This window comes from Benincasa hispida, chromosome 8 (assembly GCF_027475165.1).
Source record: "Benincasa hispida cultivar pf3 chromosome 8, pf3_genome.v1.1, whole genome shotgun sequence".
Taxonomy (NCBI): Eukaryota; Viridiplantae; Streptophyta; class Magnoliopsida; order Cucurbitales; family Cucurbitaceae; genus Benincasa; species Benincasa hispida.
Window position 1 is genome coordinate 3,466,028 of NC_143485.1, and position 116,983 is coordinate 3,583,010.

Here is a 116,983-nt window from a genome sequence, read left to right on the forward strand (position 1 = left end):
AAATTATGTTAACTCATCAAAAAAATATGAGGAGACTTGTATTTATTTTAATGACTAAACTATAAATGTATTGAACAAGATAAAAGTAAACTAAAATGTCAACAACTAACACGTCAAAGTATTGAATGACCAAAATTTTGAACTAAAATAAACACTTTTTAAAAATTCAGGGACTAAAGTAAATATTTTTTACTTTTTAAAAATCTGAATATAGCATGAACTAAAATAAACACTTTTTAAAAATTCAGGGACTAAAGTAAATATTTTAAAAAATCTAGGAACCAAAATAAACAATATTTAAAGTTTAGGAACTAAAACAGACATTTTTAAAAGTTTATGGACCAAATTAGAATATTATTTAAAGTTCGGGGATCAAAATAAGATTTAAACCTATATTTTTTTAGGTATGTTTGGTGCTAAGTTTTTAAAAACTTGACCCTTTTAGTCCCGAGTTTTCATGTATGAGTTTAAAAGATTCATTTCTATTAGGGGTATTAAATAAAAACTCAATGACCCGAGAAACTCGATCAATTGGGTTGGGTTCAAATAAATAAAATTTTTATATATTGGGCTAATTCATGGGTTCACTTAAAATAACTTGAATCAACCCAAACTTTTTTTTTTTAATTTTAAAAATTATCTTTTTACATATAATACAATTATATACTTATATATATAGGAAATTATTTCAAATGACAAAACCGCTGAAAATATTAATAAAATATAGCAAAATTTGTAAATATTTTGATTCATTTTTCTATATTTGAAAACTACATTACACGTATTTTAATTTTATTTAATTTATTTATATTTTTCGATGGTTTTCTCCAACCACTCCGAAAAATAACTTTTTAACACTTAAGAAATAAAATTTTTCATAATATAAATTGAAATTGAGATGTTGATCTTAATTCGATATATAAAAATAATTAAATAATTTTTTACATATTAACATTTTCTTTATTTTTAGAACAAAAGTTAAAATAATTTACTTGATTAACCTGAATTAACACTAAAAAAAATCCACTTGGAGTGACGAACAAATTACATTGCTAAAAGTGAAAAAAGGTAGCTAAAATTATTAGCAATGGATAAAGGCGTGTAGTTTTAAATACCTAAATTTCACTAACGCTCATGCATTACTAAAAATGTACTTTCAGAGATGTACAAGATGTTACTATTAGGGGCGTTCATGGGTTGGGTTGAAAGATTTGTTAGACCCAACTCAATTGTTCGGGTTGTAAATTTTAACTCAAATAACCCTTATTAAAAAATGAAGTCAGCCCAACCCAACCATGAAATATTTGAGTTGGGTTGGTTCGGATTAATCGGGTCATTTATTTAAAAATTTGTTCTAAAAAGAATCAAGACGTAAATATGTAAAAATCTAATTTAATTATTTTTATATATTGAATTAAGATCAACGACTCAATTTCAATTTATATAGTGAAAATATTATTTCTAAAGTGAAAAAAAAAACCACTTTTAAAAGTTGTTGAAAAATAAATTATTCAAAGAATATTGGAATTAAATAAAACTAAAATCAATACATGTATAAATAACTGTGTTATAAGTAATAATAAAAATATATTTTAAACTTAATAATAAACTCGGGTTGGTTCGGATTGGTTTGGGTTATATTAGGTGAATCCATGAACCAACCCAACCCATAAAATTTTCATTTATTTAAACCCAACTCAACCAAAATGAATTGAAAATCCAACCCAAACCGTACAGTTGGGTTGGGTTGATTGGTTTTTTTAGGTCATCTGATTTTTTTAACACCCCTAGTTACTATTTGTTTTTTATGACTACATTGAAAGCTTGTCTCTAAAAGTATATTATTACCAACATGAAAGCTTGTTACTAAATATGAAATTTAGGTCATTGCAAGTATCTTTTGCAACATGGGTAATCGTTGGTAAAATGTATCGTGTCACTATAAATATCAATTTTTTTGGGGGGTCTTTTTTTTAAATAAATAATTTCCCATATAGGAGCCTTTTTAAATATAGAAAATGGGTCAAACTATTTTCGAGAATATAACAAAATTTATCCCACTTCAAAGTTCTCTCAAATTTCTCCCAGGCTCTTCAAAGCTCTCTCATATTTCTCTCAAACTCTTCAATTTTCTCCCAAACTCTCTCAATTTTTCATAAAATCTTTCACTCTCTCAACTTCTCATGAATTCTCTCGAACTTTCTCAAGATTCTCTAAAAATCTCTTAAAAACTCTCGTCCACATTTTCATTTTGAAGATCTCAACATTTTCACTTTAAAGCTACATGGTTTATTTTCATTTTTTTTTTCGGTTGTTGATCATGAACATGTGTTTATTTTTCTTTTCTTTTTCTTTTTTGGTTGTATTTATAGTTATTATGACAGTTTTAACCAGTCTTTTTAGATATTATATATAATACTAATATCATTGTTCGTCTTTTACTTTTTTTTAGATTTATAATTATTATGACAATCTTAACTAATCTTTTTAGATATTATATATAATAATACTAATATCATTTTTCATCTTTTACAACAACTATACCTCACTCTTCTTTTATTTCCTTTTCAGTTTATCATTGATAGAGACGGGTATAAGTCTATCATTGTCTATCAGTGATAAAAATTGATAGAAGTCTATCATTGATACTATCAGTAGTACATGTCTATCATCAATAGACGCTGATATATCAGTGTATATCAGTGATAGAAACTGATAGAAGTCTATCATTGTTAGAGGTTGATAGAAATCTATCAGTGTTTATCAATGATAGAAGTCTATCGTTGATACCATAGTGATAGAAACTAATACAAGTCTATCATAGATAGACGCTGATAGAAGTTTATTAGTGCATATCAATGTTTTTTTGCTATTTCTATAAATAGTTTGACATTTTTTTTATATGTGAAGATTTTTTTCTTTTTTTTAATTTATGATTTACAATTTATCAATATTCTGTAAAGCTTCGCTTAAATTTATTTATTTGTGAATTAAAAAAATAATGTCAAATTTAATATGTTACCCGTTATAAAATTTTGAATATAAGCACTTCAAACAATATCAACTCATCACATATTTATATATTTCAAGCATTTAAACAGAAGTAAATATACATTTTCATTCCATATTGTACCAACCTAAGTTATAGTTGTCAAATTACATCTACTCGATGAACAAAATTAGAAACAACGTTATCATATGTGTAATTTACATAACAAAAATTCCAACACATATTTCAAATTACATCAAGTTGTGTCAACCTAAGTCATAATTGTCAAATTACATCGAGTTCTTTGAAGCATAATTAATCATTTGAAATAAAAGGAGTATACCCATCCAAATTCAAATTACATAGTTGGATTGAGTTGGGTTCATTATTTAATAAAAGTTTTTGGGTTGAATAAACTTACCATCTTAATGATTGGGTTGCGCGTAAAAAATATTTCGACCCAACTCACGAACACCCATAATCCCTACCAGTTAACTTTTAAACGATAATAGAAAAAAAATGACTAAGCATTGTTAATTGCCTACATGGCTTGATGACTAAGATTTTCTTGATAAAAAATCAATAACAAACATTTAAATCTAACGATTTAGTCCTAATATTGTTGAATCCAACTTAATCCCTTTTTGTTCTCTAAGGAACCATTTGTTTCGATGGTTGAGACTAGATGGGAAGACATCTTGAGCCCAAACCTGGGCAAGGATGTAGGAAGTCTGGCTTCCTACACCCTTTTACCATGGGTTTAAATAGTAAACACAAACTAATCAAACCCCTCGATTATCTTTATTTATTTTTCTTTTTTTTTTTAATTTAATCTAGGAAGTTTGTCAGCCAATTTTCGGATACCACCTTCGGTGACTGCCATTGATCAACTCCAACCGCCGTCGGTCAACCTCTGACTGCCACTTTCAGCGACCCCACTGACGAATATTTTTTCTATGTCATTCCAAAGAGGTCCTTAGTATAATTTAAATAATAATTTTTAAAGTACAACTTTCTCTTTCTTCTAATTATTTTTTATTTTGGATTTTTTAAAATTATAATTATTATTAGATTATCTTTTTAATTTTCTATCTTCCCTTACTTGTTTAAAATTAATATCTCCTTCATATTAGGAGCTTTTCATTGATTTTTTATTTTTCATAGTTAAAAATGAATATACATCGCATATACCATGGTTTAGGTTTTGGCATATTTACAAATATATTAAAAAAATATAAATATACATCGAATATATTATTGGGTCATATTTTTGTGTAAAATAATTGTTCATTAGACTAAATTAGATATATTTATTAGCCCTAATTTAATTTAACATTTTCATTTTTTTTATTAGTTTAACTAACTTGAAGATTTAAAATCATTTTCTAAACTTAAATGATTAAAATGTTGAAAACAACTTAATGACCAAATAAAAACCAAAACTCAAACTTTATAATTTTTTTATTCCTCAAATGTAATTTAATAAAAAAAATTATAATTTTTCAATAATTGAGTCTAAGACTAAAACACATGTTTATTTCAAATTGAAGTTTTCAAGTTTATTCTTCTAAACTTTTTAATTTATTTTAAACTTAATTATATTAAAATAATTAAGAGGAAATTTGGACTAATCTAAAATCTAACTACGGATTAAATACAGAAAACATTTCACAAACTTAAGATTTATAAATCTGCACTTCGTTCTCCGTCTTTTTAAGCCTGCACTCCAAACATAGGTCCAAATACAGTTTTCTTAAACTCAGGACTACTCAGCCTAACTTCAGACTTAATATTCCCAGGCTTAACATTCCAAATATACGCATCAAACGCTCTTTAAGATTTTCCTGTTTTTTTTGGGATCGCAACAATTGGTCGGGTAGAATCGTAGCACTTGGTGGACTGCAATTTAAACATTTGTTTCTATTTTTGGGTCGGATTGGAGTATATAATTGCTTAGAAGTGGAAGATCGATGGTGAGAATCAAGTGAAAATATGTCCTCCTTCGACACCTGCCTATGGTTACTTACATGGGGTGGTCGAGTGAGGCTATTCATAAATATTTCCTCTTACACACGGCTAAGGTTACGTACGTGTGGCGGTATAAGTTTCAAGGACGTTGTGGTGCTCGAGGTTATCTTTCGATTTGACACCTACTTATGGTTACGACATCAACGATGTCAGAAAGATTGTAGGTCTCGAAGTTGTAGAACATCATATGAATTTATATGATCGGTTCAAAACTCGAGGTCGTAACTTTTTTCCTTTGGGATGTACGTTCGCGTATGTTTCCTCCAATACCCTATGTAATCCCAGTGGAAATGGAAAATGAGAGAGTTCGCAACATTTATCACGCTGTCATTCTTCCTTTGGCTGCTAGAGGTGAGTGTGTTTATCATTGTAATATTTCTTTGTATATTTTATGTGTATCATGAATGTTATAAACAGAAGCACTTGGCTTTCTTGTTACAACATCTAGTGGAGTGGCTTGTGCTTTTGTTGCAAGAAATCATGCTTTGGTCTACAGCTTTGAGGAAGATGAAGATGAAGCACCAAATGCCAAATGAAATTCATTTCATACTAACTCATTTTTTTCCTTTATTCCTTGTTTTTGCCTGCAAAATGTTTTGTTACTTGTCAGTAGTTAAGTCTATGTTCAACTTGATTATAGGCGAAGCTTCTATATTTATATATTTATGACTTATTCAACTTTTTCTTTTTCATCATAATAAAAATTTATTGACATTTAGATTTGCGAGTGGTTTAAAATTGTTGTAAAAGTACTCGAAACTAATTAAAGAAAAATAATGTTGATTTGTGTATCTAATTTTTATATCCTTGTATCAAATGAAACAAATTAAGTTACATTTATATTTTCAATAAGAATTTATACTTATTAATATAGAAGATTTGGAAAGGTTTTATGGAAAAGTTAAATTTGAATCAAACAAATATTGTCTAACACCATTATTACAAGATCTTGTGCCATTTAAATCCCATCAGAATTGCTCAAGGAGTGGAAACTAACATTGTAGCATTAAGTTGCTGATAAAATACAAAGGTTGTTACATTTAATGGTTACGAAGTGAAATTCGCAGCTTAGTAAGAAAACCAAATAGCCATTACTTATCCCCCAGTCACGTAAATGGGTCCCAAAAGGATGTTTTTGTTTGCCTATAAGAAGAGATGCGTTGTTTTTGTGAAAAGGGTTGGTGTGAGTTTGAGGAGAACATTTGAAGGAGAGAAATTTTGTTCTATCATGACTATGTTCGGTTAAGTTTTCACTACTACAAAAACATGTTTTCATGACTCTAAAAAAATGTCATTACCACTTTTTGTGACTCCTTTTTGTAGTCCTTGAATCGACCATCAAGAAAAATGTATAGATGACACGTTAAAAATGTGTTGTAATTTGTTGTCTTGTGACACTTCTTTTCGGTCAACAATAAACATTTATTGACAATTAATATCTATCATGGTATTGTTTTATACGACAAATTTACAATGTCAATAAATGTCTCAAAAGTTGACTTTTTCTGTCAATTAAACATGTACTTTGACATTGAAAATATATCACAAAAATACTAATGATGACACATTTATAGTTTCAATAATGTCATAATGGTGGCATTACGGGAACATCATTGAATTGTGTTAATTGACATTTATTTACAGTCATTGCAGTATGATTGATGACAATATGCTAATGTCATATAACTACATCTCACGACATTCATCAAATGTCAAAAACATAATTTTAATGATGGATACCTATTTGTTTCTTATTCATACTTATTATTACACCTATGCTTTCTTCAACTTTGACACCAAACATATACACAAACATAAATATAAACTTTCATATATAACAATAGAGTTTCTAACATTTATACAATGAAGCTATAGACAACGAAATTGGTAACCAAACTTTGGTTAAATTATTTACAAATTAAGTAATTACAAAAAATATTGGCATTACCAACAAAAGCAACATATATAAATAACTTGCTTGATGGGTTTCCTTGCTTGAATAGACTTGTGCAAAAACCTAAGTAAACAAAACATTCACTTTGAATGTAAACTCAATACATAAATGTCAACATTAATAACAATAACAAGCTTGCTCTTAATATTCACATTCTCTATATCATTTTATTGGCTATATTTACACTCAAAAACCTCACTTGCATTATACAACTAACCTTCAAATCAAACTTTATAAACAGAAACAATATATAGATTCACACCATGACCACATAGATATGCTCCAAATCAATCTTTATTAATGTAAATAACCTCTAGATTTAAATCACTCTTCAATACTATAAAGGTAACGAAATTTAACATTGCATCTTTTCATAAAAATTATATAAGAATAGTTTCTAATGACATACCTCTTATATACCAAAAAATACTCTTCCAATCTTCTTCCTTAAGCCTAGTTCTTCCAAAGAAAATTGTTCTCAAAATTTTCAAGAGCCATCTACAAAACATATAAGTACAAGAGAAGAAGAGTAAACATGCATCATAAAGTTTAATCACAAGATATGACATATCATAATCCCAACAATTAAGGCATAGGGAACAACTAAATTGACACTCCCATTTTACCTATCTGCTCACGAACATTTTGCAGAAGTGTAGAGCTTTCATGACAAAAGGTTTTTTTTTTTTTTTTTGTTACCCAACCATATACAATATCATGTTATCATTGTCAATCCTATCCAAAACGATAAATAAAAATGTTCATGTATAGTTATTGGTGGGAATCATATATGTTAAAAAACATGCGAATGATAAACATATTAATCATACAATAACTTATAAACAACACCTAATATGACCATAATTTGACTACTCACATAAGTCTACTATCATACTAACTTAATAAAATTTAAACCGATACAATAGTAAGAGGGTTACTAGTATGCCCACAAATCCAACTGAGGACTATATCATCCGATGTTATTCTGCAAACCCACAAAAAGTACTACGCAAAGTACATTCCAATCTAGATTGATCAACAAAACATCAGTTATTTATACACAAAATAATTTATTTTATGGTCATTATCCATAAAACTAACGGTAGCACAAATCCTATGCAAAGTATATGTGCGAGCCCACATACTCTGCCCACTCACTTCGCACCATGTCAATATCATCTTATGAGTAGGCAAGTGGTGCATCTTTCATCTATAAACGAAGGAAATCAATTGAACTTCAATAATTAAACCTTGGAACTAAATTTGTTTGATTTTGTATATGTACTATATCTAGAATTGATGCAGTCGTTCGCAATTGTTGGGTTGTATGTCCTAAAATTCGCAGTTTATAATGCTAAACATATTCTATTATCAGTAAAGATGTTATTGACTTTTTTTCAATAAAACTGTTGTTGAATATGTGAATTGCACTTGTAAAGACTAAATCCAATAAACTAAATATCCATGGCTATTATATGAATATATGAACTTTATGTGGAGACATAAGAGTGTATCAAGTTCAGTAAATAGCCAAAATGGTCTACAGTATACGAATAAGGCTGGTTACCTTATTCTAGTAACACTATCGGATGTGGTCCACTTTGTAGTTGTTACAATTTGTTGTAAAGTGCTACAAACAAAGTGATCCTGATTCGTTCATGTATTGTCATGAGGAGTAGGGTCGTTCTATGCAATGAGTTTACATAAGATCAAACCATGAAATAAGTCACTCTTACTTTATAATGTTATTTACTGTTTAAGACTGACTATTTCTATTCGATGACCTAAGGTAACTCGATCTTAATCCTGAGTAACTATAAACGCTTGCTTATTCGGATTTATCCTTTAATCTGCATAGGTGAGAGTGGTTCAACATCATCGCTCAATAAGCCTCCCATTTTAGGGGTAAGACCAGATCGCTCGGAACATAGTTATGCAAGACGAAATTCACTTATACCCATTTTAGGGTTAGCAGATAGGTTGTTTCCTTAAGTACTGACTCTTGTTCTTTAACAAAGGGGCTTGCCCTCTCGTGGCTGAGAGGAATTTGGTTTATTGGTAGGACCATATGAAGGATCTCAAATCGAGAGTTCTATGAGCAGGTTTAGTTCGCTCCGATTTCACAGTGACCGAAACATGAACGATATACATTCTATACTAACAATTATGCATATTAAACTCATCAACAGCATGCTCAGAATACGATAAAACATAGAGAAAGGGGTTCATACCAGAGGAAGACGATCTTCGTTTATGTGAACCCACAACAACGGAAAACTCCACCGATCCACCAGCACCCGACAAGTCTCTCGACTGTTACTGCACGATCCGAACGTACACGAACAAGGCTTCAGGGACAACACCACCACAAGGGAAACCCAGGTATCGTCGGCGTCAAAAATCCAAAGAGTGGGCTCTGGTGAGTTTGGTAGAGGACGGAGGAGAGGATTTCGTGTAGACGACAGACGCGCATAAGAAGAACTCTGCTATCATATAGCGGTGACGCTTATCGTATAGTAGAACTACACGATCGTTTAGGAAAAACTGGACGATCGTTTAGGAAAGTGGTATACGATCATTTAGGGAATGCGTGAACTAAACAATCGTTTAGACGAATGAGAATCTATCGTATAGCCTCTCAGCGATCGTTCTTTCACGGTTTCTTTTAGGGCGCGGGATATCGAATGCACGAATGAATTAAATCTCAAAATGAAAACCATTTTCATACTTCAACCCACCGGTTACCTTAACCTTCGTGGCTTCACGTTCCCACATTCAAACGTTTAATTGGTTAATTATTAAATAAATAATCAATTAATTTAATTAATAAATATAATCATATTATATTTATATCCTATAGTTTGATACCATATATCTACTATAGTATTTTCCTCTACTTGATATAAATCATATTTATATCTAATTTCCTCCAAAATAATGTATCTCATACATTTAGCCAATTATATCATATATAATTAACAAGTTCAATTATATCAATATAATTGAACTTCCTTTTGTCAATTTAAATATTTCAAATTAACCCAAACACTGGTTCTCAACATTATCCAAGCTACCCAGGTGACCTAATGAACCCGTGGCTCGAAGCTCCAACGGTACGTGAATGGCTGACTAAACTCTTTAGCCATGAGATTCACCATCTGTTAACTGTTAGTGATTCCACTAAAGACCAACAGTTGAACTCTTCTTACCACAGATATATTTTTGTGTCCATTGGATATAACCAATCATGAGTACGATGACCTTCACAGATGCTCATAAGTACAACTGAGCCAATTTACCGTTTTGCCCCTGTAGTTACATCTCACTCCTTAAGTACCACTGATTCCTCTAATGAACAATACAACATAGTCCAACTATGTGTGAACACCTCTCGGGCCAAGAGAAGGTGTGTGGCGCCACATCGTTCAAGCCCTGGAATCTGCCCTCAAGGGAGCCATCTATCTACTTACCCTGCCTCGGGGAAGGAGTGAATTCCATCTTGTGTAGTTGAGTTCCCAGTTCCCAAATCAGACGTATCCTCAAAATGGTAGGTTTGAATCGGCGACATGGCCACTCGCACCCATACAAATCAAAGAACCGCCCTCAATGGCAGGAGTTCCCAACTCACTCAGGATTGAGGTCATGTTACCTATGGTCATCCTAGTAAAGTGAAGTCTCTGTCATGAACGGTGTCATATAACGAGACATTAACACTTCATGGTCAGGTCTTATACAAACTCTTTGTATACACTAGAAGAAATTCGGGCTTTAATATCGGTTGGCAACCGACATTAAAGATAGTGTTATTAAAGGCCTTTATTGTCGGTTGCCTTTAATGTTAGTTTTAAACCGACATTAAAGGCTTTCAATAACACCAATATTGCAGCCTTCAATGTCGGTTCCAACCGACATTGAAAGTCTCAACATTGAAGGTCTTGCAACCGACATTAAAGGTCTTTAGTGATTAAAGGTCTTTAATGTTGGTTGCAACCGATATTAAAGTCAGTTTTTTTTAAAATTCTTAACCGACATTGAAGCCTGAATCTGCCCCTTTTTTTAAATTTCGTTGCTGAATCCATTTTTTTGGTCAAATAAGTTAAAACCGACATTATATGTCTCGTGTTGGGTCAGGAAATGTCCGTCATTGTTTTATATTAAAAAGTATAAAAAAATTGCAGGGCGAGCCCATCAATATTTGTCTTCCACCTATGAATTTATCCACCAAAATTTGCAAAACAATACCAGAACCAGACTTTCATAGAATACAGCTTACGCCAAAGCCATCATTTCTCTCATTCACAAATATCAATTAGTACTAATTCCATGAATAAACAAGAATCACAATACCAGAATCACAATACCATGAATACAGCTTCCAATAATAAACAGATCATGTCTTCCACCTATGAATTTATCCACAAACAAGAATCACAATACCAGAACAAGACTTTCATAGAATACTTACACCAAGCCATCATTTCTCTCATTCACAAATATCATATTAGTACTAATTCCATTCACAAAGATCATGGTTAGATAAATTTACATTCATTCTAAGCTAGCATTTACATTTTATTGAGACAAAAAACAAGAATTACATCCTTACACAAATCGCCCAACAAACAAGAATCACAATACCAGAACCATCTTTTTTTTTTTTTTTTTTAGCATGCTACGTTAAAAAACTTGTTGTTTCTTTACTTCGGAACATTCTTTCAAATCTTGGAATTGGGGAAAAATACCATATGACTTTTGTTGGGATATTCTTAGCCCTTTCGTTTAAATTTTTTTGAAGCTTCCATCTTGACGTACCACAAATGGGGCATACATTTGTATTAGAAAGTTATTTTCTAAACAAGCAACAATCATTTCTACATGTATGAATCTTCTCGTACTTCATTCCAAGAGTACCCAACATCTTTTTTGCTTCATAAGTAGAAGTTGGAATTTCATTAGGACTAGGTAATATGTCATGAATTAATTCCAAAAATTATCGCTCCATCCAAATTTAGCTTTTAAATTATATAACTTTACCAATGTAGATATTTTGGAAAAAGTTTTACAATTTGGGTACAATGGTTTCTTTGCATCATCTAATAATTCTTCAAAATTATCGGATTTTCCACTAAAATAGTTATAGTATGCAACCTCAAACATTCCAATTGTGTCATCAACATCAACCTCATCAACTTCGTCTCTTTCACTAGTAGACACATTTTCATTGTTTCTCTTAATCGGTAATGATTCACCATGAAAAATCCATGTCTGATAACTTTGATCTATACCATTAAAAAATAAGTGTTCTCTTATTTTGTTCACATCTAGAGTCTTTGCATTAACACACTTTAAACATGGACAACTCATGACATTCAACATATTTGAATGTTGTAGATCATTTTTAATAAACATCTCGACCCCTAAACCATACCCAGCTGACATTCTATTCATTTTCATCCATGACTTATCCATGATTGTAAAATATGCAACTTAATCTACAAAAAAAAAAAAAAAAAAAAAATAACAAGGAAAAATTTAAAAGCATAAAATTATGATTGTAAAATATGCAACATCAACAAATTTAGAACAACTAGACTTTTAAAATAAGCATCTTATAAATATTACCTTGTCTTTGTTATTAATGTTGTTATGAAGTCCTTTTTGTGTCGGGTGCACCTTCTCCACTTGTCAACCTTCTTAAAACACGTCCAATGCAATCTTCCTATCTTCCTTCCAAATCCCCAAGAATCAAAATTTAGCCTTACACTTTAAACTTGAACCTAACAAATGAAAAACTTCACTCAAAATCAAGTATTGAATCAAAGCAAATATCAATCCAAACAAATATCACAATAAATCGTGTCTTTAGATTTTGTATGAGTCAATATCAAGGAATAATAGCTCTTTTTTAGAGCTAACACATAATTAAGCTATAATCTCAAACCATTAAACTAGAATCTCGAAACTAACATACCTTAGCAAAGATTATAACATATGGTGGATAATTTACAAAAAGGAATATGCGACTGAGTTAGTAGTTACTCCATAGTTCTTGACCCAAAGTTAGTAGTTACAAAGGATCAAACTTCATTAATAATAGGAAAAATATTACATACTACATATCAAAACAATTACTCCATAGGAGCTCCATAGCCCTCTATTTTCTTATGTGTGCTACGGTGGGTCCTAAAGACCTAAATCATATCTCCTCAGCACATGGCCAGGTATCTCTGGATTTTCCGGTTACTCTGACCTTTTTCATCCCTGGTAATCTCCTACTCACTTAGGTGGCGCTAAACACATTCTCATAGCATAAGGGTAAAGTCACCATGAGTATAAGTTCTAGTGGTTCACCATGAGTATAAGATCTAGTAGTTTGAAAACAATCTTTCACAAACCAGCATAAACCATCACTTTTCATAAACCTTTATGAATAGCATTTCACATCGAACCATTCCATGAAAATCAAGCTAAAATAGGATTTTCAAAACATTTTCATCAATAAATCCAAGCTAAAACATATTTTTGATATAAATTTCCAACGAATCATAATATTAAAAGTACCATAAATGCCCATAAATCAGTGATAGGAAACTGTCATCAAAACTATGATTTAATTACTCTAAAAACAAGTCATGCTCATAAAATCAGGTAAAACTGCAAAGGTTTATTTTCAAGGAAAATAGTCACTCACAGTCAAGGGCGAGAATTGTTTAGGTTGTAAGCTTCCTCAATCTCCGTTTTTCCTGAAATTGTTCAACCAATAATATTAACACTATTTTTCTATTTCAAACGCCTTGTTTCAACCAACTTAACTTCTTCGCAACCCATACTAAGTCAAAAGAAACTACCTAAAATATCAAGATGGAAGTACATTTGGGAGTTCAAGCTAAAAGTGGGTTAATCAAGCTATAAACTAAAAGAAACAGCAACTATATAAAAAAACAGCAATAAATTTGACAACAGTACAGATTTTTGACAGTCACTTCATTGTCGAAGAATACAGCAAATTCAATGGCGAGCGACGACATAAAGGAGATCGACGGCGAGTGAAGGAGATCGACGACATGAACGATCGATGGAAGAAAGTTGATAATGATCGACGGACGGCGAGGGAAAGGTTTAGGGATTGGACGAGGTAAGGTTTAGTGCTGGCGTGACAAAGAAGGGTTTGGGCGTAAAGAAGAGAAGGAGCTCACGATTTAGGGATATATTATTTAATAAAATAAGAAAAAAAATTACACCTTTAATGTCGGTTTAAAGCCCATCTTCAATGTCGGTTTAAAATCGACATTAAAGATCTTTTTTTTTAAACCGACATTATACATCCGATTTCACTTTTTCCAACCGACATTAAAGCCCGAATTTCTTCTAGTGATAGGACGCCCCGGCTCGCATGTCCCCAACACGAATGATCAGGATCAGACCATCTGTGGCAAGTCACAACACTTGTGACTATTCCACAAAGCGGGTCACATCCGAAGCATTAGCAGGATAAGGTTTCCCTCCTATATCCATATACTACAGACCATTTTGGTTATTACTCAAGACATGATCCACTTGTATGTCATCACATACATGCTTGAGTCACATACAGATAACCAGAGATTTTATGTTTATTGGTTTGTGGTAAAGCAAATAAAACACGTAAATGAGCAAAACAACAAGATGTGAAGTAAATATCATATATTAACAATCACAGGTGTTCATATATACTGTTTACAAACTACAGGACACGAGACTTTAGGGCATCAACCCCAACACCATAAACAAATTGTTCATTAAAGAATCAGTGGAGACTTAAGAAGTAAGATGTATTGCATGGGTAAAATGGTAATTTTGACCTAGTTGTAAACGCAAACGACCTGTGAAGGATCGACTTACTGATTATGGTTAAATCAAGTGGACAGAAATATATCTACAGTGAGGAAAGTATAACTATTGAACTATAGTGGTATGTCTCGGTAGTTAACGAATATTGATTAATTCGATCTAAAGAGTTTAGCCAATTAATCTCAAATCATTGAAGCTCATGATCTATAGATCTATGTCCCTCTACTAGCTCGTAAAAAGAATACACCTTAGAATAACGTGTTGAGAGGATTTGAAATGTTCAAATTCAATTTAGGGTTTGGATTATTATATTCGATATAATCAAATGTTTAATTAACGAATTAAACGGAATTGGAGAGTTGGAAATGTATAAATTTGAATATCAAGTACATGAATAGTGATTCGTGTATGGATTAGGTGTTTTATTAATTTAATATTTGATATTAAATTATTTATTAACGTAATTATTTATTTATTTAATTTAATTTAAAATTAAGTATTTTAAATAAATTAGAAATTGAAAATTAAAATTCAGTTTTTTAAAGTTTTATTTTAATTTGGATTTTATGAAAATTGAAATTAATCTAAAAGGAAAAATTATTTTAAATTGAAAAGTGGAAAAATCCAACTATTCCAATTTTTCCTACACCTAGTCCACTCAATTGAGTGAAATCTCCATTATTCACTTATTTTGCATGTTAATGTTGAATAAATAGATATTTATTTGACTGAAAATGGATCATGCAATCAGAACTAAAAAGTGAAATTTTATGGTTTTCTCTCTTCACTCCAACTCCCAAATCATACCTCCTCTCTATTTTGAGTCCTACCACTCAATCTAAGACATGAGATTAGTAGAGAAAACTCTGTGGTGGTCTACTGCAGAAATTAAAGAAGAAACTCGTGGTGAATTCGGTCAATTTGGGAGAATCATCAAAAGTATTCACTTGAAACCCTAATATACTGAAAACCATGAACATGCATGCTATTTTACTAAAATTGATGTAATTAGAGTGCTTAGATCCTTAATTGCTTTCGTTTATTGCATGCTAACTTCATCACAACATCTTTTGTAAATGCTCGTAAGACATAAAAATCTTATCAATTTAGTCCAATATGAATATGACTATTAATAACAATATACATAATTTAGTTTTGGAGTAAAAACAACTTAGTTATCAATCTAAATAATTTTTATAAATTTTGTCTGTGATACTTTATCAATATATCCGTAAATATATCCATAAAATTAAAATCTCGATATCAATATCAACATCAATATTTTAATTCTTGGTAGATATATGTGTATATATTTCTATATTTCAAGTGTTTGTCGTGTTTTCATTCGGCTTGAAACATGAAATTATTACTTTTGTTTTTGTTTTTTTTTCTTTTGCTCATTTTGTCATCCCATCCTCACAACCCTTTCCTCATTATCTCAATCTCCATCGTTTTCTCCCTCTATATCCCATGCCTCACCTTTGTCTCCACCTGTTCATCGGATTTCCTAACCGATTTCACCTCGATTGCCTATTTTATATGAACCACTAGTCAGTTGGTTGCCATAGATATCCATTGCAACTCACATGATTTAATCCAAGGGGCTATCAAAATGCTTTTGCTACTCTTAATTTTTGTGGTAGATCACTATCTTAGGATTTATGGTATCCTTGGCTTAACTATTACTATGACTGTGTTATTTCTATGTTAAATGTAGTTTTTGGTGGCCCTTCTAATCCTGATAGGTTAGTACACTTGGAACCCTCCTCCACTACTTCCTCCCCCTCTTGGTACATTATTTTCTTATTATAAGAGTTTATCTCATTTTTTGTATATTATATATTTTTACCTACAAGGGTGAGAAGAACTAAAGCAAAAAATAATAATAATAATAATAAAATAAAATAAAATAAAAAATCATGAAGAGCCTTCTACATCAACTTTGGCTTAATTTTAGGAAGAAAATGTAAATATAGCTCGTGTTTATTTAATGAGAATTTTCTGATCGAGCTATATGTTCGCAACTTTTTCGGTGTCGTTTGATTCCCAAAAAAGACCATGAATCAAAAGAATATTTATAATACACCGAACTACTTTATAATTACAAAAATGTAGCAACAGTGGTAAGTACGGGGTCGAACCACAGAGAAGCCAAGAATTAAATCTCTCTTGAGCTAAGTTTGACTATGAAAGCAGTAAAATGAGGGTTTTGATTTTTGGACAATTTGAAAACATGCAGGAAACTAAAATGCAAAGGGTAAATGTAATTTAGAAATGGAGTCCATCTAATTTCTAAAGCAAGAGGGAGAATTCTATGCAATTTCTATCATGAAACTTGATAAATAAACAAACGTTCAATTCATGCGTGCACAACTACCAAATTGATATGATTTAACTAGTCTCTACAAAGGCCGGCAACTAACTAAAACAAAATCAATCAAGTGTCCTAATTATCAATTAAGATCGAAAAACCAATACCCTAAATGAACTATATGCTCTTAATTCTACTGGGTTCTCAGCGATCATATAGAATTAAAAATCATATGCATTAAGAATGAGGATTCAATCGTGTGATTAACTGACCGGATAGCCTTATTCAATTAACCAACATATTCTTTGAATCTAGATTAAACATGCATTACCAAGATTCAAGACCAGCCTATAAATCTAAGCATTCACATTTAATCTTTTGCCACTGGGGGGATTTCATGCATATATGAACACAAACAAACTGCACAGGCTCGAAATCAACTAACTAAGACATGCGATTACGATAGGTTCGTCACTCAAACACATGAATGCAAATCTAAATCATAGCAAGATTCAAAGAAAGCATGGAATTGAAGAACGTAAAATTCAGTCAAAGAAATCCCAAGAAATTACATTGAACCTCTTACTCAAAGAAATTAGATGGATTCACCTCTTAATTCATAAACAAATCGAGAAAATCATCCAATTCGTCAATTACAACCCAAAATGAAACATAAATCTAACCTATTGATACTGAAAATAAAAAGGAACAAAAAGAAAGCTAGACCTCTCATCGACCTCCATGATATTCAACATCCTCCCTTAACCTAAAAATCGAAGAGAGTATTTATAGAAATCATTGTAGCATTGCAACCCTATGAATGAGCGTTGCAATGTTGCCTTGTGTATGGGCTTGAAGAAACGCGCGTCGGGCGACTGGGTAGTGTACTCAAAGAATCCATAGTGTTGCAACACTGATGGTAGTGTTGCAATGCAGCCTTGCGAATGCAGCTATTACCGTTCAATGTTGCGCGAGCATTAGGCTTAGGCATATTCCTAGCGTTGCGATGCTCTAACAGAGGCATTTTGGTCATTTTCACTCCTTTGAAGTCCGGATACTCAAATCACCTCCAAATTGTTTCAAATTGACCTCTTTCTTCATCAAATGATCAGTTCTACCTCTTGGTTGCTTGGTACCTACAAAATAGGACATTTAACACATAAAATCTATTAACAAGCCCAAATTAAACTAGGAATAGTAGTTATTTTTTAGAGTTATCACTATATTAGTTAGTACTTAGTATATGTATTTTGAGGTTAGAAGGTTAAATATAGCCAGTGTCGGATCCAAACTTTATGCTAGAGGGCACAATTTCATATAAAATTAGAATTTTGGCGCATGTACTTCTATATTTGTGTCTATATATTGCTCATTAACTTTAAAAGGTGTATAATAGGTCCCTAAATTTTTTATTATATATTTGATAGATTCCATTGGTTTTATGTTAAAACTTAATTGTTACTGTTGATTGAGAAATTTTGGACCAATCACAAATTGCCACATCATCTACTAAATTAATGATGAAATTTCAAATAATCGAATTTTACATGTGTCCCAAATTGAAATTGAAGACATAAATTGGCGAATTCGGATGATATCAAATGTTTCTTTCATAATCGTTGGATTGAATAAAATTAATTTGGTCCAATTTGATATTATTATTTGTGCTAAAGTCCAATTGAGCAAAAAAATGCTTAATTTGACCCAAATATCAAATAAAGTTCAAATCCAATTAGTTGGGTCTAAGGGTCAGGTCCATGGACTAACCAAGCCCAAGCTCACGAAGCCCACCTAATAACTCTATAAATAGAGGAGTTCTCTTCATTAATAGGGTCAAAAGTTTTAGACTCCAGACAGCCTATCAATTAGAAGACTTCTGGACTTCTGAAGCTTATCATACTTGAAGACTTAAGTTCTTTGAAGATACAAACATTCTTTCAAGACTCCAACTTCAAGAACATCCATACGCTCCACTTCCATACATCAAGCGTAACATTCAATCGAGAGAGAATCAAAGGAGTAAGTATTAGAGATTAAACCACATCCACATAAAATCTACATCAACACAAGTTTAACTTCACAAAATACATTTATCTGAAAGCGTCGTGCGAACACTGATCCCCCAAGAAGATCATTAAGCCCGAAGGCCGATCATTTAAGAAGATCATTCATCAAACCAAAAGGTCGATCCTTCAAAAAGATCAACAAGCCCAAAGGCCGATCATCCAAAAAGATCATTAAGCCCAAAGGCTGATCATCTAAGAAGATCATCAAACCCAAAGGTCGATCATTCAAGAAGATTATATAATTTATTTTGAAAGCATCAAAGGATTATGCATTAGAGGTTTTACTCGCTATATCGAAATTAATACAAATACAAAAGTTCAAATCCACAAAATAAATTTCTCAAGAAATCTCATGTGAACAAACTGGCACATCCAATGAGACATCTCTACTTCTCATCTCTCTCTCAATATTCAAGCAAACTAATGACACCAAAGAAAGTTGTATCTAAAGCAAATGCTGCAAGCAACACCTACACAGGACTTGTCACCTGTAGTCGTTCAAAGGAGCTCATGTAGAAGCAAAAACAAGGTTCTATCATTGCAGAGAAAATTTGGGTACAACTGACAAAATCTTCTAAACGCGGGATCGTTAGAAGAGAAATTCTCTTATTTGACAATTTTGCCTCTACTTCTGACCAATCAAATGAAGAATCATACCTTGACGTAGTGTCTATCATGATGGCTAATGTAACGGCTGAGTTAGTCATGGCAGAGATGGAAATGAAGATAAATCTCTTAATGAAAGTCATTGAGGAGCAAGATCATGAAATCACTGCTTTAAGAGATCAAAAGAAGGCTCGAGAAATTGTTGAGTCGAGTCAAGCTCCAACTACAAAAGCTAATGACAAAGGAAAGATTGTCTTGTAGGAAAACCAGTCGCAACAATCTCCCTCTGTTGTCTCCCTGTCAGTTCAACAACTACAGAATATGATTACAAACTCAATATGGACTCAGTACGGAAGGTTGTCGCAATCTTCTTTTATGTACTTTAAGCCGTACACCAAGAGAATCAACAACTTGAGAATGATAGTTGAATATTAACCTCAAAAGTTCCAACATTTTTATGGAAAGGGCAATCTGAAACATATTGTTCACTTTATTGAAACCTACGAAAATGCAGGAACCAAAGAAGATCAGCTAGTCAAGCAGTTTGTCCGTACCTTAAAAGGAAATGCTTTCGATTGGTTTATTGATCTAGAGTCTGAAGAGATTGACAGTTAAGAACAGTTGGAAAGAGAGTTGCTCGACAGCTTTTATAGCACTAGACGTATCATCAGCACGATGGAACTAACAAACACCAAACAGTAGAAGGGAGCGATGGTCATCGATTACATCAACCGATGGAGAGCTCTGAGTCTGGATTGCAAAGATAGACTCACTGAATTATCTGCAGTGGAGAAGTGCACCTAGGGCATGCACTGAAAGCTTCTTTACATCATACAAGGAATAAAACTTCGTACACTTGAGGAGTTGGTGACACACGCTCATGACATGAAGCTGAGCATCGCCAACAAAGGAATTAAAGATTTCCTAGTTCTTGAAGGGAGAAAGTGATGGGATATACCAACATGCAATAGAAGCAAACAGAATCAATAAGCACTCTAATTACATTTAATTGAGTTCTAAAGCATGTTATTTCAGAAAATCAAAAGTGGGTTTCAAGATGAACATATCTTTTAATTAATTCTTCCAATTTCAAGCTGCTCTTCATCCCAATTTAGCTCCAAATCGACAGTGAACCACCAAGTTATCTTCTCTACTATTCTCAGTCTTGAATTTGAGTGGTGGAACTCAGATTTGAGTGAATTTATGAAGGTGTTTTGTGGGTTTAAAGGGAGAAGAAGAGAAAATTTGCATAAACTTGTTTCTAACCAAAAATCTCAGCCTTCTCTCTCCCTTCTTCAATTTTCAGAGAGTTTTAATCACTTGCAGCATGCAAGCATTTCAACTTTCCCAAGATCCCAACAACTCATTCAATCAATTAGTGGAATTGCGTGTTTTCACATGAAGAACACCTCATGCTTGGAGAAAATGTGGGGAAAACCCACTTTCTCCATTCTTCAAATTTTCCAATTTCCAATTTCAATTAATTCCAAATTAATAAAAACCTGATTTAATCAAATCATAATCTAATTTCTTAAATTGAATTAAAATTGGAATTAATTTGAATTTATAATTAATTAACATAATTAATTAATTAATTAATTAATTATCAAATATTAAATTAATCACACATCTAATTTTCAACATGAATCTTATTCATGTAATTAATATTTAAATATTATAAACTCTCCAATTTCGTTTAATTTCGATAAATTAAATGTTAATTATATTGAATATAATTATACAAACCTTAATTTGAATTTGAACTTATTCAAACTCAAACCCTAATTTTAGTCTGAACATATTCAAATTAAAATTCAATTTAAACAATTCAAATTGATATAATTTCGAATTCACTCAATTTAATAATTCAAGGTGTTCATGTTTTACAAGCTAGTAGAAGGGCCTTATGGACCTACAGATCATGAGCTCCAACGATTTAAGATTAATTGGTTAAAACTCTTTAGATCGAATTAATCAGTATTCGTTAACTATCAAGTCACATCACTATATCTCGATAGTTGCACTCTTCTCACTGTAGATATTTATGTCCACTTGATTTAATCATAATCAGTAAGTCGACCATTCACAGGTTGTTCGTAATAACGGTTGGGTCAAAATGTTGTTTTACCCCCGATATTACATTTTGTTCCTTAAGTTCTTATTGATTCTCTAATGAACAATTGGTTTATGATCCAATCACTAAACCAGATCTCTTTCGGGTCAAAGAGAGGGTGGGGCCCCTAGTTCAAGACTTCGATTCAGTACATAAGAGAGCAACCTTTCTCCTATCTCTAATTCGGGTAGGTGTGAATTCCGTCTTGCACTCTATGTCTCAAACTATCTACCTGGTCTTACCCCTGAAATGGGAGGCTTATTGAGCTGGCGCTGTTGAGTCGGCCCTCACCCATACAAATCTAAGGATAATCCCGAACATGAGTTCATAGTTAGCTCAGGATTAAGATTGAGCTACCTAGGTCATCTAAGCGAAATAGTTAGTCTTAAACGGTAAATAGCGTTATAAAGTAAGAGTGGCTTATTTCTTGGTCCAATCTTATGCAAACTCATTGCATAGAACGTCCCCACTCCTCATGACAATACATGAACGAATCAGGATCACTTCATTTATAGCACCTTTACAATAATTTGTAATCGCGAGTAGGCCACATTCGATAGTGTTACCAGAATACAGCACTCAACCTTATTCGTATACTATAGACCATCTTAACTATTTACTCGAACTTGATCCATCTTTATGTCTCTACATAAAGTTCAAGTATTCATGTAATAACCATGGATCTTAGTGGATTTAGACTATATGAATGCAATTTAAAGATTCAATAACAACTTTATTGAAGAAATGTTGAATAACATCTTTATTGATAATATAATGTGTTTAACTTTACAAACTGCGAGTTTTAAGACACACAACCCAACAGAAAGGATAAAAAATAAATCAAAGCACTAAAAAGATTGGGAATAGTGCCATAATAGAATATATGGTTGTCAATATGACCTTGCTAAATTTTTCCTCCAAATGAAGAGAAACAAGATTTAAAAGAAAGCATGATGGTTGACAATGTCATCCAACTCTTAAAGAAAGATAGGAGAAGATTTATCAATTCCCCAACTTTGATGTTGTAGACATGCTGGAATAACTACTAGAGAAAAAACTTATTCAATTACCAGAATGCGAACGACCAGAACAAGTAGTAAAAGTAGACGATCCCAACTACTACAAGTATCTCATGGTCATTAGCCACCCAATGGAAAAATGCTTCGTGCTAAATGAGCTAATTCTGAAGTTGGCTTGTGAAAAGAAGATTGGGCTGGATCTTGATTATATAGCTCAAACAGATCACACTGCAGTAGTGACGACTTCAAGTGTTCTAACACCGTCTACTTCTTATGATCAAAGAGAAAGCCTCATCCAATTTAGGACTTTTGAGCCTATAGTCGTTCGGTTCCAACAAGAGATTCTAAAAATATATTCCTAAAGCAAAGATGATCCTGTTGAAAATGATAATGAATGGTGGATCTTTGTGACTCGACGAAATAAATAAAAGTCAGGTTTTGCCCAAAAAAAGTTGCGCTTCCATCAAAATTACAGAAGAGAAGGCAAAACTCTAAAAAATAAAAAAGGACATGGAAGCCTAAACCTGGTAAAGAAGCAGATTAATACTTCCCTCAACTTTAATGCTCCGTGACTTTGGGAGAATTCTTCCCAAGAAACTTCCTTGATAATCATTAAGAGGAAGTATTAGGAGTTATTGCACATCATGTTGTCAGCATAGCGAAAGTCGACAACAATTATATAACAGTTGAAGAAGTTGATGATTCAAAAGAAATCGAACAAAGAGCTCCTATCTTCGACCGTATCAAGCCTTCAACTACTCAATCTTTAATCTTCCAAAGATTGAGTATGGTCATGATGGAAGAAAAAAGTTAATGTCCAACGTCTACTACCACTCGAACTTCAGCCTTCAAAAGGCTAAGTATCTCCACATCAAAGAAAGATCGTCCTTCAGCATCTACTTTTGATCGTCTTAAGATAATGAGCGATCTACATAAAGGAATGATGAAAATCTTGAAGGTAAAATAATTTCATGAAGAAATAAATGACGAGAAGATTAACAGTCGTGTCCCTTCATGCATGAAGAGGAAGTTGTTTGTTGATATAAATACATAAGGTTCTTTGAAGGTGAAGCCAAAACTCATCATACTGAAGAATCATATAAATGAAGAGAACGATCAACTTCATGATGAAATAAGAGCTTCTGAAGTTTAAATGTAAAAGCTCTTTATCGCAAGAGCCTAAACTGCATGTTGCTCCTGGTCTACATGAGCTTAATGAAGGAACTATTATACAAGAGTATCCATGAGCGAGTTCGGATCTTTCCTATTTCATTGTGACCGAATTACCACACACACATTCTAACAAACAGGTATGCATTTTAACACTAATTATAGGCATGCTTTGACAAATAAAATACAACAGATTGAGTAAAATGTACCAGTTGAAGGCTATCTTCACTCGAACTCAATCCAGCGGAAGCGATTCCTCTACACTCTTTATCGCCCAACAATCAGTCGCCTAACAGCACGATTGATCGTCTACACGAACGGCAGCACACAAACAAGTAGCAACTGTTGATGACACCACCACTTGAAGCCCTTGGTATTCTCAGAGTGAGAATCCAAAGTGTAGACTTTGATAGAATTAGTAGAGGGAGGACGAAAGGACGATCGTGTAGAACGACAAGCAAGTGGGAGATAGTATGACTATCGTATAGTCGGGTGCTTGTCGCTTAGAGAAAGGTACACGATTGCGTAGGTTTTACTAAGTGATCGTCTAGTAAATATTAAGCGATCGTTTAGGAAAGCTCACCGCACTAAGCGATCATTTAAGGAAGGTGAGCGATCGTTTAGAAAACCCGTGCGATCGTTTAGTGCGCGGATGTGCGATTGTTTAGGCGATGGACGCTATCGTATAGGCTCTCAACTAAGCGATCATGAAGTTTCCACACTGTGAGCGAAATTTTAAAACTTTTTTTCAAAAATAAAAACAATTTTCATTTTATTCTTCAGTTACAATAACCGAAATCAATCTTCCCACTTTTGCACGATTTAGGAGAAATTCCTGGCCAATTATCTCGTAACCGCCTATTTAAATAAATAATGAATATAATCATATTATATTCTTAACCTATAGTTTGATAACATATATCTACTATAGTAATTTCTCCTCTACTTGATATAAATCATATTTATATCTAATTTCCTCCAAAATAATGTATCTCATACATTTAGTCAATTATATCATATATAATCGAACTCCCTCTTGTCAATTTGAACATTTCAAACTGAACCAAAACTGATTCTCGACTTTATCCAAGCTACCAAGGGGACCTTATTGACCTGTGCCTCAAAGCTCCAACGGTACGTGAATAGCTGACTAAACTCTTTAGCCACGAGATCCATCATCCGTTAACTGGCAAACATTCCACCAAAGACCAATAGCTGAACTCTTCTTACCATAGATATATTTCAGTATCCATCGGATATAACCAATCATGAGTACGATGACCCTTCACAGATGCTCGTAAATACAGTTGGGCCAATTTACCAGTTTGCCCCTGTAGTTACATCTCACTCCTTAAGTACTACTGATTTCTCTAATGAACAATACAATATAGTCCAACTATGTGTAAACACCTCTCGGGCCAAGAGAAGGTGTGTGGTGCCACATCGTTCAAGCCCTGGAATCAGCCCTTAAGGTAGCTATCTATCTACTTGACCCTGCTTCAGGGAATGAGTGAATTCAATCTTGTGTAGCTGAGTTCCCAGCTCCCAAATTAGACGAATCCCCAAAGTGGTAAGTTTGAGTCGGCGACCTGACCACTCGTACCTATGCAAATCAAAGGACCGCCCTCAATGGCAGGAGTTCCCAACTCAATCAGGATTGAGGTCATGTTACCTATGGTCATCCTAGTGAAGTGAAGTCTCTATCATGAACGATGTTATATAATGAGATGTTAACACTTTGTGGTCAGGTCATATACAAACTCTTTGTATAGGATGCCCCCTCCCGTATGTCCCCTACACGAATGATCAGAATCAGACTATCTGTGACAAGTCACAACATTTATAACCATTCCAAAAAACGGGTTGCATCCATAGCGTTACCGGGATAAGGTTTCCTTCCTATATCCATATACTACAGACCATTTTGTTATCACTTAAGACATAATCCACATGTATGTCATCACATACATGCTTAAGTTACATACAGATAAACGGGGATTTTATGTTTATTGGTTTGTGGTAAAGTAAATAAAACAAACAACTGAGCAAAATCAAGAAGTGAAGTAAAATATCATATATTATACATCACAAGTGTTCGTACAAATTGTTTACAAACTACAGGAGACGAGACTTTAGGGCATCAACCCCAACAATTTCCCACTTATCCTAAAGCGAAATGGGGTGTACAAAAACTAGTACAAAACAATAAACTAGGGCATAAAAGCCCAATATAAGAAATCTCTCACTTGCCCTAGCCGCGAGCGATCCTGTAGACTCATGCTCTGAAGATGATCCTCAAACACTATAGTCACGAAAGCCTTCGTAAACAGGTCAACAATATTGTGCTCCAAAGTGATCTTCATGACGATCACGTCCCCTTGATGCACTATCTCGCGGATCAGATGATACTTCCTCTCTATGTGTTTGTCACACCTGTGACTCCTAGGCTCCTTGAAGTTCGCCACTGCCCCACTATTATCATAATAAAGGGTCATGGGCCTAGACATATCTGGAACAACTTCCAGTTCTGTCAAGAACTTCCTGAACCAGACGACCTCCTTAGCAGCTTCGCAAGCTGCTACGTACTCCGCCTCCATGGTGGAGTCGGTGATGCACCCCTGCTTAGTGCTTTGCCACACTACAGCTCCTCTGTTAAGAGTAAAGACTGACCTTGAAGTGGATTACGAGAGTCCCTATCAGTTTGAAAGTCAGAATCCGTGTATCCAGTAAGGATCAAATCCCTAGATCCATACACGAGCATGTAGTCGATCAAATCCCTAGATTCATACACGAGCATGTAGTCCCTCGTTCTCGAAAGATACTTAAGGATATTCTTAACTGCGGTCCAGTGACCCTGGCCTGGGTTAGACTGATACCTACTGATTATGCCCACAGCGTAGCAGATGTCTGGATAAGTATAAAGCATCGCGTACATCAAACTGCCAACAGCAGACGCATATGAGACACGTCTCATCTCCTCAACCTCTTAAGGCGTCATAGGACACATATCCTTAGACAAAGTGACTCCATACCTGAACGGCAGTGGACCCCTCTTGGAGTCCTACATCGAGTACTTGAGCAACATCTTGTCAATGTACAATGCCTGAGACAGTGTTAGGACTTTGTTCTTACGATCCCGAAAGATCTGTATACCCAGAACAAACTGAGCCTCTCCCAAATATTTCATTTGAAATTAGGTCGCTGGCCAGTTCTTAACTGCAGTTAGTAGACCTACATCATTCCCCATGAGTAGTATATCGTTTACATACAACACTAAGAAAACTACTGAAGTGTTGATGATCTTCTAGTAAATACAAGGATCATCAACGTTCCGGTCAAAGCCATACGACTTGATCGCAGTATCAAACCATATGTTCCAAGATCGAGACGCCTGTTTTAGCCCATAAATGGACCGATTCAGTTTGCAAACCTTTTGCTCTTGGACTTAGGATATGAATCCTTCGGGTTTCACCATGTAAATGAACTCTTCAAGATTGGCATTCAGAAAGGCCATCTTGACGTCCATTTGCCAGATCTCATAATTATAATAAGCTACAATGAATAGGAGGATGCGGATCGACTTTAGCATGGCTACAGGCGAGAAAGTCTCCTCATAGTTGACTCCCTCTACCTGGGTATAACCCTTTGCCATAAGTTGAGCCTTGAAGGTTTGCACCTTCCCATCAACACCCCATTTGTGCTTGGAGATCCATTTACAACCTATAGTTCTAACCCCATCAGGTTAATCTACAAGATCCCATACTGAGTTGAAGTACATCGACTCCATCTCGAGATCCATGACTTTGACCCGTTCATCCCGGTCGACATTGTCTATTGCCTTCTGATAAGACAACGGATCCTCAACGTCGCCATTTGCTACCATAACAAGGATTTTCGTGAAACCCAGATCGCGAACAGGCCGGTTCACAACCTTTCCACTGCGTCGAGGTTCCCTCAGCTCTTGAGGTGAAACCGGTCTACTAGATGAACTTCTATCAACAACTCTTGCTAATGAAGTAGGCTCTTCAACAACTCTTGTTGAAGTTTCAGTAGTTTCATTGGAAAGCAAATGCAACACGACTTTACTTCATGGACTGTGCTCCCTAATATGATCCTCCTTTAGGAAAGTAGCGTTCGTGGAAACAAACACCCTATTTTCCGATGGATCATAAAAATAACCCCCTCATGTACCTTTGGGGTAGCTTAAAAAGAGGCATAACCTCGACCGTGGTTCTAACTTCTTGGGATTTCCCTCAAGCACATGTGCAGGGCAACCCCAAATGCGAAATTGACGTAAACTAGCTTTACGCCTGTTCCACAACTCTAGAGGTGTTCTCGGAACACTCTTGGAGGGAACACAGTTGAGTATGTATGTCGCATTCTCCACTGTGAAACCCCAAACAAGTCCGGTAAGGAAGTGTAACTCATCATCAAACGAACCATGTCTAACAAGGTTCTATTTCTCCTTTCCGCTACACCATTGAAGATATTTATCCCTACTGGGGGTAATGCAACAAATTGAAGATGCATGTAGTATGTACAATGCTACACAGGTTGGATGTGTAAAATAGGGATCTTACTAGAAAATTCAATCGTCTTATCGCTCACTTAAATAAAGAAGTAGTGTTGGGTGTTGCTTACCTCAAGTTTGAAGCATCACTCATCTATAGTTTGACTCTTCATCTTCAGCTATAGATGTTCTTCAAGATCAAGTTTAGAAGTTTTATCGATGTTTATTTAAATTCAAGTTCGGTGGCTTTACTGATGCTTCTTCAAATTCAAGTTTGAAGGATTTGTCAATGCTTCATAAAATTTAAGCTTAGTGGCTTCATTGTTACTTATTCATCTTCAAGTTTAAGGCACCCTTTATCTTATACACTAGGGTTCGCTCATCTGAAGTGACATTTCATCTTCAAAGTTTGGTATGGCTCGCTTCATTTCAATTGCTCAAGATTGGAGGCTTTGATAATGAATCTTCAAAATCAAGTCTGAAAAATTCGTTGATGCTTCTTCAAATTCAAGTTCGAAGGATTTGTCAATGCTTCATCACATTTAAGGTCAAATGTTTCGTTGATGCTCCTCCATTTTCAAGTTCAGAAGCTTTGTCGATATCCCTCCATCTTCAAGTTCAGAGGTTTCGTCGATGTTCCTTCATATTCGAGTTTAGAGGCTTCGTCGATGCTCATACATCTTTATGTTCAGAGGTTTCGCCGATTCTCCTCCATCTTTAATTTCAAAGGCGTTGTCAATGCTCCTCCATCTTCAAGTTTAGAGGTTTCATTGATGCTTCTCCATCTTCAAGTTTAGAGGTTTTGTCGATGCTTCTCCATCTTCATGTTCAAATGTTTCGTCAATTCTTCTCCATCTTCAAGTTTAGAGGCTCCATCGATGCTCCTCTATTTTCAAGTTTAGAGGCTTTGTCGATGTTTCTCCATCTTCAACTTTATAGGCTTCATCGATGCTCTCCATTTTCAAGTTCAGAGGCTTCATCGATGCTCTTTCATCTTCAAGTTTGGAGGCTTCACCATTTCCTCTTTGAAGTCAACTTCGCTCCCTCTCTAAAATATTGGTGCAGCTTCGCTCCTTCTTTAAAATATTCGTGCAGCTTCGCTCCCTCTTTAAACCATTGGTGCAACTTCACTCCCTCTTTAAAATATTGGTGCAGCTTCCTTTCTTCTCCAAAATGTTGGTGCAGTTTTGCTCTATCCTCAAAATGTTGGTACAACTTTGCTTCCTCCCCGAAAAATGTTGGTGTGGCTCTGCCTTATATATGAGGTCACATCTGGTCTGCATTGCTTTTCTTCATTGGCGAGATCAAGTGTGTTCTTCTTGGCTTCGCCTCATCTGTGAGATCAAGTCTAGTTTTCCTGGTTCCACCTCAAATTCAAGTTCAAGTCTGGTTTACAAGGTTCTACCTTATCTTTGAGATAAAGTCCGGTGGCCTGTCTTAGCTCTAACTACATAGTTAAGTTCGCCCTACCTTGCTTAGCTACTTTTACACGATCAAGTCCAATCTACCAGTCTCGCACTCAGTCTGCCAACACTTGCCTTATATGCAAGATTAGGTTCAATTTGCTTTGCTTTATCACATTTGCAAGATCGAAGCCAACATGAACGTTGAAATCAAAATCGGTAGAGCACTGAGTTTGAAATCGATGGAACACTCAAGTCAAGGGCTCAAGCCAAATCTAGCGGAATCCTCAAGTCGTGCACTAATATCGAAGCAAATAGAACACAGAGACCAAAGCCGTTAGAGCACTGAGTTTAAAACTGACGGAATGTTTGAGACAAAGATTGAAGCCAAATCTGACAAAATCCTTAGGTCGCCACTAAGATCGAAGTCAATAGAATGTGGAGATTGTAATGATAAGAAAATGGAAATGTTATTTTGTGTTATCGCTTATGCACACTACTGCTAAGTTAATCTCTTTAACTACTCTAACGCATGGCTTTTAGATGAGAGGAATGATGTGCTAAATATGCGCTCAAGTACTTTGCGATAAAGAGAATTTTATGCGATACTACGTCTAAATATATGCGTTGTTAAGGATATGCTCGTAGTATGCGATGGAGTAATGCGTGTCACAAGTTTCCTTGCGCTGAAACCAAGTATAATTCCAACGCAAGTTTCTCAGAATAATCCGAGGTCGAACACGGGGATTGTTTTTGTTAATGGGTTACTTTTGTGATACATGCGACCGGTTTAACAATGAATAAAGAATTAGGTTTAAACAAGAATGTAAATTGCAGTGAAAGTAAAAATGCGTTAATAAAATAAAATTCTAAACTAATATGATACACGATACAAGATACATGATATATGATACTGAGGTCGAGAACTGACTATGAAGTTGTACAAAGAATCGATGTATACGATGGCAAGTCTTTATGGATGAAGCAAAAAGAGAAATAATAAATAGTAAAAACATTGCAAGTTTGTCAATTGTGTTAAAGATGCAACTAAGGTTCCGCTTTCCCTTGGCGTACACCTCTCGGTTATCGATCGTGTTCCTATATCTCTATGGTGAAACAGGGATGAACGTGATGAACGCAAAGTTATTTCCATCTCTAGAAATACTTCTTGCTTTAGTTAACGCATTCTTCCAACCTTCTCTCAATAGGCGGGATAACATCTTCACTTCTGCTCTCTCTCACAGGTGAAGATGCCGTCGAGCATGCTTTAGTTAAACTTAATTATTTCCTTAACAAAAATTACCTCACTCGCTTAATTCTTGCTAATTACCCAGGGAATTAGAAAAACATCATGGAGAAAATGGGTTATGGATGAACGGAAAAAGACATAGAGATGGCAATGGTAATTATCATAACATTTAATTCTAGAATTAAGCGTTCGATACATGAGGTGAATGAAAGATTAAGGAAGATGAATACAAATGATGAAATAGATATTAGAAACAAATACAGAAGGAGTGTCAACGTCTTGACACAGATCCTAAACGGAGGTTGTGCTTGTCGGCATGTGGAAGTAATGAAGAGGAAAGCTTCCCTTTCAGGCTTGCTTTCCTGGTAGAATTGACCTTCGCACATAGCTTCAACTACGGGAATTGGAAGGATTCGCTGCTCCGAGACTCACCTCTCGGCTTTGTCTCATGGTTCGCCCAGATCTACTTTGTAAGTCGCTTCAAACCAGTCTCTCTCTCAGAATCAGTATATGCACGTCTCTATGTATTCATGTATATTTTTCAGTGAATTTGCATAAGCTATTTATAGGTGAGGCTTGGCTCTTTGAATGTGTGGTCCCCACTGTATGGTTATGGTAGTTCCTGAAATGGCGGAGTGAAACTTCCTTCTGTTACACAATCAATCCGTCATAAATGCACAACTGAAAGCTGTACATTTGTCAGAAATGCACAACTGAAATCTTTACATCTTCGATCTATCGCCGTATGCGGTGATATTTTTTATTACCGCATGCGGTTGAAATTACGTTGATCGTTAGAGCTCTTGATCGATTATCACATGCACCGTCATTGCATTGATCATCTCTTCATTCTCGATTGATGGGCGCAATGCGATGTAGATGCGTTATTTATTTTGCTTTTGAGCCATGAATGCATGCGGTGACTGATTTCCTACAAAAAAAAACTGAAACATTATATTCTACCATCGCAATGGTGTTGTGGGTGTATTGACGACATTTTATAATTTTTGCATTTCTTAGTCAATTTCTACATTGTCGACGCAACTTTTCTTTCTTTTAGCCGCAATATCTAAATAAAACAGTATGTAATAACTTGTATTTCTACAAGTTATTAGAGAACGAAGTCGATAAAGCACTGAGTTTGAAACTGACAGAATACTCGAGTTAAAGAATGAAGCCAAAACCGACAGAATCCTTAGGTCGCGCACTAAGATCGAAGCTAATAGAATGCAGAGACCAAAGCCAGTAGAGCACCGAGTTTGAAACCAATAGAATGCTCGAGTCAAAGATTGAAGCCAAATCCAACGGAATCCTCAGGTCGCGCACTAAGATCGAAGCTAATAGAATGTGGAGATCAAAATCGGTAGAGCACTGAGTTTGAAACCGACGGAAAACTCGAGTCAATGACTGAAGCCAAAATCGACAAAATCCTTAGGTCGCACACTAAGATCAAAGAAAATAGAATGCGGAGATCAAAACTGGTAGAGCGCTGAGTTTGAAACTGATTAAATGCTCAAGTCAAAGACTGAAGCCAAGGACTTTGATAGGCAAAACAGCGTTTTGTTGGGGTTGATGCCCTAAAGTCTTGTGTTCTATAGTGGTCTGGTCGCCGATTCAATCCTACCATTTTGGGGATTCGTCTGATTTGGGAGCTGGGAACTCAGCTACACAAGATGAAATTCACTTCTTCCCCGAGGCAGGGGTAAGTAGATAGATGGCTCCCTTAAGGGCTGATTTCGGGGCTTGAACGATGTGGCGCCACACACCTTCTCTTGGCCCGAGAGGTGTTCACACATAGTTGGACTATGTTGTATTGTTCATTAGAGGAATCAGTGATACTTAAAGAGTGAGATATAACTATAGGGGTAAAACAGTAAATTGGCCCAACTGTACTTACGAGCATCTGTGAAGGGTCATCATACTCATGATTGGTTATATCCAATAGACACAAAAATATATCTGTGGTAAGAAGAGTTTAGCTGTTGGTCTTTAGTGGAATCACTGACAGTTAACGGATGGTGGATGTCGTGGCTAAAGAGTTTGGTCACCTATTCACATACCGTTGGAGCTTCGAGCCACAGGTCCATTAGGTCACCTGGATAGCTTGGATAAAGTCGAGAACCAGTGTTTGGGTTAATTTGAAATGTTTAAATTGACAAGAGGAAGTTCAATTATATATGATATAATTGGCTAAATGTATGAGATACATTAATTTGGAGGAAATTAGATATAAATATGATTTATATCAAGTAGAGGAGAAAATATTATAGTAGATATGTGATATCAATCTATTGGATATAAATATAATATAATTATATTTATTAATTAAATTAATTGATTAATTAAATTAATTGATTAATTATATGATAATTAACTAATTTGTCCACGTTTAGACGTGGGAAGTGGGCTGCGTTGGTTATGGTAACTAGCGAGTTAAAAATGAAAAATCGTTTTCATTTTTCACAATAGTGAATTCATATTTTTGTCTGCGCCCAAAAAGAATTCATTGATACGATCGTGATAGCCTATATGATAGAAGCACTTCCATCTAAATGATCATCTACCACATGATTTCTCAAAATGATCGTATATGTTTTTCCTAAACGATCGTTCAGCTTTTCATACCTGATCGTACGATAAGCACTTCCGCTATATGATAGCACAGTGTCATCTCCCACTTACTTATCGTCTACACGACGCGTTGTCCTCCGTCCTCTACTAAACTCATCAATGCCCACTCTTTGGGTTTTCACTCCGAAGATACCTGGGTTTCACTAGTGGTGATGTTATCCCCACTGCAGTATTCGTGTTTGTACTGATCGTGATGTTGCAGTCGACATATAGCCGGGTGTTGGTAGATTCGTTGGAGGGTTTCCGCTGCTTAGAGTTCAGACGTTCGAAGAGAGTCTTCAACTGGTATGAACCCTTTCCCTGTTATTTATTGTGTTCTGAGCATGCCGATAATTAGATTAATGTGCATAATTGTTTGTGTTGAATGTATATCTTTTGTATTTCGGTCACTGTGAAATCAGAGCGATCTCAACCCGCTCATGGAACTCTCGGTATGAGATCCTTCACGTTTAACAAAAGTAGTAACATTTTTCTTTAACTGTGGCTAAAATTTTTTTGAAGACAACAAAGGAAAAGTCTTGTCCCTACAAAATGTCCAGCTAAATGATTGGAATGTGCTACCTTTAAAAGGAGACACTATGTGTCCAAGAAGGGACCATGTGACCAAGTATGCTACAGAATGATGAAATATGTGTTGGGCTAAGGGATGCTCAAATTTTTTCATAAACTAAGTATTTCTATATCTTCAAAATATGGTTACTAAATAGTCCCTTAAAAAAATTCTTATGTTTAGTGAAGAATGACTTACTTCAAGAGTTTTAATGCATGATTTATATCGAATAGTTCACTTACGAGTTTTATACATAATTTCATTTGAATGATGTTAGCTCAAATGTTTGAGAGCATGATGTTTCAGTATGTCGTATTCAATGCACTTATCCATAATGACTATATGTTTCATTGAAGATATCTCTTCAAAATGATGTGTTGATGAGGAATGTCATTTTAAAGTTGTTATGAGAAATATGTTTTTGGTACCCTAGACATGAAACCTGATATTGAAGATTGTGAAGGTATTGGGGTTCCCGTTAACAAAGGAGACGAAGGTATATAGGGTTGGTTTCACCCTGATGCTGAAGGAGATGAAAGTAACCAGAGGAAAATCTCTACGTGCACGTAAGAGTACTATCGACGTTGTTGGTGATGTAGATCCACCTCGACTAAGGTTTTCGACGTTGGGAATGTGAGCAAAATGGGCTCCACCCAACTAAGGTTTAGAAGGGTACAAAGATTTTATATCATTGATTCATAAGATGTTTTCAGGGTTTTTAGAATTATTAGTATCTTATGATGATATTTTATTATTTGACGAGCTTAGTGAAAATCCTGTTTTAACCCTGGAACTATGAGAATGTTTTCAATTGATATTTGTTTATGAATCTTCTAGTTTAGCATATTATGTTATAAGTTTAGAAGTCTATGATTTAAGTGGACTCTGGTTTTCACTAAATAATTTGAGAGTACAATGTTTATATGTGCTATAGGTGCACAAAGGATTTTTCCCTTAAACTAAAGCTAGGAGAGCATGCTAATGTTTTAGAAAGTTTCTTGCAAAATGAAATTCCATAGTAAAAGCTTATGTTCTTAAACGTGTCACTCACTAAGCTCCTCAGCTCACACTTTCCAATGTTTTTATGTTCCCCCTAGGTAGAAGGAGAGTTCCAGGATTCCAAGATTGCGGATTGTCTGACAAGAAACATTCAGTTTACCACTATTGTAAAAGAGTTGTAAGTCAGGTCTTAATCTGAAAATGGTCGGTAACTAGTTAGTCTCTACAAAATTAGAGTTAGTGTTTTTCCCGTAATAAGCTATCTCCTGATTGATGATGTTGTAATGAGAGTATTGTGAGGATGAGTTAAGCTGTGTTCTATGATAAAATTACTCATGAACAGGTTCACAAAGTCGAGCCCACAGTAAAACAGGCTCATAAGATGTGAGACTAATAGGTTTAGTGGGCATTAGATGACATAAGAAGGATTGACATCTGTTGTCTTCACACCTCCTCTTAGGTTAAAAAGGTAATATGGGAGGGGAATATGACAAGCAATGCCACTGATCTCAGTAGCAACAATTTAGACGTTGACAAGGATCATCTTACAACCTTGTCCTTGAATGTGTTGACATCCATGTCAACCACGGGTTGAATTAAAACATTCTACTTATATGTAAGTATTTCTACATTGTATTGGTGAGTCTGTTTCTGTTGTACATTGATACACACTTAGGGTTGGCAAAATTCCCCGCAGGAAACTTTTTTGGGGCCTCGTCTGGGGATGGGGCGGAGACGGGGATGGTATCCCCGCCCCAACCCCGATTAATCCCCGACCCCGATTTTATATAGTTATATTTTAAATATTTTATAAATATATATTTATAATATACAAAATAACTTGTTTATATGTATGTTTATAATGTATCATATAGACTAATAGTGTTGTGAGTTCAATATTGAATATATAAATTCTAAATTTAAGACTAAAAGTCAAGCCCAAACTTAAAAAAATTAAAAGAAAAAAATGGGGAATCCTTGCAGGGAATTAGTAGGGGAATCCCCGCCCTCGTCCCCGCCTTCAAATGGCAGGGGCGGGGGCGGGGATGGGGGGAATTTCTCCCACAAGGTCGGGGACGGGAGACCCTCCCCCACCCCGCCCCGGCCCTGTTGCCAACCCTATACACACTGGTTTTCATCTAGTTGCAAATATGTAGACAAAGAACATTAAGAAATGTTAATTAGGATTGCGAAACATATAGGTTCAGACATAACCACTCTCAGTGGTAGCTTTACATGATACTGGAATGCTAAGCATGAACTGAACTGATAAAATCTCTTCTTGAAAAATTTGAATCAACAATCTAAAATTAGGAAAGTATAGAATGAATACTTCATGTACCATTATTAACAGTTGAATTTGATTTTCAGTATTTTTGCAATGGAAGTTGGTTTTCAAGTTTAGCTTTGATTCCATTTCCAAGTAGTTTTTGTCCCCTTGTTTTTTGGATTTTTTTTCATTTTCAATAAACCATTTATACGAACATTTTTGTAAAGATTTAAGGGAAAAAATTACATTTTCTTGTTCTTCGTTTCTAGGTTTGGGGTCTATTTTTCATTTGGTTTTTAGGTTTCAAAATATTTTACAATTCTTAAGTTTTGAGTTTGATTACAGTTTAGGGCCATTTGGTTTTTAGTTTTTGTTTTTGAAAAGTAAGCCTATTTCATCCACATTTCTTACAATGATTTGCATTTTTATTAAAACAATGGTTGAATTTTTAGCCAAACTCCAAAAGCAAAAATAACTTTTTAAAAACAACTTTCTTTAGTTTTCAAATTTTTTCTTGATTTTTAAACCATGAGGTGAAAAGTAGATAACAAAGAAAGAAATTTGGAGGTGGAAGTACTGTCCATGGGCTTAATTTTCAAAAGAAAAAACGAAAAAACAAAATGGTTACCAAACGGGGTCTTAGTAATTGGGTTTTGAAATGTTATAGATTTACCCCCAAAGTTTGAATATTGTTTCATTTTCGCTAACTTCTAAGATATATACTTTTAACTTTGATTTTTTCATTAAGACCATAAGAAAACACACATTGTACCATACTAATAATTTTTCACAAAAAATGTTATGTTTATAGAATTTTTTACAGATAGAAAAAATATAAAACTAGAAATAGCCAAAAAAAAAAAAAAATACTAAAGTTTATCAGCGTCTATCACATAGTATCAATGATAGACTTTCATCAGTTTCTATCAATGATAGACACTGATAGATACTGATAGATACTGATAGACTATCGACCTCAAAGAAGATTAAATTTTGCTATTTTGTAAATAGCTTCCCTTATTTTTCTATCTTTGAAAATCCCACTATATATATTTTTTAAAATTCAAAATTTATCTCATTTGATAAATATGATGTGGTTATTCTTTTTGTAGTATACTTACTCAGAAAAACGTTTTTTAATCATATAATAGAACTATTCCTTTAAGTAAACAAATTGTTGTAGTATAGTGGTAAGTATTTCTGCTTGTCATGCAGGTGACCCGGGTTTTATCCCCGACAACGGTGTTCATCTTTTCTGGTTTCCTTTTTTAAAAAGTTGCGGCTCTATTACACACAGGCAAAGTTGCTTTAATTTCTTTTACAAAACATAAGTAACTTGCTTGAGCCCGCGCCTCTATGTTCTGAGCTAACCGGCGACAACGAAAGTCACTAGAAAATCTCCTTGTCAGTGCTGGAGCACGCTTGGCAGAACATTGAAATCATAATCGATAGAGCATCGAGTTTGGAATTGATGGAATGCTCAAGTCAAGGCCTCAAGCCAAATCAGGCGGAATCCTTAGGTCGCACACTAAGATCGAAGCTAATAGAATGCATAGATCAAAGCCGATAGAGCACTAAGTTTAAAACTGACGGAATGTTCAAGTCAAATATTGAAGCCAAATTCGATGAAATCTTCATGTCACATACTAAGATCGAAGCCAATAGAATGTGGACATCAAAGTCGATAGAGCATTGAGTTTGAAACCGTTAGAATACTCTGGTAAAAAATTGAAGCCAAAATCGACAGAATCCTCAGATCGTGCACTAAGATCGAAGCTAATAGAATGTGAAGATAAAAGTCAGTAGAACATTGAGTTTGAAACCAACGGAATGCTCGAGTCAAAGATTGAAGTCAAATCTAACGAAATCCTCAGGTCACGCACTAAGATCGAAGCTAATAGAATGCATATATCAAAATTGGTAGAGCATTGAGTTTAAAACCAACGCTCGAGTCAAAGACTGAAGCCAAAATCGGCAGAATCCTTTGGTCGTGCACTAAGATCGAAGTTAATGGAATGCGAAGATCAAAGCCGGTAGAGCACTGAGTTTGAAACCGACGAAATGCTAAAGTCAAAGAATGAAGCGAAATACTTTGACAGATAAAACATCGTTTAACAAAATTAGTAACATCTTTCTTTAACTATGGCAAATAAAAATTTTAAGACAATAAGGTGAAAGTCTTGCACTACCAAAATGTCCAATTAAACGATTGGAATGTGTTTCATTTAAAAGGAGATACCATGTGTCTAACTAGGGACCATGCGGCCAACTATGCTACAACATGAGGGAATATGCGTTGGGCTAAGGGATGCTCAAATGTTTTCATAAACTAAGTATGCTTATAGATTCATAATACGTTTATATACAAATATTTACTAAATAGTCCCTTAAAAAGATTCTTATGTTTAATGAAGAATGACTTACTCCAAGAGTTTCAATGTATGACTTATATAGAACAATTTACTTATGAGTTTTATACATAATTTCATTTGAATGATGTTAGCTCAAATGTTTTAGAGCATGATGTTTCAATATGTGGTATTCGATGCGCGCATTCCTAATGACTATGTGTTTCATTGAAGATATCTCTTCAAAATGATGTGTTGATGAGTAATGTCATTTCAAAGTTGTTATAAGAAATATGTTTTTAGTACCCTAGCTATGAAACCTGATACTCAAGATTGTAAAGGTAGTAGGGTTCCCGTTACCAAAGCAGACGAAGGTATATAGGGTTGATTTCACCCTAATGTTGAAGGAGACGAAGGTAATCGGAGGAAATTCTCCACATGCACGTAAGAGTACTAGCAATGTTGTTGGTGATGTAGATCTACCTCGGCTAAGGTTTTCGACATTGGGAATGTGAGCGAAATGGGCTCTACCTAACTAAGGTTTAGAAGGACACAAAGATTTTATATAATTGATTCATAAGATGTTTTCAGGGTTTTTAGAATTATTAGTATCATATGATGGTATTTTATTATTTGGCAAGCTTAGTGAAAATCCTGTTTTAACCCTGGAACTATGAGGATGTTTTCAGTTGATATTTGTTTATGAATCTTCTAGTTTAGTATATTATGTTCTAAGTCTGGAAGTCTATGATTTAAATGGACTCTGGTTTTCACTAAATAATTTGAGAGTACGATGTTTATATTTGCCATAGGTGTACAAAGGATTTTTTTTCCAAACTGATGCATTGTAAATGTGATGCGATTATGATGTATGTTTGCGGTGATGATCTATGCGTTGCACATGCAAGTTTTCCTAGTAAAACCCAAGTATAAATTTCACTAGGTTTCCTGGTAAGTCAAGGGTCGAACACAGGAACTACTGAGTTACTATGCATCAGTAAATTTAATTCCTTTGCGCTGGCAAAAACAAATAAGTTGGTTGGTATTTTGTTTAAGTATATTTCCTATGCGACGAATTCGAGTAAAGAGTTGATGAAAACGAGAATACAATGAGTATGCGATGAACAGGTTGAGAAGTTATTTAGCTAACACTTCCTAAGATTGTGTTCAAGTTATGTGATCATGCTACACACACAACAACATTTCATCTCTCAATGCAAATGCCATAGTTTCTATTTCTAAGACGCATGCGATGTATACGATGATGTTGTTAGGACTTATGTCTAAACCTCTATTCTTGTCTATGTGATGATGAATGATACACATATACACAAGGTGACCGCATACTATCATATCCTATTTCTAGGGTGCATGCGATGCGTAATAGCAAACAAAACTTATGTTTAAGTTTCTATCTCTTGCTTATGCGGTTCTAATCTGACTCTCTCAAGCCTAGATTCTAACTTGACTCTCTCAAGTCTAGGTTCTTTCTTTAGACTACTCTCTCAAGTATCTCTAAAGGGTGAGTGACGCATACATAAGACAGGATGATCGCATAAAGTGAAGATCTTGGGTCATGCTAGCTAAGTACTTCTCAACCCATTCGAAAATTTAGCTATTCATGCGAAATGTGGAGAGATTGAACAGATGTTGAGATGAGAATTCCATTTTCTATAAATAAAGTGCAGAATATAAAACAACATTGGAAAGTAGGGATAAGAAGCCCAATAGCAATGCCTTGCTTCCCGAGGCTTTTACATTGTCTTACTCTGCCCAGAAGAATATTCTTGCTTTCGCAAGTGTCGGCACTCTCTCCTTTTACGGCGCTTCCCGACAATCTTTCGAGCTAACTAGGAATGATCTTTCGGCATCTTCTTCTCTTCGTTCGCCTCCGCTTTCTAAGTATATGAACAACTACAGACTAACGACTATCTATTTGTATATGATCTATCTTCTGTATATGGTGAACTCCTTTTACGATGGTGGCCTTCGGTATTTATAGAACTCAAGGTGAAGAAGCTTTTCTCTCTAATGATTGCAATAATGGGAGGTCATTAAATCTTCTATCTGATGTGCTGATTAATGGTCACCAAAAAGTTGAATGTACTTGCTACAGTGTGTCGTTAATGACTTGTCAACTAAATTCGGATTTGATCGTCATCAGATTTCCGTCCCATCATGATTTATTATGTTTTCACCTTGATGCGCCGTCTTTATGCGGCCACCTTCTTGAGTGAATTTTCGCGAGTGCATACAATCACATTGCTTTGCGATCACAATCTTTTAATGCGCACGGATGCCGAATTCCTTGGATCGCAATTTAACTTGTGCCAACGCATTTTTTTTTGCATAAAATAAGTACATTAACCGCTTTTATGCGATGGGCACATGCGATCACACTATTCTCACTTTACTGCTTTTGGACATGATTTTGTATATTTTTATCGTCGCATTCCTTCATTGTTTTACTTATTTGCGCTGTAATAACGTGCATTTCTGCCCATTGTCACAAACTAAAGCTAGGAGAGCATGCTAATGTTTTAGAAAGTTTCTTGCAAAATGAATTCCTATAGTAAAAGCTTATGTTCTTAAACGTGCCACTCACTGAGCTCCCCAACTCACACTTTCCAATGTTTTTATTTTTCTGCCCAGGTAGAAGGAGAGTTTCAAGATTCCAGGATTGCGGATTGCTTGACAAGGAAGGTTCAGTTTGCCACTGTTGTAAAAGAGTTGTAAGTCAAGTGTTAATCTAAAAGTGGTCGGTAACTAGTTAGTCAACACAAAATTAGAGTTAGAGTTTTGCCCATAATAAGCTATCTCATGAATGATGATGTTGTAATATGAGTATTGTGACGATGAGTTAAGTTGCGTTATGTGATAAAATTACTAATGAGCAAGTTCACAGAGTTGAGCCCACAGTAATACAGGCTCATAAGATGTGAGATTAATAGGTTTAGTGGGCATTAGATGTCATAAGAAGGGTTGATATCTGCTGTCTTCACACATCCTCTTAGGTTAAAAAGGTAATCTGTAGCAACAATTTAGACGCTGATAAGGATCATCTTGCAAACTTGTCCTTGAATGTGTCGACATCATGTCAACCACAGGTTGAATTAAAACATTCTACTTATTTGTAAGTACTTTTATATTGTATTGGTGAGTTTGTTTCTAGTGTACATTGATACACACTGGTTTTCATCAAGTTGTAGATATGTAGATAAAGAACGTTAAGAAATGTTAATTAGGATTGGGAAACCTATAGGTTCCGACACAACCACTCTCAATAGTAGCTTTACATGATAGTGGAATGCTAAGCATGAACTGAACTAATGAAATCTCTTCTTGAAAATTTTGAATCAACAATTTAACATTAGGAAACTATAGAATGAATACTTCATATACCATTATTAACAATTGAATTTTATTTTCGATATTGTTGCAATGGAAGTTGGTTTTCAAGTTTAGCTTTGATTCCACTTCCAAGCAGTTCTTGTCCCTTTGTTTTTTGGATTTTTTTCCTCTTTTCAATAAACCATTTAAACGAACATTTTTGTTAAATATTTAAAGAAAAAAAAAGTACATTTTCATGTTCTTGGTTTCTAGGTTTCGAGTATAGTTTTCATTTGGTTTCTAGGTTTCAAAATATTTTTCAATTCTTAAGTTTTAAGTTTGATTACATTTTAGGCCAATTTGGTAACCATTTGGTTTTTAGTTTTTGTTTTTGAAAAGTAAGCCTATTTCATCTACATTTCTTACAATAATTTACATATTTATTAAAAACAATGGTTGAATTTTTAGCCAAATTCCAAAAGCAAAAATAGCTTTTTGAAAACAACTTTCTTTAGTTCTCAAATTTTGGCTTGGTTTTTAAACCATGGGGTGAAAAGTAGATAAAAAAGGAAGAAATTTGGAGGTGGAAGTAGTATCCATGGGCTTAATTTTCAAAAGCAAAAACAAAAAAATCAAATGGTTATCAAACGGGGTCTTAGTAATGTTATAGATTTACCCCCAAAGTTTGAATATTGTTTTAATTTCGTCTCTAACTTCTAAGATATATACTTTTAACTTTGATTTTTTCATTCAGGCCATAAGAAAACATACACTGTACCATACTAATAATTCTTTACAACAAATGTTATATTTATAGAAATTTTTACAGATAAAAAAAATGTCAATCTATTTACAGAAATAGCAAAAAAAACACTGAAGTTTATCAGCGTCTATCACATAGTATAAACGATAGATTTTCATCAGTTTCTATCACTGATAAACTATCAACCTCTATCAAAGAAGATCAAAATTTACTATTTTTTTTTTGTAAATAATTTTCTTTATTTTTCTATTTTTGAAAATCCCACTATATATAATTTTTAAAATTCAAAATTTCTCTCATTTGATAAATACCAAAAATATGTATTATTATATGAGAGAATTATTCGTTAAAGCAAACAAGTCGTTGTAGTATAGTGGTAAGTATTCCCGCCTGTCACGCGGGTGACCCGGGTTCGATCCCCGGCAACGGCGTTGATCATTTTTTCTCCTTCTTTTTAAAAGTTGCGGCCCTATTACACACCGGCGAAGTTGCTTTAATTTCTTTTACCTCAAAGAACGTAAGTAACTTGCTTGAGCCCGCGCCTCTGTGTTTTGAGCTAACCGGCGGCGACGAAAGTCACCCGAAAATCTCCTCATCAGTGCTGGAGCGCTCTCCTTCTTGGCCTCTCTATAATTCTTCACTAGTTTCTCTGTAGTAATCGTAGTCCATTGCACAAGTAAGTAAGTCATCGAGTTTTGATCAAGTTGTTGATCGATTCATACTTTAGCTTTCTGAAGTGCTTCTACTTTTTTTTTTTTTTCTTCCCTGAAATTTGGTTCTGTGAATTTTTCCATTTCAGCTCTAGCTATGGAAACCGACGAGGCCGACCGCGTGCTTCCATTTCAGCTCCAATTCGACAAACCTATTGCCTCTCAGGTTTAATTTGAACACCTCACTATTGCCTTCCTACTTAGTTGTACATACATTAATCTAGTATTGTGTGTAGCGAGTTTTTGTTTTTTTGTTCTTCTCTGAATATTTGATGAGTTGCTAATGCAAGGTTAAAATTGCCGAGTGGAACCCGGAAAAGGACTTGCTAGCCATGGTCACGGAAGACTCGAAAATTTTGCTCCACCGTTTCAACTGGCAGAGGTTGTGGACTATATCGCCTGGTGAGTTATACGTTTCCCTCTATTTCCTTAGCTTGATTTTGCATTTCCTTATTTATTGAAAAAGAAAATTTAACGGGTCTGTTCTAGACTTTTAGTTTTCAGTTTCACACTGCTTTGTCGTACTTGAAGCTTGATTTATATATATATATATATTTGATTATTTGGGTTAGAATGTAATGCATAGCCCAGAGGTTAATTAGATCGATATAAAACTGTTGATACTAAATCAAGACGAAGGGTAATATTTAATCTTTCAAAGGGCCATCTTTAAGTTGTTTAATGACAACTTAGTGATTCTTGAACTATCAGTGTTACACTAGAGTCTCAACCCTTGCTTTGAACAATTTTGGTTCAACGAAACTAAATACATAATACAAGACAACGATATTGTCGCTTCCTCTCTAGAACTTTGTGTTTTGCACTATGTTTTTGAGTTTTTATAAGTTACATTGTTGTGCAGTGACGTCCCTTGACTATGAATGATTGTATAAATTCTATGTAGGAAGGTCTATAAAATCGTTATGTTGGAGGCCTGATGGTAAGGTGATAGCAGTTGGTCTTGAAGATGGGACAGTTTTATTGCATGATGTTGAAGTGAGTAGCCTTACTTTAACTTTAAAACACACTTTTCCCATTCATCGGTTGATCGTGGCATTCTTGCACTCAATTTTGGTGATCCGGACACCTGTTAGACCAGTTGTACTAACATTGATTAGATTAAGCTTCCAACGTGCCTAATATAGATTTTGTTTCCATTCGTTTCCAACGTGCTTAATATAGAAATGGAAATTTTATTTTAATTTCAACCTCGATAATTTCTTATAAGGTATTTGGTATAAATAAAGAATTTTATATATTAGTTAACATCTCCTATATAATTGCTTTGCCACTACTGTTTTCGGTTGATTAACATTCTGGTCAGTAACTACAATAGAAGTGCTATTTTGAAATGCAATATTTTATTTTTATATTTTACTTAAATCAGAATGATATGCATTAATGATCAAACTGCATTTAATTTAAGTTCATAGCAATGTTTAGAGTCCAGGATAAAAGTGAAAGACGCAGTTGTTATTTTCTTTTAGTTTTCTTGCTGTTTTTTAACTTTTTATTTTGTATGCCAAACAGAATGGAAAGTTGTTGAGAAGCTTAAACTCTCATGCAGTTGCTGTGGTTAGTCTAAATTGGGTGGAGGATTGCCAGTTGATTACAGTACGTAATTCTCCACTTATTTATTTGGTGTTTTCCAGGATTTTTGCTGGGAAATCATTTTGCTAATGTCATGAAGAATGTTCAACATGAATTGTGGTTTTCAAATATGAATTTATGTTTTCTTCTCATCCTTCATCCTTTTTCACAATTGTGGTACAGGACAAAAATGAAAACTTATCAACTTATGAAGATCGCACTAGTCGTATTTTCCCTCCTGCTCCTACAGTTCCTCGAATGCCTGGACTTGTTTCAGGAGATACTGGTTTCATTGATGACAGTGAAGACTCATTTACAGAGTTGTCAAATTCTTCACAACAACGGTTTAACATTTTGTGCAGTGGTGACAGAGATGGAAGCATCTGTTTTAGCATATTTGGCATTTTTCCAATCGGAAAAATAGTAAGAACCTTTCTTTTCTCTCTTTGGAGAAATAGTTAGTTACCTTGTTACTTTTCTCCCTTCATCAGTATCTGATACGCTGGTAATTGCATCATTTCACTTGTATGAAAATTCAATGTACTATGTCCATTTTAAAATTGTATATTTATGTTTTGATTTTTATTAATCTATTTATTTTTATAACCCACATATCCTCCTGGTGGAATTCTCTCGTTTAGGGGAAGTGGGAAGGGTCCAAATTTGGAAGTAAGTTGAAACCTTTAAAAGGGGAGCTAAAAGTTTGGAACAGAGAAGTATTTGGAAACATTAGGGTGAAGAAGTGAGCTTGTGGCTAGAATAAAAGAGATAGATGAGTGGGAGATGAATGGTCCTCTAGAGGAAGCCTTAAAGGTGGAAAGAGATTCCTGCAAATGTCAATTTGCCGAGTTAATTAGAAAAGAGGCCTATTATGTGAGGCAAAAGATGAAAGTTGGTTGGGCTAAAGATGGCAATTGTAACATTGCTTTTTCCCACATGATGGTTAGTGGGAGGAAGAGTAGGAATACGATCGGTCCCTTGGTTAAGGATCCTGGGGAGACAATTAGGGAGGACATAGATATTGAGGAGGAGGTTGTATCTTTCTTTGTGAGTATCTTTGGGCCAGAGGTTACTCCTAAACCGTTTATTCGAGGGATTTACTGAAATCCAATCTCTCCTAGGGAAAGGGAGGGGTTGCCGATCCCCTTTTCTATGGAAGAAATTAAGTAGGCTGTTTTTGCTAGCGATAGGTATCCCCAGGTCCCGATGGCTTTTCTTTAGCATTTTATCAAGAAAATTGGGATATAGTCAAAGCGGAATTGTTCAAGGTCTTTTAGGAATTCTTTGGAAGGGGTATTCTGGATAGATCGATGACTGAAACATATGTTTGTCTCATTCCTAAAAAGGATAACGTGAATAGGGTAAAGGATTTTAGACCGATCAGCTTAATTACAAGTGTGTATAAAATTATTGCAAAAGTGTTGGCTAATCGTCGGAGAAGGGTGCTCCTGTCGACAATCTCAGAAGCACAAGGTGCTGGACAGATTTTGGATTAAGCTCTTGTGGCAAACGAAGCTATAGAGGAGTATAGGCTTAAAAAGAAAGAGGGAGTGTTATTTAAGATTGACTTCGAGAAGGCCTATGTCCATGTGGATTGGGACTTTTTGAATAAAGTGATGGAGAAGAAGGGTTTATAAATGGAGAATGTGGATGTGGGGCTGCCTGAGAAATGTGACTTTCTCCTTTCTTATAAATGGCAGTCCTAGGGGTAAAGTGGTAGCCATGAGAGGCCTTAGGCAAGGAGACCATTTATCTCCTTTCCTTTTCCTTCTTATGGTGAATATTATGAGTAGTTTGGTGAGGAAGTGTGTTGAAGGCAGTATTTTTATCCCTTTTGAGGTTGGGGAGGAAAGAGTGACTCTTTCGCATCTCCAATTTGCAGACGACACGCTTTTCTTGGGCTCGGGCAATGAGAACTCGTTTTTAACTTTGAATCACATTCTAGCTGTTTTTGAAGAAATCTCGAGTTTGAAGATCAACATGGGAAAATATAGCATCATGAGGATAAATTGTGAGGAGGAGAAGCTTAAGAGATGGTCGGAGTTGTTAGGGTGTGAGGTTGGGCTGCTTCCCTCGTCCTATCTTAGTCTCTCTCTTGGGAGTAATCCCAAGGCGATCGTTCTTTGGGATTCGGTGGTGGATAAAGTTAGGAAGAGATTGGCGTCTTGGAAAAAAGGGTATTTTTCTAAGGCAGGAAGACAGACTTTGATAAGATCAATTTTGTCTGGCCTTCCTATATAATTTTTCTCCCTTATCAGAGCCCCAACAAGGTCTTGTAAGAGTCTGGAGGAGTTAATGTGTGATTTTCTTTGCGAGGGGATTGAGGAAGGAAAAAGAAAGGGCTCACATTTGATTAGGTGGAAGGTCATTGAGAAGTCTATTGAAATAGGGGGTCTTGAGATTGGAAATCTTAGGTTATGTAACAAGGCCTTACTATCTAAGTGGTTGTGGCGTTTTTATTCCGAGCCCAACTCTCTATGGCGTAAGATTATGATAGGGCTCGATTTATATATTCACAATTTGGGCTAAACAACCAAGGAAGTCGAGGCTCCCTCCCTTTTACAAGCTCTCAGAGCTATTCTCAATAAAAAGCAAAAGATAGTGATTTCTTTCCCCCCATTCCTATTTAAGAAAAGAAAATAACCTAATAACAAAAAGGTGAAATAACAGAAAGGTGGGAATAATCCTAATAACAGAAAGATGCCTGATCCCCATATAATCCCCTATTCGTATTCTCATTTAACAGCTTTTCTCATTCATTATGTATTACATCATTTTGTTCATTCTGCCCTTTTCTATGCTTATTCTTCTTTCGAACGTACACCTTCTTGATCAGGGATCTATCACTACTGCCCCCTAAAGAATCACCTTGTCCTCAAGGTGGAAATCAGGGAATTGCTCAACTATGAACGTGCCATTTTCCCAAGTAGCCTCTTTTGTAGACATGCCATCCCATTGGATTAAAACTTCAAAATCGGTGGGAGAGACCACAGTGGTGCCAACCTTTCGAACGCCCAACACTGCGACTGGTTGATGGTGCAGGGATTCGTTGTGCTACCACGTTTGGGGGGTGGTGATCCTCGATAGTACCGACCCAATTGCCTTCCGTAAATGAGACACATGGAAAACTGGGTGGATATTCACGTGAGCTGGTAGATCAAGCTTATACGCCACGGGACCAATTTGTTCACTGATCTGGAAAGGGCCGATGAAGCGAGGGGCTAGTTTCAGGTGTTTATGGATGAACAAAGTGCTCTGTCGATATGGCCTGAGCTTAATATACACCCACTCATTAACCTGAAATTCCACCTCACGTCATTTGGCATTCGTGTACGATTTCATCCATTGGTGTGTACGTTCAAGCATGGCCTTGAAGTGTTTTAACATGTCGTCCCTTTCCTTCAAAAGAGCATCAACCTCACCAACTACCACAGTTCCAGCTTCATATGAAACCAATGGTGGTATCGATCGTCCGTATACTACTTCAAAGGGTGATTTTTTCAATGAAGTATGGTAGGACGTGTTGTAATTATATTTGGCCCAAGCTAACCATTTTGAACATTTAGTCGGAATGTCCATTGTAAAACACCGTAGATACGCCTCCAATCCTCGATTGACGACCTCTGTTTGGCTATCAGTTTGTGGGTGAGACGAAGTGCTCCACTTTAATTGTGTCCCTGTCAACTTAAACAATTCTTCCCAAAATAAGCTTGTAAAGATCTTGTTTCTATCTGAAACGATGCTTCGAGGTGTTCCATGTAATCGAACTATCTCTTGAAGAAATATTCCAGCCACTGTAGCTGCTGTGAAAGGGTGTCGTAGGGTGATGGAATGAGCATACTTTGATAACCGATCTACCACAACCATTATTGGATTATGCCCTTCTGACCTTGGTAAGCCATCAATAAAGTCCATGCTAATATCATTCCAAATCATCTCAGGTATGGGTAAGGGTTGCAAAAGCCCTGTTGGTGCCAATGATAGATATTTAGTGTGCTGACATACCGAGCAATCTCCCATGAATGATCGTACATTTGCTTTCATCCCCTTCCAGAAAAACTCCTTCTAGAGACGTTGATATATTCTGATTGTCCCATTATGTCCCCCTACTAGATTGTTATGGAGTTGTTGAAGTAAGAGGGGAATTGTAGGGGAAGTTGAAGGCAACACTATTCCGTTTTTGTAAAGCAGGAAGTCCCCTATCACAGAATAGCCATTTGGAAACGGTTCACCAGCCATAATTGCCCCCCGAGTTGTCCCCAATTCCTCTTCTTGGTCGATTTGACTACGGAAAACTGCTGGATTAACATTGTCTACACAACTCAGCGCGGCCAACTCTATGGTTGTTGGTACTCGAGACAAAGCATTAGTAGCTGAATTCTCTAATCCCTTCTTGTATTCGATTACGAAGTCATAGCCAATCAGCTTTGCCACCCATTTCTGGTATTCACCCACGATTACTTGTTGTTCTAATAAGAACTTAAGATTCTTCTGGTTTGTGCATACTGTAAATCGATGACCCAGCAAGTAAGGTCGCCACTTCTGAATAGCCAACAAAATGGCAATTAATTCACGTTCATAAACGGCCTTCAACTGATGCGTTAGAGGTAGAGCATGACTGAAGAAAGCGAGTGGCCGACCTTCTTGCATTAGTACAGCTCCTACTCCCACACCGGATGCATCCGTCTCAACCACAAACGGTCGTGTGAAGTCCGGAAGGCCTAAAACAGGAATCTCGGTCATGGCTTTCTCTAGAGCCTCGAAAGACTTTTGTGCCTCCTTATTCCACAAAAACTTGTCTTTTTTGAGCTGTTGAATGAGAGAGAATGCAATGAAACTGTAGTTAAGTACGAACTTTCGGTAGTACCCTGTTAATCCAAGGAAGCCCCTCAATTGTTTTACTGACGTTGTAACTGGCCACCGGACCGTAGCTTCAATCTTTGATGGATCAATTGCCACCCCCTCAGTCGAAATCACATGACCAAGGTATTCAATTCTCAAGGCCGCAAACGTACACTTTTAAAATTGGCCACCAGTTGATTCTCAGTCAAGACTTGCAGCACCACAGATAGATGATTTATATGCTCATGAACAAAAGTGCTATATATCAAGATGTCATCAAAGAAAAACCAATACAAATTTGCGTAAAAAAGGGCATAAAATGTCATTCATTACCGGTTGGAATGTGGAAGGAGCATTCTGAAGACCAAATGGCATCACCAAGAACTCGTACTGCCCCTCATGTGTTCTAAAGGCCGTTTTGTGAACATCCTTTTGTGCAATTCGTATTTGATGATAACCAAGATTACTGCCTCTGTGAGCTCATCAAGTAGTTCATCCACAACCGGAATAAGGTAGTTATCAAGGGACCGTTGCTTGATTCAATGCTCGGTAATCGAAGAACCTCCAGTTACTATCTTTCTTCCTAACCAATAAAACTGGGCTGGAGAAGGGGCTGGTACTTGGTTGTATAATGCATGCTGTCAACATTTTTGCTACTAGTTGCTGAATTTCGTCCTTTTGAAACAGAGGATATTGATACGGGCGAACATCGACCAGTCCCTCCCTTGATTTTTAATATCAAGCTGATGTAAAGGCCAATGATTGATTAAAGCTAATGAAATAACAGCCTCACAGATGCCATTTTTGCTACAGGAGAAAAAGTATCAGCATAGTCAACGCCATAAGTTTGTGCATAGTCTTCGCTACAAGGCGCGCTTTTAACCGAGCAACAGAACCATCAGGATTAACTTTAATTGCAAACACCCATTTGCAACCGATAGCCTTCTTTCCTGCAGGGAGAGAAACTAAATCCCAAGTACAATTATCATCTAAGGCAGTCATCTCCTCCACCATTGTGGCACACCAACCAGGATGAGACAAAGCCTCATGAACAGTTTTAGGGATGGATACAGATTCTAAGGATGCAATGAATGAACATGTGGAAGGTGACAAATGGTTATATGAAACAAAAGAGGAAAAATGTTGGCTATGTTTACTCAATTGCTTCAATACCGGTTGGGTTTTTGATAATGATTTCAAGGCAAACGTCCTTCAACTTCTGATTGGCTCTAAATTGAAAAAGAAGCCAAGATTAATTTGGGTCAACGCAGTCAAGGCATTGTTATCAGAATTATGGTTTGAAAGGAATCAAAGAGTGTTTCACGACAAAGTCTCTCTTTGGTCCATTAAATTTGATATCGCTCGCATCAATGCCTCTTCCTGGTGCTCTCTCTCCAAAGAATTTAAGGATTTCTCCATTCAAGACATTAGCCTCAATTGGAACGCTTTCATTTTTCCCCTTTCCTGATCTTTTTAGCTCTTTTGTTTTCTGATTTGGTTCCTTTCAGACTTTCATTTTGATGTAAGCCTTTGCAACAGGCACGGTTTAGTCAGATTTTTAATCAATTATTATCCTTAATGCTTTACTTCTTTTCGGATATGATGAGAGTGCTATGGAGGTGTCAACCTAGTTGAGATGTCCAGGTGCACTTGCTGATCCGTTCTTTTGTTCTCTTGTTTTTGTATCCTCTCAATCACTTTGTAACATCTTTCATTATCTTAATAAATAGGTTCGTTTCTTGTTAAAAGAAAAAAAAAGAAACAAAAGAGGAAATAGGATGAGCACATGTACGTTTACCTTTACGAAGATCATCATTTGTTTTTGGATCCAATGACGAAGAAGACTGGTATCGGGCATGGAACTGGAGGAGCTGGTACAGGGCATGGATCTGAAGGAGGTTGTCGTCGAGTGTAGACCTTAACGATGGGTGGAAGAGTAGAGGTAGCCACAGGTAAAGATGAATCAGGAAGAGGATGACAAGGAGAAATAACTTTGTAGACAAGGAAATCATCCTCTAATTCCTTATGCTCCCCCTGACTCTTATTCGAAGAGAAAGATGGTGATGAAAAAAATGAGGAATGTTAAAAAAATATGACATCAATAGAGACGAAATATTTATTTAGACTAGGACAATAACACTGATACACCTTTTGAATACGGGAATAACCAAGGAAAATACATTTTAAGGACTTTGGATCCAGCTTGGTATGTTGAGGCCGAACATCCCGAACAAAGTAGGTACAACCAAATATTTTGGGTGGAATGGGAAACAAATGTTGCTTGGGGCATAAAGTACGAAAAGGTATCTCACCCTTAAGAATGGAAGAGGGCATGTAATTTATTAAGAAACAAGCTGTGGAAACAACATCTGTTCAAAAGGATTTTGGAACATGCATCTGAAACATCAAAGCTCTGGTTGTCTCAAGGAGATGACGATTTTTCGTTCTGCAACCCCATTTTGAGATGGAGTATCGACACAAGAAGATTGATGAAGAATGCCATGGGCAACTAAATAAGACTTAAGTGCATGAGAGAAATATTACTTAACAATATAGGTCTGTAGGATTTTAAGAGTACCACTAAACTGAGTTTGAATTTCAGCATGGAAGTTACGAAAATGAGAAGGTAACTCAAAACGACTTTTCATTAAATATAATCACGTAACACGAGAATAGTCATCGACAAATGTAACAAAATACCTAAACCCTCCTTTGGACTCAACAGGACATGGACTCCAAACATCAGAATGGACTAATTCAAAAGGAGCACTAGCTCGTTTATTGACTCGAGGATACAAACTCAAATGATGAAATTTAGCAAACTGACATGACTCATAATCTAAAGAAGACAAATGTTGAAGTTGTGGATGAAGACTCTTCAACGCATAGATAGACGGATGACCGAAACGACAATGCTCTTCAAAGGCAGATGACACGCTTGAGCATGTGATGGCCATAGGTGTTTGTGGTTCAAAGATGTAAAGACCTCCAACTTCACGCCCTTTACCAATAGTCTGCTTGTCGTAAGATCCTGAAATAAGCAATAACCAGAAAAAAAGGAGACACAACAATGAAGGTCACGAGTGAGTTTACTGACTGAAATCAAATTAAACAAGGAATGTGGTAAATTTAAAACTGATGACAAAGAAATCGATTCAGTAAGATGGACGGTTCCTGATCCTAAAACAGGAGTGGAAGTTCCATCAACTATAGTGACATTAAGTGAAGAGGTAGATGTACAAAGGTTAGAGAATAAACTGGGGTTACCTGTCATATGGTCTGTAGTGCCAGAGTCAATGACCCATTTTGACATGGAGGAAAGAAGACATTTAGAAATGTTACCTGTCTCTGCGATGGCCGTAATGGGAGTAGAAGATGATGTCCTCAAGGACTCTTAATACTGTTGAAATTTAGTAGACTCCTATGCAGAAATTGTAATTGACTTGTCAAGATTATCAGGAATAGAAGCGACATATGCAGAGGGTGATGACACCCTCTGACCCTTATTCATCAATCTTCTGCATTCACGTTTCGTATGGCCAGGTTTATGACAGTAATAGCAAACGACACCTCCTGGATTTGATCTTTGGTTATTGGGATGACCTTTGGAGCTATTTGATTCAACCCCCTTATTACCTCTATAATCATTTGTGCGCCCAATGAAAGCACTACTAGAATTAGATGGCATAACTGCTTGTGTCTTCTCTGTACGAAGTATTCGAGTGTAAGCTTCTTCCAACGATGAGATATTTGAGCTTGACAACACTTGATCTTTGGCCATCTCATATTTAGGTGCAAGACCTACTAAAAAACTTATGATAAACAACTTTTCACGTTGAGCCATAAGCCATTAGAACTTTTGGATCCGTGTTGATTGATATCAAGGCGTTGAATTCCGCACATGTATTAAACCTCCATAAAGTAGTTTGTAAGAGATTTTTCTCCTTGATCGGGTTGATATAGAGTCTTACAAACATCAAATACTCTATTAATATTCTCTTTCCCCGAATAAAGGAAATCCAAATATTCCAATAGTTCCTTGACTGATTCACAGTGATTTACTAGTTCAACGATTTCACGGTCAATAGAAATCTTGATTTGTAGAAGCATTCTTGAATCGTCCCGCCACCAAATCTTTTTATTAGCATCAATCGATCGCTCTTCCGTGATGTGATCATCCATCTCCATGCTCCTAATAAAGTGGCGAACATTTGATCTCCATGAATAGTAGTGGGATCCATTCAACTTATGTTCAATTACTTTTGACACTATAGGAACCATCTCAGACATGACTACTGGTTTCTTATCAACCATTGCCTCAAAAAATAGACACCAGACAGAAGAGAATCAAACCCTAATTTACTGAAGAGATGTCTTTACAAGCAGTGAGTATATAGCCCAAACGAACACACCACCAAGAAGAGTCAACAAAACCGAGGAAACCCACAAAAGACAAACCAAAACAGGTGGAGCACGCGCCTACACGTGCCAGCGCGTGGATCAACGGAGAAGGGAAAAGGTGGTACGTGAGCCTCACGCGCTAGTCAGATGGAGTCCAGACTTTGGGGTTTTGTAGATCGACGGTTGGGCTCCTCGATGGATTGAGCGGTGTCGAAAAAATACCTTTTTTTCCCCTCCCCGGCGGCGGCAGCGGCTGATAGCTGCGACGGCAGCGAACGAACCGAAGACGGCGGCTGTGAGCAATGTTTTTTTTTGAAACGGAAACAATTCATTAATTAAAGAGAATATCGAGTAAAAGCCCAAAGTACAAGAGGATTATACAATGAGCTAAATAACAACTGAAAGCCAAAACGGATCAGCTAGCGCACCTGGGCATCTCAACTAGGTTGACACCCTCTTAACGCCCTCATCATATCCAATAATTATCTAAGACTAGCTTAAAACAGAAGCATAGCTTCTTTACATTCCCAAAAGGACAAACAACGAGGCTAATAATTAAATGAACATTCTGAAAAATACAATGAAAAAAACTAAGAGAACCACTAGCTGCTGAAGAGGCTAAATCCCGACACTTGGGAGGGAGGCAAACACCCTCCAATTAAGATTAAACTCTGATAAACTGTAGGCATTAAAATGCTTGGAGAGGATACACCAAGAAGAAGCTAGCCGATGGGCTGATTCGAACCGATCTTGACATCCAAGCACCTTATCATGGAACACCCTCTAATTTCTTTCAAACCAAAGGTCAGCCAGCAGTGCCTTTACTGCATTCAACCATAGAAAATTGCTGGGTTTGTGAAGGTTTATACCAACTAACAGCTGCTGCAAGTTGCCCTTAAAGTCATTACACATAACCCATGAGATGTTGAAGGACAACAACTTATTCCAACACCAAGCTGAATAGGAACAATGAAAGAAAAGATGGAGGGAGTCTTCTGACCTATTTAGACACAAAGGGCAAATTGAGGGAGAGAGATTGTTGGCTGCCATCAACTGTCCACTAAGCATTATCCAGACAAGAACATTAATTCTTCTTGGACTGCAAGTCTTCCATAGGGTCGAGAATAACGATTTATCCATTGGGGAAGAGTGGGAGAGGTATGTTCTAAGTGAGTTGACCGTAAAGAGACCCAAGGCTGAGATAGACCAAACCTTACTATCAACAACTTGTGAAACTTTCCTTGTTGCAATAACCCCAAGAAAATCTTGAAAGGAGACGATTTCATCATCTTTAAGCAATCGGCGGAAGGTGATTGACCAAGCTGCCAAATTGGTGTCCCAATGGTCAGCAACCGAACCGTTTGGTAACAAAGATATTCGGAAGAGAATTGGGAATAAGGAACGGAAAGGAGTCGCTTCCACCCAAGGGTCCAGCCAAAAAGCAATTCTTCTACCATTTCCAAGCTTAAGAGTGGCCAACGATTCAACTTTTAGCCAAGATTTAGAAATACTAATCCAAGGGCTTCTTAGACTTCTACCCCCTTTACCTGTCGTATGCCAATTGAAAGGGCCCGTGCCATGGATGCTTCTGATAACTTGCCCCCAAAATGAGCTTTCTTCTTTGAAGAACCTCCAGCCCCATTTAGCGAGTAGGGCTTGGTTCATAAGTTTGAATCCACCAAGGCCGAGGCCTCCATCTGTCAATAGTTGTTGAACCATAGCCCACTTCACCAAATGATTTAGCTTGCTGCAATTGTGCCCTTCCCAAAAGAAATTTCTTGTGATTCTCTCCAATTTCGAAGCAACTCCTTCCGACAATATAAATATAGACATGAAGTGTGTTGGGAGGTTGGATAGAACTGACTTGCATAATGTGACTCTACCTCCTCTAGAAAGATTGAAGCGCTTCTATTTATCCAATTTGGCTTGGAAGTTATCCAAAACTGGTTGCCAAAAAGACAGCTTCTTCGGGTACCCTCCAAGAGGCAGCCCAAGATAGAGGATTGGAAGCTGATCAGCCTTATAATTTAATGCAGCAGCCATTGAAAGCAACTCTTTATCATCCACATTTACACCGTAAAGGGCTGATTTATCCCAGTACACCTTCTGCCCTGAGCACGATTCGAAAAACTTCACCGTTTGCTTTAGTTTTGCAAGCATGCTGCTGTCATACTTACAAAACAAGAGCGTATCATCCGCAAATTGAAGGATGGAGATCTGGATTTTATCTTTGCCAACCACAAAACCTTCATATAGACCGGCTTGAATGATCTTAGTCACCAAGCACTTAAAACTTCACTTACTAGAAGGAAAAGGAAAGGTGAGAGGGGATCACCTTGCCTAATGCCTCTAGTGGCAGCCACTCTTCCCCTTGGTTTTCCGTTGATGAATACAGAAAACATTGGATTTTTAACACAGCCCAGAATCCAATCAATCCATTTCTGATCAAAGTTTTTACTTTTCAACACCTTTTCAAGGAAATCTCAATCCACATGGTCAAAGGTCTTCTCCAAATCAAGTTTGAGGATCCATCCTTTCTTCTTTTTCACTCTATACTCTTCTACAGCTTCGTTAGCAATGAGGATGGGGTCTAAAATTTGCCTTCCTTCAATAAAGGCACTTTGGGAGGAGGCTATAATGCTAGGCATTACCAATTTTAATCTTTTAGCCAACACCTTTGCAACAACCTTATATATCACTGTAGTTAAGCTAATTGGCCTGAAATCACTTACTTTGACTGCTAATTTCTTCTTTTGAATAAGACAAATGAAGTTTTCCTTTATGCATGCATTTAGCTTACCATTCTTATAAAAATCTTCAAAAGTGGAATGCAGATTATCCTTGATTAATTGCCAAAATTTCAGCAGAAACTCCACTGTGAAGCCATCGGGTTCTGGTGCTTTACATTTTCCTAGTTTCCTTACAGCAGCCTTGATTTCTTCGGGAGAGAACTTGGCTTGTAGGCTTATGTTTTGAGTAGCATTGATACAAGACCAATCAAGGTTTAATGGAAGATGCCTTAAACCTGGAGACTTCAGGAATATGTTGCTGTAAAAATTCAGGATTAGATGTTCAATCTCTTGAAAAGAAGTTGTTGGCACCCCTTGATCATCTATTAATTCAGCAATGAAATTTCTTCTCTTCTTTGCAGCTAAATACTTATGGAAAAAGCTTGTGTTCTCATCTCCCAACTTCAACCAATTCAACTTACTTTTCTGAATTAAATTAATTTCCTCCCATCTGTAAAGAGACATTAAATCTGACTTTAAAGTGGATCTAAGTGCTAATTCACTGTTATCAAGGGTAGAGCAATCAGCAAGGGCATCCCATTTTTCAATTTCTTTTAACAACCCCTCTTCTTTGCTTCTTTGATCTTCCTGAAATTTAGAGTACCACTCCTTTACTGCTGCCTTTACACCTTTCAATTTTTGATTAAGGGCAAAACCAACCCACCCTTGAATGCTGCTACTAGCCCAAGCTGATTCGATGATCTTGACGCACTTCTTATTAAACAACCAGCTGTTACAAAATTTAAAAGGGGAAGGACCCCAGCTAAACGACCCTGCTTCTAGCAAAATTGGAAAGTGATCCGAGAAGGATCTTACTTGTCTGTTGGCTCTAGAGTTCTCAAACAACTCATCCCACGTTTTGGTGATGAAAAATTGATCTAAGAGAGATCTTGAAGCAGAAGCTCCTTCCCTAGACCAAGTGAAGCTACCATTTCCCAACCGAATCTCCAAAAGATTGGCTTGGTCTATAAAGTTGTTAAACTTCTCATTCCTTTAGTGCTTTTGCCCAATGGATATCTTTCATGTGCCCATCTTGTGGTATTAAAATCTCCCCGGATGCACCATGCTTCTACACAATAAAATGAAAGAGATAAAAGCTCTGGCCACATGAATTTTCTCTCTTTGTAATCATTTGGTCCATAGACATTAGTGATCCAGCAAGTCTTATTGCAAGCAGTGATGCATTTTATTGATAACGAATACCCCTCTCAAAGTTTCAACCACCGAGATCAAATTCTTATCCCATAGAGTCAATAAACCACCTGAATAACCATAAGATTCCACAAATTCCCAGCCAATATCTTTAGAACTCCACAAGCTTTTGATGAAACTCACTTCAAAGCTGTCTTTTTTTGACTCTTGAATTAGAACTATTGTAGGGTTAATTTTCTTTAGAAAACGCTTGAGAGCTGACCTTTTGTTAATATCTTTCAGGCCTCTAGTATTCCACGACACAATTCTCATGATTCAGACTTAAAACAAGGATTGTAGCCTCAACTTCTAAACATTAATCGAGGATGAGATGGCAGTCCTTGACAATTGAGGTTAAATGAGCTGGAAGATCACAAGGAATGGCTGAAAAAATTGAACTAACAACCTCTAAAATAGTGCCATCCTCTGTCTGAAACAGGGGGTTCAAATCTTGAACTATAGGGTCCTCTTTACTTTTTTCTTTTGAAAAACCAACTGATTTTGCCCAAACTTCTTCTTCACTACTCACACTGAAAGGAGAATCAATGAGGACCTCCCCTTTATCTGCTGGGAACTCCCCCGGATGGGGTGTGGAACCTCTCAAGAATGTATACTCTGTATTAGGTAATGAAAAAACAGAGTGTTCAAAGAGAGTAGGGAGAAGAGAAGCGGAGCCTGACTTGGAGCATTGAGGCTGTCCTTGAATTTGGGTGCATTGGGCTTCTAATAAATCCGGGTTGTGAATTGCCACTGACTTGGCTTTAAAGCTTGGTTTCTTGGATGAGTCCTTGGCTAACTTTCTTATGATGAAATGATTAGGGAATGATTTAAAAAGGTAGGGGGGATGCTTGAATTTTTGCTGACGTTTAGCCCCTGTTTTGCTTGCCTTTGGTGCTTGCTTACTGCAGGGAGGGAGGAGGAGTGTCGAGGAGGAGGCATGAATTTTTGGGGCTAGCTCGAGGGCCGGCTGAAGCAGAGGAGCCTGATTTTTAGTGAAAACAGGGGAGAGAGACTTACTCGGACTGGAACAGGGGAGCAGAGCAGCAGCCTTGGAAGACGAAGGGTCACATTTGTTGCTTAATAAAATTGCTACTGATTGCTTCGAAAAACAATTAACTTTAATTCCTTGTGGCTTTTCATTTTTTTGAATAGATGACTGTTCAAATTCCTTGGCCAAGGGGCTGGATACCCCATTAAAGCCTCCCTTCTCTCTCTTCTTAAAGGCTCTAGGCACCTTTTCAACTTTTTCATTAAAGTACAGTGACTCTTCGACTTCTTACACACTAAACTTTTCACTTGCAATGGGCTGTACAACTTCCTCGGCAATAAAGGAGGCAGGGGTAGTTGGACTCTTTGTAATTAAACACCTTGCAAGGGGGAAATGGGACTTTTCGACTTCCTCTGTGTAAATTTCATCTCTTTGCAGGGGTTCTTGAACTGGATTCAGGTTCCTTGAAAAGGTGGGTTTGGAATGTGAAGAGACAAGGAAATTCCACTCCAAAATATCCAATTTGAAATTAACTCCTTCATCTTTAATTACATCATTTAACCTAACAAGGTCAATAGGATTAGAGAAGTCCTTAAATAATAAATTCCCCACTACCTTAGAAGGAACTTCTAAACATTCCACATCTCCAAAATTTAGAAAAAAATTCCCACGAATTGCATCCTTTATTTCGATTGTGGCAGGCATAAATCCACATAGGTTTCTTCTAACTTGAATTTTGGCTTCCAAACAATTAGTTAAGTTAAGAGTTTCTGAGGCAATTGATTCCAAACCCCCAAAATAAGCACCTATGGCTTCAAAGGTCTTTCTTCCCCAAAAATCCAGTGGAAGATTCTTGATTGAAATCCAACCACCAAAGCCTTTCATCACAGAGGCTCTTCCATGTATTTTGGGATTCCACTTTTCAAATAGCAAGTGAAAAGGACCAAACGACTGCCATTTACCCGGATTTGATATCAAAGTGGCCAAATCACCATTGCTGACTTTGATTAAAGCTTTATCTGCAAACAGAGGATTGATAGTGACACTGGTTTTAAAGGCCTCACTCAATACCTTCGAGATATCCTTCCAATCATTGAAGACTAAAAGCCTTGAGATGAGCCATAAACTACTAAAATCCTCCTTGAGAACTTCATGATCTTTTTGAATCCAATAAGAACCCTTTTCTTGATTTAATTGACCTTTACTACAGGATTTTTGAGCTGCAACATTCTTAAACTTTGAAGGCTTTAGATATGGTTGAGAGAACGTACCTCACCACTTCTGAGAAACTCTTCACTTGAGGGGCTTGCTGAGCTGAATTATCTTTGAAGATATGGATGCTGGCATCAATCATTTCCTTGAACTCTTGCCAGCCTGAACATCCAACCCCATAAGGAACATGAATATTCTTTCTTCCCCCAGTGGTAGGCCACACTGCACATTCTACAAACCAATTGTCTTTGACTCTGAATTTGGCTAGACGTATGAAACTCTCATCTACTCTTTCTTTTAACAAAAAGAACTCAACCGTTGAGGCAAACAAAAGTCTTCTGAAGCCTTCTTTTAGCCAAATGGCTGCTGCTAAAGAGAGGAACAAGGACTATCCTTTTTTCAAATCTTCCACTATGAATCCTGGACCCTCTTGCCACATACAAAAGAAATGACCCAATATGTTGCAGCTTTTAATCTCCATGACCGGAAAGCACTCCTATCAAGGAGTCGAAAGGTCTTTACACAAAAAACTCCCTTTTACTCGAAGCAGCAAGGGTTAAAATACAGGGCTGGAAAACAGGGCAAGAAACAGGGCAAGTGGAAGAGCCGGAAGAGGGGCAGAGGGAGGGGGGTAGATGGAGAGGGGTGGGAGAGACGGTCAAAAGGAAGGAGGGCTAGGAGATGACTGTGAGCAAAGTTTAAACTCACCCCTCCACAAAACCCTAGGCGTAACACAAACGGGTTTTAAATTCTCAACCCCTAAGGTTCACGAAACCCTAAATTTGTTTAGAGGGCTCTGATACTATGTAAAACTCTTAGGGGGCGTTTGGGGTAATGAGTTAGTTATTATAGTCTTAGGTTATTATAGTTAGGTTATGATAGTTTGTGTTTGGGGTGTAGATTATTTTAGTTTGGGTTATAATAGTATGTGTTTGAGGTGTAAATTATTTTAGTTTGAGAAGGAAATAGTAAACATTGGAGCAAATAATAAAAAAATGATGAATGTAAAATAGTAAAATCTGTAGTAAATAGTAAATACTGTAGCAAATGGGGGTTTTGAAATAGTGTTGACTGTAGCTAATTGGAGGTTTTGAAATAGTTTTTACTGTAGCAAGAGGTGGTTATTATATTTTGATGATTACCCTTGCCCCAAACGCTCCCTTAGGTTTGAGAGAGAATCAGAATACTCTATTCATTCACCAAAGATATGAATATATACAAGTGTACAAAGCATAGAAAAGGAAAGAAATATAACAAAATATTTACAATAATGAAAACCCTAACAATAGAACTATAACATGTTGCATCTTAGTAAACCGCTGATCCATTCAAGCCTCTGTTCCTACTTGTAACAAGGTCAATTGTTCCTCAATTGTAGAAATACGAGCCTCCATTTTCTTCACCATTCCCCCACGAACGTTGGCTTTGATATCAAAGTGATAGGGCTCGGATTTTATATGCACAATTTGGGCTAAATAGCCAAGGAAGCTGAGGCTCCCTCCCTTTTACAAGCTCTCATAGCTATTCTCAATAAAAAGTAAAAGATAGTGATTTTCTTTCCCCCTATTCCTATTTAAGGAAAGAAAATAACCTAATAACATAAAGGTAAGAATAATCCTAATAACATAAAGATGCCTGGTCCCCACATAATCCCCTATTCATATTCTCATTTAATAGCTTTGCTCATTCATTATGTATTACATCATTTTGTCCATTCTGCCCTTTACCATGCTTATTCTTCTTTCGGACGTACACCTTCTTGATCGAGGGTCTATCAGATTATTGTAAGCAAATATGACCCCCATCCTTCTGAGTGGTTGTCCAAGGGGTCTAAAGGTTCTCACTAGAATTTATGGAAAGATATCTTGAAAGAGTTCCCACCTTTTGCGGTGTAAATTCAGTGTGTGGTGGGGGAGAGGAGGGAGACTTATTTTTGGGAGAATCACTGGGTGAGTGAGAGGCCTCTTTGTTCCTTATATCCCAGACTCTATCATTTGTTGGATCTTAAAAACCATTTTGTTGCTGATTTTCTTGTGTGGTCAGGGAATTCATGTTCCTTCTCTTTTGGGTTTCGTCATAATCTTTCCAATAGGGAGACGTTGGACATTATTTCTTTTCATTCTTTGCTTGAGAATCACTCTTTTAGGCATGGGAGAAGGGATATAAGGGTTTGGAGACCTAATCCTTTGGAAGGGCTCTCTTGTAAGTCCATTTTTCAGAGGCTTGTGGACCATTCTCCCTTAGGCGTCTCGGTCTTTTCAGTCCTTTGGAGGATTAAGGTTCCTAGGAAGGTAAGGTTTTTCACCTGGTAGGTGTTACATGGTCGTGCAAATACGATGGATCGTCTTTCGAGGAAGCTCTCCTCGCTTGTTGGGCTGTTCTGTTGCATCCTTTTGTCGGAAGGCGGAGGAAGATCAAGATCATATTCTTTGGCATTGCGAGTTTGCTAGCTCTGTGTGGGAGCGTTTTGTACAAGAGTTTGGCGTTTCGTTCACTCATCAGAGGGGTGTTGTTGCTACGATTGAGGCAATCTACTTAAGGGGGAGAAGGGGTGCTTTTTGTGGCTTGCAATGTGTGCGCTATTGTTTGGGTTTTGTGGGGGGAGTGAAGTAGTAGGACTTTTAGGATTGTGGATAAAGACCCTAGTGAGGTTTGGTCGATAGTTCACTTTCATGTTTCTTTGTGAGCTTCGGTTTCCAAGACCTTTTGTAATTACCCTATAGGCGTTATTTTGCAGAGTTGGATTCCCTTCATGTAAGGGGTTGTTTTTATGGGCGGGGTTTTTTTGTTTTCCCTTGTGTTATTTTATTTCTTCTCAATGAAAGTTGTTATTCTTATAAAAAAAATTGGAAGAATACAAGGACATATAAAAAAACCAAAGGGACTCCACTAAAGAAAAGGGGATCAATCGAGCAAGATAATTTACTTTTCAGAAATATATAGTTTTAACCTTCTTAGAACCATGAAATGGATGGCCCACCATGCAAAGAGATCAAAGATGATATTAGGGAAAGACGAGGACCATCTAGAAGCTTCCAAAATAATGAAGCAATAACGGCAAGCAAAAGGAAATGCTGAATATCTAATCCTAATCAAAGAAAAAAAAACTTTGAAGATGAAGCCCACGAAGAAACACAAAAACCTGACTTGGCCTTTTCGTTTTCTGTTGGTCTTTCAATGTAGCTTTTCCATCCTATGCAGACCAGCAGAGGAAGGAAAAGCTAGCTTTGGTCTTTAGGCTTTGAGTGATCAGGAAGCGACTATTATCAAAACAAAAATATGTAGTTTTAAAATAACAACTAAATTGAGTTTTATTACAAGTGAAATGATACAATTTTATCAGTGTACTCGAGAACTATACTGATGAAGGGAACAAAGATACTAGTTAACTAACTATTTTTCCAAAGAGAGAAAAGAAAGGTTCATGGTTGTGTGTGTGTAGTTTATCTGTCCTAAAATTCTCTGTTTAATAAGGTTTCGTGTTCCATAGAACAATTTTTCTTGTTGGATCTTGTTAGTAAGTATTTGGAATGTAAAGCATCGGGCTTCTTTTTTTCTTCATCATTTACTTTACAAAGTAAATATGATAAAAAATCCCGTGTCATCAATGAAGATAATGTACTAATTCCTCACAAGCTTCAAGACGTGTGATACAAATCTCAAAAATTGCTTGAGTCATGAATGTAATGTAATTATATAATATATAACTCCCTTAAAGTACACCTATCCCCTTTCTCCCCTTTGGATAAACCTCTCTTCTCGGCTATTTGGAAGACAAAGAGTCTTAGAAGGGTCAATATTCTCATTTGGATTATGCTTTTCTGTCAGCTGAATGTAGCTGAAGTCCTTAAAAAAAAACAGCCAGCATCCTCCCTTTCACCCTCAGTATGCCCGTTCTGTCTCCAACACAGTGAGGACTCCCTTCACCTATTTTTCACATGCCCTTATTCAGCTTGGTGCTGGAAAAAACTGCTGTGTTTCAACTTTTCATGGATTATGTGCAATGACTTCAAAAGCAATGTGTTACAACTCCTAGCCAGCCCTAATCTCCACAACCCCACCCGTCTACTCTGGTGTAATGCAATAAAAGCCCTCTTGGCAGATCTTTGGTTTGAAAGAAATCAAAGGATTTTTCACAACAAAGCTCTTGGATGCCAAGACCGCTTCGAAGCTGCCCGCCGTCAAACCTCCTCCTGGTGCATACTCTCCGAATCCTTCCATGCCTATAGTCTTTCGGATTTCAATCTCAACTGGGGGGCCATCATCTTCACCTCCCCCTTCGGACAACATTAATTAGTGCCGGATTTCAGCTTTTCTCCTTTTTCCAGTTTCTCCCCCCCTAGTTTCTTTGAACTCTTTATTTATTTCCCTCAGTTTTAGGCCACTGTGTTGGCTTAGCTCATTATTTTCGCTTGTTTTGCGGTTATTGTTTCCTCGAATTGTATTCTTGTTAACGTCTTTTCTCTGCTATGAGTTTGCATTGGATGTGATGAGGGTGCTAAGGGGGTGTCAACCTAGTTAAGACGCCCGGGTGCACCTCCTGATCCTAATAGAAGTCTTAGTATCTCCGTTTTGCTCATTGTATAACCCTCTTGTACTATGAGCCTTAGCTCTTCTCTATATATTAATATAATGAACCGTTTCCTTTTCAAAAAAAAATTATATAATATATAGCTGGAGATTTATGTTTTCCCCCCTTTTAATTCATGGAATTTTATTTTTATTATTACTTTTTTTTATGTTGTTGTATTGATCTATTGAGTGCCTCCTCCATTGATGTGTTTTCTTTTTCAATGTGACAGAACATACACAAGCTTCATATCCCTCTTCAAGATGCTGGTGCTTCATGTCACCTTCTGAATGCTGAAATTTACAAGGTATGATAAAACACATGGGAGGATAGTTATTCTACATTGATAGATTTTATTTGACCATGTGGTCTTTCTTTTAGGCCTATCATCTTTAATTTGTTGTTTGTAGCTCTAGAAAATTCTTGTTAAAGGTTTTTATTTATTTATTTTAAAGGTGAAACAATTTCATTGATCGATGAAATAAAGGAGTAGAAATTCGAAGCACCTGTTGGTGAATTATATGAAAGCTCTCTAATTGGAGATTAAATAAGATAGGCTATAATAAACAAATGGATGCTTATTTTTTTTGGACAAGAAACATTTAATTGATGAATGAAATAATTCAAAGAGTACAAAATGGAGAAGAACCAATAGCAGATGAGGCCTAAACGAGAGAGAGCATATACAATGAAAGAAAAGATGTTTAACCAGTAAAGATGAATACAAACTAACAAGTGGAGGGCCCCCAAAACAAAAGTGGCAAGGAAACACAAATGATAGCCATAAAGAACAGGTCCGATCAGCCTCTTTCAAAAAGCAAACAAAACAGGGTTATAATAGCATAATCATGTTGATGATGACCCTTCTTCGATCAAATCTTTAGCTTTTTTGTCATATGATATAGAGCTTTCAAGATTTTGAAGTTCTCTCAGCCCTTTCTTTTCTTGGTAGATAATCTGTTGGGGTGCTTGCGAGTTGGGATTGCCTTTATGCATAGACCAAGATCTCTAAACCATGGAGCCAATGCCATCAATGTGGAGTAAAATTGAAAGGATCAATGGTGTAATTTGCTCCAAGAATGCAAAGAGTAATTCTTTATTAATGAATAGAAAGAATGGCCATAGGCCTATTTATACAAGAAAGGTGATTGATCACCTACACAATCGGTCACCAAGACTGGTTACCTAACTGACTGGTTACTAACGAACTCTAACCAATTGGACTAAACTTATAAAACAACCAAATGCTTAACAATATATTTAATTAATCAGCAACTTAAAAGAATATAACTCTTCTTCTACATCAACTCTTTCTGCTCAAGAAGATCAAACTTGTCACTGAGTTTGGTTGTGCGAGCTCAAAGCCATCTGGTGGATGGTAATGATGTATATCTGAAACATTAAATGTTGAGCTAATCTTCATTGTAGGAGGTAGGTCAATGTGATAGGCTAAGAAGCACAGACACAGATACGGATACGATACGATACGACGATACGTTAATTTCTAAAAAACTAAGATACGGATACGTTGAAGATACGTGTTATATATATATATATAATGTCTAATTAATTGCTATAATACATATTTTAAGTTAGATTAGAATAGATTCAAGAAGAGAGTGAAAACTTGAAAAAAATCCAGTAATGTCGAATGATTGTTGAGTGATTAGAGTAGACGGTAGAAAAGAAGTAGAAGATGAAGATTGAATAATGAAGTTGAGGATGAAGGAGGTGTGAATCATGATTTAAATAGTGAGAGAGAAGGGAGGAATGAAGATTTAATTACGTTTTGAGTTTTTTTTTTTAATTTTTTATGTTTTATCATTTTTAATTTATTTTGTTTTGGATTGCTCAATTTAAGTGGACTTTTATGTTTGGAAGTAATTTTAAAATTGTTGAAATCACTTTTGTCATTTTCAAAATCACCGTGAAACATGTTTAATTCTTCAAAACTAATTTTGATGATATGGAAATTGCATTTAAAATTGTAAAATTGAAAATTAAATTAATTTTGAGTAATTAAAATTGTGTTTTCGAGTGATTTTAAAAATGAAAAAAGTGATTTTTAATGGTTTTAAAATCACTCCAAAACATGCACTAAAATAAAATGGGTTGTAGGTTGGGTTTTTAAATTGTTGGGCTTAAATTTGAAACAAAAAATTGACCCACGTATCCCCTTCACGTATCTGGAAGCAGTACGCGTATCTGAAAATTAAAAATAAAAATAAAAAAATCAGATACTTCAAATCACGTATCAGACACATATCTGGACGTATCTATATCGTATCCGTATCTGATACCGATTCTCTGCACAATTAGAAGTATCTGTGCTTTCTAGGCGATGGGCATTAATTCCCAATTTTTTGATGATAGGAAAGGGTCTGATCTTCTTGTTTGTGAGTTTAGAGTACCAATTGGTAATCTGTTTTTCTTTAAGTGTACCATAACCAAGTCTCCAACCTTAAATTCAATAGCTCTTCTGTGTTTATCAGCTTTGGTTTTGTAAAAATTAGTAGTTGCTTCTGAATGTTGGCGGACTTCTTCATGGATTTTCTTCACTCTTTCAGCCATAATATTCGCTTCAGCACTTAAGTGGACTGAAATAGGTAAGTTAACAAGATCTAAAGTTAGTTTTGGTACTTGAGTGTAGACTACTTCGAATGGGCATTTTCCCGTGGAACGATTATCATGTCGTTGAAAGAAAATTCAGCCTGGGCTAGAGTTAGATCCCAATGTTGGGGTTTGTCTCCACTTAAACATCTTAGGAGGTTGCCAAATGTTCTATTTGTAACCTCGGTTTGCTCCTCCGTTTGAGGATGACTCGTAGAGCTAAAAAGTAAGTCAGTGCTAAAACGTTTCCATAAAAATTTTCAGAAGTAGCTCATGAATTTGACGTCTCTATCGGATACAATGCTCTTTGGTATTCCATTTAATTGAACAATTTCCCTAAAAAATAAGTTTGTAACATTCAAAGCGTCATTAGTCTTTTTTGCAAGCCAAAAAATGTGCCATTTTACTAAATCTATCAACAACGACTAAAACGAAATCATATCCTCTTTGAGTTATAGGTAAACCAAAGACAAAATCCATTGAGAGGCCTTCCCAAATATTTTTTGGCATAGGTAAAGGAGAATAAAGTCCTTGGTTTGTGCTAGTACCTTTAGAACTTTGACAGATAAAACACCGTTTAACAAAATTAGTAACATCTTTCTTTAACTGTGGCCAAAAAAATTTTGAAGACTGTAAAGCAAAAGTTTTGTCCCTACCAAAATGTCCAGCTAAACCATTGGAATGTGCTTCCTTTAAAAGTGATTCTCTAAGTGATGTGTGTGGTATACAAAGAGTGTCATTTTTAAAAAGAAAACCATAAAAAATATGAAAATCTTTTGCTGGAAGGTGGTTAGAACAGTTATACCATATGTCTTTAAAATCTTTATCAGTAGAGTATAAATCTTTTAAATGATTAAAAGCAATAATTTCACCTTGAAGGAGGGTAAGAAGTGTACCTTTTCTACTTGCGGCCTGTTCTTCTCCCCAAGAAAATGGAACTTTGTTCTTTAAACAAGAAGTTAAAGGCCCTGCAATAGTACTAAAATTTTTAATGAATTTTCTGTAGAATGAAGCTAAGCCTAAAAAGCTTTGAATTTCTTTGATTGATTGTGGTTGGGGCCAATCTAAGATTGCTTCTATCTTCTTAGGGTCAATGCTAATTCCTTTAGAACTTATTAGGAAGCCTAAAAAAATACTTCTCTTGAAAAAGAGAAAGCATTTTGATGTAAAACAGAAAAAATAGTATGTAAATGGTCAAGATGGGAAGCATAAGTACAACTATAAATTAATATGTCATTGAAATAGACTACTACAAATTTATTGAGGTAGGGAAGGAGAATTTGATTCATTAGTATCATGAAAGTGCTTGGGGCATTGGATAGACCAAATGACATGACTAGCCATTAAAAAAATCCATCATTTGTTTTGAAAGCTGTTTTCCACTCATCTCCGGGTCGTATTCTAATTTGATGGTACCCACTTCTAAGGTCTATTTTAGAAAAAATAGATGCTCCTCCTAATTGATCTAGTAAATCCGATAGTCTAGGAATAGGGAACCTATATTTGATTGTTATTTTGTTAATTGCCCTACTATCAACACAAAAGACGCCATGAGCCATCTTTTTTAGGTGCAAGTAAAGTTGGGACGGCACATGGGCTGATACTAGGTTGAATATGCCTTTTTTCTAGGAGTTTATGGATTTCATTATGTAAAATTTCATATTCTTTGGGACTCATACGATAGTGGGGTAAATTAGGTAAGGTACTACTTGGAGTTAAATCTATGTGATGCTGTATATTTCGGAGGGGAGGTAAGTGTGCTGGTTCCTCTAAAAGAGAAGGGAATTCTTTTAGTAGTTGAGAGATTTGGGGTTCTGCTAGATCGTTATTAGGAGACTCAAAAGGATATGTTTTAACTATGAAGGCTAAAAGGGATTTGTCCTTAGAAGATAAAAGATCTTTGCCCTGAGATAAGAGAAAAATTTGCTTACTTGTTGATGGAGTTACCTTGTTTGGAGTGACTTGCTTATCAAGGGGAAGAGGACAACCTTCTTTCCCATCCAACTGAACTCGTATGTATTGTCCCAGCCATTATGAAGTGTTTTGTTGTCACATTGCCATGGGCGCCCGAGGAGAATATGGCACACATCCAACTCGAGGACATCACAGAGGATTTGGTCTTGGTACAGATTCCCAATGGATAAAGACACAGTACAAATCTCTTTTACAGTCGTTTCCTCCTTCTTTGTGATCCAATTGACTTTGTATGGGTTGGGGTGTGGTTCAGCTGTAAGATTGAGTGCATTGACCATCTTCTTGGAAATAATGTTTTTGGTGCTGCCGTTGTCAATGATCATTTGACACACTATCCCATTAATTGTGCATCGAGTGCAAAAAAGGGCGTGTCTCTGAGAGTGATTTTCAGACACTGGAGTGATTAACACTCTTTGGAGTACGCAAAAGAGCTGGTCACCATCATTTGGTTGAACATAAGCAAGATCATCAGTATCATCCTTATTGCAGTCGGTTTCATCAAGCACATCATCTTCTTGGATTGTCAAAGTTTTCGCTGGGGACACTCATCGGAAAGGTGGCCTTGTTGACCACATCTAAAACACTTTCCAAGAGTTGCTCGCTGGTAGGGGTTGGGATTCTTTTTGGAGGTGCTGCCATCTACACCCCTATTGCTTGGCTGTTTAATAGGAGTGTCCTCCTTTCTGTTTTGTTGGGTTGTCAACTGGCCAGAGGTGTTATGCCGTGGTTGGTCTGTGGAAGTTCTTTTGAAGAGTTATTGCTATCGGCGGTCCCAAGATTGTCTCCTTTGGTAAGTTATGGGTGGCTTGGGCTTGGAGTTCTCTTCAATTGTTGTGGCTAAAGAAATTGCATCAGCCAAGTAAGCCACGAGATGTAGTTTTACAATTTCTTTGATTTCCTCACGAAGGCCAAGAACAAATCTTGAAACCAGTTGCTGCTCGGTTTCTGGTAAGTTATTTCGGGCACCAAGGCGATGAAACTCTTCAGTGTAATCAAAAATTGATTGGTCCCCTTGTTTGGACGTTTGATATTGGTTGTAGAGCCTTTGTTGGTAATTCAACAGAAGAAACCTCTTCTTCATCAACTTTAACAACTTCCGCCAAGAACGGATTGGAGTCTTTCCATAGTAACGTTGATTGGTTTCAAGTTGATCCACCAATCCGATGCACCGCTTTGAAACTTGAATGCTACAAGTTTAACTTTCTTGTCGTCTGGAATGTTAGCATATTTGAAGAAGTTTTCTACCTTTGAAGCCCAATCGAGAAATTCTTCTACTTCCATACGTCCATCAAAACTAGGGAGGTCAATTTTTATCTTGTACTCGGTGTTGTCTCGATGGAGTTGTTGTCTTCCTCGATTAAAACCTGATCTGTCTTGTATTCCACCAAGATAGTTCTCTCCTCCACTTGAAGAATCAAAATCTTGCATCATAAAACTCCCTCCATGAAGTTCTTGAGGTCTGCATCTTGCTTGGTACGATTTCTTGGTGCTGTAATTCTGTTTTGTTTGGTTTCTTGATGAAACACTTCGTTGTTCTTGGCCTTACCATAGTTTCTTTGTTGTTCTGTTGGTCTTTTATTAGAATGAATAATGTGTTTCATACGAGAGGGGAAAGTTCCTATTTATAGAGTTTTACTAAGGTGGGGTAAAAAGGGAATTAACCTAGAATATTACCTAATTACCCCATTAACCTCTATTCTTCTTGTATCATTCTATCCCTCCAAAAAGAAAACTCGCCCTCGAGTTTTAAAAAGAAAAAAAAAATTATGAAGCAAACAAGGAATGAAATAAACTTGTTCAACAGAGTATGACCAAACCAACCTCTTACATTTTGAACAAAAATATTATGATCAAAGGTATAAATTCGAGACAAAAATTCCAATATTTCCACCAAAAGATGAACTTCTCCATCGGGCATAAACCCCAAAAAGATGTTTCCTTCAAGCTAATTCAAAACCGTATACAAAGGACCAATCGCTTAAAAACCACCTTCTAAAGAAAATTGTTCAAGAATCACGTCTTCTTTATCATTCGCTTCAAGTTCTTTGATAGTTTGGTGATCCATTTCCACCGCAATCAGTGTGTCGTTGTTCTTATTCGATTTTTGCTTGGTGTTTGATACTTCTTTTCCATCTTCTTCGTTGGATTTTTCTTTTTCACTTGAAACTATTTCCAAATCAACATCTTCAAATTCTTGTTTTTCTTCAATTTTATCTTCAAGATTTTCTATTTGAAAATTTTCCAACCATGATTCTTTTGTTTTTTTTCGGTATATGAAATCAATCCATTCTTGAACTCTTGCAAATGAATTGCTAGTTGATCAATATGTTAAGTCATTTTCCCCAATGAATATTGGATTTCTTTTGTTGTTTTCTTTATTTCCTCCAATGCTATGGGATTTAAGTAGTCATTTTGTTGGATTCTTGAATATGTTTTAATCTCATGATGGGTATAGGACTCATCTATTGATTCTCTTGAATCAACCTTTCTTGATCGCGTTTCATAACAAAAGAGTAATTTTGAGTCTTGAACGTTTTTCTTGGGCTGTAAAAATCCATTCTCGATGATTCTTTAATTCATCTAACTCTCAATCTTTATATTGATATCTTGAAAAATGGGTTTGATTGGATCGTTGTGCCCTTTTCCGATATTGTCTCCTTATTCCATCCCAAACTGCCCTTGAAACATCATCGAAATCACTAGAATCACTAGAATTAAATTTCCAATGTTGATAATGAGAGGTTCTTTGAGAAAATCGAGCATGGGCAAAATTAGTATGTTGAAATTCTTCTTCGGAATCACTTGAGTCAGAATTCCAGCACCGTTTTTAAAGTAAATTAGATTTTCTTGCCCATACCAATTAGTCTTTTTTCTTGGACGCCTTCTTTGGTCGGTAATAGTCCGTTCTTGCAAAATCTTGAAAAATATTTGGTTTCTTTTTTCTTTCTTGGAATTTCAAGGATTCCCTCTTATTAGATGTGTGTTGTATTACAACAAGCACAACTCACGAAGCTCCCTCCTGTGATTGGCGTCGCCAAGAGTTTTCCGGTCTTGCACTGGTAGCAATCAATCTTGGCCCAGGCGGTCGCTTTGATACCAATTTGATGTAGCCTAAAGGAGATAAAAGGAGAATTTTTTCCAAGAATCAAGATTGTTGATCTTTTATTAGAATAAATAATGTGTTTCATACAAGAGGGGAAAGTTCTTATTTATAGAGTTCTACTACAAGTGGGGTAAAAAGGGAATTAATCTAGAATATTACCTAGTTACCCAATTAACTCCTCTTCTTCTTACATCAATCAAAGCTTGCTTGAGGGATGAAAACATACCGGTTGTCTGCCGGTTGTCTCTTAGATGTTCATTAAGAGAGTGTGGCAAGTAAGGCATGGGGCTTGAAAGATGGGCTTCTGAATCGGCGTCAAATGGAAGATCAATAATGGCTGTGGAATGCTTTGTACCGGTTCGGAAGACAGTTTTTTTGGTATTAGGGGGAGGCACATAGGTGATGTTTTTATAAGAATCCGGGTTGTGTGTAGTTGAATAATCCATAGGTGGTGAAGGAGAAGGGTTTGTAAAGATGGGCGGTAAAATGTTGTTTGTGAGGTCTGTGGAATAAACCGTGGGGTGAATGTTTGGGTAGGCTGTGGATGGTGAGGGTGTAGCATCATTGGAAACCAGCGGGGAAGGAGAAAGATGGAGATGGGTAGAAGGTTTAATAGTGGGAGTTGAGGGGTTGACGGCTTCGGAAGGAAGAGTTGGATTTTGGGTTGTGGAGTTTGGTGGTGAAGAAGTCCTACATGTAAACAAAAAAATGTAGATCATACTTTACACCAAGCTTGACTATCTCGGCAAAATGGCCTTTCCAGTTAGAGATTTTTCCACCCATAGATCATACTTCATTAGTCTAGACATAATGAAGAATTTTTGGTTCAATGGCGCTTCGGCCAACAAAGAGAAAGTGTTGTGGAGCCATGTGAGGGATTCCTTCTTAAGAGAGAGAGTGAAGGATTTGTCCCTAGAAGCTTTGGTGATCTTGATGCCAATAGATGTCTCAATGTTAAAGTTTTCCTATCTATAGTGATGGATGTTGGGGGAGGGAGAAGATGTCGAGCCATCCCTCTGTGCATCTGATTAGTTGGTTGGAGAACTACCAAGGTTGTCAGTGAGAAGGGAAAGGAAAGGGGAGAGAGGAGAGAGGATAGAAGGGTGAGCCATTAGTAATTAATGTTAATACCTCTATGATTTGAATTTAATGGATGCTTATTTTTTAAACAAAGAAATGCATTTGAAAGCACATTAAGAACAATGTCCATAAAATGGTCAAAAGAAGAGAGGTATCCTTGAAAATACGTTATGTGACCATTTCTTTTGTCCCATAGATTCCAGAAAAATGCTCAATTAAGGGCAAGCCACAAAACTTTCTTAGGACCATGAAATGGATGGCCCACCAAAACATATGCAAGGAGATCAAAAATGATATTAGGGAAAGACGAGGACCTTCCAGAAGCTTCCAAAATAATGAACCAATAATGACAAGCAAAAGGGAAATGCTCCAAATAGGTGGCCAGGATATTCAACATTAGGCTCACACATGATACACCAAGAAGGGGACAGATTGATATAAGGCATTTGCCGTTGGAACCGATGTATCGTATTAATAGCTTCAAGACTAAGATTTTTATTTCTTTTTTAAATTAAAGAATTGATCACTCAAAGATATGATTTACATTTTATAATATTCTCTAAAGAAAGAAGGGGAAACAACCCCAGGTTGTTTATTCAGTGACCAACCAAAAGCTTCTTAAGTAATATGCCAACCATAGTTATTGAAATTCTTGCATCTCTTTTGGTGGTACTAAAAATATGGTTTGGTTAACAATTATGCGCACATTCTTTTGGGCTCACTGGGATGCACGCAATGGTCGTCGTCTTTTTACAGTTCTTTTCCCTCTTTCAATAGTTCTATGGATTTGGTTCTGTCTAATGCTTTTTATTGGTGCTACGTTGGTGCTAGGGTTTTTCCTTGTTTCATTTATCAATGAAATGTGTGTGTATATATATATATATTACTTTGTATCTTGTAATTTGAGCATTAGACTCTTTACCGTTCTTTTCCCTCTTTCAATAGTTCTATGGATTTGGTTCTGTCTAATGCTTTTTATTGGTGCTACGTTGGTGCTAGGGTTTTTCCTTGTTTCATTTATCAATGAAATGTGTGTGTATATATATATATATTACTTTGTATCTTGTAATTTGAGCATTAGACTCATTCTCTTTAATTTCATCTGAAAAAGTCTTATGAAATGTGTGTATATATATATATATTACTTTGTATCTTGTAATTTGAGCATTAGACTCATTTCTTTAATTCATCGAAAAAGTCTTATGTGTGTGTATATATATATATATATATGGTGACTCGGAACAACAATAGTATGGTGAAATTTTGGACAAATAAAATCTTTATATGGATTTAATTTATAATTTGTATCACTTATATTGGTTCAAGTGAATTAGAGAGTTTTAATTGGTCCATATCCTGGCATGAATACTTTACATGCTTCTAAATCAGTTTGTAACCTTCAAATATTCGAAGGTTGAGCAGAAGACTGTGGGAGTGAGCTTCCTGCTGGGTGATATGGAGCTTGATCTTCAAGTTTAATATTCTCCACATAACTAATAAAACGTCTTGGTTGTTAAATTAAATAACTTAACATTGAGGCTTATCTGTTCAGTCTTTGAGATGTCTAATTGCTTGATTAATGTCTACTTTAATGTTAAGGTTTCTCCAATTATTTTCCCTGTACTTGAAATGTTTTTTTTTTTTGAGCTGGGAGTATTTGGAATGCAGCTTGGTTTTAAGTTCCAGAAACCTTCATTGATTTCTGAGTAAATACAGTAATGTACATTCTTTGTTTTATGTTAATGTAGGTTGCTCTATCGAAAGATCTTTGTCGTTTGATAGTCATGTGCTCAGGAGAACTTGTCAGACCTGGGCATGATCCAAGAAATAGAAAGATCACCGTTCAAGGTGTGCATGGCATGCATTCTTTAGTGCTTGATACTTCAATATTTAGGAAGAGGTAATGCTACTGCCGACACTAGGAATATTGCTGAACTTGCCTTGGGATTTACATTTTCTGGTGTTCTACTTCTTTCTCTTTAATTCGGATAGGAATGTGGTAGGAGCCAAAGGGTGATTGTAGATATTGTTAAGGGCATATTAGTGATTATATGGTTAATTGTTGTAGTTGAATGGTCATATGTAGGATTTGGGGGTAGGAGGAGTGCTCAGTGTTCGTTCCTTTGAACTTTGGAATTACAATATTTTCCATGCATTTTTGTTTCTTGATTTCTAGAATCCGGTTCTGGTTACCATCGGATTCTCATCATGCTTCTTTTTAACTTATCTGATGTTTGCAAGGCGGTTGAGTCTTACTGAATTGTATCTTATTTAGTGTCTTTCCATCATTTCCTTTCTAACCTTTGTGCTCCCGTAAAAAGAAATAAAAAACTCATTTTCTGCCTCTCATTATTAGGAAAAGTGAGCTGCATCAAGTAGCTCAACAAGCTTCTAATATTGGGGAATTGACTGAGGTAATCAGGGCTTCATTATCAGTAATGAATAAGCAGTGGTCTGATGCCATGCACACTTTCCAAGAGAAGTTTCACTCTTTATCCACGCTGATTGTTAACCATGGTAGAAATTACTATTATAGATATTCATGTGCTATGCTACTCCTTTTACCCCTACTCATGTCATTTTTTTGTTTACATGTAGGACTTGACTCATCTCCCCAAGAGGAGTTTCTTAGCATTTTAGGTGGTGCACGAACTAGTCCTCCAGTTCACCAATTTTTAGTTAATTCTCTTGGTGAAGTGGTACGTACAGTCTTCTCTTTGATCATTTAAAAAATTAATGATCATTTTGTTGTTCATTCGGATTTGTTGAATAGGGTGCAAAGCGTGTGTCTAAGGCTGTTTCTGGGGCTGGAAGTGAACTCCAACTTATTATCCTAGATCATCTCCAGGTGAAAGCTCACACCATGATTTTAATTTCTTTCTTTTATAGTTTAGAAAAAAAATTGACATGATATCAAATTGAAATCATATAGTGATATACTAGTAGAACTTGAATGCTAAATTTCCTTTGCAGCCTGCTGCAGAAATCATTGGATTCCGGATGGGTGAACTACTAGGCATTTCAAGATGGCGTGCACGTTTTCAGGATGTTGGTTTGGATGAGAAGCTTATGCACAATGCTACGGAAAAGGTCGGTACATTACTTGTGCAAGTTGAACGATTTATGAGGGTGCTTTCAACAGTGTTGCAGCAGGTATGCCATATGGAAGATGAATTTTTGTTATGATTTTCATTTGAATGTAATTTTTTTTTTAAGAAAATTTGAATTTAAATTTTGCTATGAACCAAACCTTCCTCCCCAGCAGACCCACAAAGATTGGTATTATTTTATTGGTTTAAATCCTATTTTAGTCCATGAATTTTGAATTTTGTTCTATTTTGGTCCTTAAACTTAAATTTTTTTTCATTTTAATCCTTCAACTTTTAAAAAGTATTTATTTTAGTCCCTACTATTAAAATTATGTTAACTCTTCAACAGAAATGTGAAGGAGCTTGTGGTAAAGTAAAATGGCAACCAACACGCCAAAATACTGAATGACCAAAATTTTGAACTAAAAATGTCTTTTAAATTCTCACACTTTGTTACCTTCAAAATTGGAACTTTAGATTTTTTAGCGTAGCTAACTTATTTGGTAGCCTAGTCATAAAAAAATACAAGTAACTTGATCACCATTTTGATAAAGAGTTAACAAAATCTTAATATATCAAGGACGAAAATAAGCACTTTTTAAGAATTCAGGGACTCAAATGAATATTCTTAAAAATTTGGGGACCAAAATAAAACAATATTCAAAGCTAGGGACAAAAGAATATTTTTAAAAGTTTAGGGACCAAAATAGAACATTATTTCAAAGTTCAAGGACCAAAATAGGATTTAAACCTATTTTATTTTTCAATTAAGAAGCAAACTGAGTCATAGATTAAAAACGACTTGTTAATCCTTAATTTATCATTAAAATTTTCTTCATTTCTGGTTGAGAAGTGTTATTCTATAATTAGGATTTTCCATTCTTGTAAATATTTTGTGATATTTTCCTTTTGTGATATTTTCCTTTTCTATGCTTTGTACACTTGTATATATTCATATCTTTGGTGAATGAATAAAGAATTCTGATTCTTTCTCAAACCTAAGAGTTTTACATGGTATCAGAGCTCTCTAAATAAACATAGGGTTTTTTGTGAACCTTAGGGTTTGAGAATTTAGAACCTATTTGTGATACGTTTAGGGTTTTGTGGAGAGGTGAGTTTACTTACAGTCACCGTCGTTAGTCGCCGCCGCCGGGGAAAAAAAAAAGGGCTGTTTTTTCGACACCGCCCATTCCAAAGAGAAGCCCAGCCGCCGATCTACAAAATCCCCAAAGTCCGGTTGCCATCTGACCAGCGCGTGAGGCTCATGCGCCGCCTGTTCCAGCCTGCTATCCGTCCACGCGCCGGCGCTGCCGTTTTTCATCCATCTTCAGTGGGGGTTCCTCAGTATTGTTGGCTCTTCTTGGTGGTGTGTTTGTTTGGGATATATAGATATACCCATTGCTTGTGTAGACATCTCTTCGGTAAATTAGGGTTGATTCTTTGCTGTCTAGTGTCTACTTTTTGAGGTAATGGCTGATAAGAAACCAGTAATGTCTGAGATTGTTCCTATGGTGTCAAAAGCAACTGAACACAAGTTGAATGGATCCAACTACTATTCATGGAGATCAAATCCAGGAGGTGTTGTTTGCTATTATTGTCATAAACCTGACCATACGAAACGTGAATGCAGAAGATTGCTGAATAAGGGTCAGAGGATGCCATCACCCTCTACACATGTTGCCTCTACTCCTGATAATCTTGACAAGTCAATTACGATTTTTCTGCAGGGGAGTTTGCTAAATTTCAGCAGTATCAAGAGTCATTGAGGGCATCATCTTCTACTCCCATTACGACCATCGCAGAGACAGGTAACATTTCTAAATGCCTTCTTTCCTCCACGTCAAAATGGGTCATTGACTCTAGTGCTACAGACCATATGTCAGGTAACCCCAGTTTATTCTCTACCCTTTGTACATCTACCTCGTCACCTAATGCCACTATAGCTGATGGAACCTCCACTCCTGTTTTAGGATCAGGAATTGTCCATTTCACTGAATCAATTTCTTTGTCATCAGTTTTAAATTTACCAAATTTCTCATTTAATTTGATTTCGATCAGTAAACTTACTCGTGATCTTCATTGTTGTGTCTCTTTTTTCCTTGTTATTGCTTATTTCAGGATCTTACGATAAAACAGACTATTGGTAAAGGGCGGGAAGTTGGAGGTCTTTACATCTTTGAACCACAAACACCTATGGCCATCACATGCTCTAGCGTGTCGTCTCCCTTTGAAGAGCATTATTGTTTGGGTCATCCGTCTATCTCTGTGTTGAAGAGTCTTTGTCCACAACTTCAACATTTGTTTTCTTTCGATTGTGAGTCATGTCAGTTTGCTAAATTTCATCGTTTGAGTTCGTATCCTCGAGTCAATAAACGAGCTAGTGCTCCTTTTGAATTAGTCCATTCTGATGTTTGGGGTTCTTGTCCTGTTGAGTCCAAAGGAGGGTTTAAGTATTTTGTTACATTTGTCGATGACTATTCTCGTGTTACGTGCTTATATTTAATGAAAAGTCATTCTAAGTTTCTTTCTCATTTTCGTAACGTCCATACCGAAATTCAAACTCAGTTTAGTGGTATTCTTAAAATCCTATAGAGTGATAATGCTAAGGAATATTTCTCTCATACACTCAAGTCTTATTTAGATGTCCATGGCATTCTTCATCAATCTTCTTGTGTTGATACTCCATCTCAAAATGGGGTTGCAAAACGAAAGAATCGTCATCTCCTTGAGACAGCCAAAGCTTTGATGTTTCAGATGCATGTTCCAAAATCCTTTTGGGCTAATGCTGTTTCCACAGCTTGTTTCTTAATAAATCGCATGCCCTCTTCCATTCTTAAGGATGAGATACCTTTTCGTACTTTATGCCCCAAGCAACATTTGTTTCCCATTCAACCCAGAATATTTGGTTGTTCTTGCTTTGTTCGGGATGTTCGGCCTCAGCATACCAAGCTAGATCCAAAGTCCTTAAAATGTATTTTCTTTGGTTATTCCCATGTCCAAAAGGGGTATTGATGTTATTGTCCTAGTCTTAATAAATATTTACTCTTTCCTGATGTCACGTTTTTTGAACATACCCCATTTTTCTCATCACCATCTTTCTCTTCGAATAAGAGTCAGGTGGAGCATAAGGAATTAGAGGATGATTTCCTTGTCTACACAGTTATTTCTCCTTTCGATCCTCTTCCTGATTCATCTCTTCCTGTGGCTACCTCTACTCTTCCTGATTCATCTATTCCTCCCATCGTTAAGGTCTATACTCGACGAAAACCTCCTCCAGTTCCATGTCCTGTACCAGAGTCTTCTTCGTCATTGGATCCAGAAACGAGTGATGATCTTCCTATTGCTCTTCGTAAAGGTAAACGTACTTGTGCTTATCCTATTTCCTCTTTTGTTTCATATAACCATTTGTCACCTTCCACATGTTCATTCATTGCATCTTTAGAGTCTGTATCCATCCCGAAAATTGTTCATGAGGCTTTGTCTCATCCTGGTTGGTGTGCCGCAATGGTGGAGGAGATGACTGCCTTAGATGATAATTGTACTTGGAATTTAGTTTCTCTCCCTGCAGGAAAGTAGGCTATCGGTTGCAAATGGGTGTTTGCAGTTAAAGTCAATCCTGATGGTTCTGTTGCTTGGTTAAAAGCGCGCCTCGTAGCGAAAGGCTACGCACAAACTTATGGCGTTGACTATGCTGATACTTTTTCTCCTGTAGCAAAAATGGCATCTGTGAGGTTGTTTATTTCATTAGCTTCAATCAATCATTGGCCTTTACATCAGCTTGATATTAAAAAATGCATTTCTTCATGGTGATCTTCAAGAAGAGGTGTATATGGAACAACCACCAGGGTTTGTTGCTCAGGGGGAGAATGGAACGGTGTGTCGCCTTCGTAAATCTTTGTATGGATTAAAGCAGAGCCCACGAGCTTGGTTTGGTAAATTTAGTCAGGTGATTGAAAGCTTTGGAATGTGGAAGAGTAGGTCAGATCATTCAGTCTTTTTTAAGAGATCTGAGGGTGGTGTCATCTTGTTAGTTGTATATGTGGATGATATTGTGATTACTGGTGATGATGCTTTAGGTATCCAGTCTCTAAAGACCTTTCTTCATAGTCAATTCTATACAAAATATTTGGGCATGTTGAAATACTTCTTAGGAATTGAGATAATAAGATGCAAGAAAGGAATTCTATTATCACAGAGAAAATATGTACTTGACTTGTTGACTGAAACAGGAAAGCTAGGGGCTAAGCCATGTAGTACCCCAATGATGCCCAACTTATAGCTCACAAAAGATGGAGAATTGCTAAAAGATCCTGAAAGATATAGGAGGTTTGTCGGAAAACTTAATTACCTTACAGTGACTCGACCCGACATAGCCTATTCAGTAAGTATTGTGAGTTAGTACATGTCATGCCCTACCGTTGATCATTGGGCTACATTGGAACAGATTCTTTGTTATTTGAAGGCTGCTCCCGGGCGTGGTTTATTATATAAGGATTATGGTCATACGAATATTGAATGTTTCTTAGACGTTAATTGGGCAGGATCTAAAGAAGACAGAAGATCAACCTCAGGGTATTGTGTTTTTGTTGGTGGTAATTTGATTTCTTGGAAGAGTAAGAAGCAAAATGTGGTGTCACGTTCAAGTGCAGAATCAGATTATAGAGCAATGACACAATCTGTGTGTGAATTGATTTGGATATATGAACTTCTTGTTGAGTTGGGATTTGAAATCACCACACCGACAAAGTTGTGGTGTGATAATCAAGCAGCACTTCATATTGCGTCTAATCTAGTATTTCATGAAAGGACTAAACATATTGAAGTTGATTGCCATTTTGTATGTGAGAAAATTCAACAAGGGTGGGTATCTACAGGATATGTGAAGACTGGAGAAAAATTAGGAGATATCTTCACGAAAGCATTGGATGGAAGACGTATAGATTATCTATGTAACAAGTTGGGCATGATTAACATATATGCTTCAACTTGAGGGGGAGTGTTATTCTATAATTAGGATTTTCCATTCTTGTAAATATTTTGTGATATTTTTTTTTCTATGCTTTGTACACTTGTATATATTCATATCTTTGGTGAATGAATAAAGAATTCTGGTTATTTCTCAAATCTTAAGAGTTTTACAAGAAGCAAGTCAATTACATTCTTGTGGCTAATGAGGTGGTGGATAATTGTGTATAAATCGGAAATTGAAAAAGCTAATGACACAGATCATTCATCCTTTCTTCATGTTGTCCTAAAGGCTCAGGATTTTAGGTTAAATGGAGGAGATGAATCTTAGGACGCATCTTGTGTGAGGTTTATTGCTACTCCTGATTAAAATACTAGGATTAAATTCTTCTGAAATTATTGAAACTAACCTACCATAAGCAAATCTTTACGCAATTGTCAACTTCACTTCATTATACTTCTTACATAAGTTTACTAAATACGTTATTTATTTAGTATTTCCACTATGCCCTATGCTTTTGAGCTACAAGGCATAGACATGGATACAAATATGATAGGATATGACAATATATTAATATCTAAAAACCTAGGATACAAATACGTTGAGAATATTTTTAATTTTTTTTAAAAATAATTTATCTAGGATATATGTAAATTTAACATAAATCACTAAATGGGTAAGCCTTCGGGGGACATGGACTATATGATACAAAACGCTTTTTCCCCGATGGAAACCTCTCCATCCCCCCTCCTCCTTTCACCATCTTTGACCCTTTTTTGTTCAACGGCATGTCTTGCCGGTCTTCCTCCCCCCTTCCATCCTTCACCATTGACAACAAGACCTACACTGGTGAGCTCGACTGTGGCTTTCACATCAACGAGGCATGGAAAGATAGATCTTTCACTCTAGATTTGAAGAAGGAATCTTGTTCTTGGCTTTCTTCTTGTTTCAATGTATTGATTGATGCCCCCCTCAACCAAAAGTTCTTCCGGAAATGCCATCTTGACAAATATGATCTATGGGTTGAAAAGACCACCAGTCGTAAAGGTCATTGTGTTGAAGTTGTTAAGGCTCAGTATAAACGGAGGCCTAAACATAATCATCATCCTTGTGGAAAAAGATAAGAAGGGATGGAAGTTCTTCTCTCTTGTTAAAGAGTCAACTAACCTTCCCTTTCCATCATTACCAAGGTTACTTACAACTTACAAGGATGTTTTTTTCCCCCACTTTTTTTTTTTTTTTTCAAGGAGGAAACATGGCTTTTAATTGATGAAATGAAAAGTGACCAACACTCAAAATACAAAGAAACAAGATAAGCACAATGGTGAAGATACAAATAGAAGAAGTCCAAAACTACATGAAGCCAGAAAAGAAAAGCAATTACAAACAAATACAAACCATAATGGAACAAATTGGCTCTTGAATGAAAACGACCAAGTCTGAAGCTAAGAGAACATGCTTTAGGTAAATGCCATCTGTTGACCATGATTTTTTTTTTTTAATTGAAACGACTGCTTTCATTGAGAAAAATGAAAAAAATACAAAGGTATAAAAAAAAAAACCCACCAAAAACACTCCATCTAAAGGAAATGGTTCCAACTTAATAAAATGTTACCTATAGAACAGTTACAAAAAAGCTTCGAAACAGAAGCCCAAAGAGAAACATGAAATCTTACCGAGGACCAAATCTCACAAGGGCCCTTTCCCTACCACTAAACACCCTATCATTCTTCTTCCCCCAAATATCCCAAACAACTGCACACACCCTAGCGAGCCACAAAAGACAACCTTTTTTATTGAAAGGCGGACAGAGGAGGAACTCCTCGATTTCCACACGGACATCTCTTTGCCCGCTATGCTAACATTGAACTCCTGCAAGAAGAATCTCTAGATAGTCTTCGCATACTGGCAGTCCCAAAAGAGATGATCCAAGTCTTCCTCCACCTTCTGACAAAGAATACAGCAAAAATGTCCAACAAGCGAGGTTCTTCTCCTCACAAGCCTATCAAGAGTGTATTCACACGACCAAGCAAGACTTGTCAAATAAAAACCTAACTTTTTTAGGAATCTTAATCCTCCAAATTACATCAAACAAAGATTCCCCATGGGGAGAGGGATCCAACAACAATCTGAAAAAGGATTTACAAGAAAATCCTTCACTAGAATTTGGACTCCAAATGAGAACATCCTTTCTCCCCTCCCCAAAGATGCACCCCTCCAATAAAACAAGAAGAGAGGCAACCTCCGTTGTTTCCCTATTGGACAAATGGCAATGGAATCCAAAGGAAAAAGACATGGAATTCTCAGACCAACTCAAAAAATCGAGACTAGTTGATTTTTAAAAGAAGATAAGTGATAAAGATGTGAAAGGCAGAAGAAAGAGCACTATCCCCCACCCACTGATCCTCCCAAAAATACGTATCCCTAACATCCCCCACAACACACCGAACAAAATGCGAAACAGTAGGAAGCTCAAACAAAATATCTTTCCATGGGTTCTAATGTGTGCCTTTAACCCCTTTCATCCCCCATTCAAAGGGATGTTTGCCATGCCTACTCACGATGATCCTATGCCATAAAGTCTCGAGCTCAAGGGCGTAGCGCCAAAGCCACTTAGCCAACAAAGCTCTGTTGCGAGTTCTTAAGTTACCAATCTCCAACCCCCTTGATTCACAGGCCGCCTAACCGCTTCCCAACTGACCAAATGAGAACCATTCCCTTCATCCACACCTTCCCAAGGAAAGTCCCTCATGAATTTTCTAAACTCTTACAGACTGAGCTAGGAACCCGAGAAAGGGAAAAGTAATACACAGGAATGCCACTTAGCACCGATCTGATCAGAGTTAACCTACTTGCTTTAGAGAAAAAACTTTTCTTCCATATAGCAAGCCTCTTGCGAATCTTCTCAAAAATGGGGTCCCAAAACGTCGTAGCCCTTGGTTACCTCCCAAGGGGAGCCCAAGGTAAGAAGAAGGGAAAGAACTAACCTCACATCCAAACATCTCCCACCCATCTCTCGATCTTCTCTTGGTCACTGTTAATCTCTACAATTTGACACTTGCTCTTGTTAATTTTAAGACCAGACATGGCTTCAAAAAACTCAACCATGTGATTAAGGATCAAGAATGACTCCTCTTTTCTCGAGCAAAACAAAATCGTATCATCAATAAACTAGAGGTGCGATAAGGCCACCTCATTTGAACCAACCCTAAAAGGCTCAATGATGTTTCCTTCCACTCTCTTAAAAATAAGCCGGCTTAGGACATCCACGACAAGCAAGAACAAGAAAGGGGACAAGGGGTCCCCTTGCCTTAAACCTCTAGAAGCTTGAATCGACAATTTTGGGGTTCCATTGATTAGGATACAGCACTGCACATTTCTAATGCAAATCCACATCCACATCCTTCATCTAAACCTAAAACCTTTCTTCATCATTACCTTGTCCAAGAAATCCCAGTCAACATGATCATAGGCTTTCTCAAAGTCAAGTTTAAGCACCACTCCCTCCTTTTTCATGCGAGCGTCCTCGATGGCCTCGTTGGCTATAAGAGCCTGATCCAAGATCTATCTTCCAACCAGGAAAGCTCTTTATGCCTCAGAGATGGTAGAGGGCATCACTTTCCTTAACCGATTAGCAAAAACCTTAGCCATGATCTTATAAACACTGGTTGTAAGACTAATAGGTCTAAACTCCTTCACCTTATTAGCATTCTCCTTAAGAATTAGACACACATAAGTCTTCACCATAGACCGATTCAAAATACCTCTTTCGAAGAATTCTTTAAAGACCCCCTCCAAATCACCCTTAACAAAATTCCAGTTGTCCTGGAAGAAAGCCTTGGTAAAGCCATCCGAGCCTAGGGATTTATTCCTATCACAGCTAAAAACCGCCTTTCTGATACCGATACTTCCAGATACTTTCCAAATACGTATTTGACACGTGATTTGATGTATTTATTTCTACGCGTACCTTTTTTTAAAGAAAAAAAGACAAACAACTCATCTAATCTTTCCCAATCTAAAACTAGGCAATCTATTTAAAAAGCTCACTACTCGAGTCCAAAACTAAAAGGAAAAAAATAAATAAAAGACCAAACCCTAGAATCATCTAATCTTCATCTTCACATTTGAGTCCCCACAAAATCCACCAAAATATAAACCATTTGGATATCTTCAACAATTCAATGGAGAAGTTCTTCGTTTATCTTCATACTTCTCCCTTTAATCTTATTCTTCTTCGTAATATGAGTCACTTTTCTATTGCATTTTATTGACTATTGTACTTCATCTTAGATGTTGCTTTTTTTGTATTGTATTTCAGTGTTTGCATTCTATTTTGTGCTATTGTTATTAACTTATATGCTAAATTTATCAATATTCTAGATTTTTTTAAGAAAAAGAAAATGTATCTTCAATGTATCAGTATCCTCATTTTTTTAGAAATATACATATTAAAAATATATATAAAAAAATGACATATCCTTAGACATATCCGTATCTTAGTTTTTTAGAAATTGACGAATCGTCGTATCCATATCGTGTAACCGTATCTGTATCTGTGCTTCATAGGGTATAGGTTATTTCTCCGTAAATCACCCTCATTTATTAGTGATTCCCTAATAATCTTTTCAGCTAACCACTAAAAAATTCTAGTTTGCTTAATTTTAGAAAATCTTTTTAAGTGGCCTTGGCGGGGAAAATAGCCTTGGAGGCCTTACTTCGTTTTGCAGTTTCATTCAGTTTCTCTTAAAACTTAGACAACTGGAATAAAGTTTCTTGGTCAATTGTGCATTGGTTACTTGTAACAACACTGTCTCTCTTTCCTAAATGGTTTTGTAGATTCATGGAGGAGCAAGATTATTCATGGGTTGGAGTAGTGTTGGGTAAATATGGTGTCTCTTACTCGCATTGGTGATGGGGTCATGTGCATATCAGAGTAGTAATCTTTAAGAGCCTTTAAATTGCTATAATGTGGGCTCAGAAGCATCCAGTTCGAAGAATCTTGGTTTGTGGTGGACCATGTTTGTTCCTTAAGATTTTGTTTGGATCAACTACGGCTCTTTAGTATTTAGAATTAACTTCCCCTAGTTTATTTGAACCGTGCATTGTGAGAAGTATGCTAAGAGGGTTTAGTGTGGGATTGCCAGTTTTTTCCCTGGATGTTTGTTGGGACGAGTATCCAAATGATCGTGAAAATTGGAAAATTAAACACTGTGGGGTAGCTTTGATTCCAGATCAAATCTATCCCTAACTGGTGTTTATGCAAATATAATGGAGAGACCATGGAGAATTTATTCTTTAAAGGTCCTTTTTTCAAGTTTGGCATAAGCTTTTGAAGGCTTCAGTCATGATTCGAGCTTCCCAACTCCGGTTATAGTTCGTCTCCTTTTTCCTTTTTCCAATAGTGTTTATTGGTAACACAATGACATTCTACTGTGGTACTTAAATGGACTACTCACAGTGGTATACTTATGTAACCAACCTCTCTCAAACAGAATCAAAAGAAGTTTAAATAACAAGCCCAACCCCTAGTCCCTTCTAAGCTGGAACCAACCGCACTATTCTTATCTCTTTTAATGTGTAAGAGCCAAACCTATTATAAAAAAATGGGTTCTTACTAACGTGTATTTTTTTTAAAAAAGGAAACAAGACTTTTTCTTAAAGGAATGAAAAGAGACTAATGCTCAAAGTCCAGTGAAACAAATCAAGTACGATGAAGTGAATACAACCAAGACTGTTCTTACTAATGTGTATTAGTGGATAATTCTTCTCGCTTTTATATTTTATTATATTATATAAAGTTTCTGTTTTTGGTACAGTTCTCAAACTTCTTTAACTGGCTTATACGATGTATAAAACTGCTTATGTCAGAGCCGAGTGATCAACTTCTACCATATAGTAGGTAGTTCTCTCTCGCCCTTATCTAATGACACTGGGGTTATTTGTGAACCCTCTTTGCCTGATCTAGTTACACTTTTTGGCCACTGCAGTGAGCTTGTCGTCATCTTCTTGAAGTTTTTATACAATCAAGACCCTGTTAAGAAGCTGCTTGAAGCGTCTGAAAACGACAACAATATAGAGATTGACTCGTGAGTCTTATTCTTCTAACCTCACAAATAATGTAAACATATAATTGATGTGCATTTCTTAACGGCATAGCAAATCACTAAATTTAAAGAAGTGCCTTTTCAAATTTAATGTTGACCCAACGGCTATTTTGTCTTTAAGAGGGGTCAATAAGAGGGCTCAATTTTTGTTTGTCAAGTGGTTAAGGAAATCAAGAAGTGATGTTTTAAGAATAAACCAGAACAACAGTGACTTAAATATTTAAATGAAATTTAACTTTCAACTAATGTTACAAATGTCAACTCAACTAATTATATAAAGAAATCCTTTAAATTTTACTCGACATTCTGATTATGAAGGTTACTCTTATCAGAATTCACACGATGAAATTTGTTTCTTATAAAGAAAAGAAAACACACCATAAACATGACCTTCACATAATCTAGGAGAGGATTATCAACACCCACCTCTAAATAGATACAAGCGAAAGACAAATGTTTCCTCTTCTCCGTAGCCCTGTCCATATACAAAAACTTTCCAACTACCCTCATATAATTTTAGTAATCAATTTATGGTCTTATTAGATACTTGTTTGTAACTCTTGTCATTTTGAACTTAAATACATTCATAAGAGGAAGAATGTAATCATTAAAATGAAGAACAAAAAAACCAACGTAATAAAACAAGAATTCTTTCATTTCTCTCAAAGAAAACCCAGTTTCTTACAAAATGTTTATTAAAACAAAAAAGAAGAATAAAAAAAACCCTGATAATATCTCTGTTACAAGGAAGCACACAATAAAAATTGATGACAGTTCAACAAGGAACCCAAAGTTGGTATTAAAAAATTTAATGACCAACCCACATTAACTATGTCTTACAAAATGTTTATTAAAACAAAAAAGAAGAATAAAAAAAACCCTGATAATATCTCTGTTACAAGGAAGCACACAATAAAAATTGATGACAGTTCAACAAGGAACCCAAAGTTGGTATTAAAAAATTTAATGACCAACCCACATTAACTATGGTTTTGTTTGATAATTGATTTTTTATTTTTGAATATTGTGCTTATAAACATTCGAATTTTTACCAATTCCAAAAACGAAAACAATATTTTAAAAACTATTTTTTTTTAGTTTTCAAGGCCCAACTTGGATTTTGAAATCATCTATAAAAACTAGATAACAAAACAAACAAACCCATGATGGAAGTAGTGTTTATAAGCAAAATTTTAAAAAACAAAAGCTCAATGGTCATCAAATGAGGCCTACTAAATTTAATTTTGTTTAAAAAATATCAAAAGGCTAAGTAAAATTTTTTGCCTAAAGTCCTGAGTTGCCGTGAGCTGTTCCTACCATATCCCCTCCCCTTATCATCAAATTTCTTCTTTCCTAACCTCTCCCCACCTGCCCAGGGATGGAAAAGAAGGAAACAATGTTTCAAAAATTCTTATTTTGGTAGTTTAAACAATTAAATTTCGTCCATCTAATCTGCATTCTCTTAGTTAGCTCTCTCTGATCTCTACGGAGTCTTCGTTTAATGTTGTGCATTTATTTAATGATTGAAGATCATAGACGTTTGCATAATAATTATTATTTCTCCTTTCGAGTGGGAAGCACCAGTATATTCTTTTATTTCCATTACCAACTTGATCTTCTACCATTTTCTGTAGGGAACTTGTTGAAAGAGTTAGAGAATTGGCTCTCTTTGGGGGATTCTCAGATTGTGAATTTTTAAGGAGGACACTTTGTCTGGAATTTCAGCAGATGGAATCTAGGTATTTCCTTTCTTCTACTCGGTCTGGGAGTAGTTTTGCAATGATTGACCATTTCTTATATTGAAAAGTTCTGACAATATGGAACCATGAAAGAACTTTAAGTACTGGACTTTGATTTTATTGGATCCAGCTTGTGATGTAATTAATTTTCATTTCAACATAGAATCACGATAAAACATGAAGTGTCGGAATTATCAACTAATAGATTAAAGGGGGTTATTTTTCGTTGGCTGGTATATTGCTTTGGTCTTTAAACTCTGTCGACTAAATTTTCTTTTGGTTTGTACACATTTAAACTGTTCCTCCATAATTTTCATTTTGTGATTTAACAATTACATTAGTCCTCACTATCAATGATAGCCCTGCTATACGTTCACTTTTTATTTAGGGGAAATTTCAAAAATAGAAAAATAAGGGAAGCTATTTACACAAAATAGCAAAATTTTAATCTTCTTTGATAGAGGCTAATAGATGCTGATAGAAGTCTACTCGATGTCTATCAGTGATAGAAATGGATAGAAGTCTATCACTGATAGGCATTAAAAGAAGTCTATCAACGTCTATCGGTGTTTTTCTTTGCTATTTCTGTAAAAAATTTGACATTTTTTTTTAATCTATGTTCCTTTTATTTATTATTATTTTTTTATTTTTTTAGAAACAACTTTCAGTTAGAAAAAATGAAAGAATACAAGGTCACATAAAAAATGAAGCCCACAAAAATGGAACTCCCTCTACAGAAAGGGACTCTAACCATGCAAAATATCGCCTATACAATAATTTCGATAGGTCTTGAAAATTGAAGTCCAAAGAGAAACATGAAAGCAAACAAGGGACATCTCACTAGGGTCCCTACTATTTTGCTCCCCAATAAAGCCCACAAAATTGCGCACACCCTGGCCAGCCATAAAATTGCAAACACGATAGTATACTTTAATAAATAAGCTTATGGGGGGGGTGCAATTTGGTGGTCAATTTCCACTCCACGCATTTTCCCATAACTTAATATGAGTGATAGAGAGGCAGAGGAGTGAGGTAGATTACTCCTAATGGAGAATTTTCAGCCCATCCTAGAAGAGGACTCTAGGAGGTGCTTGTTTCTCTCACTTTTGGCGTAGCGGGTCCCCAACAAGAAGGAAAGCATCCTCTTTCTCCTTCTTGGAGTACTTGCTGTATGAGAATGGGGAAGATATTAGATATGCTCTGGCCTGTTTGTAGCAAGTTTTTGTGCAAGTTCCATCTTCCGTTGTTTCAAACCAGGTCTTTGGATGTAGAAACTGCAAATGAACGAGCAAACATTGCATTCTTTTGGCGTGCATATGTCTGTGTGACAATAGATTATAGTTGATTGTGGCAGCATGAATCTGCATTGGTTTGATACCTTAAAAGAATGAAAATAGTGAATATATGATTTTGATGGAAACCTGGGAATCATAGCAGACATTGAAGTTTTATATTGTCTACTCTTGGTACAATGAGAACAAAAATCCTCAAGTTAAATAACTTTCTCAAATTCATCTTCTTGTTGATTTTTCTTCTAAACAAATTGTAGGTCTATAGAATTATAAATTCAAATTGGTTACAAAAGCTCCGTTTAAAAGTCAACCAAGTATGAGATTATTTCTATTTTTAGACCAAGGGAAATATAAACACGAGAGATGGATTGAAAGAAAAGGAGTGCGTTTAATATGTTGGGCGTTCATTCACAAGCAGGTTAAGAGAAAAGGTAAGCACCACTTTAAAGAGAAACTGTTCAATGTTTATGATTAAAAGTCGTTGTGGCAAGATGTCACCCTGCCAAAAGGGAGGTGGATAAGAAAAGCCCTCTATGTTAACCATTTTTTGCCTTAGAATACATATGAGACTTGCCCCTTTTTTTCTTTTTCTTTTTTAATTATTATTATTATTATTATTTATATATCCAATGACTTAATCACTCCTATGGCCAGTCCACATATCCATAATAAACTGGTGATCATTTCACACTTATATTCATTTATAAGCTTCTCAAAGATCAAGATAGTTAAGAATTTGGATATCTTGTTTGAAATTCTCTGTTTACTCATATGTACTTTGTATATTATTATATTGATATCTAACTGATAAATTTACTTCCACAGTTTCAAGGAAGCTTTTCTTATGCCCTTTAGTACAATCTCAAAGAAAATACTTTGTGAAGATATGTTGTCCCTATTCTCATTTCTATCCTCGTCAAGTTGCCCATCTTCCTGTGTTCCTCTCTCAGTTTCATACTATGAGGTATTTATTTTGCTAGAGGGTATTGCTTAGTCTCTTGTTTACTTATTTACTGAGATTTGTCCGTCATTCTCATAACGATTAGATTGTCCAATTTATCAGCAAAGTTAATTGTTAAATATAAGTCTATTTTTCATTACCATGACTGACTGGAGTTTCTAAAAGCATGATGTCCACCAATGTACACTATTTAAGAAAGTTTGTTAACTTTTCAATTTGCTTTTAAACCCCTTGTAGGATTCCTGTGAACCTGTCCCTGCCGATCTGAGTTGTCAGCAGAAGTTCATAGATTATATATCTTTCAAAGTCCCAGATGATTCTTTTGCAGATAATGCAAATTGTGTAGGCATAATCAGGGGATTTATTCATGACCAAAGTGGCTCAAACAAGGATTACTCTTCATTTGAAGCAGTCTTAATATCTATTCCAGTTGGTTTTCAGTGTGTTGATCTTTCTTTATACAAGGTAACAGTTCAAGTCTAGCAAGTTTTTGTTCTCCATCACTAATTGTAGACAAAGGAAAGTAGAAGATTGATGGGATCCTGTGTGATTAATTAGTGATCCTATTTGGTTGTAAACAGGATGGACAAACTGTTTTGTTATTAAATGAAACTATTTCTACTTCTGAATGCTCTGTTGGTTCCTGTATGATGGTCGTGGAACCAGATGACCTTCCGTTTGTATCTATGCCAAGATCTCACTGTCTGGACAATTGGAAGGTCCTTCAACTCAAGGTTTTATTTTGCTTAAATCTCACTGATAAGATTCATCATGAATGTATAGTTTTTCTTTTTCACATAACTATTTCTAAAGTCAATTGCAGAAAGAATACTCCCCATGTTTCATAAACTGACTTCGGCGAATGGCCATGTCCTCTAATGCAGGGCTAGCTCTGTTGTTAAATAGAATCACATCTTTTAGTGGCTCATATATTTAAAAAAAATAAAAAAAAATAAAAAATAATTAAAACATATTTTAAATATTCTGGAGATCGGAGCACTTCCCCAAAATCTAAAAAATTTTAAATGTTGTGGGTTTCTTCCCTCAAAGTGTATTTTTGCTCATAACCTTGGATTAATGCTCTGTGTTCTCTAGGACTATGTTGTCCCATTGCAAATGGAGAATGAGAAAGTTCGCAACATTCCTCACCCTGTCGTTCGTCCTTTGGCTGTTAGTGGTAAGTGTTTATCATCGTAATATTTCTCTGTATATTTTATATGTAGCCCGAACGTTATAAACAGAAGCTCTTGGTATTCTTGTTACAGCATCTAGAGGAGTGGCTTGTGTTTTTGCTGCAAGAAAGCGTGCTTTGGTCTACATCCTAGAGGAAGATGAAGACGAAGCATCAGATGCTGAGTGAAATTCATTTGATACTAACGTAGTTGTCCTTTTCCCCCTTTTTTTCAGCAAAATGTTGTGTAGGTTTTTAGTAATTAAGTCTATGTTCATGTGGATTACAGGCAAAGCTTCTATGCTATATATTTATTTCTAGTTTATTCAATTTTTTCTTTCTCGCCGGAAAATATTCATTGGCATTTAGATTTTGGACGTAAAATTGATTGAAAGAAAAGTAACATAGATCCTCTTTTGTAATCTTTTCTAATAGAAATCGTAGAAGATTTGAAAAGGTTTTATGAAAAGTCAAATTTGAATAAAATAAATACTCATGAAAAATAGCAGTCTTTAGAATTAAAAGACAAAAACAACCCAAAAGCTAAAGAGAATTTACAATGCAAAATCGAGATGGGTCCAATATTACCCTTTATATACATTAAAAAAAAAAGAGAGAAATTGTGGTAGATGGTCAATATTAAACTTCCGTTTTGATTTTTGGCCATTTTTTGAGATTATTGGAATATGGCCATTTGATTATTTCAGATCTCACTATTAAATTTGGTTTTTCCACTCTAGCTTTCCACAAACTTGATGTTGCGTAATCTTTTATGTGGTTAAAATAGCATCTTTATATAGATTTTGTTTATCAATTCTTTTTTATTTTAAGTATTTAATAGATATTTTTTCTTTTTTTTTTAAGCCTTGTCATCCTCATCCTCAAGTATTTCATCGAATTTATTTTTAATAGATGTGCAAATTGCTATTCTAGTGGTGTCAAATGTGACAGTGGTAATAACATATCAAACAATTCTACATGTTTTCTAACAAGCTAACTAGCCAACGATGGAGGAGATGACCTATATGAATCACATTGTTCATCTTTACAGTCTTATTCATCTTTATTGTAATTGATGTGGCTAAGGTGAAGCCACTTTGCTACTGGATTGACGGCTAAGTACAATTATCGTTGTTCATGGTTGGCGGATCAAGATGAATCAAACCCATTTGCCATTTAGAGTGTTTATACGTGGACGAGGTTTGAAGTACATAAGAATGGTGTAAGTGGGTCCCATCTTGGGTCACTCGAGCATCGCTGTTCTACTCTACAATTCTTGTGTTTTATTAAAGAATAAAAACCCTTTTTTTTAGGTTAGCAAAAAAAAAAAACCCTTCTTGAAATAGTAAAATGATAACAAGGATAGTAGTGCTAGTAATTCAGTTTGGTTCATCTTTTTTAAGAAAAGAAATAGTTTTTTTGATCCCTAAGCTTTGAAGAATAGGTGCATTTAATGTTTGATATTTTAAATGTATAATATTAGGTTATCATAGTTGGATTATGATAGTTTGAGTTTAGGGCATGGATTATTTTAGTTTGAGGTGTAAACTATTTTAGTTTGAGAAGGAAATATTAAACACTGTAGCAAAGAATAAGAAAATGATAAATATAAAATAGTAGAAGCGGCAAAAAATAGTAAATATTGTAGTGTTGACTGTTACTTGGGGATTTTGAAATAGTATTTACTGTAGTAAGAGATAATTATCATAAGGGGTGGAAACGGTTCGGTTCGGTAGTCAAACCGAACTGAACCGAATTTTTTAAAATGTGAAATCGAACCGAACCGATTTATTGGTTTGAACCGAACCACATACGGTTCAGTTCGGTTTCAAATTCGATTTTGACATTTTTAAAAAATTCATGTTATATTCTTTTTTAATTTAAAACGGTTCGGCTCGGTTCGGTTTTAAATTCAGTTTTGTTCTTTAAATTAAAAGCGGTTCGGTTTTAAATTCGGTTTTACTCTTTCTTTAAATATATAAATAAATAAATATATATTAGTTAAAAACGGTTCGGTTCGGTTTCAAATTCGGTTTTCGAAAGTGAAACCGAACCGAACCGAATTAATTCGGTTTCAAAATTTCTTCAAACGGGATCGAATCGCATTTTTCAGTTTTACTGAGTTCTCGGTTCGGTTCGGTTCGGTTTTTAGAAACAGTTCGATTTTTACGGTTTGAATGACCACCATTTTATCATAGTTTTAAGATAATCCTTGCCCTAAATGTCCCTAAAGAGTCGCCTCACTCTCTTTTACACCCCAAATTCTCCCTCTTTCTCTCTCACTTACTCCTTGGCTGCCATCTCCAGTGTGGAAGTTTCTTACTCTGCGATAGTTTGATTAGTGTCCAATTTCGAGCTCTGTTTTTCACAAGATTGTAACATTGATAAATTCCGAAATTGGACAAAGGGTGTGTGAATGAGAGCAAATTTAAATTGGACACAACACAAAAACAACCAAAAAAAGGTGTGAGTTTGCTGCAAGATGGTACCAGAAAAACACTCGGGAAATGGAGATGCAGAGGCGTTAGTGTTCTTGCACTCATTTTCTTCGTTATTATCCTTTCACAATATTCCATTTTATCAAATTCGAGTTAAAATTAGGCGTTCACGGCCGCGGAGGAGTAAGTGAGAGAGAAAGAGGGAGAAATTGAAGTGTAAAAGAATCCCTTGGAATTTTCCATTGAGATTGTTTTGAACACAAAATTGAAAAGAGTTGGGTCATGGAGACGAGGAGAGATAACGAGAGAGAACAAGAGAGAGGAGGGAGTAAGAAAGGAAAAGATTAAAAAAATATTTTTTTTCATGTCATTTTGCCACTTCAGCATTTATATTTTTCATATTAAATTTAAAGATTTTCTTAGAGAACTACCTTTTAAACCTATTCTTTAAAACTCATGGACCAAAATGGTTAATTTAAAATATAAGAGAATAAATGTACTTATTCTTTAAAACTTAGGAACCAAAAAGTATTTTTTTTTCATTTCTTTAATTTATAATTACAATATATAATTATTTCCATCTTCTTAAATCATAGATTTCTTTTTGGGCTAGTTGCATAAGTAGAATTCAAGCCCAAAATAATAGAATATGTAGTACAAGGATAAAATAATTGCATGTATAGATCAAAAAATTATAAAAGACTAAAAAACCCATGCCTAGCCACCATTTTGCTCGATTCTTCCTAGTTTTCTCAAATTGAAAGCTATCATTCATAGCAGTTAGCCACTGATAGCTGCTATCAGTTACTATTGCTGATAACTTCTATCAATTGTTATCAATGATAGTTGCTATCAGCAATAGCTTTCAATTTGAAAAAAAATTAATATAATCTTAAAATATTAGCTTTTAATTTGCTATCAATTATCAGTAGCTATCATTGATTCACTTTCATCAATTGGAATCAACCTTGAAATATCAATACTTAAGGCTATCAGTGGCTCTCAATGATAGATTTATAAATAGTGATCAACTTTGAAAGAAGACAACAACTTTGATTACCACAATAACTATCACTAATAATCTTTTATCTTGGCCATCACTGATAGCAGCTATCAGTCGCTACACTGATAGACTTTCATCAATTAGAATCAACCTTAAAATATTAACACTTAAGACTATCAATGATAGACTTCTATAACTAGCCATCACCTTTGAAAGAAACTCGATATATAGATATCACCTAAGTTCTATCACCGATATCACTAACATCACTCATATTGTGGTTATCAGTGATAGTTTCTTTCACTAATAACATCACTGATAAGATGCTATCAATGATCTCACTGATATCATGCTATCAGTGATAGTTCTCTATCATCGATAACGTGCTATCAGTGGTAGCTTCTATCACCGATAACGTGCTATCGGGTAGCTTCTATCATCGATAACATGTTATTAGTATTAGCTTCTATCACTAGTGACATGCGATCAGTAGTAGCTTTTATCAATTATAGCTACTGAACACCTTTTTGCCCATTTCTTATCCTTCCCAAACATTTATAAGTCCTTTTTCTTTTCGATGATAACTTCTATCACTGATAAATATGCTATTAGTGATAACTTCTAGACAGTTACATTTTAGTTCGAAATTCAACTTTAATAATTAAATTCACTAAGTTGGCTATCAATGATAGATTTCTATAAGTGGCTATTAACTATGAAAATATAATCAAAGATTAAGCTATCAATGATAGAAAATATTAGTGGCTATCACTGATAGACTTCATTTTCTATTTATATTTATTATTGGTTATAATAATCAAATTTGATGATTGACTTGTTGGTATTAAGTCACTCATGAATTTAGTACTTTCAAGTCTTGAGTATGAAACGCATCCTCATAATTCTTGTGAAAAAAAATGCCCTTTAAGACAGGAGGTTGAGAGTTTGAAAGGGATAGAAAATGGAGGAATAATAGGTTAAAAAGAAGGGAATGGGCTTTTGACATAATTGGTGAAGTGAAGACAAAATGCCAACCCCAAAAAATATATGATGTAAGAGGGGGTTTAGAGAAAATGTCTTGACATAAGATGGGTAGCTTGTAATCCCGTTGCCACTCTTTCCATTGTTTTTGTTTGAGCTATCCTCGAGCTCTTTGTACATACTCTTCTTTTTTTATTAAAATATATATTATTGGCTTCAGGGTATTGATGAGGGTGCTAAGGAGATACCAACTTAGTTGGGATGTCTTGGTGTACCTTTGATTCCTCTTCCCTTTAGTAATTTGTTAAAGAAAAAAAAAAGATGAGTAGCTAATTAAATTGGATGCTTTTTGGTTGTTTAAGATACTTTTTAGGATTGGAAAGAAAAAAGAACACTTCATTCATTATCATTTTGGGTTTTAAAAGTTTGTAATGTGGTTGGAGTTATATTTAGGAAGTGTTTAACATGTGAGTATCTAATTGCAAAGTGGAACTTATATGAAATTTGGATTAGAGGAATGGAGTTTAAGGGTTTTTTTTTTGGTAAGATATGAATAAGTTTAGATCTGATTGAACTTTCAAGTATGATTTATTTTAATTCCTAAACTTTTAGAAAGTTCGTTTCGATTCTTTAAACATTTAAGTTTGTCTTATTTTTGTCCTTAATCTTTTCAAAAGTGTCCTATTTAATTTTAGGGATAGTTGCATAAATGGAATATATTAAAATAAAAAATAAAATAATATGTAGTATAAGGATAAAATAATTGTATATCTAGAACAAAAGATGGTAAAAGACTAACAAGCCCACGCCCAACCACCATTTTGTGCATTTCTTCCCGTTTTTCTCAAATTAAAATTTATTACTGATACCAGCTATCAATGATAGCCACTGAGAGCTGCTATTAGTTGCTATTACTGATAGCTGCTATCAGTGGCGATCACTAATAGCTGCTGTTGGTGATAGCTTTCAATTTGATAAGTGTGCTATTAATTGCTATCATTTATAGTTGTTGTCAGTGATTAGAGATGTCCACGGGGTGGGGTGGGGCCGGGGATGTCATTCCCCATCCCGTCCCCGCTCTCCATTTCATTCCCCATCCCTGTGAAATTTTCAACGGGGATCGGGGCGGGGAATCCCCGCGGGGAATTCGTGGGATCGGGTTCCCCGCGGGTAATTTTTTCCCGTTATTTTTTATTTTTATTTTTTTGTAAAAAGCCAATTAATTTAAATAATTGTTTATTATGGTTAGTTTTATATGACAATTTGAATTTAAAGATAAATTACTCAAATTTTGGCCTAAAAAAGCTAATCAATTTTTTTAGTAGAAAGAAATAAATATAAATCAAATTATCACATATATAATCTAAATTTAAACATTCAATTTAAACATATTCATTATCTTTCTCAATAAATAATCAAATTTAAAATTTAAATGTAATATTTATATAATCATAATAATAACATAACATTAGATAACTATACTAAATAAATATGTAAAAGTTAATCAGGGTCCCGTCCCCGTCCTCCTCCATTCCCCGCCTAATCGTGGAGGGAAAATTAGACATCTCTATCGGTGATAGCTTTTGATTTGAAAAATGTGCTCTTAATTGCTATCATTAATAACTGCTATCACTGATGCTACTATCCGTGAAGATCACTAATAGCTACTATTAGTTTTTAATTTGAGAAATGTGCTATTAACTATCAGTGATCTCATTAGTGAATATCATTGATAGCTTTTATCACTGAGTAAACAAACTTTGAGTTGTTAAAAAAATGCAAAAATTCCACCACCAAAATTTGTGCATTTGTACACGTCATCATCGAACCCCTGTGCTTGTACCCCTGGGTTGAACCCAAAACAAGCGAAATTTATCTATCAATCATCTCGCCGCCATCTCCATTTCCCTCCCCTAATTTCCTAATAATCTCTCCAATTTTTTACTTTCCATTTCACAATCAAATCAAAGCTTCAGTTCATCCCAATCTCCAAATTTCAATGTGCAAATCAACAAATTATCGATTCTCGAAAACGATCACCTCAAGATCAAGGCATTCTTTGTTCGATTTTGAACCTCTAAATCCTCCATCGGAGTCGCTCACTCTCTTCTGCCTCATTCTCATTGACGAGACCAACCTCGAGATCGACGGCCACAAGATTCGGCCAAATTCGTCGGTGTTCGTTACTCACAATTAAAGAGACGTAAGATGCAAATCTTGAAACTAAATCAAAGATGCAAGGGAGATACTAAATCGAAGAGGGAGAAGCAACGAAAAAAGGAAAGAAAAAGGAGACGCAGGGCAGACCAAATGGAAGAAAAATGGAAATTGGCCGTAATAGCACAGGGAGACTGAATCAAAGAGGAAGAAACGGAAAAAGAAAGAAAATGGAAGGAAATGGAGACCCAAAGCCCGAAAAGAAGGAAAAGAGAGAAGTAAAAAAGAAAAGTTAGCAAGGTGTCCAATTGAGGATAAATTTGGAATTTTTTAAAAATTCATAGCTAGCATATATTTTAAAAGTGGAATATATTTTAAGATTATTTTCATGTTCGTATTATTTGGTACAAATTTCTTTTTTTTTTTTTGAGAAAGAATATTTTATTAAACCTCAAGATTTTAAAACACAGATCATTGGCAGCTAGGGAGGCAACCCATTTCGAGAATCAGAACACCAAACACCAGAAAGCCTAAATGATAAAAAGGAATTATCTCACTTACATTTGAGAACTTCTATTATTCCAAGTGAATTCCATAACAATAATAAAAATAACCCTCATTAACAAATTGATAGACAACCTCAAGAAAGTTAAATAGATTTGACTTGGAAGATTGATCGAAGATTAAGAAGAAAGGAGAACTTATTCCTAACTTCAAGATTTCCAACTCTCCACAATTTAATTCATCAAACTAGATTGAAAGTTTTAAAATATACATTATAAACACAAGAATACAAAGAAAGTATAAAATGTCCGAGCGATTCAACTCACAGCTCTAGAAAAAATTCATATTTAAAGTAAGCTATCATTCTTATCTTTGTTTTGGCATAGTAACACTTTCTGGTGAAAGAAACTAACTACGAGCTAGAAGACTTGAACATAATTGTTGTTTTATAAAAAGGAAAATTAGTTTTAACTAAGCATACATACTAAACATTGTCTCAATCAACCAAGCAACTAGTTCCTAGGCCTTTCGGGGGCGACAACAAAGAGACCTCAAATAGTAACATTTACAACTCTCGCTTGAGGCTGAAGCTAGAATTTCCCAACAGAATATGAGATAATAATTGGACCGAATTCCCAAACAAATATGAACTACGCCAATTAGAATTGACAAGTATTAGCCGTATTAGCCGTAAAATAACCTTAAATGTATTAAGCAATCGGATATCCTTCATTTACAACTTTCTGATGTGATCCTTGGAGTTCACCTCGCCAAATGCTCCACTTTCTGTTAAATCAAATCATGAAACCAAGTAAGACTCTAATCCCTACACTTCTTTTTCTATCTCTACCTTATATTCTTCGATTATAATTGGAGTCCAAAAGAAGAAATAACAAAAGGAAAGGAAGCAAATAATATAGACACAAAACTAAGTTTTAATTTATTTTCCAATTAATCCAATACATTTTACATGTAAACAAATATAATCAATATCCATTTCAACACATAATAGTCTAGTAAGCATGTCGTTAACTTGAAGTTAAATCAAAGATCATTTAGAAACGTTTTGCAAACATGAGGGACTAAAATGTCAGTTTTAAAACTTTAGGGTTCAAATGGACATGAATCTTAAATCTTAGGAATCAAAAATGTATTTTGTCCTAAAACATAAAATAAGAAGCTATAATAATGTAGGATTGCTCACCGATTGTCGCTTAACTCCTCCCACCTATAGACATCGGTGACAGTTTGTCTTGCATGAAGTTCATCAATGATAAGGATGCCATGGCTTTTTATGGTTACTACATTAGAATTATTATTAAAATGTTTCCCATCAAACAAGACTATGATGTCGTGTACTCGATCTTTGTTGTCCAAGAAACTAGATGTTGTTAGAGGAGTTGTTATTAACCACATATATTCTGATTTTGAGGAGCAACAACATGCTTGAGAAGTCGTTGATATTCCATCAATGAATACATCGTAACGAATAAAAGCATCAGCTTCACATGAATCTGATTCATCCACTTTGAAAACGACACACACAACCACATCTTGCTCTTATTTGGATTGTGTTGAATTCTAAAACATATTGAACTTTCTGTTGTTTGATTGGTGAAGTATTCCGGGATCTCACTGTTCATTATGAACAACTTTCTTGTTGAGTCACTGAATTCAAGTTCCTAGACCGTGATATGATATAGGTACAAGGCTTAAATATTACTTTGATCCATATACTATTGGCTCAATTTGGTTCATTTTGATCCCTATATTTTGAAACCGTTGATTTGGTTCTGTACTTTTAATTTTTGTTCATTTTGGTCCTAGTACATTTTAAAGTGATCATTTTGGTTCCTCATTTTCATTTTCATTATGTTTTCTATGAATCAAAATGGTCATTTTTTAAAAGTTTAAAAACCAAATTGAACCATAGTTAAAAGTATATGAATCACAATGAACATTTTGAATGTATAAGGACTAAAATGAATCGAAGTTGAAAGTAAATGTATCAAAATGAACATACTAAAAGTAGAAAGATAAAAATTAACCAACGTCAAAAGTACAAGCATCAACCAAAGTTTAAACCTATGAACAAATAGAAATACATAAGATGAAAAAAAGAGGAACCTGCTTTGATCCAAATATTATATCAGCAATGTAGTCGGGACTTATTACCAGCAACTCACAGCCATTGGCATCCACCATTTCCAAACCTTGTGGAAGCTCTGCAATGTTTTGAAGAAACTTGCAATTCCTTAATTCAAGAAACCGTAAGGCCGTAAATTTGGGGAGAGATGGTAGACAAGAGAATTTGTTTCCGGACAAATTTAGCTTATTCAAGGATGTACCATAGACATTAGATAAAGTTTCCAAGAAATCTGCATTTGAAATGTTGCATTTTTCAAGATCCAATATACTCAGCTTGGAACATAAGCTAATTTCTTGGAGAAAATTTAAGCTTGATCTGACTTGGGGAAACATCTCGAGTTTGGAACATCTACTAAGTCGAAGTTCTTTAAGACTCTTTAACAAATAAATTGTATCTGGAAGAAGTATGAGATTTTCACAACCTCTTAGGCTTAAATTCTCATGTCCACTAAGATATTCAATTGATGAAGGTAACTCCGCAATGGCCGTACGGTCCAAATTCATCTCCCTTGAACATTTCATGTTTTCATCAAATTCTGGAAGTTGCTCAACCTTTCTGCACCCGATGAGACTCAAATAAACAAGAGATTTTAACCTCAGGTAGCTAGGAAGCTTTTCAAGTTTATAACACGAATCAAGTTCTAAGGTAACAAGCTTATAAAGACATCCGATAAAGTCATGAATCCTTCTTAAATTGTAGCAAAACTTGGGATCCAATTCCTCAAGTTTTGATGCCATAGAAAATTCAGTACTAATTTCCTCAAGATTGTAACTATAACTAAGATTCAAAACTTCAAGGCACTCTGACATGGCATAATTTGGAAGCTTTTCAAGTTTATCACAGCCATTGAGGTCCAAGGTAATACGGTTATCAAGAGAACAATCAACAGACTCATGAATTATTCTCAGATTTATGCATCCTCCCAAATACAGTTTCTTAAGGCTATTTGATCATATGCACAAATCAGGAATTTCTTCAAGTTTTATGCATCTACTTAGATTCAAGACTTCAAGAGACTTCAACATGAGGTAGCTTGGAAGCTTTTCTAGGTTGACACAATCTTCAAGGTCCAATGTTATAAGCTTACTTGGAGAACCAACAGACTCGTGAATCATTTTCAAACTTTTGCAGCTTCTAAGATATAATTTCTCAAGGTTCAATGTTGAAGAGAAGTCGGGAATTTTCTTTAAGAGCGCACAGTAACTCAGATCAACATGCTTCAACCTTTCACAATTCTATAACACACATGGAAAAGAAATCAATAAACACAGTTGGAAAATTTTGACAGTACTCTAGTAGAAAGCTGTATAATTACCTTGAATCTTTTCCCTAAATGTTTGATGAAGCCATGATGCAAATCTAGTCCCACAAGCTGATCATTAACAAACGATCTTGTGTGCAAAGATGACCAAATTCCAATTTCAAATTGAGAGCACTCAATAAACTTTAAATTGTTAGGTAAATACTCAAGTATATTTGCAGAAAATGTTATTCTACGAAGGATAAGCAATCTAAGATTTTTCATGTTTCTGAAAGCTTTTGGATCAATCTTCATGATCGGTTTCCAGTAGTTGTCTACCTTTATGGCTTGAACTGCATCTGTTGCCTACAAAGTAATAAATCCAAAAAATTAACGTTCACTACAACAAATGTGAGATCCTATGAGACTAAAAAAATGTCATAAACAGATTTATTGACTCTTTTCTTTAGCTATTGAATCGATCATCAAGGGAAGAGTATCAATGGCACTTCAAAAAGGTGTTTTATGACTTTTCAATGAAGTCAACAATAAGCAATTAGTGGCATTGATTAATTGTTTATCATTGTTAGTAAATGGCTCAAGAGCTGACTTTTCTTGTCAAGTAAAGTTTAATAACTTCATTTGATAGACAATGAATTTAACTAACCTTTCCTATCACAACGTCTTGGAAATAAGTAAATAAAATTACTTTGGGGGGTTTGGTTACTCCCTGAATTCTCTTTAACATCTTCATAACTTCTTCTGTCATCCACAACCTACTCCTTTTTTCAGGCTCAAAAGATTCACAACGAACAATTGTTTGACCCATTTGTCGAATTAAGTCATGCATTTGTATCTTGCCATCTTCAATGGTAACAAGAGAAAGATCCATGAGAACTGTAATTCCATATTCTGGATTGAGACCACATGCCTTTAACTTATCCTTAATGCAGTTAACATCATCTCCCACTAAAACTTTTCAAGAAAATATCAAGAAAATTTTCCTTTACATTGTCATGAAGCCCCCTAAAACTTATTAGGAAAACAGCTTCAATACCTGGTTCGACGGAGTTTTCAAGTTCATCTAATTTACTTTTCCATATTATTCGTTCTCTCTGATAAAGGAGAGAACCCAAAATAATAAGAGCTAAAGGAAGGCCTTTGCAATAGCATATAGCAAGTTTTGAAAGATCAAAATAATCACTTGAGGGATGAGTTTTCTTAAAAGCATGCCAACTAAAAAGTTCAAGGGACTTGTTGAGATCCAACTCTTGAACAAGATATAGTTGATCAAATGGATGGTTTACAAGTAAATGCTTATTCCTTGTTGTCACAATGATTTTACTACCTTGACCGAACCAATCACGCCCACCAACCAATGCTTCTAATTGATCAAGCCTATCCACGTCATCAAGAACTATAAGAACTTTCTTTGAACACCGTCTATCTCTTACGATATTAATTCCTTTGTCCACATTGCCAACCTTCAAATCAACAACTAAGATTTCATATAGTAGCTTTTCCTGTAGTTGAACTATACCATTGAATATCTCTGAGGCTTCTCTAATATTGGTAAGAAAGCTGTGGCCATCAAATTGATAAGCAATTTTGTTGTATAAAGCTTTGGCCAAAGTTGTCTTACCAATGCCACCCATGCCATGTATCCCCACCATGTTAACACCATCGGACACAACATGTTGAGGCCAACTCCTCAATGGCTCTTAGTTGAGAATCAACTCCAACCGGATGCTTGGCTACTTGTAGTAGCTGTGTTCAATTTACTATAGACAAAACTTGTTTAACAATTTCTTGAATAAGATTAGCCTCATCTTTCCTGTCATTAAGTACACAAATAATTAAAAGGTAACGAACATAGGAAATAGTAGATGAAGTTAAATTGCATTTTGACATTGAATCTTCAAACATTAAGCCTCCATTTGATAATTATTTGAGCTTTTGGTTTTTGATTCTTGAAAATTAAGCTTATAAATACTACTTCCACCTGTAAATTTCTATGCTTAATTATCCACTTTCTACTAATGTCTTAAAAAAAACCAAGTCTAGTTTTGAAAACTAAAATAAAGTTGGACAATCATTTGGTTGTTGATTTTTGGTTTTTTGAAAATTAAGTATATAAACACAACTTTCACCTATTAGTTTTGATATTTTGTCCTCGACATTTTAGGAATGTTTTTAAAATACAAGCCAAAATTTGAAAACTTGCGTTTTGTTTGATAACCATTTGACTTTTGATTCTTTTGTTTTTAAAAATTAAGCATATAAACATGCCATTTACCTCTAAATTTCTTGATTTATTATCTACTTTTTACCAATGTTTTTAAAATCTAAGCTAAATTTTGAAAACTAAAAAAGTAGTTTTTAAAACTTGTTTTTGTTTTTTGGAATTTTATTAAGTATTCAACTCTTGTATTTAAGAAAGATGCAAATCATCATAAGAATTTGAGAGAAAATAAGCTTAATTTTAAAAAATAAAAAACAAAATGATACCAAGCGAGGCCTAAAAAAGTATATTTTAAGAACTCGTTTTTGCTTTTGAAATTTAGCTAAGAATTCAAATGTTTAGTTAGGAAAAAATGAACCATAATTAAAAAATTATGAGCAAATAAACCCAATTTGTAAAAACAAAAATAAAAAAACCCCGGTCTGTTTTGATAATCATTTGGGTCCCATTTGGTAACCATTTAATTTTTTTTTTTTTTTTTGGCAAATTATGTTTGTTTCTTACAACTTCTTTGCTATGGCTTTCATCTTTCCTAACTAAATACATGAATTCCTAGTGAAAAACAAAAACAATTTTTTTTTAAAATTTTTTCTTTTAGTTTTTAAAACATGGTTTGGTTCTTCAAAATACTCCTAAAACATAAATAACAAAACAAAGAAAACAATAGATAAAAGTAGTATTTGTACTTTATTTTCAAAAACAAAAAACAAAATAGTTATCAAATAGAGTCCAAATGGTTATCAAACAGAATCTAGAAAAATAGTTTTCAAAAACTTAGTTTTGTTTTTTAGAATTTGATTAAGAATTCAAGTATTTTCTTTAAGAAAAGTGAAAATCATAATTGAAAAATCGATCACAAGACCAAAACAAGCATAAATTTCAAAATAAAAAAACTAAAAACTAAATCATTATGAAAAGGCCTAATAAACCTAGTTGCTAGATCCGAACCAGACAAAGCAGCAACAGTACTCAAAGCTTCCTTCCATCTTTCAGTCTTATTAGGTTCATATTTAGCCAATGCTTCACCAAACCTACCAGTTTGTTTTCGAACCTCAGACGGATCCACTTTATAAAATACAGGCAAAACTATTTGTCCCTTGGATCCCATACACAACTATTTTCACCAGTTCATCCAAACACCAAGTTGAAGAAGCATAATTTTGAGAGAAAATAACAATCGAAATCTTAGATCCCTGAATGGATTTGAGAAGGGACTCAGAAATTTGCTCACCTCTATCTAGCTTTTCATCTATGAAGAAATTGATTCCCCTTTGATGTAAAGCCATCCAAGATGACCGGTGAAATTGGAGCGAGTATCTTCTCCCCTGAAACTCAAAAACACATCGTAATTAGTAATGTCCTTGAAATTTGGGGAAGAAGACGATGATTCTGCTCCGGAAATAATGGAAGAACCCATTACAAAACCAAATGCGAAGAACGAACAATTTTCTGTAGCAATGGCGATGATTTGGAAGAATATACAGATTACAGATAGGCTGAAAATGAATCAGAATGGCATTAAATTGAAGTAGTAAGTAGGTGTATAGTACAAAGCGGAAGAAATAGTATATTTAAACGTAATCATTTTATTTTTTATTTTTGTTTTTGAAAAGTAAGTTTATTTACTTCACTTCTGTTTTTAAATTTTTTTTTTTTTTATCTACTTTTCATAGTTTAAAAAATCAACTCAAATTTTGGAAACTAAAAAAAAATTGTTTTTGTTTTTTGAATTTAACTAAGAATTCAATATTTGTATTTAAGAAAAATATAAATCATTATAAGAAATGTGGATGAAATAAACTTAATTTTAAAGAACAATAACAAAAAATCAACTAGTTATCAAATGGAGCCTTAATTTCCTGCATTTTTATCTCATATTAAAAGGTAAACATGATTTTTTAACACCCTTAAAAAAAAATTAAAAATACTATTGATCACGAACTTTCATAAAAATAACAATTTAGTTGATAGATTTTAATTAGTAATGATTTAGTCCATGTACTTTACCAACCGTAATGATTTAGTTCTTATTATGAAAATTTTCATCAAAAGTAAGTGTCAATTTTTATTATGTAACCATTTTGTCTTTATAGTTTATAAATAATTTTGATTTCCAATCAATTTATCAATCTACACTTGTTAGAAATTTCATTAAATCATACTAATAATTTTTATAACAAGAATTAAATTGTTAGAAATTTGAAAGTTAGAGACTAAATTATTACAAATTATAGTTTAAGGACTAAATTATTATCTTACTAAATGTTTAAGTACGAATAGTATTTTTTAAAATAAAAAATAAATTAAAAAAAAAAACTTCTATCATTATATACATAAGGTCAAATCCACTCTTTCCAAAATTAAACAACATTTTGTTGTATAAGAAAACATGTTTCATTTTTAAAATAAAAAAATTGTTTGAAAATTTACATTTTTAGTCTTCTAATTTTAAAAAGTACTGGTAAATCACAAATTTTTAAGAATATGTTTCAAAGGCCACATGAAGTAATTTTTTATTATTATTTTAAATAATTTTATGACATTCTAAATTAGAAAATTATCTCAACTCTCTAAAATTATAATTTTTTTTTGTTATTTTAAATAATTTGACATTTTAAATTAAAGAAATTATCTCCTCCCTCTATAATTAATTTTTAGAATTATGTTTTCAATCACGCATGTTCGAAGCAGTTGAGTTAAGTGTTGAAAGTGTTGAAATGGAGAAAAAAGAGGATAATATTAGGGTGCATCTTATGCTTTCTTCTCTTATCATTCATACAAAAAATAATTAAAATATTACAAAAATAAATAAAAATAGTTTGCCACATATCATATTATGATAAAATAATTTAATGGGATGCACAACGATAGATGCTTTCCCGGATGCACCTAAGTATAATGTGGTCAAGTTTTGATTAAAATTTACATAAATATATGTATTGGTTTTTAGTACAATAAGTGAGGTATTTTGAACCTCCAACTTAAATAACAAAAGTACATATCAATTATCATGAAACTACAATCATTTTGACACATAAAATGATTAAACTGTTTACATTGTTTATGTAACTAATCAAACATATTACTTTTTTTTATGTTATTTTGATAGTAGTTAAAGTGTGACTAAGACACTTTTTAGAACTTTTTCCATGATTTTCATGCTCATAATAACATTTAACCACTTTTTAACAACTTGTTAGGAAGTTTTGAAAGTTCAAGTTGACATTTATGCATTTTTTTTTTAACTTTTGAGAGTCAAAGTGACATTTAGACACTAAATATGTTGTTTTGAGAGTAGTGACACTTAGCTACTTTTTAGGAACTTTTTTGGTGGTTTTGATCGTCAAAGTTACACTTGACACTTAACTTTTTAAATAGGTTTGTTTGAAAGTCAAAGTGACACTTAGGCAATTCTTATGTTGTTTTTAGGGATGGCAACGGGGTTGGAGCGGGGTGGAGATGCACACACCATCCCTATCTCCATGAGGATTTTGTCTAATCCCTCGTTTTGAGGGGTTGAGGTCGAGGTCGGGAATTCCCATTCGGGGACTTTGGTCCCTATGGAGAAAATTTTCTGCTTTTTATTTTATTATTTAAAATTAATTAAATTTAGTATTTACATTGAATTGTAATATTTTTATTACATATATTTGTTTAAATTAATAAATAAAAATATTTTAGTGTTTTTTTTATAAATTTAATAAAAATCAAATTTATTATGTTAGAAATTTAAAATTAGAAAAAAAATATTTAACTAGAATAATAGCTGAAAGCTACTGTTATATATATATATATAAATTAACAATTAAAAAAATTCGGGACAACTGGTCAAATCGGGGATTCCTTGCTCTGATCGAGTCGGGGACTCGACTCCACATGAAATTTTGCCACCCCTATTTGTTTTGGTGTCCTAAAGCTTATATTATATATCTTGTAGTTTGTAAAAAAAAATTATATATTTTAAAAAATAAGAAGAATTTTATTAACATTTAAACTGTATTAATTTAATTCAATAAACTAAGATCCAAGGTTATCTTATGAAACTTAAAACATGTATGTGATTGACATACAGGTGGATCATGTTTAAGTAATAATCTAAATGGTCTGCAATAGATGGATGAGTTCGGGTACTATATCCTGGTGACACTATGGATACGACCCGCTTTGTAGTTGTTACAATTATTGTAAAGTACTACAAATGATCTGATCCTGATCATTCATGTGAAGACATGTGAGTGGGGTATTCTATACAAAGAGTTTGTATAAGACCGAACTGCGAAATGAATAATCTCTCTATATGGCACAATTGCTAGAGAGAAACTTACATTTCACTAGATGACCATAGGTGACTTGACCTTAATTCTGAGTGAGTTATGAACTCCTGTTTATGAGGGCGATTATTCGATTTATATGGGTGATAGTGGCCATGTTAGCCAACTCAACAAGCATACCATTTTGGGGATTTGTCTGAGTAGGGAGCTGGGAACACTATTACGTAAGAAGAAATTTACTTCTTCCCGACCTTAGAGAAATTAGATAAATTGCTCTGTTAATAGCTGATTCTGGGTCTTGAACAATGAGCCTTTAACCTCTCACTAACTCGAGAGGCCTCAGTTTATAATTGGACTATAAATTGTTTGTTCATTAGAAGAATCAGTGGTACTTAAGGAGTTAGATATAATTACAGGGTTGAAACGACAATTTGACCTGTTGTAATTATGAGTAATTTGTTAAGGGTCGACTCACTACTGATTGGTTATATCCGTGGACACAGAAATATATCTAAAATGTGAAGAGTGCAACTATCAATCTTTAGTGGAGTGATCGATAGTTATGAAGGGAATCGAATTCCCGCAGAAGCGTGAGATCGCCTTACATTTTGTTTTTTAGTTTTTAAGGAAACAAAAATAGCAAAGAAAACAGAAATAATGATGGATAAATATTATAGGAAGCATGCTTTAAGAGGAGAAGCAAAGGGATAAAGCAACAAACCTTTGTTGAATCCCGAAGTCCACGTTTTCCTCTTCGTCTTCTCATGAACGTTTCTTCAACGAACAAGGGACACCATCATAAGTGCAACCTTGTTATTCTCTGGGAATCCAAGGGTAGAAGAGTGGTCTCGATCATCTTGGAAGAGGAAGAAGAATGGAGAATGGTTGAGAAAAGTTTGAGAGGAAATCTAGATTGGAGGCTAGGTTTTTTCACAATGAAATTCCATCCCCGAAATTCGCCATAAAGGGATATTTATGGAGAAGAAGTCTTTCCCAATTTACCCTTAAGCCCAATTAATTAAATAATGTTTATTCAAATAATTAACATACCAATTAAATAACCATATATATTAAATCTAATTTAATATATATAGTTAATTAATTAATAAATAAACATCACATGTATATTTACCTTCACCTCTTAAAATTAGTTAATTAATTCTTCATGAATCTAATTCATAAGAATTTAATATTTGAATAGATTTAAATATTTCTGTCTTAATTTATAGATCACATTTATAATTAACTGTATCATATTAATCTCATTAATATGTTATTCCATCAATTGACTTGAACAATTTAAATCATTCCTCTTATCTATTCTTTAGCCTTATGGACCTTCCAATGATATGAGATTAATTAATTAAACTCATTAATTAAATTAATCAATCTTCATTAGCTATCAGTCACTCCATTAAAGATCGATAGTTGCACTCTTCGCATTGTAGATATATTTCTATGTCCATGGATATAACCAATCAACAACAAGTCGTGTTGGTATTGGTGTACTAAATCTCTTGTATTCTCGTAGATTGTAAACATTGTATAAACAAATTGTTAGTAATAAAATAATTGTTATTTTATGAGCATACACTCAATCTAATAAACTAAGATCCTAGGTTATTTTATGTAATTTAAACATGTATGTAGAGACATACGGGTGGATCATATTTAAATGATAACTTAAACGTTATGTAGTAGATGGATAAGGCTGAGTACTTTATCATGGTGACACTACGGATACAACCCGTTTTGTAGATGTTACAAGTGTTGTAAAGTATTACAAATGATTTGATCATGATCATTCATGTGTAGACATGTGAGCGAGGGTATTCTATACAAAGAGTTTGTATAAGACCGGACAACGAAATGATTAGTCTTATTATATAACACCGTTAATATTAAAGACTTGCATTTCACCAAGATGACTATAGGTGACATGACCTGAATCCTGAGTGAGTTGTGAACTCCTGCCTATGAAGGTGGTCCTTTGATTTATATGGGTGAGAGTAGCTAGATTGCAAACTCAATATGCTTATCATTTTGGGGCTTCGTCTGATTGGGGAATTGGAAACACAACTACACAAGACAGAATTCACTCCTTCCCTGATGTCGGGGTAAGTAGATAAATTGCTCCCTTAAGGGCTGATTTCGGAGCTTGAACAATGTGGCCACACCCTCTCCTGACCCAAGAGGAACTTGGTCATAGTGAGACTATGACTTATTGTTCATTAAGAAGTTAGATATAACTATAGGGGAAAACGCTAATTTTGGTTCAGCTGTACTTACGAGCAATTTGTGAAGGTAGATACAGAAACATATCTATAGTCCGAGGAGTGCAGCTGTCGATCTTTAGTGGAGTGACTAACAGTTAATAGATGTTGAGTAATTTAATTAAGAGTTTAATTAATTAACCAAGTACCACTGGATCTTCAATCAACAGGTGCATAAGGTCCCCTCTATAGCTCAACAAGGATTTATTGAGAACTAAATTTTGAATTAATTTGAATTGTTCAAATTAATTGAGGGAATTAATTATATGTGATATGATTAATTAAATTAATTACATGTGATATAATTAATATAATGTATTTGATACATTATAATAAAAATTTATTTTGAGAGGAATTAAATATTTGAATATGATTTTAATATTAGTTATATGGATGAGATTCAGATAACTGAATTTAGTATAAATATGATTTATATTAAATGTCATGTAATGATGAGAGAAAATAAAACTATATGTTATATTGTGTTCGATACAATATAAAAACTATAGGTTATGTGTTATATTTGATATAACATATAGTGTATATATATATAATAAGGTGGTTACTATATATATATATATATATATATTATTGATTAAATTAAATTAAGTTATTTTATTTTGATTTAATTAATGGGAAGGAGTTACAACTCCCTTTGCTAATCTCTCTCAAAGCAGTACGTGTAAGAGGAGTTGTTGAGATGATCAGTCGTCTTCATCCATTTTTTGTGTGGAACTGGAAAAAAAAAAACTCTCTCTGGTTTTACTCCCAATCACACAGAGAATAAATTTTATTCTCTTCCGTCTCATCCTCTTTCTTTCTTCCAAAATTGTGCAGAGCTCACCACTCCTACATATTCTCATTCTTAAGAGAATACAGAAGGTTCACAAGTAGTGGTGCCCATTTGGATTCTGTATTTTGGAGATTGAGATCCAGTACAAAGGGTTCGTGATCGTGGATTGAGGGAATTACGCGAAGAAGGTGTTCTTCAGGGTAAGCCATTTCCCCCCCCCAATTTCTCCCAATTCAACGTGCTGTAATTTTAGTTTATAATGCATAATCTTATTTCTGTTATATAATTTACAATTATGTGAAAACAAAAATTGGAAACGATCCTCGCTCCGTACATGGACCTTTATCGGTTCCCTTTAAGTCAACCCTCACAAATCGCTCATAACTACAGTTGGGTCAAATTACCGTTTTACCCCTATAGTTACCTTTAACTCCTTAAGTACCACTGATTTCTCTAATGAACAAATAAATTATAGTCCAACTATAAACTAATACCTCTCGAGCCAGTGAGAGGTTGAGGCCTCAATGTTTAAGACCCAAAATAAACTATTAAAGAAACAAATTGTCTATTTTTCCTAAGGACGGGAAAAAGTGAATTCTGCATAGGAACCTTCATCGGTTCCCTTCAACTCTCACCCATGCAAGTTAAAGGATTGCCCTCACAAATAGGAGCTCACAATTCATTCAGAATTAAGGTTAAGTCACCTATGGTCATCCTAGTAAAATACAAGTCTCTTCTAGTAACGGTGTTATATAGAGAGATGATAGCTTGTAGAAATACAAGCTATTGTAGCCTTTTACTTAGAATTATGAGAGCCAATAAGTAGAATATGCGTCAATAATGCCAAGAATTCATGAGGAAAAGTGAGCTTGCGTCAATCAGCAAAAAAAATCCTCACCAATCCTATACCATCCGTTATTCCACGTCAAGTGTATTTTTGCAGATATTACAGGAATTGATCGCATGCGTCAGTCCTAGACTGCCGTAAGGTTGACCACATGAGTTGATTGTCATAAAGATTAGTTTGCCGCATGGAATGTTGCGTCCACAGAGTGATAAACGTGATAGAAGACTGCTTGTAAGGTAGATGGAATGCGTTGACACCTTAGGAGAAATAAGCTCGAATGCATACCTTGGGAGTATCAACAAGATAAGGTGATGTTGACATTGCCCATACTGCGACAAAGGTAGCAGTGAGTCAGAACACAATCTTATAAATGCTGTCGGCGTTTGAGTTCTATAAATAGCACCTTGGAGCTTCACTTTAAAACATCAGAGCTTCTACCTTAAGGCAGATCCTTGTGATCACAGATAAGAGCATGAACAAACACTCTTTGAGGATTCTCCACCACCACAGCCCCTTCCGAGTGACGACCGGAGTTACGTCGGAGATAGAGCTTGAGAGAGACTTCTCCACCATCTATCCATGGCACCACCAACAGTCTTGACGCATTTCAGATGAAAAATAAGAGATTGTTTTCATCTAGCCTTCCACCTCTCCTCTAATCTCTGTATTGTATTACACTTTGGCTTAAGACATTAATACATTTTGTAATCAATGCATCTCTTAGTTCCTTCAATTCCATATTCTTCATCTTCTTCTTCTTTATCATCGTTTACATTCATCGCTTAGTTATCAAAGGTAATCACATACTCAGTCATGTTGCCTAGAAATAGGACGCATGTAGCAACCCACCGAGAGGTGTGCGTTGCAGGAGTATAATGAGTTAATCTTCTTCTTTTGGTGTGAGGCGGTAGTAATGCTTGTCTATGAGCCGTCGCAATACTTGTCTATGAGCTATTTAACCGCAACTAATTGCCTGAAAAGGTGAGTAGTGGAACACGCTAAAGCAAAATAAGCTTTGTTCCTAAAGATAGGCACAATCTTATGCTCGACGCAACCATGTAATATAGAGATATAGGCATACGACTGGCCACCGAGAGGTGTGCGATGCGTTAGTATGGTGAGCTAGGATTACTCGGGCAACCTAACATAATGAATATTATTTTGCATTAACAACTACTGCATTTCTACCAATTCTCATAGTTAAACTTCCATTGCTCAATCTGTTTAGTTAGGAGTAGAAGTAGCACATATTCCATTAACTTCTGTCTCTTTACTTTTATTCACCGCCTCAAACGCTTTACTTCACAAACATAATTGAGTTACAAATCCCTGTGTTCGACCTCGGATCATCCCGAGAAACTTGCATTCTCGTTATACTTGGCGAGAAAGTAAGAAAACTTGTGGTAGGAGCGCATGGTCATCGCATACGTGCTTAAACGCATATTATATATTTTCTAGTCCAACGCATGACCATCGACGCATGGAGATTAACGTATAAGATAAGCATATTTATTTTCCTCTCCATTTTCTAATGCAACAAGAGGCTATTCATTTCGTGGTCTGATCTTATACAAATTATTTGTATAGAATATCCCCGCTCGCGTGTCTCCACATGAACGATCAAGATCTAATCATTTGTAGTACTTTACAATAATTGTAACATCTACATAGCAAGTTGTATTCGTAGTGTCACCAGGATAAGGTACCCAACTCTATCCATCCATTACAGATCATTTAGGTTATCACTTAAATATGATCCACCTGTATGTCTCCACATACATGTTTAAGTTTCATAAAATAACCTTGGATTTTAATTTATTGGATTGATTTCATGCAGGTTGTATTCGTAATGTCACCAAGATAAGGTACCCAACCTTATCCATCTATTACAGACCATTTAGGTTATCACTTAAACATGATCCACCTATATGTCTCCACATACATGTTTAAGTTTCATAAAATAACCTTGGATCTTAGTTTATTGGATTGAATTAATGCGGTCTAAACGTTAATAAAATACCTTTTTATTTTATTACAAACTAGAAGACATATGAGATTTAGGACATCAACTCCAACAAGTTAATGAATGTTGATTAATTAAGATTAATTTAATTAAAGAGTTTAATTAATTAATCTCATATCATTGGAACTTTTAATCTGTAGGTCTATAAGGTTCCTTTGTTAGCTTGCTAAAGGATAAGTAATGAGGAATGATTTGAATTGTTCAAATCACTTGAAGGAATTTAATTTATATTAATATGATTAATTATAGATATGATCTATAATCCAAATTATGCAAGGAAAATATTTGAATGAGATTCAAATATTAAATTCATATGAGTTGGATTCATATAGAATTACAATATAAGAGAGATATGTTTGAATGAGATTCAAATATTATATTTATATGAATTGGATTCATAAAAAGATGTATACATATAAATATGTGATATTTATATATTAATTAACTTTCTATTAAATATGATTTAATATAGTTATTTAACTGAATTAATGGTTAATTAATTGATTAAGAAATGATGGAGATTGGAGACTAGTATAAA

The 116,983-nt window shown here is 35.2% G+C and overlaps 1 protein-coding gene, 1 non-coding gene and 1 pseudogene across 6 annotated transcripts; 2 read left to right on the forward strand and 1 right to left on the reverse strand.

The window, feature by feature from the left end:
* The first annotated feature begins 43,498 nt into the window (after window positions 1-43,498).
* Window positions 43,499-43,570, forward strand: TRNAD-GUC (transfer RNA aspartic acid (anticodon GUC)). Its single transcript has one exon. It is a non-coding gene; the product is annotated as a tRNA-Asp (tRNA).
* A 32-nt stretch (window positions 43,571-43,602) lies between these two features.
* On the forward strand, window positions 43,603-93,876 carry APC4 (Transducin/WD40 repeat-like superfamily protein). Of its 4 annotated transcripts, none has more exons than XM_039038124.2 (20): window positions 43,603-43,815; window positions 43,939-44,015; window positions 44,140-44,251; window positions 44,754-44,845; window positions 45,380-45,463; window positions 45,623-45,862; window positions 65,665-65,739; window positions 75,948-76,099; window positions 76,556-76,716; window positions 76,798-76,898; window positions 76,973-77,047; window positions 77,173-77,352; window positions 88,074-88,156; window positions 88,245-88,343; window positions 89,996-90,100; window positions 92,218-92,356; window positions 92,591-92,818; window positions 92,935-93,087; window positions 93,449-93,530; window positions 93,619-93,876. In XM_039038124.2, exons 2-20 carry the CDS (start codon window positions 43,947-43,949, stop codon window positions 93,711-93,713), a joined length of 2,325 nt encoding a protein of 774 aa, XP_038894052.1. In that variant the 5' UTR covers window positions 43,603-43,815; window positions 43,939-43,946; the 3' UTR covers window positions 93,714-93,876. The 4 variants fall into 4 exon arrangements, with proteins under 4 accessions (XP_038894052.1, XP_038894054.1, XP_038894055.1 ...); XM_039038126.2 differs by having other exon boundaries at window positions 43,621-43,819; XM_039038127.2 differs by having other exon boundaries at window positions 43,621-43,815; window positions 44,758-44,845.
* An 8,671-nt stretch (window positions 93,877-102,547) lies between these two features.
* Window positions 102,548-107,761, reverse strand: LOC120083113 (disease resistance protein Roq1-like; annotated as a pseudogene). The gene is made up of 4 exons (XR_016531044.1): window positions 107,168-107,761; window positions 104,664-105,830; window positions 104,072-104,362; window positions 102,548-103,991 (listed from the first exon to the last, which is right to left on the reverse strand). The product of XR_016531044.1 is annotated as a disease resistance protein Roq1-like (transcript).
* Between the last annotated feature and the right edge of the window lie 9,222 nt (window positions 107,762-116,983).

Excerpts from the sequence above, each read along its gene's own strand:
- APC4 (XM_039038124.2), top strand. The coding sequence starts at position 43,947 with ATGGAAACCGACGAGGCCGACCGCGTGCTTCCATTTCAGCTCCAATTC. Across the intron at positions 88,344-89,995 it reads AACAATATAGAGATTGACTC|GGAACTTGTTGAAAGAGTTA; the intron begins GTGAGTCTTATT and ends CATTTTCTGTAG. Across the intron at positions 93,088-93,448 it reads GGAAGGTCCTTCAACTCAAG|GACTATGTTGTCCCATTGCA; the intron begins GTTTTATTTTGC and ends TGTGTTCTCTAG.